Below are 131,274 nucleotides of genomic sequence, written 5' to 3' on the forward strand. Positions count from 1 at the left end.
AACATTGATGATAACATCAATAGGCCCCAAGATAGGATAAAATAGCTAGAGACTAGTGGAAATGCAACTGAGGGGCACTCAACAAGTGGTAAGGGCCCCATGCGATGCCCCAAGCTTTAACAAAAGCAAGCCAAACAACTTCCTCATTCTCCTCCAATACCCCTCCTTTCCACTCCAAAACCAACCCTTACCGAGCAACCCCCACATGAGCTCCAACCCCAAGCCTAATAAGCACAAGGACAACAACCACAATGAGACCCAATGAGACAAGACCCAAGGCAAAGGATAAAGCAAAGAAAGAACTATCACCTAGCAACTCTTAGGGATATCTACAAGTACTAGAAGAGCACAAATCTACTAATTAGGAAAGTGGCATTTGCACGCTTATTAGTGAAGAAAATCCTTCACTCTTATGTATATTAATTTCACATGCAAGGGATGTGATGGAGGCTATCCACGAAGTTGCAAAAGTGTACCTTGTTGCCCTTTTTGAAGACCCATATCTTTATGCAATTCATGTCAAGAAAGTGACCATCATGTAGAGAGACATGCAGTTAGCTAGACAGATAAGCAAGGAGAGAGATTAGAGCTACCAAGGGCCTACAATTTTTCTAACACATTGCAATGCAATGTACTTTGTGAACTTTGACATGTAATGAAAAACCTTTACTTTTTATTATGCCTCAAAAGGTCTCATATCATATTTGTGCATGACGGCATAATGATTAAATTTGCAACATGAATTGAAAACTCAAAAATTAAGTAGAACAAGAAATTAATTATTGAGCCAATGATCTAGTTAACATTTCTGCTTTGCTGAATGATAAGTTAGTATGTATCATATAAGCAACAAAGTACAATGAAATTTTTGAAAATTTTGTGGTTTGATAGGCCGATCAACTTAGTTTGGCCCAAAATGAACAAAAATGCCATCAGAAATTTGATTTGAGCTCTCCATGAAGCCTTAGATGCTAGGGCCTATGAATGGGCTACGATACATGAATGGGCACTACCCATTCAAAAATGCTAACAAAAATTTGATTTGAGCTATCCAGGAAGCCCTACACACTAGCATCGTAGCCCATTTACATGCTGTAGCATCCAGGAATGAATGGGCAATGCCCATTCATGTGTCAAAGCCCATTCATGCTCCGTAGTGTCCAAGGCTTCTTGGACATCTCAAATCAAAATTTTTATGGCATTTTTGTTCATTTTTTACCAAAACTAATCGATTGACCTATCGAATCACGAATTTTTATTGATAAATTTTTAATTGTATTTTTGTGCATCTGTCGTACTTTGAAAATATGCACACCTATATCATATAATATCGGTTTGTAAAATCCTTCAATCTTATCGCAATTGAATGCTAAAAAAATAGGCAATAATCTTGAGAGATAGATTTCAATAAAAATATATTTGTATTACAGTGCAAAGTACAAAGGGCTTTTCCTTTACATGACTATACTTAGAATCCTAGAGCTCAGTACAAGTTTCAAGCCATCTTCAAGTGCTTGATTTTCTCATGGGCATGCTTCCATCTCTTCTTAGCTTCTAGCAACAACCCTACATTGATGCTCTCCTACATGGTGGCCTAGCTAGCTCTTATGGCTTTGCCAATCCCCACAGCTTGTAGCATCCTTCCACACAAACATGTACCAAATACATGCTTCATTAACTCCTTCTTAACAAGAATGATCTTGTGTGCATTTGAGGTGATGGTGATTGCACATAGCACTTTTGATAGGGCCTTGAAGGTAGAGATATGTGAGCCCATCCGTCTAGGATAGAGGTGGCATGGACAATGGCTATGTCAGCAATGGGGATCTTGCAATTGTAGTGCCCTATGGAGGCATCCTTCCCGAATGCTCCCGACCCTACTCCCGACCCTTCTAGCGACTTGCAAAATCATTGATGTCAAGCACAGCCTACATTGACATGAAATTAGCTCAAAATAGTATATATAGTAAAATAAAGTCTCTAGACAAATTATTGATACACTTGCTTCTTTCTCAACATCGACAGAAACCTCTAAGGGTTTAGTCAAGTCCACACTTGACTTGGACTCGTCGATCGGGGGGACTTGCTCCTCTTCTAAGGGCACCTATCCTACAAGCAATCTAGCATGTACTACCTTAAACTCTTGGGTGCCAATCGTGGCATCTCCAAGAGCTATGTGTGTGTCATCTATGTCTTCTAACTTCAAGTTGTTGTACTCCACAAGTAGATTATCAAACATGAAGGGGAAGTCATTGGCAATTGTCAACATCAACAATGCCTCATCTTCCCTCACTCCAAAAAATTTCTCCACATCATAAAGAAACAAAAATTATTTGTCATCGATGAAGACTTTGCCCATGCTATCTATGCAACAGACTACATCGATGATAGAGGGCCAGCCTCCTCCTCACCTGACCCACCTCTTAAGGTGGTATCCATAGCAATTATAGCTCTATCAACCATAAGGTCTAGAGCTTTTGCCTCTTCTATAGATGTTACTTCCTCTCCAACATTTTCTATTGGTGAAGGCTTTGGATCTAAGACATGCTTTAGTAAGCCTTCCACATGCTCTTCAACATCCACTATGCAAGTGGGTCCTCGCCTTCATTGAGAAACAAAACGAAAGTGGAAATCCATGAGAGGTAGTCAATGCTATGCAGATCAAAGCCATATTCCCTAGCTTGCCGAGGAGTGAAGTGCTTGAAGTGGGCAAGGGTGAGATTTGCACAAAAATGACCTAGTTATTTTCAAAATGCCTTCGTGCTATTGATATACTTCAAGAGATTGCATAGCATCCATTCCTTGTCAAAATCCTAGAACCCATTCCTTGTCACAATCCTAGAACATGATGGTATATTCTTGAGAGTATGTATTCATGTACTCAATAGGGTATTGCAAGCTTAGACCATACCACAACACCGCATCATAGTACTTAATTTTGGGATAAAAGATCTTCCCCCCGCTAAATTCCATGCCTTGAAAGAATTGCATGAAGCTATTAAGAGTGTGATACATGGTAGAAGAAGGGGTGAAGAAGGTAAGTGCAAGGGTGCTTTTGGGAGAGAAGAAGTGGTTGGAGAGTTGGAAAATGAAAATGAGACAAGTGATTAGTTTTTATAGGCCATACACCTAGAGTTTTTTTTTTAATCCATTAAATTCTAGTAATACAATTTTGAAAATTTTAAAAATCATAAAATAATATAAAACATAAAATATTAGAGAATCTAAAATATTTATAAAGTATTAAAAAATAAAATCCCATGATCTATTAATCACTAATTTCTAATACATCATTTTGTACATAGATTTTGACTTGTTGCAAAGCATTCAATAGCATATATCTTCTCCATTCTTTTGTTCATCTAAAAGAAAAAAATAAAATAAAATTCAAACTACTATATTTCAACCAAAACAAAAAAATTCCAGTATTAAACAAACTCGCCTCTCTACAACCAATACAAAAGTTGAGACTCTCCATATGAATGCTTCCCCCCATCAAGACTAGATGCTCCTACATATTTAAAAGACTCTAATTATCACTCACTGTAATTCATTCGATCATTCCACCTAGGATATGAGTTTTAATATCAAATGCTTGTCCCATGTCTTCAGTGGACTCCAAGGGAATCCATTAGCTTGCTTTCTTCATCCAACGTCAATTGATAGAAACCCATGTACAAGGATGAACATGCAATCAAGTAATGAAATGTAACATTAGAGACCACCACTCTGCACAAAAAGATGTCACCTTTGTGCACCCCATCCACCTCATTTCATCCTTCTTCAAAATTGGAATTAAAAAAGTCCTCTATTATGTTTTTACAAATGAACATGGAGGGATATTGATGCGCATTAGTGCTTTTGAAGATATATGCAAAAATATGAATCGGTACCATGAAAGACCCATTGATCTTGAAGCTCTCCCAAATCTCAACAAGATCTGAATGTTATGTGTATGATCTTCATTTTTAATATCTAAAGCGTCCACTCATTCAAAATGGGCCATTCGAAGGAAAAACTTGTCAAGTAGTCCTAGGAGGTAGCCTCAAGTTCTGTCACACAACCATATACATGTTGAACTGATGCAACAAGACCACCACCTCAATCCTCCTGAACCCCAAGCACTATGTGCTTCCAATTATTTTGTAGTACACTATGCCGACGAACTTGATGATGTCATATTACTTAAGGTTGCAAGCCATGAATCCTTCTTGAACAATGCTCCTTCCCATTTGCTATGTTCATCCTTTGTATTGAGTATATAGATAGCAAAAAATATGGAATCTTGGAATCACCTTTGTTGAAATGTAGATGCCATTGGAACGATAATGAAGTAAGGAGGGTTATGTGGCTATAGCTGTGTGAGCATAGAGAGATGAGAAATTTTGTGAAATGAAATAAATAAAGTTACCATGGAAGAAAAAGAAGTTGGGTGTTGGGTGGCTATGATTGGGAGAATATGGGAGCTCTATGGCTATGGCTATACTCAAAAGAAATAGAGAGTCCAGGTGCTATGTGGCTATGGCTGGGAGAAGCTAGGGGCTCTTTGGCTATAGATGTGTGGATAGAAAGATGAGAAGTGGAGATAAGAGAATAACCATGGAAGAAGGACAGAAAAGTTGGGTATTGTGTAGCTATGGCTGAGAGAAGTTGGTGCTATTTAGCTATGGTTGAGAAAAGTTGGGAACAAAGAAAGCTAAGAAGATTTACGGAATGGAGGTAAGAGAATGACCAAACTAAAAGCATGTCTTGCAAAAAGATACCAAAAATTTGTTTTTTTTTTTACTATATATGTTATAAGAAGAGGTTTTGGGGGAGGGGATGCACTTTTTGAGGGGGAGAGGGAAACTTTTAAAATTTTGGATCACCTTTTTGGATACCCAATGGGACCCATCAGACATAGGGAATGCATTTCTAGAGTGGTGGAGGAAAATTTTAAGGGGAAAGAATGCATTTTTAAAGGGGGGAGGGAAAATTTTCAAATTTTGGATCACCTTTTTGGACACCCAATGGGACCCACTTGACATGGGGTGGTAAAAGGGGAGGGGGGGGGGGGGGGGGGGGCGAGGGAGGGAGGGAGGGAGGGAGGGAGGGAGGGAGGGAGGGAGGGAAGGAAGGAAGGGGGCATAGGGGGACAAGCCTATAAGTGGTAGGGACAAGGGAAATAAGGGAGTGGATAAAATGTGCACACCACCCCCTCTCCTATTGGTCCACCTCAAATCTATTATTATTAGGAGAGTCATTAACTCTTAAGCTAAAAGACCCTTTTTGAGTCCATATTCCCCCTAATATTTCATGCTAGTTAGCTGAAACCATTTTATGGTACTCAAGTGAAAATACTTGATGAGTTGCCTCCTATGAATGAAGAAGGTCTTATTTAATACATCCCCCAGGAGATCATAAGCCAACATGAGAAAAAGCTTCGCTCTCGTTCTATCACTTGAGTATTTGATCAATGGAGAGTTTTTCCACTTAAGAAAGCTCTATGGAGACTAGAATCTATATTAGATGAGTTTCTTTACTTACAAGATGCATTAATGAGATTGAGCTATACTCAACAATGAAGCCAGTTATGGTGCAAACATGGCATAGATAGCAGTCTATTTTAGAATTTTTTTATTCTTCCTAATTTTCAAAAAATATGCCACCTACATACATCGAAGCACTTTTCAATAGCTATGTTTTGACATGTGGCATGCTTCATTTGGATAATCTTATCAAAAGTTATGGTAGTTTTTGTTCAACAAGGCCTATTCTTATAGAAAACTCAAATTTCTTTTTGAAGACATCTGGATTATATATATGGCAAAGACTTTCCTTTATGTCTTTATTTTCATCAATAAACCTCAATTTTTTCATTCATTTCCCATCATTTATATAGTTGAAAACAAAGTAGGGAAGATATATATTTTAGTGAGAGAATATTGATGATACCTTGTTACATTGACGTAGGTATAAAAGGTGTGAGATATATAATTTTTAACAATTTTTTATAATACTGCAATTATTATCTCTCAATCTCACCTTCTTGTTCCCAACTTTCATGACTTGTGTCTCTTCTTTCCTATCTTTCTAGTATTTCTCTCTCCTCTTTTCTCTATCTTCTACTCTCCTTTCTCTCACTTCTTAGCCCCGACATAGGACCTAGTGCTAGAGAGGGGGAGTATATAAAGTTATGGGAGTTACATTGCCATTATCATTTTTGCCATTAATCAAAATGATCTTGTTGAGGATTCCTTCTCTTAGACCTCCCACCATCGTAAGGGGTAAGTACCTTGCACCATCATTACAAGGGGTGTGTGCCTTGCTACTTGTTACATTTTTACCTTCCATGAAATCAAAGATTACATCTATGGTTGCTTTGATCATGGCTTATTCATATTTCTTGTTTCTTTTATATGTTTTCTTAAGTTTGAGCAACTAGCTATTTTACATTGATATCAAAGTATGGATTTGGTCTTGTTAGATTGTCAATTTCATATCTACATCTATTCACAATCAATTGAGGGGATGGTATTGCAATTAGATTTTGGTTGCAAGGTGTGATCACATCATATATGTAGTTAGACAAGCTTTATTAGTTTTAGTCCATGCCATTTTGGTGACCATTGACATGGATATGGAAGAAATGGCGGTCAAGATGCTAATTTAGTAGGTCATGACCCCATTGGAGACCAATATTTGGAGCAAATTGGATGAAGTTCTACTCAAAGAGATTGTGAGAAGGATGTAACCAAGGTTACTTTTTAGGAAAACCCTTAGTTTCCTCTTCTTTCTCAAGTTTCTTAAAGCCTCTTTTACTCCTATGGATCTTTAGAGCTCATGCCTCCTTGCCATGACTTCTTCTTGAGCAAAAGCTCACATATCCTTCTTCCTTACCTTATTTCCAAGCTGATTGAGTAGTCATATGACTAGTTTTCACCAGACATGGCCTACTGTATACCCAAAAATTGCACCATCTTCCTATTCTAAAGCTTTAGATTACCACCACTATTGTTGATTACCAAGTGTTGATCATTGGTCATCAAAAGCTTCATCAAGGTTGTTACTAGTAAGGGGAATGCATTGTTGAAGGTACATACTTGAGCAAGGGAGATTTGTATTCAGTTCATGGTCATCATGACACTGGAAACAGACTATTACTTCATAAAGCTTGCATCAACCTTAGATAAGCTTCCTATTCTTGCTCTCAACCCTTTTCATTGAAACATTGGACAATATTTCAACCACTCCTTGTATATTTTTTATGCTCCAAAACCTTGCCATGGAGTATATGGACAACAAGTAATCTCTTGATTAAATCTTGGAAAATCTCAAGGGGCTTTTACTCAATCTTTTCCTAGACACTCTCTAATCATCAACATGCATCACTGATGCAAGATTGAAGTAAAATCATTCAACAATTGGAAGATTACTCCCATTTTCTTGATGACAAAACAAGGCAACATGAATCTCATTTTAAAAAAATTGTCCAATCTTGCTTAAAGTCCCAAGGGACTTTTGGTCTTAACTCATTCCAGGGATTGAATCCTTCATCATATCTCAAGGATCAACCAAGATTTCATAAATTTCTTCAAAATTTGAAGGGATTTTATCTCCCTTGACAACCATCATAGTAAGGAATCAAATCTTTGCAAAACCTTGAATCATTGTGCTCCTAATCATGGGACTTTTGTGTTAAGTCGCTTTAGGGCATAAAAGGAGGTTCATCCCATTAAATCTTGGTCAACATTGTTGATTTATGGAAGAATCTTATGTCATTTTATACTCTTGAACATGGATAGAAAGCATTCAACAAGAACTACTTCAAGCTTTCAATATGTCTTCAACAACAAAGCTTATATCAAAGGATCGGAGGTTACAACAACCCTTTTTGAAGGATCGTATCAAGGGATTCAACATTCTATCAATGGAATTGATTAGCATTGATCATTTACATCAAGAGGCATTTAATAACCAGTAATTGATCAAAAGGGATTTCTATGACCAAGGAGGGGATAAGTAATTTCAACCTTAGCAACTACCATCATCGAATATCAAGGTATCACTAAGTTATATGCTTTATTACACTGAGTCTTAAACTAGTCATCATATTCTTCACCTCCTTACTAGCTACCTATATCATGTGGCGGACCCACTTCTTGGTCAACGACCACATTATGTCATTGTCCATGCTATAAACATATTCCAAAATTGGACATTGAATTTTCATCTTCATCATATGCATTTTTAGAATGAGATACATCATCACTAGTTTATCCCATCTTGCTATAAGAAGACACTCTTGCTATAAATGTTTAGTTGAACACAATTTTAACATTAGAGAAAAGCTTTTATACTTTCAATCAAGTGCCTCAAGCCTACCATGTCAAGGAATTTGATGGTATCCCTTATATTATTCACCTCCTTGTTGCTTAGCCACATCATGTGGCTTAGAAGGTCCCGTTTCTTAGTCAATAACCACATTATCTTCTTAATGTCCAAGTTGTAAGCACATTCCAAGATTAGCCATTGTGGCTTTGTCAAGGAATTTGATGGTATCCCTTATATTCTTCACCTCCTTGTTGCTTAGCCACATCATGTGGCTTAGAAGGTCCCGTTTCTTAGTCAATAACCACATTATCTTCTTAATGTCCAAGTTGTAAGCACATTCCAAGATTAGGCATTGTGGCTTTCTCTTCATTATGTGCATTTTTAGAATGAGATACATCATCACTAGTTGATCTCGTCTCACTATAAGAAGACATTCTTATTGTAAATGCTCATTTAAACACACTTTCAGCAATAGAGTAAAGCTTATGACTTTCAATTAGGAGCCTCAAGCCCATCAAGTCAAGGGAATTGACCGTATCCCAATAATGGAACTATGATATGGCATTTCTCCTCGGAGAGGATGATAATAAGTTGATTAATCAATGACTACAATGAGTAATTAAAGCATATAAATTGAAATGCATACTTTAGCACTTAATCTTGGAAAAGAGACAACTTGTTGACTCCAAAAATTGGTGCCCCTCATGGTGTTTCTTTACCTGTTATTGCAAATGAATGGAGTACACTAAGATTCTTCAATCTCCTCTGCTAATGAAAGTGCCTCTTGTTGTCATAAATTACCAATAAACCTTCAAACAAATTTACCCCTTGGTTTGCTCAAGGATTGGCCTTCAATTCTGCTCCTTGGTGGGTGACAAATTCATCCTCAAATGTTTGTTAGCTAAATGGCTACTTAACTCTCTTGAAATTCAAGTCTCCGTCAATTTCTAAGCATACTTCCTAAGGTAGTCGTTAGATCCATCAAAACCTCCACATCCAATGGATGAATTTGGAAGAAATTGCTTAGGAAGTATGAAAATAGATTGGAGGATAATAGAGAATGATGAGGAAAGAGAAAATTTTAACTTTCAATGCAAGAAAATTAAAAAAAATCAATTGCTACCCTACATAGACAGCCATGAAAGCTGTCTCCACATATGAAATACACCAAATAAATTATTGCTTGGTTGTAATAACTCTCAAATTATTGTCCTCTCCTACTTTAGTCTCTTTTGGGCAAGCCACTAACTCCTCAAGGGTCTCTTGTTGGCTAGCTATGGCTTGTCTGTTGCAACAAGAAGTGTACCTCTGTGTATGTGTGTATGTATGTGTGTGTGTGTGGGTTAAAATGATCCTTCCACAATCTTCTTTCCACTTGCATTGGTAAGTTTTACCAAGTGGCAACCTTCCAAATCCAATTTCCAACATTCACCTTCTTTATTAAGTTAATTTTTAGAATGCATTTCGTGCTCAGAAAATTAATTTGTCTAGGCCAATTTAAGTAATCATAAGCATTCATTTAGCCTCACAGTTGACATTAATTAATTAATCAACAACAATTCCCTAGTACCACCTTCCACTATCTTCTTTTCACTTGCATTAGCAAGTTTTACCAAGTTGCAACCTTCCATATCTAATTTTCAACATTATCCTCCTTTATTAATTAATTTTTAAAATGCATTTCTTACTCAAAATTTTAGTTTCACTAACCAACAATCAAATTGACTATACCAATTTAAGTAAACTGGCATTAATTAATTAATCAACAGCAATTCCCTAGTGCCACCATTACCACTTATGACTAATTAAATGTTCTAGGCTAAATTCTAACACTAAGTACCACATAGCACCTATCATGTATAACTTGTAACAACTTTTCCCTTTGGCACCATTTGACATCTTGGGATCCTAGGTCCCATGTTGTGAAATAACTAACATGCACCTCATGTATTTGCAATTAGATTGACTCTTTAACCAAGTGCTAAGCAAAGCATCAAAATTTCACATCCTCATGTCAATATCCATAGAGGTTGCAAAAAGCATAGCCAAGTCTATGCACCATGACAAGCATTAGTGAGTCTTTCGATGAGTGTAAGGCCACCAATGTCAATACCTATATAGATGTCATGAAGCATAGCTAAGTCTATAAGGCCCTTCAAAAGACTCTTAAGTAAGAGGAGCATGTAAAGCCCTTGCAAAAGCTTTGTCAAGGAAGAGTATAAGGTTCCCGTCTTTAGCTGTAAATATGTATATATATACATTTGCTCATTAGGAAACAAAAAACTAGTCGAAGGGAGTCAAGAGGTGGTGGCGTGATCTTTGGAATCTAGTTGAAGTGGGCTTTCTCAATGATCATATGATGGAAGAGCTAAAACGATGATATGCTTCGACCAGCAAGGAAGAAGAATGGGTACTGAATGCGATGCAGAAGACGAAGGATCACGCAAGGAGACAGATATGTTGTACGTGTCTCCCCCTATGCCTCGGAAATCATCGAAGATACGAGTGCCAGAACATGAGAATGATTCCGAACGTTAGGATTATGATAATCATGTGATTCGATTCCAGGGGCAACAAGTCTATTACCGAGTAGTATTTCAGTGCTTGCCAAGCTGAGATATGAAATATCTTGTAGTGATGAGTGGAAGTCCATTCGGGTTGCTCATAATCCTACATGCAAGACTCTCTTCTCTGTTTAGTGGTGGTTCAAGATTTTTTGCTAGTCACGCTTCATGGTAGTGAATTATATTTCTGAGCATTTTGGTCAATTGAGGATAATGTAAAACGTCATACACGTACTGTTACGACGTCTCCCTCTCAAAGGTTTGGCCCTGCTCTTGCAACCCCTTGTTTTTTTTGCACATGCACCCTCACCCGTAATTCACCAGCATTATTATGATGACATTAGTGAAGTTGGCCATATACTCGTTCCTTCTGATCATTTGGTGCATTGCCCCCCGCTTCCAATTCCAGTTACACAATCATTTGATCACAAATTGTTTCAGTGCATCTTCACAACCATCTCGATCATTCATTGCACAATGATTATACCCTTTACATCCAACCAATGGTGTGTAAGCCAAGAGATTACAAAGTCATATTACCAGAACATCGCCCCAGCAGTAAGGCGATGTTAGAAGGAACCACTTCTTGTGCTGTTTATGTTTGGCACAAGGGAACACAGCTATTTACGTGAATAACAGCGAAATTCTAGGACACGTGTGAGGCATTCTTCCATTGAGTTCCAGGAGAGAGGGGCCAGGGCCATATTCATCTGAAACCAAGAACAAGCACATGCTCCGTCCAGAGGCAGGGATCCAGTTGCAAAAGCCAAAAGCCCAGTCCAGTCAGCTGACTTTATCAAATGGACATTTCTGCACTGCAAACATGGCTACCCCCTAGCATCATCCAACATATCTTCCTCAAACTGGCAGGACATGCTATTGCCAAGACTGCAGGAGCAGAATGACATACGCAATGAGTAATACGTGACTGCAAACATTTCTGCGGTGAGGAGCCTGGCCTGATTCACACAGGAAAACCAAAAACATCATTCCCTGTTAAATCTTACAGAAAATCTCAAGAAGTTTAAACCAAAAGAAATCCACACATTGTCAAGAAATTTGAGTCTCGTATAAACTGGCCAAATGGGAAGCCATGACAGGAAAGGCCTTCATAACCACTGTATATGGTCATGCACGGCTAATCACTAATTTATTGTATGTTGATCTAACCATGTACCAGCAATGTCCGAGGGGAGTTGCGTGCTGTCCCTTGATATGAAAAAGGGGATCAGGCGCATGAGATTGAGGCACAAATCAAGATCAGGTGACATGTGCAATATACACAGACAAGAAGATATCACCTACCTACTTTGGCTGTAGTATTCATCCCAAACCCATACGGAAAGAGAGGATCATAATGTCTGTCATCAACAGTCATCGGAAGTTGATCTGCAGTCTTGAACCATGTCCGGGATAATCTCCCTTGAAATGCATAGTCCCCAAACAGCACATCTGCAATACCCTGGCCCTCTGTGCCAGGCAGCCATGCTGCAACAAATGCATCCATCAGCGATAAATAGGGCTCAACTACCAGAGGCCGCCCTGAGATTAACACCACCACACATTTGACAGTGTTGCACACATTTTGAATAGTCTGTACACCTTCATCTGGTATAACGAGTTGCCTGTCATCACCCAGAAACTCTGCATATGGCATCTCTCCCACCACCACCACAGCGTAAGAGAAGTCCTGATCCTTGGCAAAATTTGCATCTGGACTTTGTTGATACACCACTTCTGTTGAAGTACTGACTATGCTTTTGATAGCTTCAAGAATAGTTATCCCTGCAATACAAGGGGCACTTGTTTGTAAAGACTCTCTATACCAAGTGCAAAGCTGCTGAAATGAACTGCTTCTGTTCAAGTGCAGCTTTCTCGTTGTCCAAGTCAGGCATCTTCAAATTTTACATATAAATCTCACACACCCTACAGGAATTTCTGTTTATCTATAAAGTGCTAACTAGTACCAATCACTTCACAACGTTGCTGAAGTGTCACCTTTTGTTATGTCTCCACTTTCACCCTGCCAAGTGATTGTCCAACCTCCACATTGATTTCCAATGTCATTAGCATGGCTTCCAGCAACCAAAATCTTTGAAATTTTTTTGTCTAATGGAAGAAGTGGGGCATGTCCAGGTTTCCCATTCTTCAAGAGTACAAGAGATTTTCGAACGGCTTCCCTGGCAAGATCCCTATGTTCCTGTTTTGATTGCAAGGACAATGTAAGGCTCTATGAGATGAATGAACACTCGTTTAAGGCAAACTGAGGATTAACCAAGATCCTTAGAAGCACCACCATCTCACCCCATTACCATCATCCGTTGCATTTAATATCATCACCTCAAGCAATCTTTCCCGGAAGCAGTAGTGTGAGTAAGATGCAAAATCTCAGTACTGCATTTAGGAACATCCTACCTTAGCACCAACCATGTTGGCCAAAGAGCGGTCTGCAAATGGTTTTTCAAACAAACCCATACTGAACTTCACTCGTAGAATTCGTCCAACTGCATCATCGATTCTCTTTATTGGGATGTGCTCTGAATGCACAAGGGCTACCATATCGTCATGGAGGGCTGTGTAATTGAATGGAACCATAATCTGCAGGCAATGCTCATCCTCAGTGTAAAAGTAATTCTGCTAAAATGCTGTACAACAGATACAAAGGCGAAGTTGGATACTAAGGTGAAATCAATACCAACCATGTCTATTCCTGCATTGACACCCATCATCACGGAAGACGTGTAATTAACACCCCAGGGGGTAGTTGTTCTATCAAGTCCCTGCCAGTCACTGATCACAAATCCCTGTGCACTCCATGGAGCAATTAGAATGAGTTTATCCAACAAAATGTTATGATTACTTTGAACAGTCGATGTCCATGGTAACTTAATGCTAATGAATATAGTGTCGCACGATCACCTTAAATCCCATCTGCTTTTTAAGGACATGCGTTATGAGGAAATGGTTGTCGTGCATCTTCTGCCCATTCCAGCTACTGTAAGACACCATAATACTGGAGACTCCTTTGGCAATCGCATCTCTGTATGCGACTATGTGAATATTGATCAAGCTTTTAAAGCTAGACACTGTATTGTTCTCGTCAATTCCATTGACAGTGCCACCATCCCCAACGAAATGTTTTGCAGTCGCTGCAACATTTTGCCTGCCATGACGAGGGCATAACAGGCAACTACAGGAAATCCTTCTCAGAATTTTCGAATTTTGTTTTCATAAAGTACTTACTGTCCAGCTACAAATGGAATGCCTGATTCAGGGGCTTTTCCTTGCAAACCCACAATGATTTCTGTCATTTTTCTGACCAGTTGAGGATCTTCACTGTAGCTCTCGTAGCAACGACCCCAGCTTGGGTCCCTACACACCTGGACTTCCAGACAGCAGGGATGATGCAACTGACACTACATTTACAGACTTGCTTTAAAGAGATTTTAGAACATAAATTTGCAAATACCGCAATGCAAGGCGCAAACACATAAGAGATGCCTGTTCCCCGAACTTCCAAAGCAGTTGCTGCTCCAATTCGCCTGACCAAATCCACATCTCTACAGCATGGAATGAAATTAAGGCTCCCATCTTCAGGTGTGAATACCCTATGATTAATTAATATTAAGCTGAATGAAGAAAAGGCTCCATAAATACTTGCCTTGTACACCCCAAACCCACATTGTGTGGAAAAATGGTGGCACCATAAACATTGTTATGGCCATGTACTGCATCTATGCCGTAGATTATTGGAATTCCCAAGCGGGTAGCTATGGCAGCCTTCTGAAAACCGTCTACCATATCCATCCAAGAAACTGGAGATGCCTGATCTGATGGAACACTGCCTCCACCACTTAGTATACTCCCTGCCGAAGGAAATGGTAGTAAGGAGTACCATACTATGTCCGGTATTCAAGGAACGCCATACGACTTTGAGGAACGTATCATTAATAAACATTACATGGTTTTCGAAGCCTTTTGTTTCACACTAATGCTCCAACCGATACGTGCAGTGGGAAGTAGGGATCAACCTTGTTTCACGCATTGCATGCTCATTTATAACCTACCTTAACGTATTCCATTTCCGTTCACTAAACAGAGAGGCCACAATCGTGCGCTCATTCCCATCTGCAAGTATGTTAATGATCTTTTGCGAGCCTTCAGGCTTTACAGTACTATGTGATGAAAGGAGAGTGATTCAATCTATCCAATCGCTGTTATTAGTAACGAACTTTCCATTTCACTTGACAAAACGCAGGGCACATTGTCAATGTGCTTTGCACAACCATCAAGCTCTTATACTTGTCATGCTTGTGGCTAGAAGTGCAGCATATACATGCATGATTTAATAATCTATAGCCTATAGGCCAATTGCTGTTATTAGTAAAGAATATTCCACGTGACAAAAATGTAACGTGTCCACTAGAATCCTCTAGGACACGTCTTAGCAGTCCATCGGAAAGGTTGTCTAGAAAACTCCACCCGGCACTCCCACGGAATGTTGCGGGTTTTGCAATCTAAGACTTTCCGCGTCTGCCACGTAACGGAAGCGTCCCGGCCGTTCCCACTAGGATCGACTGGAATTGTTTGGTCATTTTACTAACAGCGACTAGCGTCAGACCTGATCGAACTACTTTACGCAGAAACGCCAGGTCTGAAGCGGGTTCATGCTGCACTTGGTTCAAGGAGAATGGGAAACGAGAGGGATGCAAGGCTCGACCTCTCTGCCAAAAGGCATAGTCCCATTCCGTTCCCCTAAAACAGCTTGAATCGGGTAATCGATAATTCCGAGTCATCGTTCTCATTACTTGTTTCGGTGATGTCGATCGTCCTGTTCGTCGAATGATTTGAGAAAAGTTCCCGGCTAACCGGGACCACCCATCCGTAGGACGGACCCATGGTCCATCCTCCGCACTTTCCTCGGTTTGTTTTAGTTATGTAATTACCTACCACATTAGTTTGACATATAACAAACAGCTTCCTTAATTAACCCTGTTAAGCACTGGTTCCTTCACGTAATCTTATCACAGGACATAAAGAAAACAATGCCAAACAACTTCTTTATTATCATTTTATCCTTTTATCTTTGCAATACAAGGAGTTCCCGCCCGTAGGCGTATTCATAATCCGCCCGAAGGCTATCCAGTAATCCCCCAGGGATCACTAATCCAAGTTTCCGCCCGTAAACTAGTATGCGGGCCTCGAGATCCAATCCCGAGTCACGTTAGTCTCTTGTGCAGGGCCCGGAAGGCGAGGGATTTACAGCCAGAGCCCCCCCTGGCACCCAGGCGTCCTCCTGCTCCAAGCAGAACTCAACGGAGAGACCTCTCACGGCGGGTTCGGTCCACGTTCCCGGCGCGGCTAACAACCCCCTTGGTTAGGGTTAGGCAGGCAGTCGGGGATAACTGAAGCTGCCTCTCCCTTCAGGCCTTCAACCTGAAGTATTTAGATGTATTTTCATCCTTTAGTTCATTAAGCAAACATTGCAAACAGTGCTTTCTAAACTGTTACAAGCACAATCAATTTCCAGTGGTCGTTTAGCTGGCAAACTGTTAAGGAGTGACTCCTTTTCCCCGAATGCAACCCGCATTCGATCCGGAATCAATTGCAACTTGGCAAGATTCCTATCATTCTTGGGTTAGGGTCATACCCTACCAATACATTAGGTTTTGTTGTGGCAGGATCCAGCGACCATGTTGCTTTAGTTTATTGTCTGGTCCTTTGCAAATACCTAACTTTCCTTTCCCTTGGCAATTATTCCCCAAGGAAAGTGAGTAACAGGATGATTACTCATCCTCTTGTAAGTTAAATTCCTTCAATAACTTGCCAACCTCATTTCAAGAGATGACAAAACTCTCTTGTGGACAAATCTCAAGTCTATACAATGTTGCAGCTTTTTGCACATGTATTGCATCTAATTTCACGGGATCATTCCACCCATTGCTTAGCGTTTTCCGGTCACGGAATTTACCTCCAGCCGAGTAACAGGGTTTTAGGGTATCCTCCAAACCATTCCTAGTTATGTTGGCCCATGGTACTAAAGATAAGCAACTCCGTCGGAGTTTCATCACTTTGAACGAATGATCCTTAGGATAAAACCTTAGATCATTTTATGTATGAAAATCCAATTGATTCGATATTTCATGAACGTGGTTAAGATCTTTAGATTCGCGGGTTTTGTCTTGGCAACCAGTGTAATGCTAGGTCGAATTATTATTGCACTAACCCTAGTTAACACTTGGGATACTTATCATATCGACTCAATCATGCCCATATAAATCCTTGTGGTTTAGTCAATTCAATTATGCTTGTCTTGCGACAAGGATGATCCTTCTAACGGAGGACAATAGTTATAACTCCACCAATTCGCGTAAACATGCGGTTTATTGTTTTTACGCAACACATGGTCCATGATAGCTTTATCCTTCTCTGGTGCATGATAATCTGGGTACTAACTTTCCCTAGGACTACTAGGTCTTACATCAATAGTCATACCTACAACCTTGTTGTCTACACTTTGGCATCTTATGCTTTGACTCCTAAATGCGGCTCTTAATGAATGTCATTTTTTACATGACGATTACGCAATACACAACATTCTCCTAGCTACGAAGTAGTCAATGAAACTCATCCAAAGCTAGTGTTAACTTATTCCATCTTACATGCTATTTGCAATTTCATAAGATCATCTTCGTACTCTATTATTCCTTTTCGGATAATACCTTATGGGGTTAACCTTGCCTCATGAAATCATTACGAGAAGGATGTTGCCTAACATACGGCACACGCTTATTTCTACCATGTCTAGGACGAAAGATAATGCACTTATAAATCCCATTTCCTTGCCTAGGATTAGACTCGTTACTTTGATAATGTACCAAAACTACATGCAACTAGCATTCTACTCGTTCAAATTCATGACATAATTCAACCTTGCCTAATGTTTCAAGAGATGCTTTATCACATGTATTTCTTTCCAATTTTCGTATGCATTAAAATTAAGCGTAAAAATGCAATTCCTTTTATGAGCTAAGCGCGCCTAATCATGCGAGAATAACTCGAAGGAACCTGGACTTGAGGACTCGGGGAGATGTCCACTTGTATATTCGGAGATGAGCCTCCCGCGGTCGCTCCTTGTGATCTTTTTGGGGCCATTGTAGACGTGGATTCGACTTATGATTTGCCCTTGCGGTCTACGAAGTGACTGGCCTCGGAATGCGGCCTTCCGACCTTTGCCTTTATCCTTGTATGCGGAAGATTCCTTTTCGGGATGGTACTTGCGGGGTCTTTATGGCTTCACCGTCCCCTCTTCAAAGTTCCGGGGAGGGGTATGAAGAGGTCTTCTTGGAAATGTGGTGGGAAGGGGGCTTAAGGAGGCTTCCACAGAAACACGTGGGGGGGTGATCCAACGTGGCGGGGCAGCCTGAGATGGCCGGGGTCAGGGTGGCAGCGATGGCGGTTCGTGGCGGTGGCTGGCGGACCGGCAGCTAGCGGCGGACTGGGCGACCTCCTCCTGCTCGGCGACCAGCACGGCGACCTCCCCTTCAAGCTCTCTATCACAGCCGTCCTCTCCTTCAAGCTCTCTCCCACAGTTCCTCTCTCTACCACACCCCCTTGATGGGGGGGCGTTTATATAGGCATGGGGGTGGGGAAGAGGGCCTCCACACACGTGGAGGACTCCCCTCATGCAGTCCCCCACTTCACTCCTTCTTGGCCATTCCCCTCCCACTCCCTCTCCTCCAGCCATGCATCAACTGGGGGAAGGGATAATAGTAAAAAAGATTTGCCTTGTATTTATCCTATTGCCCTTCCCAAGCGGTTGTTCCCTTGCGGTTTTTCGGTCCTCAACCCCGGCCTTTAATTCTTGACGTGGGACCTCATTTTCGAGCGTGCAGGGTGTGGATTAGGTTACCAATAATCACGAAGTAGGGAAATACTCTTGCACAGGGTTTACACGGCGTGCGGGAAGTTAATATTTGCGGTACGGGTCCGCGGAAATATTACAAAAAAGCAGGGTGCATTGCCGACGTGCTTGGCACAGCCATCAAACCCTTATGATTTCCCAGCTTATAGCTGGTATTGCAGCATATGCATCCAGAAACGTACATCAGAAACTAAATTGACTAGGAACTTTCCGCTCATGTTTCATGGAGTGAATCATAGCCAGGTTTTTGCTTGAAATACTCAACCACAGTGTGCATGCCTCTGAGTGCAGACATCGATGCATAACATAATTTAGAAGGAAATATGGACAAAGAGAACGCCCGAACGTCCCAACTAAGGACAAGGATAACTCTGCCTTTTGGAATTGGGCATTCATGTGATGCAGCTAAACTCCAATGCATATGCTTCCAGTGTTTGCATGCGGATCTGTGAACAATGTGGGCGCCATCTGCTAGATATCATATGAGGACCTATTGATAGAAGAAATGCTCACCTATGAAGTGACTTTCAATAATAGATGAGTTTGCTATGGCACGCTCAATCTGAGTCATTTGTCCGATCTTCTCGTCCAGAGTCATGCGCCCAAGCAGGTCTCTGACCCTGTCTTCCACTTTGGCATGTGGGTTTTTGTACAAGGGCTGGTCCGAAGACACCAAGGCTGCTAACCAGACAAAATGGAGGACCAGGCAAATGACCCTTTGTGCAAAATGTGGGCGTAATGCGCGCTTCATCATACGCCACCTCGCAGTTTGGAAGAAGCCTGCTCTGGCTCAAAGATTTCTAGCAATAACGAAGTTGAAATAGGACAAGACGACAGAGGTTTTGGCTCAAAAAAGATGGGACAGAAGAGAAACGAGGGAGAGACTCAGAGACAGTTGAAGGCGGCCTGGACGAGGAAGAAAGGAGAGAGAGTGCTTAGGCTAGAGACAGCGGCAGCAGCAGACTTTGCAGTCGAGAGAGACCACAACGGGAAGCTTTTCCCTTCTCCTGCTTCGTCTTCTTCTTCCTACTGCTCCCTATCTGTCTCTCTGTATGCAATGTCCAATATGCAATATCAATTCAAGACAGGCATCGAAGACTGGAGTTTGCAGACAGACATCGACAGGACAGAAGTTCGCAGCTTTTCTGCCCTTTATCGCGTCTTTGAATTTTTAAATCCGTTGTACTGAGTGCTCTAGAGTCTAGCCTCTAGTGTGCAATGTGCATTTCTCTTTTTGTGTCATTATCAGCAAAAACTTTAAGGGTGGTGTTCACTCGAAACGTGTTTGTTAGTAACAAAGGTTGGGTTCACACATGGCTGTGGAAGCTAATATGAATGGGGATTCAGGGCTTGGGAGTGAATTTTCAAGTGGATGTGAGTGACACAAAAATCTTGTGCCTAAATAGCACACATTCCCCTATATATACATAATAATAAGACCACACATCTATAAAACACACACATACTTGAAAAGCACCACTTGCCTCTTTGTTTGCCAACTAGGAAGGTGTCTATTGTTGTCAAGAGAATGGAGGAGATGCTAGAAAGACTAGAAAGGGTAAGAGCTAGGTCACCACTAATGTTAGGTTGCACTCACAGTCTGTGGGGGCAATGGAGTTATGCAAACCCCATCCTAAAACTACAAAAACCTAGCAAAACGTGTAGTTCTAATGTACAACTAATAGAACTAACGAATAGAAAATGGCCATTTTCCTCATATGTATGGTTTGTCCAATCGCTTGCCTCCATGAGACATTAATGCCCAATTTTTTGTCATTAAGCTTCAACTCATCCATGCTACGATAGCAAGGAAATGAAGCATCCTGATATAGTTCTATTTGCGCTCTTAAAGTTGGTGCGACCAAACTCTAAGAACGAAAATCATGAAAATCAAAAACCATTTAGCAAAGGTGAACATTGCAAGGAATCATTCAAGACTGATTAAACTTAACTTTGTTAAATGTCTAGAACGTTGATTATCAATTGTTCTCCATATTATCAATTTGGTAAAATTTCTTTATATTGCACTCTCTTCTTGTGTGGGTAGATGGTAGAACAATCATCCAACCTTGGCAAATCCAAGGGCAAGAAAGGGTGGAGCAATCATCCGTAATTCCTAGAGGCTGTCCAAGAGACCAACATTTTTCATAAGATTGTCTTCACATCATAACAAAAATGAGCCTTCAATTTGTGGCCCTCATTTTATAGTGTGGGTGAGTTGAAGTACACTAGTAGCTCGTTTGGAAAAAGCCATCACCAATAGCCAAAGAGTCCATAATGGATTGCCAAGTGTGGGTAGAGCAATATGTTAAGGGAATGGCATCTAAGGCAATGTTGCAAGTTTATTTAGCCTTCATTTGAGAGTACCAATTGGATACTATGTCTCCCAATCAAGGACCACAATCATCCATCAAGATCAATCTTAGTTAAAGAAAGTTGCACTGGTGTGACCACTGCTTATTTGGGAGAAAGAAAATATATTAACAATGAGGGCTTCATATTCTCTACTATAACCAATCAAGATCTAAGAATCACCACGCATATCTTCCATACCATGTTCAACTATATTTCACATAAAATAGTCCCCCAAAACCATTGCATACAAATAGCCATTCATGTCTTCCCATACAATCAGTTTCTTGAAAGCAATGTGAACATGAAAGAGTTGAACCAATTCACTAAAAACAAATTCAAATGCATCCAATGTGAAAGTAGCTTCACAAATATCAAGTTTATAGGTTTGCAATGTGAATACAACTCCCTCCAAGTGGTTTAATCCAAACCAAGTCGCTATCTATAGTGTGAAAGCAAATCATGAAATATGCAATGTGAACACAGATCCAAAATATCCAACTCAATAATTACATTGTAAATAAAGATTTAGTGATACCAGTTTTGTCCTGAACTAGCCCACCAACATGATAATGTGATCTAAAGAAGCCTTAACCTATACAAATAAGGCTGCATCTTGTTCTTCATACCATTAGATCATACATTGAGAGAATCAAACTCTTATTGCATTTGAACATGAGAAGCACATACTTTAGTATTAGGGATTAGATTTTAGAGCCTCAAAATCTTATTAATAAGCTACCACCAAATTATATTCTTATTGCATTTGAACATGAGAAGTACATACTTCAATTTTAGGCATTAAGTTTTAGAGCCTCAAAATCTTATTAATAAGCTACCACACAAACAATATTCTCAATTCTTCTTTCTCTCTATGTGCCCTTGCTTGAAGTAAGCCCTATGCTTCTAAACACAAGTAGGGCCCCTACTTTTGACAAATAGTACCCCCTACTTGTAATGAAGATAAATTAAACAAGTAATTTCTGAGAATATTTCATAAATACTCGGTGCCACATTGGCCCACATATATAAAGTTGTAAGAGACTATTTTCATTTTAGCCACGACATACAACATTGTAAGTGGAGCAAATGTTTGGGATAAATCTTAATTTCAACCCATACATTACTACTAAAGTATTCAAGATTACTGAGGAGTATTCGGAGACCATTTTGGAGGTGTTCTTGATGTAATGGATAAATATATGCCAAGCATTGCATTTCAAGCTTCAATTGGCTTTAACAAATAAGTATATTTTATAAATTTCCCTTAATCTCTCTTTGAATGCTATTGTTGAGCCTAGATCCACTTGTTTAAGAGAGATTAGATCCATCTTTAAACCTCTTTCTTGAATATTTTCATCATAATAATCACTCCATTACTCAAAATTATTGAATCGTAGAGCCATTCATAGTAGCATTCTTCATTCATGTTGATAGATTCATCAAATTCATGCTTAATGATTTTCTTAATCTCTAATCATTGGTGTCACTTCTTGATTTATCAATTTGTCAAGAGAGGGTAAGTGAGTAAGGTAAGTCAATAAGTTTACTAACATCACTAGAGTACATTCTCTATCCATTCATTTCAAGTTTCAATTTCCATTTCCAATTCATTCAATTGAAAGTTTTGTTCCACTCAATCCATTTCAATCACTCTATTCTTGGAATGCTTGTAATTGCATCCATTAAGAAATGATATCGACTAAGAAAAAAGGTTAATGTTGGGGTAGAGACAAGGACAAAAGAGAGGTGACCCTCCTTCACTCTTAAAGATCTCGAAGGGGTGTGACAAATCGACATGGGGAAGAACTTTGTTTTCCCCCTGGTGATTCGAAGCCCATATGGGTATCCTTGAATGTTGTTTTATCTCTCACACAAGCACACATGAGTGGAGTCGTCATCTTGAAGTGATTCTTGAAGCAAAAGGGCCAAAACAGGATATTGAGAAGTAAAACAGAGTAGGGACAAACCATAATTAGTTTCAATCAACTTCAATTCATTGGTTATATCTCACTTTATATCGATCTGATTATCAATATTGAGCACTCTATTTTTGGAGGGATTCTAATTTCAAAAGTTGAATTAGATTATTTATCAAGCGTAGTTGCATAACTCTAGATATTTCGATTTTATTGATGGGGGTATCGTGGGACTATACTCTAATGGCAAGGGATAAAGACAAGAATAAGACACAAGAAAAGTTATCTTAGCAAATCAAAGACTTTTTAATGGAAACTAGTCCCCATGGACCTCAAAAAAATCCTTAAATCCAAGGGGAGATCAACACATTAATATTACCATGTGTGAGCATGTAGTGGTTATTATGAGTAGAAAAATATTGGGTAGCCAATCTTCAATGAAAGGGTATTCATGGACATTATTGTTTGGTCCAAATGTAACGGCCAATCCTCATCTCCTTCCAACTTAGAAGAGTGGACATCCAAGCTAGAGTTTTACTCTGATATCTTCCCTAGAAATAATGAGCAAAAGATGTACTTTGCAACTTTACATTTGGAGGGATTTGGGTATATACTTGGTGGTCATACATCAAGAGGGAAAATCAAGCAATTGAAAATAAAGAGGTTTTCAAAGGAACTTAAAGTGCAACTATTTGTATCCTTGGTTGTAAACAAGGAGCTCATGTGTAGTGGAAAATCTAAAAATTCTAAAGCAAATGACAAGGCCAAGGCCAAAGTGAAACAGAAGATGAAGGCGTGCTAAGAAAGATCTAGAAACACAAGTGCAAAAAAGTCCTGAATCAAGGAGAGAGGTGCACAAGAAAAAATGCAATTCAATACTTTTGTAAAAGAGCACAATGCGCACCATGATTTATTTTGTAAAAGAGCGATCATGCAAATTATAAATGGTTAGAGGCATGGGTTGAGGCCATGCCAATAGGGAAGAGGAGGAGAAGGGTTGGAGGAATGGGCCAGGACCAAAAAGGGGATGACCACCCAAATGAAATTAGGGTTAGGGTTTTGAATAAAAGGCAAAAACTGAATGAAAAAGCTCATTCTTGTGTGTGGCCACAAGTAGCTCTCTTCTTCTTCTTCTTCTTGCTTGCTTGCTTGAGCTTGTGCTTGAGAGAGGAAGTGTGAGAGTGTGAGGGAGTGAGTGTGTGAGGGTGAGGAACCGTGGTAGAGAAGCTCTCCATCTTCTTCTCTTCTCTTCTCTTCTCTTATCTTCTCTTCTCTTCTCTTGCTCGTGGCAATGGAGCTTGGAGCTTGGAGCTTGAAGATTGAGCTTGCTTGAAGCTTGCACTTGGATCATGGAGTTACCAGAGTGCTCGGGAGAGGAGGCAACTCGATCAAACATGGAGGTAAGCTCACTACATTTGTAGAGAGAGATAGCATGTCAGCTATGTGAGAGGTAGCCATTAGTGCTCGGTTTGAAATGCTTGAAAGAATAAGCAATCCTTGCGTCATGGCGCTTCGCCTCTACATTATGGTTCCATTTCCAGGACCAACGGATTCAAGTCTTGAGTGCTTGTGTGCTTCGAATCGAGTATTAAAGTAGGGTTTTCCCTAAAATGATGCTTGAGGTAGATAAATAGGAAGTGAGGGAGTTTGAAGAGGTATTCGATCTCCTTAGCAAGTAAGTTTTCAATTTTTTGGATTTGGAAAAGTAGGTTGGAGTAGTGTTGATGTTTGCTTTGTGATTTGGATGCATTAGGGTAGGAAAAAACAAAGAAAAAAAAGGAAAACAAACATTAGGATCTCTGCTGTCATAACAGGGCAAGAGGATTTGATTTATTGCCGATTTATATTTTGGAGTTTATTTGCTATTCCATGTATATACAATCCTTCATTAGGGTCTATTCTTACATTCATGAAGTTTATGTGACCCCCATAACCAAAATCATTAGAATCGAGTTGATTTTCGTCATCCTTGAAAACTTGTCCTCCACAGGAATCGTACATTGTTACCATAGTCCGGTTCTCAAAATCGGACTCAGACAGTTCAATTTGTAGAATCGGACTCCCAAAATCAAATTCCCTGAATCGAAATCGGACGATTCGATTCCCAAAATCAGATGATTAGATTTTCAAACTTGGACACCCTAAAAACCCATCCGATCAGATACATGGGACTCATCCGATTCAGACGCTTGCACGATCTAATGCTCAAAATCGAACTACTTGGGAATCGAATGCACGAAAATCGGACATACAAAAATTGAACCAACCCATAATCAGACCACCAAGATCGAACCAACCAAGCACTCCCGTTTGATTGGTCGATCAGACCAACCCAAAATTGGATGTCTGATTCTTATAATTGGACTCCTGAGAATTGTCCCTTTGAGAATCAGATAGAAAACTGTCAAAATTAGATAGGTGAATAGAATACAAATTTGACACATCTAACCCTTGAAACTAACTCAGAGACCACATAGAGCCAAAAGCACATCATGGATCTATCACTGGGCTAAAATCTAGAGCAAGTAGTTCAAAACTTGGCTACAAATGGTCCTTTAAATCGTGCATGGTATTTAGTACAACGGCCTTGTAGGCCAAGGGGGATTGCACCCCCCTCGGACCCCCACAGAGGGGGATTTTTCCCCTCCGCACCTCCCCCAAGTAGGCTGGAGAGAAAATGTGCACTGTGACAGGTCCTCCAAATTGGATCCTAGTGTAGTAATGGCTCTGCACAAGCATAAATTCTCACTTGCAAAACAACAACCAAAATCCCATACCCGAACAAAGACAAACAGAGACCCTAGAACCTCAATGGGACAATCTAGACAACAAGGGAAAAAAGTCCACATCACAAAAACATGTATATGCTATGTTTGGACTACATCTAGTCAAAGCGGAATGCAACAACATCAAGCTACAACTGCAAGGATGACTAGACATGACAATCCTGATGATAGATACACCTTGAATGGCACTACATAGACGACCCAAGACATTAGTAAAGAATCCACATCTAGTTGTGCAGTTGGGGACTCAAATACATGTATCAAAAGGCTTAAATGTATAAGCCAAGACCTGGAAGATGAAGATATGGTATCGCTTGCTTATGTTAGGGTCAAACTCACCACAAAAAGAGAGCACAATGTCAATGTCAATGCTCTCATCAATAAAGGAGCAGATTTTAATATCTTGACCTATGAAGCATGGACCCTACTAGGCCAACCAGAGCTCACACTGACTAATGCAACTCTTAATCCTAATGGGGGATACCCACAAGCACTTATAGGGAAGTGTGAAATCCTTGTAACTATTAAAACACAAAGCTTACCTATCCTATTCCATGTTCCTTTAAATAGTGCTAATTGTGGAAAGGAAACCCTCCTAGGAACACTTGACACTATCGGGTGTGAGGATAATCACAACCTTTAGCAAGGGTGACCTCATCAAACCTCGAGGGAAATACAAGGAATATTCTAACATACCACGTAAGCCCAGTAATGAGAGCAAGGACTTGTTGAAAGAGTTGATACAAGTGCATGTTGAATAAAGAGAACCAATGAGCGAGGCCATGCTTGAAACAAGAAGGTTAGGAGACAATTCCAAGGATAGAGGCTTTGGACTTACAAATATCGTAGAAGACCACAAAAGAAGCCCAAGCCTTATAGACGAAGGTATCCATGGAGAGCCAGCACAACGCCGCGATGGATATCCAAAAAGTGTTGCTATGTGCTTAAGGGTATTACACAAGTAGCAGATGGATTTGGGTACCAACCCCACCTACTAAACCACCACTGCTAGCTGAAGGCCAGATAATTTCAAAAGTGAAGAAGCACAGGAGGAAATCTAAATGAAAATCCAAGTCTCAAGTCAACAACATTGGAGTGACTGAGCCCCTCACGATTGAAATCAAGAAACCAAACATGACTATTTGAAAGGTAGATCCTCAGTCTAGCATGCTTAACAAGCAAATATCAGATGTAAGTGTCAAGTGTGCACAAAGACCACTAGTGCCCAAGGAACTAACTTTCCAAGAGGATAATGAGCACCATACGTGCAATGTTTCTCATGATAAGGCTAATTGCTCAATAAAGCAAATGGTAGAATCGTGTAACAGCCACGAGCAAATCTTCCATCTAGTGCCAAGTCCACTTATAGGAGTCCCAAATCTCCTACACCCTCTTTACATAGGAAGCACAATAGCAGTCGTCAAGTGTAGCTGCTCAATCCAAATCTCTATCTCCATTTGAGCTTCCAAATGATCAAGGTGCAGGGCGGCATGACACCACCCCTAATTCTCAGCCTAAGGATATGTCTGTGCAATCCACCATGGCTAGCTCAATTGATGCTCAATCTGCACAAGTGAATGCGCAAAAAAGGGCAACAAAAGACATGATCACTTTTGATATGCTTAAGGACTTTACAACATAGTCTACCAATAGTAGAGCCAGTCCACTGAACTAGTTGCTACTACTTTCAATCAAGAATCACAGCAGTCATAGCCTTTGGTCATGATGACGCCCCTCGTGGAATGTGTCCTTAGCAATTCACTTGCAAAAGAGATATCACAACCAACATCCTGGACACCTCCAACACTTCCAAAGCACTTGAAGCCTAGGCTTGAGGAGAAATCTCTCGAAGATTTGGCCAAAGAGATAGTGCATCTAACCAATGAACCAGAGATGAAGTGCATGATGAAGCTTGATCACAAGTTGACAGCCATCACACGTGCGTACATCCATGTGGACATTGGAAGGCCAACACTAGAGTACACAAAGCTCATAGTCGAACCCATGACTGCAACAACATGTTTGCTCTCACTATGTAGGTGTCTCGCTGAAAAAGTCATAAATGACATCCCAAAAGCCCCAGCTAGGGAATTGCACTTGATACCCTCACTCTATACTGCTCAATGTGAGACAAACAAGGAAAAGATTGAAGCAATCAAATGAAAAGGAAAAGGACAAGGTAACTTTGTGCAAAAATGGTATGCCAATAGGGAACAGGAGGAGAAGGGTTAGAGGAATGGGCCAAGCCCATACCAAAAAAGGGATGACTGCCCAAAGGGAATTAGGGTTAGGGTTTTGTATAAAAGGAAAAAAGTGAATGAAGAAGCTCTCATTCTTGTGTGTGGCCAAAATTAGCTCTCTTCTTCTTCTTCTTCTTCTATCTTGCTTGAGATTGTGCTTGAGAGAGGGATTGTGAGAGTGTGAGGTTGAGGAACCATGGTTGGAGAAGCTCTCCATCTTCTCCTCTCTTCTTTTCTTTTCTTTTCTTTTCTTTTCTTCTCTTCTCTTCTCTTCTCTTCTCGTGGCAATGGAGCTTGGAGCGTGGAGCTTGAGGATGGAGCTTGCTTGAAGCTTCTACTTGGATCATGGAGCTATTGGAGTGCTCCGAGAGAGGAGGCAACTCGATCAGGCATGGAGGTAAGCTCACTACACTCATAGAGAGAGATAGCGTGTCGACTATGTGAGAGGTAGCCATTAGTGCTCGGCTTGAAACACTTGAAAGAATAAGTGGTCTGTGGGTCTTGGCGATTGAGCTTGAACACCTCTATAGTGAGTAAACCAATCGATTTATTAATCTTACCATATACATTGAGAGTGTTAACACTAATACAAATCTTCATTAATATGTGTAGGTATTGGAGCCTATCCTATTAGTTGATGTTATGACTCAATATTTTCAAGACTATAGAGCTTGTAGAGCATTATGCATGGAAGTATTGAAGAGAACCTATGATTCCCAATAGTCATTTGGGCAACAAAAGTAACTGTAAAAAATGGTCAATTTTTGGGGATAATTAGGTGGATCCACATTACTAATAAGCAACCCAAGAGTCCCAACATACCCTTCTTTCCATGCCACAAAACAAGGAGGACAAAACAAGGAGGTAACTTTAGGCCTGCAAAATCAGCTTGAAAACAAAGAATAAACAAGTTGATTTTAAGTCAAGAACCTCTCAAAATCAATGCGACACAAAGTTCATTCCGATGGATATTTTCAAGGAGTAGAAGGAAAAATGCATCTGTTTCAAGTGTGGGCAGAAATATACGAGTATGTTTTCTTTGGTTAAATATCAAGAGTTAACCCCCCCTCCTATCTCCTTCCACTTGCCAATGTGTGGCATGGGTCGACCTCCACATGCCATCATTTTCTTCATTGCCACCTACCTATACATGCCATTTTTTGACATCACTATGTACCTATGAACATCGTATCCTCCATAATCATGATACCTTCAACCTTCTGAAGGTGGACCTAGAACAATCACCTACAAGAACTATCCTCAACCATTAGTAGCACTACTTGTTGTGAAACAAACTAGGATTTCTTTGTCAATGAATTTTTTTAGTGATGTTGAGAAGTGCAATAATGAGTATGTAATTGGTTATAGTAGTAGTGCTACTCCACTAATTTTCTATAGTAGTTATATAACTATCGGCCTGCACTATTTCTCTAGTTTTGTGCTTACCATGCAATGACTCCTTATCTCAGTGACTTGCTACTTTCAATTTCCTTGGCAATTATATTAGCATTGATAAAGGTGTATTTGGCACTTGATTTGTTGTCCATCAATATGCCCACCACAATCTCCCTATCTCCCCCATCCATATTCCCAATTCCCTCCATCCACCACATCCACCATCTCCATCTTCTTAGCGTTGCCTCCATGTCCTTATCATCTTCCCCTCTACCACTATTCATCTTCTAAGCCACCACAAGGAGAGAAAACTACCACAACCACCAACTAGTTTTTATATCAAGAGGAGGAAGCCACCATGAGAGAAAGAACCACCATCCATCAAGACAAACAAGGAAAGAAGAAAGAGTCGTAACAAGACCACCACTCAATCAAAGGTATCTTTGATGCTTATGAATGATTTGGGAGAGTGGACAAGATTTGTGTCAATGTCGATAAGAGTGGGAGAGTAGTGATGCATTCAAGGAGTCGATTGCAACAAGAATTGGTTGCCAGTTAGCCATCCTTTTTGGAATCATATTTTATCCATATTTAAAAATCATAAGGCTCTATAACTTTGAAATCCCACCACAACTCATCAACACTGAACTCGTCAAATCCCAATGTATCAAATCCCAACTTTCCACCAATACACAATTTGTGAACTCTCAACTCATCAATTGTCAATTTTCCAATTTGTTAACTCTCAACTTGCCAATTGTCAACTTGTCAACTTTTCAATTATAACCTATTAACTCGCTGCTCGAGACATAACTTATCTTGTCAATGTGTTGAGGGAACTTGTAAACTGATTGAGACAAAGCTTATCAACTTGTCAAGACAAGGGGAACTTGCCAATTTATCAATGCACCAACTTGTCAAAATGTCAACACAAGGAAACTTGTCAACAAACCTAGTAATAAAGAAACTTGTTAATTTAACAAGTCATCAACTTATCAATGTGTTGATACATAAAATATATCAATCTCTCAACACATAAACTCATCAATGGGCTAGCACGGACACAAACTTGTCAGTTAATGAACATGTCTATTCACCAATACAAGAATCATATCAGCCTAACTTGTCAACTTACCAACTTGCTAGCACATAAAATCTTGTCAACTGGAGAACTTGTTAATGGGTCAGTAAGAAAAGAAAACTCATCAAATTGTCAACTCATTGCATAGAACTTGTCAATGCTTAAACTTGTCAATCTAGAAATACAAAACTAATCAGCTCATCAACATGGAAACAAACTCATTGACTCATCAAAACATGAGGGCTTACCAACCTACCAACTTGACACAACTATCAACTTGTCACAACTATCAACTTGACACAACTATCAACTTGTCATTGTTCAAAATCATCAAAACATAACTTTTCAACTTGTCAACTATCGACCCATCAAATTCTCAACTCATCAACCTGTCAATGCTTAACTATTAACTTGTGAACTCATCAACCTATAAACTTTCCAATAAGCTTGTCAACAAGGAAACTCATCAATTGATCATGAGTGAGACACAAACTTGTTCAAAATCATCAAAACATAACTTTTCAACTTGTCAACTGTCGACTCATCAAATTCTCAACTCATCAACCTGTCAATGCTTAATTATTAACTTGTCAACTCATCAACCTATAAACTTGCCAATAAGCTTGTCAACAAGGAAACTCATCAATTGATCATGAGTGAGACACAAACTTGTCAAAATCTAAACTTGTCAACACAACTCACCAAACTTGTCAACTTGAAACTGATCAATTCATTAACACAAACTTGACAATCTAAAACTTGTCAATTCACCAATATAGGAATCTATCAACTTATCAACTCTCAAATGTGTCAACTTGTTGACGTATAAAACTTGTCAACTCATCGACACAATGAAACTTATTGACACAAAAACTTGTCAACCTATCAGCACAAATTGATCAACTCATCAAGATACAAAATTTTTAGCTTATTGAAACTTGTCAACCAATTGACATACCAATTGTCCCACTCGGCTACACATAAAATTTCTCAACTCTCTCATACACGATCTATGCTAACCATCATAAGGCCAACCCATTCTCACATGACTTAACCTCAATCCTTAGAGATTTTACTTGAATCAACCATTACAGGCACTCACTTTTTACCCACACACATAACAACCACTCGACACTATGCATGAATCGATTATTGAATTACTCAAGCTATCATCTCACAACCTTCATCTCATTGCCTTCACCTTCAGCGCAGAACTATTGCAACTTAAGGACTTATATGGGTTATTAGTGACTCCTTTGTTTTTTTGGGATTTGCATTGTAGATTTTGTTAATGCGGCATAATCATAAGAAGTTGCATGATGGGACAAACAAAGAGTCCTATGTGTAAACATTGCAAGTTGAAGTAAGGTGTAAAATTGATTGCTTGCTTGTCTTATCACAAATTGACTTTACAAGAAACAAAACGGCTTGATTGAACACAACTACATAGAAGAATGATGCAAATCACACCAACCATGTTGCTTGGAAAACTAAGGAAGCTTGTTTAAGCACAAGACACTGGTAAGGTTTAAATTGCTGATTGAAGTTGAATAGAACCCCTACAATCAAGGCAACAGATAAATTAGAAAACCCCATGCATTAAAAGGAATTCATTGAACAAAGGACAACAATAGAGAAAAACCTAAGAGTAGATTAAGAAACTACAAAGAACAAAAATTGGGTGACACACAAACAAATTTTAGGCTTGAGAAACACTAGTGAAGTGTGATCGAATAGCCTCACTATGAAACAACATAATGGATAAGAAGGCAATCTTGAGGGACATGCCTGAGGAGTTGAAAGAGACACTTAAAAGCTTTTGGGATACAACCAACAAGGACATTAGTGAGGAATCATCAATAGGGTTGGAAGACCATTATAGCACCTCGGTTAGGGATGGGAAATACACATTGGACAAGTTGTTGGGCTTGACCATAGCTACTCAATACAAGAAAGAAGTTGTGCAGCAAGGGATGGATAATATAAGAAGATTGTTGCAAAATGCAAACATTAGTGGAGATTTGAGGTCTCGAAAATGCCCTATAAGAGATCCTAGAGAGAGATAACATATTTTAAGAAATAAAAAATACTTTATATTATTTTAAAATTTTTATATTTTGATAAATAAACATATCTAAAATTATTAAAAGGTCATTATCATAATATTCTTATGGCTTGCATCAAACCTAGAAATGTGGGCCGCCGTGAAGATGATGATGACTATTTTGATAAGGATCTTACATTGTCTTGATTGAAGTGAAAGAAAATATACAATTTGAATTTTTTTGATATCTCATTATCTCCCTCCATTCCCATTCTCTCTTTTCCTTCTTCTTCCCCTTATTGGTTACTTACTCATTGTTCGACGTTTTTAAATTCACACAATATTCTTATTCAGAGTTGCAAATCACATCTTTAGCTACAGATCAATCATCCAATGATTCTTGTAACATTAGTAAAAGAGCTCTCTATCACCTTCATGCTAAGCTAGAACATGAGTATAAACCAATCAAAAAATGAATAAAACAAAACACTATTTCAGAGTAAAAAACACGTGTTTTGATTTAAAGGGAAAAAATAATCTTGATCTTTTGTTGGATGGAAGATTATACCCCAAAGGTCCTATAAAAAATAAAAAAATAGTACTCATTTTGTTTATAATAGCTCTTCAATAATGTGGTTTATTGGTAATGTTTATAATGGAGTTTTAGGCTATACATTTAGTCTTATTGTAGAGAAGGATGTTCTTAAATTGGAAAATCACTTGTTAACAAAACATGGAGATGAGTTGTTTCAAAAACTACAGGATTGTCAACAAAAGAATCATTCATTGGAGAAAATCATCAAAGCTTACCAAAGAAAACAAACTAGTTTAGTCCTTCGAAATTGACAAAGATCTCTCAAGAATCTAGAGCATCTCAAATGAGGAGCTGGTGGTTGTAGTAAAAGAATCCAAGTAGGAAGGTATATCTTTTTACTTAAGAAAGGTCGAATATAACTTTGCTTCAAATAGTATTTGAGTTATGATGTTGATCTTTTTTTTGTCTCTTCTTTAACCAAATTTAAGTGAGAGAGACGCTTCAAAAGCATCTGAGTTTTATTATCATATATTGCCCTCATTAATGCCAAAGGATATGCTTAAGAATAATAAATTAAAAGAAGTAAAGAGACAATGCTTGGATTCTTTTATTAGGCATCATTCTTTGGATTCTGAGCTGGTGCTAAAGACTTTGGATAGTATTGGTATTAGTTGGGATGAATATACACAAATTTTCTAGCTAATGCAATCAAATATGAAATAGGGTCAAATACAATTTTTTTTACTTCTAAGGCCATCTATGGTAAAGACTATTAGACAAAGAGCCAATGGCAAGGTGATGGAAGTTTTGGGTGAGTCTTTCCATATTAAGGTCAACTTCAAGAGCAAGAAAAAAGAGGTTGTTTATAATGATTTTAATAATATTTTCATTGATCTACCTGCCCTGCAATGTTTGATGATTAGATTCTATTATTTGTCTTTAGAAGAGGCACAAGGAGTAGCTAGGTTTGTGATTAAACTTGATGAAAGTGAATTTTAAAGTGTACAAAATTGGAGAGAGTCTCCATTAGAGTCAAAGCAAACAATTTATTAGAGGTCTTTCAATGGTTTTACAAACAAATTTGGCATACATTCAAGTTTAAAGATACCACATCATGCAATACATCATCTTTGGCAAAACCAATGACATGGTTACACATAAAAGAGAATAGGGATATCAAAACTCTTGTGCAAAGCAGACGTTTTTAGAATGATTACAAACTAAACAAAGAGAAGGCAAAAGATGGGTTTCAAGAAACCCTTGATTCTTTAGGATCTTTCAAACTATCTATGTTGCAAAGGAATCCTTGGATTCATCCCACAGTAAGAACTCTATATTTCAAAAACTCTAGCTTTCTATAGCTTGAGAGAGGCTTCAAATTTTTTGCATCCCCCACATGGGAGAGTAAATAGGGGCTAATTACTCCAAAGTGTTCACGTCTAGACCCACTATAACTAGGTATGTAGCCAAAAACCCTTAGGGCTTTTTCCTTCTCTACCAAAATTATATTCTCAACTCCTCTATTGAGAACTTTAGATCCAATGACTTTGCAGATAGCTTTTAAAGACATCATTGGCAAACTTGGAGAGCTTTAGAATCTTTTGTGATAAATTGCAATAGTTTGATTATAGTGGCTAAGTTCTTGACTTTTTCTAAGTTCAGTAGCCTAGAGCCCTTGTCTCTTTTAAGAAATCTATTAGGATCTTCAATTTCAATCTACATAAGAAAAATAATTTTCCTTGTTAGGTTTGATTATAGTGGCTAGGTTCTTGACTTTTTCTAAGTTTAGTAGCCTAGATCCCTTAGCTCTTCCAATAAATTTATTAGGATCTTCAATTTCAATGTACATAAGAAAATATAAATTTCCTTGTTAGTTGATGAAATTCTTAAATTCAATTATATTTAATACCTACTATTAAGCCTAGAAAGATCCTGGAAATATCTTTAATACCTTTGGGTTTTCATCATCTTCAAGAAGGTTCTCATCATAGAGATTTATGTCAAAGAGAAAACTTTCCCTTGGTGGAATGGAGCAAGAGGAGCTTGATGATAATTGTGATGATAGAATTTTTTATTTTCCTGTAGAAGACAAGAAACTCATCTAAATTTATGTACATTAGGGAGATGTTCAATGTCCCTTTTGATTTGCAAGAGCTGTTGAGTGATCTTGATGAGAAGCTCAAGGAGTATAGAGAGTTCTATTCTAGACATGCAGAGTCTTATTTGATAATTATGTCCATTTTAATGATGTGATCCAAGCAACCAATGCTCCCAAGTTAACTTTGATTACCATACATTATCTTATTGATAAAGAGTTTAAAATGTGAAAAATAAGATGTATTTTTTATAAGGATAAGCAACAATGCATTTTGATTCACAAAGAATAGGTTTTCTTATGTTTTTCCAATATATGAAGTATTCCCCTTCAGAGGAAGGGCAAGAGAGCAAGGGTGAAAATGTTGCATATATGGATATGGAGGTTGAAGAGAAGGCAAAGATGTTTCAAGAGGATGTTGAGAACTAGTTGGTATAAGGTTTTAATCCTATTGTGTTCAAGAGTTAGAACATTACAAAAATAGAAGAAGAGGAGATGGAATTGAGTATAGAGATTAAAGAAGGCCCCTTGGATTGTATCCCTACATTTCCTACCTATCTAATTAACAAAAAGAGATATGTATTGCTCAATAACATTCAATATCTTTTTTATCTCAAAGAATATTACTGCTTAGCCATCCTAGTAGCATGGGGCCAAACTGATAAGGATTTCAAAAGTTATGAACCATGCCCACTAGCAGCAGCTCTAGATGTTGAGGGGGAGGATTTTCAAGATAGCTCCATGGCCATGCACACATGTATCAATGAGATTGTGGAAACACTGCAAAAATAAAAAATTATGAAACCATACCCTTTACTAGTAAATTTTTTTGAATAACTAGATTGTATACCAAAAACCTAATCGCTGATGTGTGAGATATGAGTTTAGTAGAAGGCACTAGACACCAATGCAACTTAATTCGTGATTCATATGACAATAGCTTAGCAAATGAAAAGTCCCATGTTACACAATCACATGGACCGAAATCAAACTTTTTGTCACAATCTATTGGTCTGATGTAAGAAATGTGATTTTATAAGCTGCAGGAGTCAACAATGCTACTAAGTTTGTGTTTCATACGACATGCACAAGCACTTTGATAGACCTATTGATGGGATGAGACACAATAATAATTGAAGAAATGGCATGCAGAGGTTAAAAATTTCACTTTTTATTTGTTATGAGAGTAAAAACAAGTTGTTTTATCCACAATGCTTGATTTGGTTGTATATAGTAAGCTTTGCCTTGGATAGAGCACAGAAGAGCCTAGCTTCAATTTGATGGAGATAGAAAACATTACGAATGAAAATGGTTGATGATTGCAAGATGTTACTTTTAAAGGACTCCTAAATCTCAAGGGTGAGTCTTGTGTGTCTCCCAATGATGGTTCTAATATGACGATGGTATGGGCCACACAATCGTCGACCACGTGGTCAAGGTCATCATGCTTAGCAAAGTGCAATGGCCCTATCTAGTGTAGCTCCATGGCATAGGGTAGGTACAATCAGATGGGCTATTGAACCTATGTCTACTAAACTAGTAGGGCTTATGGGGTCCAGTCTATGGAAGAAATCTATCACATTGTTCTTTGCATGGGTCCCTTTGAGCAAGCTAGTCTCTTGTATTGTGGTAGTGTTGTGTAGTGCCTCTAAAGCCTAATAAAAAAATCCCTCCCTAGATATCTTCGATCCTCATACTCCATGACATGGCAAAGGGGTCCAAATCCCTCACAAAAGAGGTAGCGCTACCTTCCCATATGTCATAATACAATGTACATCTGGATATGTGGTGCTCCTCCATCTTGAGCTCTTTGTCATAGAGCTAGCACATCCTATTCTCTACTAGAATATCTATACATCTATCTATCGCTATCCTCAACTAACGGAAGGGTGCACGTATCTATCTATAGCTACCCACATACTATGGGAGAGGTGTGTCCATATACTGTGGTCAAATATTAAATCATCCTTAGAGGCATGTAGGAAGTGGCTCTGATAAAACTCCATCTTTGGTCCTAGAGGGAGAGGAGACCAGATCCAAGTCCCCAAATCTCAACTCTTAGGACATTGCTTGAATTTAGCTCAGATCACTTGAGGGGGAACTATGGGATAATCTCGGCTACAATCAAAGGGTGGGAGCCAAATGATGACCAACCCACATCAAAGGGAGAGACGGTTGGTTGGATTCAAGTCCCCCCTGTCTCAACTCTCAAGACATTGGCCATAACGACTCAAGATAGCTCAAATCAAGTGAGAGGGAATGTGGTATAATCAATGCTATAGTTAAAGGATAGCTTTGATTGAGTGAGGGGGGATGTTCTACAATCCAGGCCATAGTCAAAGGATAGGAGTCAATTGATGTCCAAGCCATGTAAGCTCATCCAAGTTGTCATCTGTCTATATACTAACATTCCCTCTCACTTGCCTCTACGAGTTGCCTAGAGGAAGTCAATTCCAATCGGAGATATCTATGGCATGGGAACTCCTAGATCCTCTGTTAGAAAGTCACTACTCTAAGGAGTGCCTCCACAACCATAGATGTTGCCCTTAACTCTGCTCTGATGGTAGGGATTGGGGTGGAGCGCTTACTTCTGATTGTGCATGATATCATCGTTGTCAATGGTCTCTCTATGTGGTCCCAACCATCATAATGGTTTCTCTCTTAGCGAGAGCATGCTTAATCATTTGTGGTACATGCTACAACCCCAAACCTCAACTCCATATAGAAGAGTAGATATGACTAGAGTGTTGAACAACCAAAGTGGTGCAAGGTTCTTGAAACTTTTTATGGGCACACTACCTCTCAAGGGCCAATAGGGTTACATAGCCTCGTTCTAGTCATGGGCCTTAGTTATCCCCCTCTAGTGAAAACCTCAGACTAGAGAAAGTGACTCCCAAGTATATGTATTCTCTCACATGCTTCACTACATCTCCCCCAAATGTGAATTGATACACAGATCAGTTCACCCATGTTATGGAAGTGTTGAATTCCAAAACTTTGGCTTTCCCAAGATTCATTATGAGATCTCTATGTCTACATGCACATTGTGCATCCAAGTGATGTTGCAATCCCTCCAATGAGTTTGAAAGGAGTATAATATCATCAGCATATAATAGTTTGGGTATTAACATTCTACCCATGGCTAGCTCCAACTCCACTTCCCCTATCAATGTAGTTACACACCTCCTCTATGTATAGTCCAAATAGTCTGCCGGGTGAAAGCAATCATCCTTGTTTTACTCTTGTGGTGTTATCAATCCTCCAAACATCCCTCTAGGTGTGCACATATGGCACGGTACTCTCTAGTACAATGCATAAATACTCCATTTCATACCCTTTGGCACTCAAATCTCCTCATCAGAGGCATGAAACATGAGGATATGGCCAATGTGGTGTATCCACATCTAAAATTAGCCTACCCATGTGCTCTCTTGTCCTACATCTTAACCAATGCACTAAGCTCATGCTCCAATATCGATCGATATATCTTAGCCAAAGAGAGAGGGGGAGGGAGGCATGGATATATACACACAACACACATATATTTTTACAATGAGTGCCTAATAGAAGTAAAAGAATGTGTGCAAGGGAGAAAAATCTTGTGGAATCACCATAATCATTGATGGATTACATAATATTTAGAGAATAGAAGAAACTAATTAGAAATAACTATGATGAGACTTAAATATGAGAACTCTTGCATCCTCTTGAATTCAATAATTCCTGCCCTCCTCTTGCCTTTAATAACTCCCTTTCACAAACGTGGTCAACCTTGATACAAATATTTTTCTTAGACTATCAACTACATCAACATTTCCCCCTCAAGCTAATCAATAAATGCAACCATGTATGGGAATCCAAGTTCTTGTTTAGTAATACACTCTTATGCAATCCTACCAATTCTTGTGAAATTTAAATTTTATATGCTCTAACTACATGCTAGCCTGGGTATGCAATTAATTTGAAATAACTTTCTTCTCCTTCACACTTATTCTTGCATTATCAACCTCTTAATAATTTAAGTATTTTCTTTTAATATTTTTGGTGTAAGATTGTTAAGAAGACAAGCATGACATATCCCATTTTAGATCTTTATATTCAATTCAAAAGAGTGTCTTTACAACACACAATGATAATTGCACCCATACTAAGGTGAATGTTGTTTTCTCCAAAAAAACATCTTTTTGCATATTAAATGTACCTACTTGGTTAAATTTTTATTGGTGTGCATTTACACTTGCGTTATTTATCATATTCTATGTGCTTCAAACTCATTTTGCCTTAACATGAGGAGGACTAGGCAAAGAGAGCTACTTTGTTTGGTATTAAAAGGGCATAAGCATTACAAAAGCAATGAGGTTTCAATTTAAGAGGCCAACCTACCATCCCACCCCAAATTAAAATATATATCATCCTTTAGTTTTTTAACATTGCACCAATATTCAATACTTGATTACCATCAACACTTTCAAATCGTCAAGCTAAAAAATTGTATGTGTTAAACATGGACATTAGTTAGTATAGGTGATGATATCTCCACAAGTGCAACTTTGCAATCTATGGATAATGAGCAACATGTGCAAATGTTATTTGGTGATCACATTTGTTTCTGTGGTTATCACATACTATTTCTTTGCATTGTTCTCCTAGTGATTTATTTAACAAAGAATTTGTTTTCTTAGTTTCTTAATACATGTAGATGTAAGCAAAGAAAGGAAACCTCGTTGCATATTTGGTGAAGATATTCTATTGTTATGTGTGAGTTTATCAGAATTGGCAATGTCACTAATAGGATTCATATCCATGTGTAAAATCTGTTAAGAACCTCAAAAGTTGCATCACAACTCTAATATGCATAATATTGGGAGTCCCTTTACATGATCAAAGGCTTTGATAATAGCACATGGATTTTGTGACTTGAAGTTCTAAGAAATGCTTTATATGGAAGATAATATATCATTGAAGTCACATATAAAGGTGAGATTATATGACTAGTTGGGTTATATGTGCCACATCTTGGACATACACATTGTGCAAGACTCAACTGATTCATTGTACTTGGGTTGTGCGAGTTTTATCATGTGTGATTTTAACATATATTGTAAACAATACTACTAATGTTGTAATACACTTAGGATAATTAAGACACCTTTTTCCCTCCCTAGGAGGTTTTTCTACCCCAACCTTTTGTGTGTGTGTGTGTGTGTGCATGCGTGCGTGCGTGCGTGCGTGTGTGTGTGCTCTAGGGATACTTAGTCTTGTAAATCTTCTACTTTGAAACCTCTCAATACATTCTATATTCCATGCTCTTAAACTTCTTCTCCAAGCTTTGTGTGTAGATTCTTGCAACCCTAAATCCAATATAAAGGAAGGCTTTAACCTCTTGGGTAGAGTTTTCAACACCCTCTACTTCATTTCCTCTAATTGGGACAAGATTTGATAACCACTCATAGGTTGATGAATACTACAGGGGTACTCCTAGGGCTTAACATTATCAAATTTTTATTTGGGTTCTTTTAACCTACACTATGTAGGCTACTTTGTCCTTTTGTGTAGAATTCTCGACAATAGTTCATTTTGCAATTAAGAACCTTTATAGTCTACTTTGTGCTATGCTACATACCATATGACAGTACTGTATGTCTAACTAGGTCAAAGAAACATCATTGAGGTTGACATAAATTAGTATCAATTTTCTTTAGTAGCCCACGAAGATATAGATAAAATGAATGGCACATACTGACAATTGCATGAGGTCTGGTAATTAGATCCCCTAACTTGCTTTAGAGCCTCGCAAATTTTTCCTTGGCATGCAAAGCAATTGAATTACAAAAGGATTCATGATCTTGAGAGTTGTAATCTAATAGATTTTCTATAATAGTTGCTAGCCTAGTTGTTTGGTAGCTATGAAGGTGAAGCTCCTTAGCCTTCTATGTAAAGGACACAATAATAATAATAGCATTGTTATTCTTCAATGTGACTATTAAAGCTAGGGTATTGTATTGGAACTAGCTCCTAACATTTCCTAAGTGCATTAAGAATGCTATATTGGCAAGTCATTCTCTACAAATTTGGTAAAATAATTTTCCATGCATTCATCCCATGAACAACCACCACGATGGAAGAAAGGTGTGAAGAAGTTGATTTGTGTATTTCTTGATAGATTGTGTTTCATCATTGAAGTATCAAACTTCTTTGGCACTTTTCCAAAATTTTGACATTATATCTTATCATCACTTGCTTTAGTAATTCAAGCACAATTAGAACTTGATTAGGGAAAAAATGTGTCTCTTTAATACCATAGGCAAGACCTCATATCATCATACATAACATACATCCAATCCAATCTCCTCTAGGTTGCTACATGTCAAGGTGGAAGGAAAAGTGAAAATGAGGTGTTGTGGATTTAATCGAGTCCACACATAATTTGTTTAAATGCTATTAAGGCAAGTGCCATCCATTATTGTCTTTCCAATCCATCCAAGACAAAATGAGGTGATGTGATATTTTATTGTTCACAACACATTAAAATAAACTATACGAATAGGGTTAGTGTTTTCCAAGGTTGTCTCTCTAACAAGATACAATGATATGGTATGGTATCATGTTCATTGGATTTAGGGTTCCAAGATGTGTATACAAAGCTTTAACTAGAATAAGCTTGAGAGCACACAAGATAATGTGTAGTGAGATTTCAAATACTAAGTATGCCCTAGAGTGAATAGGCATATATACAAGGCCAATGGAAAAAATCCTCCTAGAGAAGGAAAAAAGTGCCTCAATCAAAAGAGGTAGCAAAGTATCGTACATACCTTATGGGGATATAATTATCTCCTTGGTGTTAAAGTAAAGGCTGCACAATATCTTCCACAAATATAACATCATAATTGGCCAAAATTGATGCCAGGAGGCATATTTCACGGTGGATTCCGTGCCATGGTGGATTCTGTGAGGTTTTACGGTGGATTCCGTAAACTTTGTTGACCGAGGCTCATATACAAAGTGGATTCTTTATGCGAGAAGTTGATGGGGACGCCTATCCTTTTCGGGCGTTTCATTAATTTAGTGTGTACATGGGTGATTCCATAGCGAGTGATTCCGCAAAATACATATTAAATTAATAAACGTTTATGAGTTTAGAGTACGCACTCGTGATAAATTAAGGTTAATATTGATTTCTAACCAGTTGATTTATTTATGTAGTTGAAGACTGCTAGGTATTCACTTTTGTCAGTTTAATTGTATTATTTTACTAACGATTGTGAATGCTTCAGTTTATGTGTAGAGATAGTAGCAGTGGCGGAGGAAACCATTGGAGGATACCATGTATTCGAGTTATCACTTATATTTTGATGGGCGCATACCTTAGGCATGGCGCCTATATTTTGTCGCGCCTATTTATTAAGGCGTTGGATATTTATTTATTATTTTGTATGTGCATGGGCACACAATTATGATATTTGTATTTGGACATTATATTGGATATGCTTGACTCTTTGGGCATCTGCCCATTAGCTTTATTTCTACTTTGTGCTAAAGCAAACTCAAAAGCCAAAAGCGTGCTATTTTGTAATTTGGGCTATTATTTGAGCTTGAAGATGATTAATACAAAAAAAATACATGCTTTGTGGAGCGCTCACACAAGGCATGGAGGGAGATTGCACCCAATTGGTCTCTTGTTCATGTCGTGCATGCTTTCTACCTTGAGTTTTGTGCAAAAAGTAGAGTTCTTTTATTTGTTCCAGCGCTCACTACGCGAGCATACAACATCCGATCTGTGCACCAGTGGTATCAGAGCCAGGTTGAGATCGAGAGCTTCCTATCGCTACCCATCTTGCACGAAGGCGGAGCTCCTGGAACGATCAAGCTCTTCAGTCAGTTTCATCGCGAACGGTCGATACGGGTGGATTCCTTGCGGTCAAGAACCTCTACATATAGCCTCTGATCGCGAAGGATCGGCCTGGGGAAGCGGAGGACCACGTCAATATCTCCCTACTCAAGTCGTTTTTCTCAGAGACAACATATAAGTTTCATCTTCTTCACAAAGCTTAAAAGCTTCAAAACTAAGCTTTTAAAAAGCTTAGCCAGCCAAATTTCAAAATCAACTGCATCAGTATCTTCACACCGTGATTTTCGGCGCTGGAAAAAAGGAACCCCCCCTAAAAATTCATCGTGGTCAGAAGATTAAGCTTCAAGCTTAATCAATCAAGTCTCAAGTCACAAAAATCTTTCAAGTTGGACAAGTTCAATAAGTTCTGCAACTCTGCAAGTTCTGCAAGTCAGCAGAGGTCAAAACTGACTTATGCCAAAAACTCCCATAAGGACTGTTCCTACGCAAAAGCACTGAACTGCAAAGTTGTTCCCTGGAAGACTCTGTTCGCATACGCAGACTTACTGAACCAGTTTTAGCACACGCAAAAGGTCATACCCAGATTTTACGAAGATTTCAAATCCCGCAATCGCAAAAGTCGAAGATCGTGAAAGCCAAACAAAAATCTATAAGCCTTGTACACCCGGCTTTGAGCTACGCTCATCTCGCTAATTGGATTTTGAGAGTATGAGGTCTTTTGAATTTTTACAGGATGACGGAACAAAATATGGATGATTTAATGGCTGAAGGCAATCTTCCTGAACCTACGATGGAACAAAAATTGGATTTAATTATGATGCAGTTGGATGAAGAACGAAGAGCCTGGCAAGCCTTGCAAGTTCAATTGGCCAATTTACAATGATCGACTACCGACAAAGATGGACCACAACCCGAAGATCTTATTCGAAGAACCATCGATGCGACTCTCAAAGCTCAATCCATCCGCAAAGACACAAAGATAAGTAAATGAAATTTCAAATTCCGTACTTTCAATGGAACTCGAGATGGAAAGACTATTCTTGCATTCATCAGTCAGTTTGATGATTACTTTCATGAAGAGACATACGCTGAAAAAGATAAAATCAAGTGTGTCACTAATCATTTAGTGGATAGAGCATCTCTTTGGTGGACCGTGGTTCGTAAGAGCATAGATTGTCCCACTACCTGGGAGAGTTTCAAAAAGAAGTTTATGCAGAATTTCCCTCCTCCACAATTTCATGAAAAAGCCATAAAGCAATGGGACCTTCTTCAGCAAAGAGATCGTGAGCTTATTTCCCAGTACACCGAATGCTTTTGGAATGCCTTACTGCAACTATGCATACTTGAAGACGTACCTGAAGCGACTCATAAGCGCAAGTTTATGTATGGATTACTTGGGCATTACTACGCTGAAGTCAATATGTTCAAGCTTGCAACTCTTGAAGATGCAATTTCTTTAGCTCATGACACTGAAGACAAGCTTCGAGGAAGAGACAAGCGTCCACAACAATTTCAAGCAAATGGTAACTATGGTTCAAAGCAATTCAATTCAAATTTTAGAAGATTCAATCAAAGTCGATTTCCTTCATCATCTTTCCGTAAGTCTTGGACAAAACCACTTACTTTGCCATCAAATACCAATCAAAACCCTAAGCCATCCTCACAGCCAAATCCTAATACTCCTAGACTTCCTACCATTACAAACAATGTATCTAAAGCCAAACCTATAGTGTGCTACAAATGCCATCAACCTGGACATTTAGCAGCCAATTGCCAATCAAAGAAGCCACCTGTCCATATCAACTATCTTGGAGCAATGGAATATGAAGAACATGAGGAAATGCATGACTTTACGGAAGATGAGGACGACATTGCTAACCCTTCAGATACTTTACCAGGTATGCCAACTCCACATTCTTTGTTGACAATGAAATGTTTAGTGCATAGAAAAGAAAAGATTATTTTGCATGATGATGGTAGTACACATGATTTTATTTCTGCAAAGTTAGTGAAAGAATTGAAATTACAAACTATTCCTATGCATTATCGCATTAAAGCAGCATTCTTAGGCACAAGGTATAATGGAACACAAGAGGTGCATGATTTAGAAATTCAAATTGGTGAATACACTGAAAGAAGGAATTTTCTAGTTGTACCATTACAGTCCAATGATATTATCCTAGGTATGCCTTGGCGTCATCAGCATAATCCTCGTATAGATTATTCCACGCATTCAATTAAAATTCATTTTCAAGGAAAACACATTACATTGTATGATATGCACGCATCTAATAATTTTTCACTGCTTACTCATACTCAAGCTAAACGTGCATTACGCAAAAGTAGTAAATCTTATCTAATTTGGATGAATGAACTTCAAGCTAAAGAAAAACATATGCACCCTAGGTATAAAGAATTCCTTGCACAATTTAAACATTATTTTGCTGAAGATCTACCACCTAGACTACCTCCTTCACGTCCTGAAGACCACAAAATAGATTTAATTCCTGGTACACAACCACCCTGTAAAGCACCATATAGGCATAACCAAATCGAACAGAAAGAAATTCAAAATCAAGTTGAGGAATTTTTAATACAAAGGATTAATTAGACCTAGTAGTTCTCCATTTAGCGCACCTGTTTTGTTGGTAAAGAAGAATAATAATACTTATCACATGTGCATTGATTATCGTGCCCTAAATAAGATTATTGTAAAGAATAGATATCCAATTCCTAGGGTCGATGATCTTATGGATAAACTACAAGGTTCTGCTATATTTAGTAAAATAGATATTAAATCTAGTTATCATCAGGTGAGATTAGATAAATCTGATATATTTAAGACTGCATTTAGAACACAATTTGGTCATTATGAATTTTTAGTGATGCCTTTTGGATTGACTAATGCACCTGCTACATTCAGTAGAATGATGAATTGCATATTTTTGAAATATCAGCATTGTGTTATAGTATTCTTTGATGATATCTTAGTATTCAGTAAAAATAAGAAAGAACATTATGAACATCTGTCTTTGGTTTTCAAGTTGTTAAAAGATAATCAATTGTATGCTAATCCAGAAAAGAGTGAGTTCTTTCAAACAGAAATTGAATATTTAGGTCATATTGTGTCATCAGAAGGTATTAAGGTTGACCCTAAGAAGATAGAAGCAATATTGAACTGGCCTATACCTAAAAATGTGCATGAGTTACGTTCTTTTCTAGGTCTTGCTAGTTTTCACAGGAAGTTTGTGCGAAATTTTTCATTACTTGCTTTGCCTTTGACTAAACTTTTAAAGAAAGGTATTCTTTATCATTGGTCTGATAATCAACAAAAATCTTTTGATTTATTGAAACGTGCATTAACCCATGCTCCTATATTACAACTACCTGATTTTAATAGACCATTCTTTTTAGTAGTTACTGATGTTAGCGGATCTGGAATAGGAGCCGTACTTATGCAAGATAATCATCCCATAGCCTATTCTAGTTGTAAACTGAAACCATCCAAACTTAAATATTCCACATATGATAAAGAATTGTTAGCTGTTGTACAAGCTTTAAGACAATGGAAACATTACTTAATGGGTTCTGAGTTTATGATTAAGACTGACCAACAAAGTATTAGACATCTCCTTAGTCAACCCCAAATATCTGATCGACATATCAAATGGGCAGCTTTTATTCAGAGCTTTCATCCCCTTATCCAATATCAACCAGGTAAAGAAAATGTAGTAGCTGATGCTTTAAGTAGAAGACCCACCATTCATAATATTTCTGGCATATCATTTGATTCTCTAACTTCTATTAAAGATACTTATCATCAGGACATTACTTTTCATGCTGATTGGAATAAATTAGTTGGAAATAACTGGATTCCTATTGATTCACTGTCTTATAATGATGGATTCATGTTTTATGAAAAGAGATTATATGTTACAGTCCCATTTAGATCTTTTGTTTTGAATGAGATTCATTGTCCTCCATATCAAGGTCATAGAGGTATCATATCTACTTTGCGTACATTGACTGAAGATTTTTATTGGCCACATATGGACACTGATGTATCTAACTTTGTTTCTGAATGTTTGGTTTATCAAAGAGTTAAGAGACATCATGGTAAACAGTATGGTTTACTAATGCCTTTATCTATTCCATCAAGACCATGGGAACTGATTTCTATGGATTTTATTACTGGTTTACCTAACACTAAAGCTAACCATGATATGATTTGGACTGTTGTAGACAGGTTTAATAAACAAGCATATTTCATTCCATGCAAGAAAACTTTAACAGCATCTCAGGCAGCACAATTGTTTTTGAAAACTGTTTTCACTAATCATGGATTACCAAAAGTTATTATTTCTGACCGTGATTCTAGATTTTGTAATAACTTTTGGATTACTTTGTTTGCTAACCTAGGAACAAAGATTGATTTCTCATTTGCATTTCATCCTAAAACTAATGGTCAAAGAGAAGCCACTAACAGTACTATTTTAGATCTTTTATGTGCTTACACTATTTCTAAACCACAGACATGGGACACACATTTGCATTTACTGCAATTTGCATATAACAATACACCACACACAGCTACAAAGAAAGCACAGTTTGAAGTGATTTATGGTTATAGATTGTCTACACCTGTTGCATCTTTATCAAATAGAATTCAGAGTGCTGATAATATTGCTAACATGCACGCTACTATTTTTGATGAGGTTATTAAAGACATGATTGCCAAAGCCCAGCAATCATATACAAAACAAGCCAATAAGAAAAGACAGGCCATGAATTTCAAAGTTGATGACTACGTTTGGTTAAGAATAGAAAAACGTAGATTACAAAGTGTAGATAAACACCTAGTTGTGAAATTAGCACCTAGATTCTATGGACCATTTAAGATCATTCACAAAATCAATGACAATGCATTCAAGTTAGAACTACCACCACACTGGAAAATTCACAACACCTTTCACATTAGTTTATTATGATCCTTTAGATGCCAATTACCTGTACACCCTGTTTATGAAAACCCACCTTTGTTAGATGAAGAGACTGAAATCCTTGAGCCTGAAGCTATCATAGATACTGACTTTATGACCACTAGAATTGGCCGTAGATATTCTAGATATTTGGTCAAATTTAAAAACCATCCTGTTGAAGAGGCCCAATGGATGCACGCTATAGACTTAAATGCTTTCCCCACTCTGTTAGCTCCACGTTGAGCTAATAGCAATCGAGGACAATTGCTATCCCACCCCGGGGGTATGATGCCAGGAGGTATATTTCACAATGGATTCCGTGCCATGATGGATTCCGTAAACTTTGTTGACCGGGACTCATACACAAAGTGGATTCTTTGTGCGAGAAGTTGATGGGGGCGCCTATCCTTTTCGAGTGTTTCATTAATTTAGTGTGTACATGGGTGATTCCATAGCGGGTGATTTCACAAAATACATACTAAATTAATAAACGTTTATGAGTTTAGAGTGCGCACTTGTGATAAATTAAGGTTAGGATTGATTTCTAACCAGTTGATTTATTTATGTAGCTGAAGACTGCTAGGTATTCACTTTTTTCGGTTTAATTGTATTATTTTACTAACGATTGTGAATGCTTTAGTTGATGTGTAGAGATAGTAGTAGTGGCGGAGGAAAGCATTGGAGGATACCATGTATTCGAGTTATCACTTATATTTTGATGGGCGCATACCTTAGGCATGGCGCCTATATTTTGTCACGCCTATTTATTAAGGCATTGGATATTTATTTATTATTTTGTATGCGCATGGGTGCATGATTATGATATTTGTATTTGGACATTGTATTGGGTATGCCTGACTCTTTGGGCGTCCGCCCATTAGCTTTATTTCTATTTTGTGCTAAAGCAAACTCAAAAGCCAAAAGCATGCTATTTTGTAATTTGGACTATTATTTGAGCTTGAAGATGATTAATACAAAAAAAATACATGCTTTGTGGAGCGCTCACACAAGGCATGGGGGGAGATTGCACCCAATTGGTCTCTTGTTCATGTCGTGCATGCTTTCTACCTTGAGTTTTGTGCAAAAAGTAGAGTTCTTTTGTTCTTGGGGACCTTTCGGCGCTCACTACACGAGCATACAACATCCGATCTGTGCACCAAAAATATACTTAGTATGTGGATGATATAGCATGTAACATTTGTTTTTTCTATTGTAACTAGTAAATATATGCCATCCAATTTTTTGCATCGTGGCTTTGGTACTAATGTATAAACAAGAGAAACAAAAGCACATAAGTGAACAATAGATATTTACTTGTCATGTCAAGCCTTGTATGGATTGATAGACTATAATACTTTGATGGGACACTTGTTTAGTACATAAGTTGCACATAAAACGATCTCAAGCCAGAAGCTGAGTCAAAGCTTGTCATACATTGTGCCATCCCATGATATTTTGATTCTTTCTCTCAGCAGCTATACCATTTTGTCATGGTATGTGTGACACTATATATTTTATCCCATCTTCAACCAAGCATACCCTTTTAGACATATCCCCCCTTGATTACAATAGAGAGTGTTCACTCTAGATCTTAACAAGTGTTCAGTCATACATACAAACTCTTTGAAGCATAAAAAGCTTTGATCTTAGCTTTTAAAGGATATGTGTATTCATGCTTGGAGTAATCATTGATAAAAGTTACAAAGGATAAGTGATTGCCGCAAAAGACATTGTTTGCATGAGACCATAAACATCATTGTGTACAAGTTGCAGTTTGCGAACAATTGTCAATGAACCATCTTTTAGAATGGAAGCAGGTTGCATTTGCCCCAATATGTAACCCTTACGAATGTGTTTTGCATGAGTCTCAAGAGTAGGTAATGAAGATTCCATATCCTATTTTTGCAGGTGTATTGAATGCAATAAAGTAGAAAATATCAAATGACCAAAAGATGTATACCAAAGTTTTACTATAGATACCTTTTCTTTCACACATTTACCATAATTATTGAACTTATGCCATCCGCAAGATAGTGAACTAGTTGTCATAATTGTATCACCACATGAGAGATCATTAAGTGTACATATATCATCCACAAACCAACAACAATTTCTTTTTTTTCTGTGGCATATGAGAAGTGATATGCTTAGTGGCACCACTACCAAAGTACCACACATTTAAATCCACAATAAACATGCAATAACCATGTAAATAAGGGTCATATTGAATTGCACACTAAATTCCCACTCTATGTCTTGCACAACCTTTGCAAATTATGAATCAGAAGAAGAGGTATCTACAATAGCCATACTAGTCTCTTTCTTCTTAGCCTCTCTCGTAGAGCTAGTTGATGCCAGGAGGCATATTCCACGGTGGATTCCGTGCCACGGTGGATTCCGTGCCACGGTGGATTCCGTGCCACGGTGGATTCCGTGAGGTTTTACGGTGGATTCCGTAAACTTAGATGACCGGGGCTCATACACAAAGAGGATTCTTTGTGCGAGAAGTTGATGGGGACGCCTGTCCTTTTCGGGCGTTTCATTAATTTAGTGTGTACATGGGTGATTCCATAGCGGGTGATTCCGCAAAATGCATATTAAATTAAACGTTTATGAGTTTAGAGTGCGCACTCGTAATAAATTAAGGTTAGGATTTATTTCTAACCAGTTGATTTATTTATGTAGCTGAAGACTGCTAGGTATTCACTTTTGTCGGTTTAATTGTTTTATTTTACTAACGATTGTGAATGCTTCAGTTGATGTGTAGAGATAGCAGCAGTGGCGGAGGAAAGCATTGGAGTCTAGCGAGTATTCGACATTTGGATTATATTTTGATAGGCGCCATGCCTATATTTTGGTTATGTCTATTGAGACATCGATTATTTATTATTATTTTGTATGCGCCTATGCGCACGGATATGTTATTTCTATTTGGACATTGAGATTGGGCGTGCCAGACTCTATGGGCACCGTCCATTAGCTTTATTTCCCTATTTTTGTAGAAAGCAAACTCAAAAGCTAAAAGCTTGTCATATTTTTGTAAATTGGGCTATTATTGAGCATGAAGATTGAAATATACATAAAATACATGCTTTGTGAAGCGCTCACACAAGGCATGGGGGAGATTGAACCCAATTTGTCTCTTGCCTCTTGTTGTGCATGCTTTTACATTGTTTTTTTGTGCAAAAAGGTAGAGTTCATTGTTCTTGGGGACCTTCCGGGATTCACCACGTGAGCATTCTGCGATCGATCTGCGCACCACTAGTTTAGGATAGTCCTTAATGCTTGTTCAATTGATAGAATATGGCTTTATTGAGGGCTAGAATATTTGGCATTATACTCTTGATGTTTACCTCAATATTGGGTAATCTGTGTCTAGAGAAGAAGTGGGCCCTGACTTTGACTGACGTTGAACTTGCAAAAGTGTTTGAAAGACTTAGCTTGATGCTCTTAGTTGGTTGCACCCATCAAAACTCCTCAAAAGGCATTATTAATGTATGCTCTTATGTGTAGTGCATTGTAAGAAAAGGGGTTAACTAAGTTGCTCATGCTTACTTATCTTATTAGATATTGTTGCCCCTTAAGTTTGTTAGTCTTTGATCTTGCCAAGCATCCAGTGTTGCCCAAGCTATCATGCTTGGCTATAAATGGAGAAATGATTGGTGTCACATTTCCATTGAGAGAAAAACACATTGGCCAAGCATTGTTTATGATTCTCATATGCTATTGAGAGGATTAACCAAAAATTGATTGCAAAGGAAAATAGACACAATTTTATTTTGCTATTGCATCAAGATTTCATTAACATACAAATATTGACATTTGCTAGTTGCATTGAGCAAAATGTGTATGCTTTGGGCTGCATTATAGTCACATCTTTTGTCATTTGGGATAGCAACTCAAGATTGAATGCCAATTTGCAACTTTGAGGATTTAGAATGTATAAACCCTTACTATCAAGTGCATTTAAAGCATCATAAAAAACCCCTTATCTATATAATTTCATGAATTAAACACATAGTTTTCTACTCAACTTATGAATACCCCTATTAAATTATGCCCGTCTATGTGTAAAAATAATGTAAATTCGTTAACCATGTGATACACTTACATACTTGTGAGTGGAGCCTCCAAGACTTACGACAAATGATCAAGTAAATGTAAGTCCAATTGTGAACAAACTTGCATCTTGGAAATCCAAGTATGGCCTTTTACATTTCTCTTAAGCTTGTTCAATTTATTACTTTGTGTCCTTGATTCCATGGACATGGAAAGCAATATTAAAGGTCAATTAGCCCATTCTCTTCATGCTTTGGAAAAATAGTTAAAGAAAAAAATTGACTTGGATGGTTTGGAATCATGTGCACACTCCAAATATAATGGTAGGCTACAATTCTTATGATATACATTCATATGGTAAGTCTTGCTTCAAGACATATATATGAGTGGGGAATAGTGGGTGGATATCATTATTCATTTCATGGAATTTCATTTGATCTAGCACATTTTGTGCATTACATGGATATAGACGTATTTGGAAGCAACTCTTAAGGGTACACATCATCCTTGTAGGCCAACTTGCACTTAGATTCGACAAAATTATGTATGGATTTGGATGCTTAAGGTACCTTGACATTGGCACAACTTTGGCTCATTGAGTAAATTAAACATTGATTCAATGAGTAACTAGGTGGAGAAAAAGGACTATAAGTCAAGATTCTTACATAAGTTAGCCTCTTAGTGGAAGACAACAATCTTTTGAGCTAGTATTCTATACTACCATTTTCATATGGAGAACTATGTTGGGAGTTTGCTAATTCTAGGCACACTTAATCATGAAAGAATATCAAATGGGACATTGTCCTTTCCTACTACACAACGAGAGTTTCCTTTGACTTATTAGATGCCTAGTTGTGCATCATGTTTGAACCTCTATTTCCTGCATTTGGCAAGGGTGGTTGTAAGGCCATTACTCCATAAAGAAGGGTCTTTAGAAGCCCTCTCTTGCTCAACTCTAGCAAACTTTAGGATCCTCCAATACTAGGCATTGTGGCATATTGGTCTATCTAGAATGCCTCATACCAATAGTGGAGATAAAGAAGACATTCTCCCTTGTGAGTCATGCTACCTTGGCAAGTATCACCATGTCTCAATATTGGTGTTTTAACTAGGAAGCATGCTGATCCACCTCTTTCTCAAATTCAATTTTCAATTCCAAGTCATTGGGTTTGCAATGGCAGACACCCATCTTTCAACTTAACATATTCATCTAAAAGATTCTTATGGGTTCAAGTAATCTCGATCCATCCTTCTTGAAATTAGGAAAGTACCACGTATGTGTGTGTGTGTGTGTAGAGAGAGAGAGAGAGAGAGAGAGAGAGAGAGAGAGAGAGAGAGAGAGAGAGAGAGAGAGAGAGAGAGAGAGAGAGAGAGAGAGAGAGAGAGAGAGAGAGAGAGAGAGAGAGAGAGAGAGAGAGAGAGAGAGAGAGAGAGAGAGAGAGAGAGAGATCCAAGAGATGTCTTTTGAATTAGAGTGCTTTCCTTTTCCTAATGGTTTGCATGTAATCTCGATATTCAGAAACTTATGTTCAGAACCTTTACAATTATGAAGCTATGTAGCCACATCAAGTGTTGTAAACATACTTCAGTGTTATAGTTGTTAAATTGTGCATACATTGTTAAAAGATTTTGCTCCACATGAATGCTTTGATATGTGTTAGTTTAGTACAAACATGTGAAATTCCCTTACATGCTTTGCACACTAGTAAAAGGATAATGTAGAAAGATATGAAGTTTATAAACGTCTTTAAGTATATTCCAAGGTTTACCACAAAATGTGCTCATTTGTGAGCACAAAGAACAAAAGAGCATTCACATAGGGTTTTAAGCACATGGTCTAAAAGTATTCAAGTCTCTTAGACCATAGAGCATTTTGGTGCCACCCTCATGGTGGTTTATGTGAGATTTGGAGAAACTTTTCTACATTTATTGTAGCAAAATTCAAGTTGTTAACTTAATATCTTGTCACAAGGATAATAGCTCCAATTGTCAATTGTCATAGATGGACCAAACATAGACTTTTCTTCATGATATCATGTTTTCTTGAGTCCTATGTCGCAATACCTACCTCAAAAAGAAAGAAGGAAATTTGAAAGGCATTTTATAACCACATCATTTAGAAATTGAATACATATTGTAAATATGCACTTCTAAGCACATTTTTTCTTTTGGAATAATTCATATACATTGACATGTATGAAGGAATCAATCTCTTAACCATGTTGCCAATAGTGAGAGAAGAAATTTACCACAACAAACTTGCAATTTTGATATCTTATGAAAGCAAAATTTAGAAAATACTTTGAGAAATCAACTAGTTATAATAATTAGCCACTAGAGTGAAAGCATACATGAAAGAAAAATCCTACTCTATGAATGGAGAAATACTAGAAAAGTAGGATCCTCACAGAGGTAGACAAAATACAAAATAAAGAAGAAAGGCATTGTATTGTAGTTATAAAATCTTGTTAAGTGCATTATAAATTATTTTTAAAGGGTCTTGATAGGGATGGTAAATATGTAAAGTATCAGATAAACCTTTTGGAAAGTGGGCTTTGCAATGTTAAGGAAATGTACATCTCCACACTAAACAAAAAGGGGTAGAAAGATGGTTGAAGGCTGAAGTTGGTTGAGGTGGGCACCACTCCCATGGGGAGAGAGAGAGAGAGAGAGAGAGAGAGAGAGAGAGAGAGAGAGAGAGAGAGAGAGAGAGAGAGAGAGAGAGAGAGAGAGAGAGAGAGAGAGAGAGAGAGAGAGAGAGAGAGAGAGAGAGAGAGAGAGAGAGAGAGAGAGAGAGAGAGAGAGAGAGAGCTTCCAAATTGCTTAAAAATCAAGCACACAATCCATATGGAAGTAGCATGTCGCATAAGTTTTGGGCCTAGAATGACATTTCAAAAGTTAATGTGATAGTATGTCAATTCTAGTAAAGGCCAAAAAGCAACTTTCAATGTTGAATGGGAGGTGGTTTGAAGTGGTGGGACTCTTGATGGTAGTTCCATGTTTAACTTAAACAACAAGATGAAGGACATTCCCAAAGTGTAGGGTCATCCCAACAAATATGTAATGGACATGACATGGTTAATATGGGGTAAAATTCATGCTTTTCTACAACAAGTGTGCGTTAAAAGCAAAGAACCATTACAATTATAATAAGCATGGTAATATTACCTTGGGTGTTGAAGTGGTTCTTACCCTCCTCCATCTCATGCTATGAAGAGATACTAGATGAATCTAATTGATCATGTTTCAAAAGTTTGTGAATATGTTCCTCATTTTATGGTATCACATAGGTCTTCATTAGTATGCTATACCATGGTATCGTATGTGTTTTCAATAGTACGCTATACCATGAGACATATGCGAGATGTCTCCATTTTATATCATCACATTTCTTCATGAGTAAGTTACACCATACAACATATGTGAGATATATTCATTTTATGGTATTGCATTGGTCTTCATTAGTATGCTATATCAATAGAAGTGCAAAAAGTTAGCAAACAATTTTGAGCTTAAAATAGCAAGCACATCTACATCTTCTCGAACAAGCTTGCACCCAACCATTGTTGTCCGTGGCTCATATCCTGTTTCTCCAACTTCATCTAGCACAATTAGGATTCCACTCACTTTATCATGTTGCAACATTAATAGCTAGGTTTTGTAGGGGTCATCATTCCCCACCGTGAACCACCCCCCCACCCCAATGCATGCCTTTTCGACATATTGATTATAAATTTGGTACATTGCCCAAACCTTGATAGTGGCCATCATTCCAAAGAATAGGGGTAGGTGTGTGGGTTACAAAGGCCTCTAAATCAAATCCCCTCAACTGAGCAACTACGAGAGGCACTATCATTGTTTTTTTGATGATAGGTAACTCTAGATTAATTTCCCTCAACTATGCAACTTTGCAATGTACTATTATATCATTGTTCTTTTGATGATAGGTAACTTAAACCAATGCTTCACCTCATAGTAATTTGGGCAGGGTGTTGGGTTTGCAAGGTAGGCGAGTGGACTAGATTGGACTAGATTGTGGCTACATGAGTGAGTTGGGGGGGGGGGGGGGGGGGTTGTGTATGTGACACATGCCTCCCCCTCCGCACCCTACTTTAAAAAAAACTTTCAATAATAATATCGAAAGACAAGAGATGCAAAGAAATATGCTCTATCTCATTGATTTGACAATAGTAATGTAAGTGCTCAATGCCTAAGATGGAGAATAAGGCACAAGGTATGTGTGTTACTATTGCTCGCACATGTTAATATGATCGGTTTCCTATACACAAACAATAAAAGTAGGCAATCGTAAAATGGAACACACAAGAGAGGAGAGAAAGATGGAATTGTTGCATGTGTTAGTGGACTTTGGTTAAGTTAATGTATCTCATTTTGCTCCATGAAGAGTTCACATTAACCATTATAATAGCATGCCCCCCATGGAAAATGCTAAAATATGAGCTAAGCATGGATTACCTAACTCCCTATAGGATGCTTTGTCGATTTGTCAATATAATAAGACAATGAGCTCCAAGACTTATGTGAGCTAGCATGAGGATGGTTCGGTTTTCATTAGAAGTGGTGTTAACCTTTACTTATTTGGTTTGAGAACATCAAAAGAGAATGATGAGAAAATGTGGAGGGGGGACTTCTTTGAATTGGCATTAAGGGATGGAACTCTTTTTTTTTTTCATACTTCCAAGAGGTGTTTTATTAGGTCAAGATGTACCTACATTTAGTTTCAGTATATTCCCATTTGCCCTTTTCCAACTGTAGGAAACGGTTGGGCCCTTGTCCCTTGACACCTCATTTTCATCCTCCCTCCTTAACCTTTGGCTTTCGTACCCTTAAAAACTTAAAATACAAAACAAAAAAAGGAAAAGAAAAGAATTTCTGCAAACTAAAACATAAAAGAAACGAGAGACACGAGTGGTTTTCTTTTTTCCCTTCCTTCTGTATTTAACCCCCGAAAGAGAAACGATCTGAGAGGTAATAATCAAAGGGTGTTGCTTTTCCCAAGGACCCATCTTGTGATTTTCTCCGGTAGTTGAGCTTGTGCCCTTTCTTAATTTGAGAGCAGTGCCTCTGTTAAGAAGAAGAGCCTTGGTAATAAGCTGCTGCCAGCTTCTACCAGAAACAGAGCACCCAGGAACGGGGCACCAGGAACAGGGGAGCTTCCTCTCCTTCTTCTTGCTCTCTTTGTTAGCGACTTCAGACGAGGAGTGCCTTCTATTGCCCCACCTTTTTATTTATTTTTTTGGGTTCTCCCTTTTGCTCCACGTCCATGAGTACCCCTCCCCTGGAAGATGCCCCTGACCAGGACCCCTCAGTGGAGGTCACCAAGGACAACAATGGCCTGGACGTTGTGATCCTGAAATACCCACGTGGGTTTTCTGCCCAGGTTGCTTCATGGCTCCATTTCTTTCTGTATTTATTTGAAAAGAAACAAATATGAATGGTTTCAGCATGAAGCCAAATTTTTCCTGCTTAATGGCTCATTTTTTTCTGTATTTGTTTGGAAAAACCAAATACAAAATATTTTCAGCATGAAGCCTGTTTTCTTTGCTTCTTTGGGAAACTTATGTTTTTAACAGTGGTCCTGTCTGTCAGCTGCATGATGCTGAGAGATGACTTTGATTACGTGAAAACAGAAAAGAAAACAATGCAATTTTCGGAAATTTGAACTTTTGTCTAACTAGGAGGGCTTCCTTTGGAAGAGATCTTGTGTTCAAAATTTGGCTTAACACATTCACCAAAGGTTTACGCAATGATTGAGGATTCCTTGGTTGGCAGCAGTGCAATACCCAAAGCTTTCGGTTTTATGTATGTTCGTTCTTCATATAATCAAGTCTACATATCCTCCTCATAGTACTTTTCTTTCTTAAGGAATTTCTTGAAAAGAATAGCAAGAGTCATTCTTACCAGATTTAGTTGAGCTTTTTAGGGATTAGTAACTTAGAACAGCTATTATTTCTAATTCATCCACCGAGCAATGAAGCAAAGAGCTGAAGATTGAGAGGCACAGGTGAAGTTTGTATTACAAAAACTATATTCTGTATAAGAGCCCACATATTACGACCAACAGTTGCACCTATTACCCATATCGCAATACCGACCCTACTTAATTGCACATTGCTCTCATCTTAAATCCCCACTTGTATGGCAATAGTAAAGTTTTTTGAGAAGTAAGAATTTGGAGGATTGTGAAATTATTTTGTTTTTCTTCGTAGTAGTGGTATAAAATTTCTTCTTCACCATGGTGGCCTTATATCAAGAGTTCTTGTTGCAAGTAGAGGGTACACACATGGAGGCTGCATCCATTTATCAAGAGTTCACTTTTCCACAAAGTTAGATCATGTCTTCATCCTTGACGGTCTTAACTTCGAGGGGAGTTTGCTAAAATTAGGAGACATGTGGAGTGAAGGTTGGATTGCCTGGAGCACTGGGCAGTCCTAGATTTAGTGGATGAAGTTCTTGGTACCTTGGGCACTTGGTAGTGAGAGGGGGATTGACATGGTTTGATAGGATTTTTCCCCTAGTGTGGAGGAGGAAGAACATTCCACGATGAATGAGTATGTTCACTTACTATTTTTCCCTATCTCTATCTCTATCTGTTCCTTGGTATAGGTGCCTTGACAATATCTAGCGAGCCATAAATTTCCAACCTAAAGTCACCTTGAGTATTCAAAGGGGGCTAGCATCTCTCACTAAGTGTGAGTAGTGGGTGGCCACCCTATAATTTTAGTAGGTTTTGAAATCTTCCCTATCAAGAACAAACAAATGGCGTGGGAAAGTAAGTTCAACAAAAAGTAGGATAAGAAGCTCATCTAGTCTTGGGTCAAGTAGGGATAGTGCCCTTGCCTTTGTATGGCAAAATGAGCGATTTATACTTCTTTAGGCTATAAACCACATAGCCAATAATTTGAGGTTAGTAAATAGATATTTGTATTCAAAAGTGCCTTATGGTTGTTCTAGCCTTGTGGTGGAGTTGTATCTAAAGATACATGGTGTGAGCTCTTCATTTGAGATGCTTTCAACCATTCTCCAACACTTTTACTCAAATGGATTACAAGTTGCAAGAAAGTAAATGGTGGAAATTCTTCAAGTAGAAGCGAGAAGAGCACTTGAATTGATTCTTCACTTACATAATCAAATTTCTACTTGTGTATCCCTTCTTCTTTGGTGACAATGCTATTTCTAAGTGTATAATGCCATTTTAATATATGTAGATTTTTGGCTTCCTTGGAATGGGCCATGGAGTTGGCCACCATGTATGAGAAGTGGGAGAGGTGGAGGCTAATCAGCATTGCCAATCTATCCTTGCAAAGCTCAAGGACTATATAAGGACAAAGAGAAGGGCAAGTTTGCAAGGAGTGAGGGTCTTGTATAAGAAGGACATGGAGTTGACTTCTAGTTAGGAGCCAAGCATCAAGATGGTGGAGGGAGTCTTATCATCTTTGGCCATGATTTCCACTCTTTTGTTTTCACTCAAAGGATATTAGGCTCTTCTTCTTGAGTCAACATGATCTTGTGCTCGTGTAAGTAGTGGCGGCAAATCATCTTGCACTTTGCATGGTGGATGCTAGGTCATCCCAAAATTTGATCCAAGTCTTGTTTGTCTAGTACCATATTCAAACTATATTGGCTAATGTAGTAGGGTTGATTGAGTAGGCATTGGTCTAAGGATCATCTTGCTAGGGTGGTTATTTTCAAATCATGAAGTCTTCAAAGGACATTTGCAAGGTAATGTTGAGGACATCCTAGGGAAGAGCGTTGTCTTGATGATATCTTGGTTAACAAGAAGTGACACATCTCAAGAGGACTGACCTGATTAAAACCAGCTAACTACTACACGAGGGAATAAAATAATTAGCAATTAGTCCTCCAATTGCCACATGGCATCATCGCCTACCTGACAAATTGCTTGTACATCGTGTCTGTTGCAAATGCCCGCTAATTGATAGGAATAATAAAATAATGCCCTCCAAGAGTACCTCTGAGAGAACTGATTGCACCCAATGGTGACTTGAGAAATGCTAGTTCAAGGAATGAATAATCTCTAACATCCCCTCTCAAATCTTGGACACGACATAAGGCTTAGGGATCTAGAGTGTTGTCCTAGAAGAAGTTGAGGAAGCGCCTTCATTAACAAATTTGCAAGATAATCCTCCATCTTGCAGTAAACCACATCAATGGTCTCATCCAAGATCTTCTCCTGAATGAAACGGTATCGAATCTCAATGTGCTTTGACCTAGCATGAAACACTGGTTCCGTGCTGAAGCAATGCAACTCTCATTGTCGCAATGAAGTATTGTAGGACCTGGCTGATGACAGTCAAGCTCTCGGAGTAACCTCCGAAGCTATATTGTCTCACATGTGGTAGAAGATGCCGCTCTATACTCTCTCTCTATGGAAGAAAGGGCAATAGTAGACGGTTGCTTGCTACTCCATGAGATAACACCTATACCCAAAGTAAAACAATATCCTGTTGTTCGCGTCCGGTGGTCAACATCTTCGGTCCAATCTAAATCCGTCTAGCTTGTAAAAACCAAGGGGAATATCGAGTACCTATTGAATAATGACCCCCAAGATCGGGGGTCCCCCTTGAGAACTGCAAAATCCTCATAGCAACTTGCCAATGTACCAGCTTGGCTTCACTCATGAACTCGGCCAACAGACCTACATGAAAGCACAAATCAACTCGAGTGTTAAAAAGCCAAATCATAGACCCAATCAAATGTTTGCAGCGGCTAGCATCCATTGTCAGAGAATCTGCATGGGTTGTAGCCTTCTAGTTTGGATTCCTAGGAGTAGAAATGGCCTTATATCCCTCCATCTCAAACGTGGCCAAAAGCTCTTGCACATACTCTTGCTCGGAGATGAAAATCCCCCCTAGAGTCTGGTAAATCTCATGGCCTAAAAAGAAATGAAGGTCCATATTTGTCATCTCGAACAGCTGGTGTAGTGTCACCTTAGTCTACTTGACCTTTTGGGCATGGTTACTTGTCAAAATAAGGATGATCCACATAAAGCACGAACAACGCATGCCCTCTAGCTGAGGTGTGGACATATAACCGGGGATCGGAAAGGGAACATTGATATCTTTACTTTCCTTGGAGGAATGAGTCTATCTTCTCATTCCAAGCATGTGGAGCGTGTTTGAGGCTATAAAGGGCCTTCTTCAACCTGTACACTTGTCCATTTGATGAGGAAAAGCTAGGAGCTGCTCAACATAGATCTCTTTCTTCAAATCACCATTTAGAAAGGTAGACTTCACATCAAGTTGATAAATAAGCTATCTCCTATGGCTAGCGAAGGCAACAACGGCCCTAATGGTAGCCATTTAAGCTGTAGGTGCAAAGGTGTCATGGAAATCCAACCATGGCTGCTGTGTGAAGCCCTTTGTAACAAGCTGTGCCTTATGCTTATCCAAAGTACCATCACTATGATATTTGGTCTTGAAGACCCATTTTACACCAATCACCTTCCTGTGAACAGGCTGAGGCACAATATCCCAAGTGACATTCCGCTCAATAGCATCCAACTCTTGCCCCATAGCCTTCTTCCAATGCTGGGATTGCAAAGCCTCCTTCACGGAGGTGGGCTCCCTATCCTATATGGCATGGGTCATCAAACAATAGTTAGTACAAACAAGCTTGGTAGCATGGGCTTGATTCCTCCAAGATCGTTGTGGACCATCTTGTAACTGCCACTCCTCATGGACTCCCTCAATCCATGAATCATGGAGTGTGTCTCGGGTCCAATGAGGAGATTGGATCTCTCCTTGGCACACACTATTTGTTGAAGTCTTTGGAACATCCACTAGCAGTGGCTTAGTCGGTGGGGAAGTAATATCCTCATTTGAAGATGAAGCATCTCCATGAGGTGCGGGCTCCAAAGGTATTGTTGCTGGTGCCCAACTGTCTCCTAGATCTGCAAGCAGGGGGTGCTGCTCACATCCCTTTGAGGTTGGAACTTCCACGAACCGAACATCTCAACTCGTGTAGATATCCTGCTTAACATGGTGATCGATCATACAAATGGTAACCTTGGGAGTGCGAGTCGTAGCCTGCAAACACGCGTCTTCGGGAAGTTGCTTCAAATTTATCATGTTGTGTCTTTGGAATGTGGACATAGTAATGGAACTTGACGGATCTAGACTGAGTAAGCTGAGAGTGAACGTGTCGGATAACACACGCATAGAGTAGAGAGCAGTAGAGAGGAGAGTGAGCATGACACACTTGATGTTTGGTACAAAGACGAGTGTACCACTTTTTAGGTTTTGATAATATATATAAAGTACAAGAGTGTAAGGGTGCGTTCACACCCGAACATTGTAGAAGGCACAGTGAGCCTTTATTCCCAACAACATTCCACCTAAAGGCAATGTGCCTGAAGGTAGAGGAAATAATAAACTAAGTCTATGTATGTACAAAGCTGAAAGACACACATACTATCCAACCCCCATCATCTGGTGGCAATGAGCAAACCGCTTGGCTAGAAGGCCCTTTGTGAGAAGGTCTATAGGGTTATCATCTATATGCACCTTGACAAGCTCAATGCCTTTGCTGTCAAGTACATCCCTGATTAAGTGATACTTCACTATGTACTTTGTCTTTGCATAAAAGACAGGATTCCGTGCTAGTATGATAGCACTCCGACTGTCACAGTGGAGGATAGAAACCTTTGTAATACCAAGCTCTCTCACCAGATGTAAAAGCCATAAAGCCTCTTTTTGCATGCCTCTTTGGCTGCCACATATTTTGCCTCTGTAGTAGACAATGCGACACACTTTTGCAGCCTAGATATCCAAGAGACTGCTCCTCCTGTGAACATGAACACATATTTTAAAGTAGACTTCCTGCAGTCAGGATGGGCAGTATAGTCTGCATCTGTGAACCCAACAATAGATGACTTATGCTTACCAAAACAAATACACAAATCCTTTGTGCCCTCAAGGTATCTCATGATACCCTTCATTGCTTCCCAATGCTTTTTGCCAAGATATGCCATGTATCTGCTAACCACTCCCATCGCAAATGCAATGTCAGGACGTGTAGCAACCATAGCATACATCAAGCTACCAACAGCTAAAGCATAGGGTATCTTGGCCATTTTAGCCTTTCCATCATATGATGTAGGGTCGTCATCTGCACTAAGTTTCACATATGGAGGCAATGGTACATTAATGGCTTCCCCCCCCTCCATATTGAAACGTTGCAAAACTTTCGTGACATACTCCTGTTATGACAGATAAAGAAGACCCTTTGATGTCTTCGAGTATATGCATGCTAAGAATGTGATTGGCCTCACCAAGATCTTTCATATCAAAGCTATTGTGTAAACTTTGTTTCAAGGAGTCTAAGGCATGAACATCCTTGTATGCAATCAACATATCATCCACATACAAAACCAAGAGAATAAGGCTACCATGTGCTGCCTTCTTGGTGTATAAGCAGTGATCAACTTGAGAACGATGAAATCCCTAAGATTGCATGAATGTATCAAATTTGTGATACCATTCTGGTAGTGCTTGCTTCAGCCCATACAAACTCTTGTTGACTTTACATACCATGTGCTCTTTTTCCTTTGCAGCGAAACCTTCAGGCTGTTGCATATAAATCTCCTCATGCAAATCACCACGTAAGAATGCAGTTTTTACATCCATTTGTATGAGTTCAATGTCTTCAGATGCAACCAAGCCCAAGATGGTTCGCAAAGTAGTCATTTTGACTATAGGAGAAAAGATTTCATCAAAATCAATTCCATGTTCTTGCTTGTACCCTTTAGCAACCAAGCATGCCTTATACTTTGGCAAAGAACCAGAAGTGACTTTCATTTTGCAAACCCATTTGTAGGGTAGCACTTTTTGTCATTTTGGCAAATGTACCAAATCCCAAGTGCCATTCTTCATGAGGGATTTCATCTTTGATAGCATTGCTTTGTGCCATTTCTTACTATCTTGTATGTCCATTGCTTCTTGGAAGCGTGACGGTTCACCACAATCTGTTAACACGACATAACCATCCACATAGTTTACATTAGGAACGAATCTATTTGACTGTTTTGGCACTCTGGTCGACTTACGGACCCAATGGTCAAGATTTGCTGGCTGTTCAACCTGCAAATCTGCATGTTCTGCAGGTTTAGCATGTTGTACAGCTGGTTCAGGTTGTTCCAAAAGCACATGTTCTTGTCGAATTTGTGGAAAATCATGGGCAAGATCTTGTTGATCATTTTCGGCATCATTCCTTGCATTTTCAAGGACATTTACAGTAGGTATTTGCTACTGTCTAACGGGTACTTGTAAACGCCCCGAACAACGTAGTATGCTTAACAATTATGATATTCGCTTGTTTTCGAGATTTAATATAAAAGAGAATGAACACTTAAAGCTGAAAATGAAAATTACTCACAAAATTACAGCCATGAAAATGTAAAAGTAATGGAGACAAGATTGAGGGTTGAAGATGGGCAACCCCCCCCGAAGGAATGTATTTCTGCTCAATCCAAGTCCCTTAGGGAAGAGCTCAGTTACAATCAACCTGAGAGTGAGAAGAAGTAATTCTCACTCTCACAAGATCATGCAAAGATGTACAAACACACATGCATTATCTATTATGCAATGATAAGAACTGATTTCTTTGCAGTATGAGAGAATAAAAAGGGGAAATCAGCCTTCTCCATCGTTGAACAGTAGTACATGGATAGGGCTTGCTTCTTGTTGCTAAAATGGAAGAAAGAGCTTGAAAAAGAGGTGCTGTAATGAATTTACAGGCTTGCTGTCCTGTAAAACAGCAGTGATAGAAGAGGGAATATGGAGGAATTTGATAATGGAGAAGTGGGGGATGATGATGGGGATGGATGGGGCCAGTTTCTGGCTATCTGTGGGTGCTGTACATGAGTTTACAGCAAAGAAAAATGATTCTCAATGAAGAAAAACAAGCTCTTATTTATAGGAGAGGGAAGAGCTAGTACAAAAGGGGAAAGTGGAGTAGCACAAGACAAGTGTCCAGCCACATGTCATGAGATGTGACAAGTGGTGGGACACTTGGAAACTTGTGTGACAAGTGTCTTGACACTTGTCTCTTCTCTATGGCCTTCCTTTTTGGGTTGAATACTGTCAAGAATAGAAACAACCAAATTTAGTAAGCACAGTCAGAGTACAGAACTTACTATTTTTAGAATGACATCCCTATTTTTTAGGACTAGCATTTTTAGGCTAATTCGAGACTCCTAAAATTTAGGGATCTCTTAAAATTTAGGGACCCCCCCAATATGGGTGTCATATGAAAGCTTTTTCCGTGTACATCGCAAAAATGGTATCCGAATCTTCATATGACTTTCCTATGCAAAGAAATGTGTATTTCAAGCTTTCAGCCCACACATGCACATTATACAAGCATTTCATGATTATGCCATCTTGTTGATTGTAACTGTCTGTTCTGGTGGATCTAGCCCACACTTCAAGGCATCAATCCTTTCTGTGTGCGAGTCTAACCCTGATATGGGTGAGTTCTAGTCATAGGTGCTCAATCGGGCCATATAGGTGGAAGTGTGAACTATCTTTTCTCTAACCCACTGCGTGGGTCCACCATAACCTGTGACCACTCATCAGTGGCCAGCTCCAATGCACTTTTCTTTATATCTAATTAGTGCAAAGGAAATAAATTTAATAAATCATTATATAGACAAATTAATGAAAAAGGATACAAATTCTGTTTCTATAGAGTTGTGACAGTACTCTTTGTTATCCTATTGGTATATCCTCCCGGAGTACAACCTTTTTGACCTCCTCTCTTCTTTCGGGCTGTTTGTGCATGCGATCTTCCTAGAAGATAACATAATTGCTGCATACTACTTTTCTTTTCTCGGGATTCCATAATCGATACCCCATCGCATCTTCATCACCATATCCTAGGAAAATACATTTAAAGGACTTTGGCTTAAGTTTGTTGCATTCTTCCTTGCGAATGTGCACAAATGCCTCGTAGCCAAACCTTCTCAAGTGAGCATGCGAAGGTGGCTTGCTTGACCACTCTTCTTAAGGGGACTTCCCTCCCCCCCCCCCCTCCCCCCCCAAAAAAAGAAGACCTGTTTGATGATGATCGATTAATTAAGTGTATGGCTATTATAATAACCTCAGCTCAAAATCCATGGGTAAAGTAGCATGTGACAATATTTTACGGACCTTGTCTTGAATGGTCCTATTCATATGCTCTACAACACCATTTTGGGGCGGATTATGAGGGCGAGTAAGCTTCCTTTTAATCCCTTTGCTGTCATAAAAGTCTTAAAAGGCTTTGGATACATATTTCCCACCATTGTCAGAGAACACTTGGTTGCTTAGTTATGGCGACTACATGGTCACACACACTAGATACATGCAATGGATACAAGGTATCACTTTTGGACCCCTCCGCAACAATGCGAGAACCCTTATAGATTTTCCATTTGCTATCCCCAAAGGTGGTGTGATAGCCTTCATCATCTAGTTGCCCTGTGCTTGCTCTTCTTGAGCTGAGGTACATGTCTCACATTATGCAAAACAAACAAGGAGCCATGTTGAAATTCTAGTTTCACATTGCCAATGCCTCCAATTTTACATGCATAGTTATCCCCCAAGTGGACAACAACACGTACACTACCATTGTAGTCAGAGAACCACTCATGATGTGGTGTGACGTGAAAGGACGCACTTGAATCAAGTATCCAAGTGTGCATATTATCCTCAAAATCTGGAATCATGTGCACTCAAAGAAGAAGCAAGAAGTACATCACCATCACTATCAGTATCATGAGTGACTACATTAATCTCTTCTATTTTCACATTGCAGGCTGACTGTCCTTGTTTTCAGCCTTGTTGGCTTCAATGTTTTTGTTTTTGCCATTCTCTTTTTTCAATTGAAAAAAATCCCGTTTGTAGTGCTCTTTTTTGCCACAATGATGGAACTCCACATTTTTTCCATGAGATTTGCTGCATGCTCTATTTTCAGAACTGCCCTTGTGCTGAAATCTGCCTCTAGTGTGTAATGCACTTAGAAGACTTGTTTGCTGAGTTATTCTGCCTATTGAGTTCTTCCATCAGCAAAGAACTCTCCACATTAGAGTATAACAACTGAGCATTTGAATTACTCAAAGCTGTCCTAAAAGTATCCCAACTTTTAGGCAAAGCACATAGCAAGAAAGTAGCCTTGAACTCTTCATCAATAGGGAAATCCAAACCAATCAGTTGACTGAAAATTGAGTTAAACTCATTCAAATGTACAGACATGGCTGTACCTTCTTTCATGCGAAAGTCCATCAGTTTTTTTAGCCAATAAACCTTGCTGGCTGTACTTTTCTGAGCATACAATTCTTCAAGCCTTTGCCACATTGCATATGCTGAATTCAGCATCTCAATGTTAAAGAGCAAGTTGTTTGACACTGAGAGCTCAATGGTAGAGCGAGCAAGCTCGTCAAAGTCATCCCACTCGTCTTGTTCCATGTCTGTCGGTTTGATTTCCTTTGTTTCGATGGGCTTACATGTTTCTTCTGCACCAAGACACTGTAGCATTGTTTTTGCCAAATTGCAAAATTATGTGCACCCTCAAGCTTCTTAATGTGCAAAAGATTACTGCTGTCACTGTTTCCAGCCATAATTTGCATTTCCAAATTGACTAGCCAGTCACCTAACTAGTCACCAAAGATAAGCCCAAATGTGACACAAGTAACCACGGTACATAAAGGTACCAACGAGCAGTGAGAAAATCCCAAGATTGCAGAAATTTCAGATCTGCAAATAGATTTTCAGAGTTTAAAGGATGTCTTTTCTTGCACTCCTCAAGCAATTATTGATATATTTAGAGACCAAGTCACCAGTTATATGTGAAATCCCCAAAATTTCACAGCAATTTCTGCTCTGAAGACATTCTCGTGCACAAATTTGACAATTTTGATCAAAAGCCCCAAATTTTTAGAGGGTAATCCGTCTAGATTGCATCAATACATGTACCCAAGTGCATGTACCGTACATTTGTTGCACAGATTGAAGGGATTTTGCAAAAGCCTCAAATTTTTGGATTCAAAGTGTACACATTTTAGTAAAATTGAAGAAATTTCACTAAAATGTGAGAATCCCCAAAATTTCTCGGGCAGGATGTGCACCAAATGTGCAATTTTTGAGTTGGATTGTCTTGTCCCGTGCTGAGATTCCAAAATCAGAGAAAAGCCCAATTTTCGTGGTCAAAAATTCACTTTGTGCCTTTGCGTGTGAACGCTCGATGGAGAAGAAAAAATGAAAAAGGATATTTCCAATTTAAAAAAAATGTTGACTTCTACTTGTCATCACTTAGCGCAGCGTGCCAGTCTCGTGGCATCCCGTCGACACCTGGCCACCGCAGACTGGTAGGTGCATACCTGGTTTGTGGTGATTGGTCTTGGTCGCTGTCTTGTCCGCCTTTACGTCGTTAGCTCCTCAACCCCCTTGTTGCATGTTGTTGGCTGTTGCTGCTCGACCCCTTGTCGACCTGTCGCACCCCACAACCTGCAACTCCTGCGATAGAACTGACACGCACTTCGACACCTGCAAGTCCTGCTCGCCTATCCCATGGATTGAGGCCTGTCATTGGCTCTGATACCAATTTGATAGAACTTGATGGATCTGGACTGAGTGAGTTGAGAGCGAACGCGTCGGATAACACACACAGAGAGTAGAGAGCAATAAAGAGGAGAGTGAGCATGATGCACTTAATGTTCGGTACAAAGATGAGTGTACCACTTTTTAGGTTTTGATAATATATATAAAGTACAAGAGTGTAAGGGCGCGTTCACACCCGAACGCTGTAAAAGGCACAGTGAGCCTTTATTCCCGACACATAGGCGCCACACCCAAAAACCTTGAAATAAGAAAAATTAAACTTAAGATCCAAAATACACCTCATAGGGTGTCATACCAACAATGGTCGAAGTGGGGGATTGATCAAGGATGTGGATTGCAGTAACCATAGCCTTGGTTCAAAGGCACTGAGGTGTCTATCTATGCTCCATCATAATGCAAGCCATCTCAATCACACTTCGGTTCTTTTGCTCCAATATGCCGTTCGCTTCAAGCGTGTTTGTGTTTGCAAACTCCTCGTGGATACCATGATCTACAAAAAGCCTAGCAAGCTCATTAGAAACAAATTCTCCACTCTTATTCGATTGTAATGTCTTTAGTTTTTGGCCTGATTAGTTCTTCTCAAAGAGTAACCAGTCCTTGAAGTGGGACGCCTCCGACTTCAATTGCAAAAAATAAGCCCATGCCATCTTGCTGAAATCGTCCACAATTAGCATGAAAGACAAGCTCCCCTTAAGGGACTCTGTCCTCACAGGTCCATACCATGGTAACCGTGAAACACGTTTTGTTGGCACTGAAGTGTAAAAGGCTTGAAACGTTTCAGTGAAACGCAAAATGGCTTGAGTGAAATGAATGATTGAAACCACATTTTTTCTTGCTCTTTTGAGAGTTTTTAGACATTCTGCATATAGGATAGACATCATTTGTTGACATGAAAGTATTCACCTTGTATAAATATGTAAGTTGCAATTGATTGTTTATAAAGTAAACTATCTCATATGTATTATTTAACCGTTTTACTTGGGACTTGCTCAAAGGTGAAATGTTTTAGAGTGAAACACAACGTTTCAAAGGTGAAATGTTTCAGGGGTGAACACATAGATCTGTAGATTCAAGCTCCAAGACTGCTGAAGACCGCCTCAAAGCCTTGTTGGGAATGGCATCATGATGCTATTTTCCACGAATGCAAGATACATGATTGTTGGCTCACCACAATGTCCGACATACCTTGAACAAGCTGTCCCCTAGAAGCCTTCCGAAGGTAATCATAATTTAGATGGCCAAACCGAGCATGCCAAAGCTTAGACAATGTTTGAGAGGGAAGAAGAAGTGAGGTCAAGGTAGAAGGAGACCTTAGCTTGTAGACTCCATTTGTCTCATAACAGGAAGTAAGCGCTTGTCTCGATCCATGATCAAGAATCTGAAAGGAATCTTTGTCAAACTGAAATTAGAGTTTAGAAGCAGCCTTGGGAAGCGTGCCAAAAATTGGAAGCTCCAAACTTGGATTCAACAGGACTGAAACTGTTTTTAGCCTATTCAAGTGGAGGAACCAGCAAATAATTGAATTTGGGGCATTTTCCATCTCCATCAAAGCGGGTGAAGGCCAATTGATTACCCGAATCAAGGGCAAATCGGATTAAAGACTTGCTGGTGATTTATCACAGCAAGTGGAGTTGGAATACCGAAAGGGATTGGGAGAATCCCATTGTTAATCAACTTCTTCTTCAATAAAGCTAAAGAAATACTGAAAGGGGCGCCAAATTTGGTGCCAATTGGGTGTGCATCGTCCAAGATCAATAGGTAATTTGTATTTTCAGATTTGCATTAGCTGTTTTCTGCTGTTGTAATTAGGGATTTACTACCCATCCACGAAAGGAATGTTGGTTACAATTTGCCTAACTAATCTTCACATGAGAAAGTAAAGGACAACCAATAGGCCATATTGCATATGAAACTGCTTAAGAATCTTTTGGATGCACTCCTTCTATGACAAGCAAAGGAATCCCTTAGAATGATTGTGTGTAATGTGCATCCCAAGAATATGTGAGGCTTGTCCCATGTCCTTCATCTCAAAGCTCTTCTTGAACTGACCTTTTAGGGCATCCAACTCATCATGAGTACTTTCAATCAACATATCATTCACATAGAGTACCAAAATCATAAGGCTGCCATCTTTGGCCTTTTTCATGTATAAATATGGATTTATATTATTGCAGGTATATCCTTGTGAGTGCATAAAGACATTGAACTTCTAGTACCATTCCCTTGTTACTTGCTTAAGGCCATAAAGGCTTTTTCTCAACTTGTACACTAGGTGTTTCTTGCAATTTTTCTCAAAGTCCTTAGGTTGCTATATATAAATCTCATCATGTAAGTTCCATGTAAGAACGCCATCTTGACATCCATTTGGTAGAGGTCTAGATCGAGTTGTGTAACCAAAGCCAAAACCAAGCGTAGGATAGTCATCTTGACAACAAGAGAGAAGATTTCATCGAAGTCAATACCATGCTCTTGTTTAAAACCCTTAGCAACTAATCTGGCCTTATAGGCTAGCTTGGGACATCCAGGGATACTCTTAAACTTATATACCCACTTGCATGGCAAAGTACGTTTTTAACTAGGCAGTCATACTTCGACTACATGGCCCTCTTTCAAGAGTGACTATCACCTCTACGCATGGCATCATCATAGATAAGCGGCTCACTAACATTTGTTAACATGACATAATCTATGGAGGGTACAAACTAATCAACTTGACATCTATCTCTTGTAGACCGCCGCAAAATAGGTTGTGCGGCTTGTACCTCGTCTATCATCATGGTCCATGGCCTTTGGAGAATTTGTTGTTGTAGGTTGTCTTGTTGGCTACACAGTAACAAGAGGCTCCTCTTGAAATATCACCTTGCACATACCTCAACGACTTGGTCAAGTTGCTTATGCATTTTCTCCTCATGGAAAATAACATCATGGTTGCAGATAACCTTTCAAGCTTGCGGATCCCAAAGGTAATAGCACATCTCGCGCGCATCTCCAAAAACAAGAAAGATGCATTATACAGATTTAGGATCAACTTATTGCGCTTGTCCTTGGTAACATGGTAGAAAGCCTCATAACCAAAGATACGTAAATGAGCATATAATGGAGGCTTTCTAGACCATATTCCTTGTGCAACTTGATAGCCAAGAGCAATGCATGGGGATTGATTAATCAAATGTATGGTAGTAGTAACTGCCTTAGCTCAAAAGTGTTGTGGTAAGCCTATCCGGCTAAGTATAATGTAAACTTACTCCTTGTGCGAGGATAAGATTCCCATGGTTAAGCTTCCATGAGGAATCACAAAAAGATACAACATAACCTATATCATCAAATTGTCCAATCGAAAGCAGGCTTTTGGTCAAAGTCGAAACATGGCTGAAGGAAATTGTAGTTGGACATCTCCAATACCAACAATATCCAATGCTAGGTTATTACCCAATTTGACAGAGCTCATCATGCTACGATAAGAGTGGAATCACTCTCGATGAGGGGTGACATGAAATGGAGCCCTTGAATCAAGCAACTGATACTGAGCATAGGTAGATGTGGCATTAGTCAACTATGAAGCATCAAGAGAAGAAGGTGCAACTATGTAGTCATCATCAGAATTGGTTTGCATGCCATTAATCTCTTCAATCTTGACACTGGGCTTGCTAAGGACAATGCTGCGATCAATATTCTTTTCCTGCACTTTATCCTTTTACTTTTCTCTGCGCTTGTCATCACACATTTTATGGGACTGTGGCCGAATATGACCTTGCTTCCCACAATAGTGACAAGTCAATGTGGACTTACGACCATGGGACTTACTACGAGATTGTCCATGTGATCGAGAATGAGACTTCTAAGAGTTTCTTCCAGGGCGGTCATTATCGCTTCTACTATTATTATCTCTAATTGTCAAAGCATGAGAGGTGCGGGAAGCATCGGCATTCTTTCTATTAACCTCTTTATTCAAGAGCACATCCTCTACATCTTGCAATTTCAGCCCATCAGTAGGCATATTTGCATACATAGTAGTACGGAATGTGTCCCATGACTCAGGTGATGTAACCAACAAGAACAAGGGAGAAAGATTATTCTTAAATTAAATTCCCTATGAAGACAAGTGGCTGAAAATAGAATGAAACTTATTCAACTGGGCAAACATGGAAGTTTCCTCCATAAGAAGCTCCATGAGTTGCTTCAGCTAATACATCTGAGAGGCACGGCTTTGCTTCATTAGAGACAATATTATAGTAGACCTTCTTAGAGAGTGATAAAATGATTGTAGATTTACATAACGCATCCAGTTCACCCCAATCCTTTGTATCAATGTGTTTATGCTTGATACCCTTATGATGGCTTAATCTGCAATTTCTGCACAAGAACTTGCCAAATTTGTGCCTTCCAATAGTTGTAGTTGCTGCCATCCAACTTGTCAATGTTGAAGATAGCATTGTTTTTTGATCCACCAGCCATAATGCAAGAGATGAAAACATAATCCAAGACAAATAGGCTGCTGTAAATGACAGCAAAACTGTCCCAAAATCACAGCCAAATCAAGGGCTAAGCAAGAGAAATTGCCAAAATAGTGAGCTGTCCACAACCTGCAATCAAGTAATTGTCGAATCCAAGTGACTGCTCTCAGATAGAATGCATTAAATTGAAATTATAGGCAGCTGTTATAAACTGCAGCAATATGCCAACAACCAGGTATGAGCAATTGATAAAGAAAGACCAAGAACAATCGGCATTGAAAGCTATCACAACTGCTGTGTGTCAGTAACCAGATAGGCATAGACATTATGCACATAGGAGATCTTAGGGTAAAGAGAAGAGAACTGCCAAATGCATAACCCAGTGAACAAAGCTCAATACATAAGCCAAAAACATATAAATATCACTGACAATACATTGATAGACATAAGTGCTAGGTCTAAAGTAAGTGATTAAATCATTCCACTATAGGGTAATTGCATCCAATGCATATCAAGAGAGTATGTACATGAAGTAAGTGTCCCACGGTCTCGGTGAAAGTAAGCTCAAGCTCAATTGCATAAATCCAAACCTCTATGTAACATCCAAAGTAGTGCAGGTAACTCCCACTAAACAAAATTGAATGCCAAATGAGCAGTGCAAGCTCAAAACATCAAGTATATGACACGTGAGTATCTAAGATACATGAAGCATAAGCTGAGAGCCTAAAATCCAATAGATTCTTCAAGCCTATAAGTGCGTAAGCCATTGAAGTAACCAAGGTATGTAATCACAGCCAAGATTAATGTAATAAAGCCCAAATCTCAGCTCAAAAGCATGCTATAGCATATCGAGAAGTATATAGAACAATCAAAGTAGTAGTATATCCATTGAGTATCCCGTAAATCATCAATGAGTCTACTTTGTTATTACAGTACTGAAATAACAATGAAATTTGAGCTATTTCAAGCTCAAATTAATCCAAAAATATAACCATACTATCTAACACCAAAACAACATCTACGAAGCATTAAACATGCATTATGGAATTTGTTGTTTGCTATCTAAACCAAAATTGTTTTGTTTACTGTGAATGAAACAGAGAATACTCTGTGAGTGCCTAGATTTGTACCTATCGTCATGCTCTTCGTTTCTAGCTATAGAACACTTAAATCTGATACTGTATGCAAAAGTTACAGCCATAATACGACCGTGTTGCCAAGATGCCATTGCTGTCCACGACTTCTATAGCATGCTCTTATCCACTCAAAATGGATAAAATGGTCGCTTCTTAGCTCGATAAGCACTCAACAAGGCTTAGCTAAGCCTGGGGAAGCTCCTTAATAAGCGTGGAGTAAGTTGGAACAAGTCGGAAGAAACAATGATTGCTATGAAACCTTGAGTTGAATCTTTGAATTCGGGCTGAAGCAAAGGATGAAGAAGCTCCTCGAATGGTTGGCTTTGATATCAGTTGAAAGGTAGAGCCTGAGTGGAAGCACACAAGCGGAAGCAAGAGCAAAGCAAGAGCTATGGCGGATGGAGCAAGAGAGCAAGAGAGAGAAACATCGTATATGGGAACTCCAACAATCACAATGTGTGATTGGCCTTCCCTTATTCAAATGTCACTAAAAGAATAAAGAATGAAGTGACGTGTGTGTGGGTATTGTCAGTGTAATGAATATATGGGTGGTAAGGCACAGGTGTCTTTACCCTTGCAGTATATAGGTGTGCAAGTATTGTCAGTTTAATGAATACACGAGCAATCTTGACAAGCAACAATTATCATGGGAATGTGTATCTCTTGATACGTGGGAATGTGTATCTCTTGATACTTAGCTTTGGCATTATTAAGTTGTGCACATTTGAGGTGCACATGTGAAATGCAAGTTAGTCGAGGCACGGTGATAGTCTAAAACCCTAAGCATGGGTGGTAATGGAAAAAGCTATTATAAGTTATGTAGGACACACACTTGTGGGCGTCTAGTGTCAGTTTGGGCCTAGCACATTAAATGGATCTTTAAAATGTCTTGTGGTGACATTAGGACTAGGCATTAATTAATTAATTAATTAATGCTAGCTTAAGGCAATGCATTTAATGTTGGAAACAACTTAAGATAAGAAAGGGGTTAGTACATTAAATATGGATGTGCACCAGCCAATTATCAAGCAAGGTCAAATGGATAATTAATTGCTTTTTAGAAATTAATTAATTAATGCTGGAAATTACTTTTAGAAGGTTGCCACTTGGCAAACTCGCCCATACGAGTTGAGAGAAGGTCATTTTGGGCTTGCTTGAGGACGGTGACAGCCATTGAAGTGGTAGAGGCAAGTTGCGAGGTATTGTGAGAGAGGATTCCAACGAGGTCGGCTATTGTTGGTGTGTTCTGCGGCTACTATATTAGCTTTGAAACAAGCAATAATTGATCACAGTGTGATAGGACAGGGGCAACAGGTTTGTCTTCTATGCCTTAGTGAGAGGTGGCTATAGAAGAGGAGGGCTTGTTAGTTGCATTGGGGTTATACCCTCTTTTGAATTTGTTGGTGCCATCAGAATTGGCATTAGAGCTATTATTCCATAGATTCTCTCTGAGCTGATTCTCTTTCTTATTTGCTGACAATCTCTTAGCAATTCTCAACGGGCTTAGCCATTGGTGAAGAGCAGTAGTAATCTTTGCTGTTGAAACACTAATTTATAGTAGCAAATAGAGTTTCTGAGCTATCTCGAGATTTGTGTCCAATAATTGAAGATCTTGTACTCAAAGTAGCAATTGTGCATTGAGAATTTATAGCTGATTTGAGAGGGAGTCCATTCCCAGTTGATTTGGTTTGCATGCCAGAGTTCAAGGATCAATTTGTGCCTAATCTCTAACCAAATCAAGGGGCAAATTGATTATTGTTATTGATAATCTATGACAGGCATTTGTATTGAAGATTGAAGGAGATTAGTCCATATTTTAGTGTACGTCAAGTTATAGCAATATAAGATAAAGAAATATTGCAAGGGGTGCTAGTTGTTGGGGCCAATTGAATGTCGATTGTTCAAGACCGATAGAGTGGCTATTGAACAGCCCTTCGTTCCACATACTTAGTGTGTTCATTGAGTTTTCAGCATTGAGTCATGTTAGAAGACAGGCATAGGAACCCACTATAAGCAAGGGAGTATAAGGGCAGATGAGTGTGAATAGCCTTAGGGGCAGGGGAAACCCTAACCCTAGCTTGGCAAAGGCTATATAAACAGCCTATGGGTCACTATCATGTGTGGGAGAGTATACCCAAGTTGTACTCTAAGCAACTTAGTAAGCAAGATTTTGTTCTTGTACTTTGAGCTCTCTTCTCCCTCTTGTAAGTGCACATTAGCCTTTACCTCCTTCATCTTATCCTTCTTTCTTCCATAGCTTCCTACAACCTACCTCCATTGGAGGACTTGGGGAGAACAAAGGAGGCCATATCAGTCTGTGCTTTCTTTTGGAGATCTCTTCCCCACATCAGGGCGCAGCTCCTCGTCAGGTCTATCCACGACATTGTCCACGTCTGAGCCCAGCATTGCGTGATTCCCAGAAACGGCGCAGTTTCTGACAGCGTGGCATCTTCAGGCATGGCGTGGGCAACAGGCGGCGCAATCTCAGCCACCTCCATAGGGCTTCTATAGCCCCCCTAGTGGGCCATCCTCCCACAAGAGGGCTTTTGGAAATTCCTCTCACAGAGAGAGATCTCTGCTAAACCCTAACTGTGTATTTTGTGGTAGCCATAGCCAACAAGCTCTAAGCTTGACATTTTGTCATTTTTTCACTCTGAGCTTCATTAACAGTGATTCTAATCACTGAAGCATAGTCTCTGAAGCCTATTTTAGATTCAAAAGCTCTTGGGCATGCTCAATGGACATCACTAAGTGCATTGGGAAGCCGACTTCCAACCGGGTTCCATTCAAGCACTTCACTAAGCTTGACAATAGTGTTTCTAAACACTAATCATGAATCATCTAATCATTTGCTTGCTGGGCATTCAGTAAAATCTAGTGAGTTTTTTTATTCCTCTTCGTATATTGTTGTAAGGTTATGTGTACAATTAACACATAAACCATCATACACTAGAAGTGTATTGCATACCGTGAGTGACTTTGTTTCAAGTACATTGGTCAATGAAATCAAAAGCATGAGTGTCATTGTACTCTCCTCGGAATCATCAGCAAACAAGCATTGAGATCATAGACCAACCTTGTCCAACACAAGCTTCATCCACTAAGCCATACCACAAGGAGGAGCCTGAAGTCTAGTCTAGGTTTACTTCATTAAAACCTAAAAAGACTATTAAACCTCGGAAGAAGTTTGCACATAAGAAAGGACCACCACAGTCATACTTTGAGATATTACATTTATATGATTTTCAGCCTTTCTCTTCATTGCAACTTTGATTTCAAATTGTCTGATTTGCTTCCGCATTCAGTGGAAAGTTTGTAAGGGACTAGACACTTCCCTTGTCCTAACAAGTGGTAAGACCTTCCCAATGACCACAACATATGCTGATGTCCGTCCTCAAATTCGAAAGTTTGATGGCAAAGATTTCCACCCATGGCAGGTACTTATAAAATACAAAATGATGGAGAGAGGGTATTGGCCTCTCACTCAAGGCAGTAGAGCTGTAAACTCTGCAAATCTAGTTGATATAGAGGATGACCAACGTGCTCAAGCAATCATAATGTTACACTTAGATGAATCCCTGATTCATCATGTTGATAAACTAAACATTGCTAAAGAAAAATGGGATGAGCTTGAAAAGCTCTATGGAGCCACTGGCAAAAATACTAAAATCTTCCTTAAAATTAAATTCTTTAGCTTGGAATATCGATCAGGAGAAGATTTGGGAAAATTCATCTCTCATATGAAGGGACTTATGGCAGAGCTTGCCTCTGTACAAGCTCCAATACATGAAGAAGATGCTATTGCTATTCTCCTAAAAGCTGTAAAACAGGTGTTTCCTACTCTTGTAACCACTCTCACCAACATTCCAGATCCTACATTGGCAAGTACCATTCAATCCTGTTTGGATGAAGAAAAGAGGAACCACAAAGAAAGCGGCAATAGTCAGGCAACTTCAAATTCCCGTTATCAAGTATTGGTTTATACAGCTCTCACTAGATGTTCTTTCTGTAAGAAAAAATGACATCTTGTGTAACAAGTGCAAAAAGATAGGGCATATCACTAGTAAATGTCCCAACACACCTGATATACCCAAAGAATTGGTGGCCAACTATGCCTCCAATCGATCTTCAGATCGATTGTTTTGACTCTTTAAATCATCTACCTAAAACAACCTTGTAAGCCTGATTTATAAAGGCATCCCAAGAAGGGGGGGAACCTTTTACATGCTTTGTAATCCAATGCTAACCTGGCATTGAGGGGGGGTGTTAGAAGACAGGCATAGGAACCCACTATAAGCAAGGGAGTATAAAGGCAGATGAGTGTGAATAGCCTTAGGGGCAGGGGAAACCCTAACCCTAGCTTGGCAAAGGCAATATAAATAGCCTATGGGTCACTATCATGTGTGGGAGAGTGTACCCAAGTTGTACTCTAAGCAACTTAGTAAGCAAGATTTTGTTCTTGTACTTTGAGCTCTCTTCTCCCTCTTGTGCACACATTCCAATGCTGCAACTTTGGTTTTCAACAAGCCATTTCTTTCTTCCATTTGCGTTTTGTCTATCATGTTCATACACTTTGTGTTTTCTTTGAAAACCTTGGTGTATCCTCACATGCCATTCTTAAATACTTTACTTAGAAAGGGACTATGAGTTGCAACAAAAATAGTGGAAATCTTTTAGGTAGAAGCAAGAGAAGGATGTGGAGGTTTACTTCACTCTCTTCACCAAATTCTTACTCATGTATTCCTTTTCTCTCTTTGATGACATCTTTGTGGACATCTTGCTTAGATACCAAGCACATTTCTGATCTCTAACTGGCTTTGCAAACACTACTATACTGGTGTCATGAGGACATGCATTTTTGAAACCTCACTTAACATGTGGATTAATTTTTAATCACATGGTTAAGTAAATGTTGCACATATGAGGTGTAATTGGGGTTAGAGTAAATTTATGAGCTCGGGATCCAAGGAAATCATTGGATGTCGAAGGCAAAAGTTGTTATAAGTTATGTGCACAGGTACTTGGTGGTTGTTAGCCTAGGTCATTTATTTCGCCATAAGTGTTAGTTGGTGACACTAGAGAAGCGATGTTTAATGGTACCTAATGCCAAATCTGATGGTTAAAGATGACGCAGAGACACTCAACAATGGAAGTTGCGAGCCAGTTTAATTATTGGCCAGTCAGATTATTTTTTTGGACATCGAAATAATTATTGGATTGATTTTCAGTATTTAAAGACTGAAAATTAATATTTAATTATGGATAATGTCGGACAAAACCATTTGGGAAGGCTGCTTGCCACTTGTCAAAAATGCCCATGCAAGATTGAAAAACATCTTCAGAGGTTGGAGAGTCATTTTAGTGCATTTAGCTTGCAAGAGAGAGGGAGAAGATGTTGCTAGTTTGGTTTGCAGCCATTGGATCTTTTGAGGCAGCCAGGGGTAGAAGAAGACCAATCAACAGTTGTTGAGACAGAGTAGGAGCAGTCAATGACTGATTTTCTTTAGCTCTTTGCGAAGAAAGTCTGAATTTTGTCTCTCCTTAGCATTCTCTCTCATCTCCTAGCCTTTCTATAGCCTTGCTTTGAAGATTATAGCATTGAGATCACCAGAGATTGAGAAATTTCAGATTTCTCTATTGTAAACCCTAACTTGCAGCAAATATTAAGGTTTAGCAGCAGGCTCAGGAAGCATGCCAAAAATTGGAAGCTCCAAGACTTGGATTCGACAGGAATGAAGCTGTTTTCAGTCAAATTTAAGTGGAGGGACCAGCAAATCAATGAATTTGGGGCATTTTCCATCTCCATCTAAGTGGGTGAAGGCCAATTGACTACCTGAATTAAGAGGCAAATTAGATATAAGACTCGCTGCAAGGGGAGTTGGAATACCAAAAAGGAGGGGGGAAATCCCATTGTACATCAACTTCTTCTTCAATTAAGTTAAAGAAATACTGAAAGGGGCTATAGTTTTGGGGCCAATAGGGTGTCTATTGTCTAAGATTGTAAGTTAATTTCTCAGTTTTGTAATAAATGTTGTTGCTGTAACTAAGTTGTAATTAGGGAATTACCACCCATCCATAGAAGGAAGGCTGGTTTCAACTGGTGAGACTTACAACAATGTCTAGTATGCCTGTGATTAATATGTTTTTCATTTATATACTTAGTTTGTGTTTTGTTTGTCATGTTCATACACTCTGTGTTTTCTTTGCAAACCCTAGTGTATCCTCACATGCCATTCTCAAATGCTTTGCTCCCAATGGACTACAAATTACAGCAAAGGAAAGAGTGGGAATCCTTTAGGGAGAACCAAGAGGAGGATGTGGAGGTTTACTTCACTTCCCTTACCGAATTCCTACTTATGCATCCCAATCCCCTCTTTGATGATGAGATTGTTTCTAAGTTTTTGGACAGTCTGCTAGACCAAGCACATTTTTAACCACTGACTGGCTTTGCAAATGCTACTGTACTGTTGAGACTTATGGCAGTGTACAGTATGCCTGTGATTAATACATTTTTTGTTTATATACTTTTCTGCTGTATGGATGGCTGCCTGAAAATCCACTAGACATGGGATGGGGATGGGTTGCTTGGGACACTGTTCCAGGCACAAAAGGTCATGATAATTGCTTGACACCTTTTGTTGCCGTGGAAGGCAGAATTATTGATAGAGAGATATGGTGGAGGCTGTGCCACTTCTTTTCTTGCTTTTGTTACTGTTTATTGTCTGTGCTTTTATTATGGATTTACAGCCGATAGAGTTAATCCTTGAGAAAGTGATTGATGCTGATCTTGACATGTTGCACCACCTTTTACTGTATGATCACATCTGGTGTGTTTACTGTACAGGTACATCTATTTGGAGGTCAGGTTACATCATGGAAAAATGACCGTGGAGAGGAATTGCTGTTTGTTAGCAGCAAGGTTGTCATCTTCTCCTTATTTAACTGTTTTATTGTTTCAGTTTATATTATTTGAGAAGCATGTTCCTTTGTTTTCAGAAGTGCACCATTATAAGTCGTGGTATATCTCAACTCAAGCTTTGATTGGTTTTTAACACTAGCAACATTCCCTTGCAGGCAATCTTCAAGCCTCCAAAGGCTATCCGAGGTGGAATTCCCATCTGTTTTCCTCAGGTTCTTACCATTGCTTTTTATTTTCCGAAAATTTTTCTGGATACTGTCCAGCTAGTTTCTCTGATTGCATTCTTTGCTTTTGCAGTTCAGCAATCTAGGTCAAACCGAACAGCATGGTTTTGCTCGGAACAGGTTCTGGAGTATAGATCCAAATCCCTTGCCCTTGTCAACAAGCAGCAACAAAGCGGTCATTGACCTTATTCTCCGACCTAGTGAGGAAGATTTTAAACTCTGGAATCATAGGTATACAGTTGAGGCCACTATCTTTATGTGCAAGGCTTAAGTTTCAAAAATGAGCAAGGAGGTGAATGCATTATGGATTATCTATTACTTGACCTTTTTTGTACATTAGAACTTGTTAATTGAATGTCCGGTTTCTTCCTGTAATTACCAAATGCTGGTGATGTCCTTAACCTGAAAATGCGGATGGTAAACATCAACTGATTGAAACACACCTTTTACCACAGAAGAATGCACCATGAAATTGACAGGGTTGCTATTAGAAGCTGTTTTGATAAGTGTCTTCTAGATGTGTTATAGATGCATTGTTTTAAAGATGTAGACATTAGCTAAACCTTTTCCAACTTTGCATCAACAGAAATCAGGTGTGCTACATTCCCATCTTTGACATTTTCAGACTTGCAGATCTTAAAATAAATTTGAGAACAATTAGGGTTTGGGCTGCTAACCTGGATTCCAGCATCCTTGCAGTCAATTTTGCAATGGAGGAGATCATAGAAACAAATGAACTAGATTTTGACATGATAAATCTGCAGAACATTTTCCGAACATTATTGATAGTTGTATTGATCTAGGCAAGGGGAAGATAAAGGGTTGGAAGTGAAACAATATGATCAGTGTGTGTACAGACACTTTATGAATAGACCAGTGTGGTGTAGCTCGGTCTAGTTTGACTTGGAATGTAGCAATGCTGCCCATGATGTAAGCTAGTTTGGCTGTTCAGCATGCTGCTCACCTGTTCAGCTGGTCCTTGCAGCTCCTATCAGAGCTGCTAAGTGCCATCAGGTCGTTTGCATCGTTCTATGTCCGTGCATAAATGGTTGAGAGATTTTGTCCAGCTCCATATTTAAGCATTTTGCTTTATATTTTTGGCCTCTTTATGAGCTCTTATTCGGTCTAGACCTACATTTTTGTCCAACCAGTATTCACCTTTCCAGGTTGGCCAGTCTATAGGTCAGCCTCTTTTCTTGTTCTGTACAACATACAATTCCATGTTCCTTCCTCTGCCTTGACACTGGCCGTGTTCGTTTCTTTTGCTGTCCACTCCTTTGTGTATCTTTTTCCATCATGGTATTATAGCAAAAACCCTATCCTCAAGGTGGAGGATCGTTGCGTGTGCGAGTATTGCAGTCTGAACCTATGTTTATGGCTAGTAGTCTTCCCAGTTATTTGTATGAGCCTTTCAGGGGCGACAACCAACTGCTGTGCTTCTGCAATCTACAGCCTGCCCCAGTACCTGGCAGCCTTTTGTTTGTTGATCGAGTTGTCTGAACACCACTCCAGCCTGTTTGAGGTCAACTACGTGCAGTCCAAGGCAGCTGCTGTGTTTTTTGTAGCAGCCGGTAGATGATGCCTTTTCAGCGGGCATCTTTCAGCAGACCTCTATCCATTGCATCTTTTGACTCTTTGCTATATCCTTCTCTATGCCAATCTCTATTACCATGAGAACTCTCCTCATTCTTGAGGGTCCTACAGCTGCTGTGGTTCTGTGTTTTGCAGAGAATTTATGATAGTTTACTGCTCTTTTAGTGTCCACTTGGGACAAATGGCTTCCTCTTTCGTTCTCAAGTTGGCCAACTACAACTACTTGATTTGGAATAGATTTGTCAAGCCTCACTGTTACGAGGATGTGAAATTTTGAGATGCTTTAATCTTGCTGATAACATTGGATTAAGTTATTAATCAAATGCGCAAGGTTGTTTAGCATGTGTTGCACATGGTAGTTATTTCATGGTAACAGGCTAAGGACCCCGAGGATGTAGTGGATGTTAAAGGCAAAAGTTGTAAAAATTTATACTTGACAGGTACTAGGTGGTACTTGGTGTCAGATTTTGGCCTAGACCAATTTATTGGCCACTAATGTTAGTGGTGGTGACATTAGAGACTAGGCATTAATTAAGCAATTAATGACAGTCTAAGGGTCAATAATTGGTCAAGGATACTTGAAAGACAAATTGGCCTAGCCAATTTAATTACTGGTTGGTGGGATTAATTTTCTGAACACTTTAATAAGCTGGATAATGTTGGAAAATAGGATTAGAAGGCTGCCAGTTGGAAAAACTTGCCCATGCAAGTGGGAAAAACGTTTTTAGGGGTTGGTGGAGTCTATTCTAACCATTTTGAGAGAGGAGAAGGCTGTTAGAGAGGAAGGAAAGACTGCTAATGTGATTTTTAGCTACCAGAGATTAGTCCTATAGTATGTGACAGGAGTTTGGAGCCCTCCAAGTGTAGGTGACAGTATCCCAAGGTCCTTTTGGTGCAGATGATAACATATAGGATGGGGCAGTAGTCTTTTTGGTGGTCCTAAGTTGTAGCTGATAGCTTTCATGGCTATTTGAGCAGGGCAACAATATTTTTTTAGCATTTCTCGCGATGAAACTCTGAAATTTTTCTCTATAGCATTCTCTCTCATCCCCTACCCTTCTCTCAAGTTATCTTAGCATTTTTCAACAGTTTGAGCCAATCAGAGTTATAGATTTTAGTCAATCTCTGTTGTAAATCCTAGTTTACAACAGAAATTAGGATTTTGACAGCTGTCTCGGGACGCATGCTCAGAATTGAGAGCCTAGGACTTGAATTTCAGCAGCTGAAATTGAGGAATTTCAGGGAGATTCAAGAGGCTAGCCGACCAATATCAGATTTGGGGTTGAATTTGTCTTTCAAAGAGCAAGATGAATGGCAATCTCCCAAACAAACCAAGGGGCAAATTGGTTTGGAGGCTTGGTGGTCAGTTTTGATAGCAAGAGGCACTTAGATTAGGGGAGGAGATTAGAGGGTCTTAGTTATACTACTTCCATGTGTAATATAAGATAAATAAATATTGCAAGAGGTGCCAGTTTTAGGGCCAATAGGATGTGCAATGTCCAAGATTATTAAGGTAATTTGTGCATTTCAAGGTATATTCATATGTTGATTGCTGTAGTTAGGTGCTTAGTCAAGGAATTGATGCCCTTTCCAAGAAGGAAGGTTGGTTTCACTCACTTTAAGATACACCAATATGAGGACACAACTAAAGTTTTAAGCCTCACTTAAAGATGCATCAACATGAGGATATGACTAAGGTTAAGCATTGATTCCTTAGATTGACGTAGTAGCCCTCCAAAAGTGGATGATTGTAGATAAAGTAGCTTGAATTGCCTCTTTACTATCATTATGGAGCAACTTTTTGCTTTAACTTATAAATACAAAATTATGATGATTTTAAGGACAAGCATGATGAGACATGCAATCTTTATTATTACTCGTTAGAGGAGCAACTTGTGCTATTGTAGGGCTGAACTTGATTAATCAAATGCAAGGACTAATTGATTTGTTGGATCAGCTCTCAAGGAGGTCAGTAAGACCTTCATGGATGATGTTTATGCCATGTAAATAATTTGAAAACTTCTAGATTATTTCAATGCATTCAAGAATTCCATGAATGTCAAAGACAAGTTGTCTACTTGTGTTAAGTTTTCCAGTATGCTACAGTAGGAGATTGTTGCTCATACCCTTTCAAGGAATGAAGGGGCCCTTGTGTTGAGACATTGTAGTTGGGGATGTGGCCAAAGGTAGCAATGCAAAAGCGACAAAGAGGATGGTTGCAACGACGGCGACGACAACATTAATCCTCTAGAGGGGGACTCTCCACATATGGCTATTATGGTCTAAGAGGCCACATCTATCTTGATTATTAGTAACACATGGATGATGAGGCTGCTAATCCCTAAGAGGGTATTGTGGACATGGAGCTTGTGATGGACGAGCTTGTTTGGTAAAAATATTATATTAGACCAAGGCAAATCCTCCTTTGAAATATGGTTTTCTTAGCACTATTGAGAACAATTCAGCGATATATTTCTAGCACTTGTCCTTGTAGAAAACTTATGAAATCAAGCCTATTTGGGCATTTTCCCATGTTAGATGATGATTATGAGGTTGCTAGTGGTGGCACTTGCCATATTTGCAAGGCATCACCATTGATTTGAAAGCATGATACATGGCAATATCATGATTGATGGAAACAAACACATTGATCTATTGTATAAATGTAGCATTATAGTGGATGTGCATCATAGATACCTTGTTTTATAGGTGACATTATTGCTAGAGGGGTTTAAGAAGGGGATCTTTGTTGACTCACCTCTTACATCTCTAGACAAGGAGGATTCGACTTTTTGGTGATTGTCAAATCTGATGGTCATATGATTTATGATTTCCATGTGTTCACATCATAGGTATGACCAACCTTTTTTTCCACGATCGAGTCTCCTTTGTTGTCTCTAAATCGTTATAGGTCAATCCCTACAATAGAATTGCAAGGACATCTACAAGGCTTGCTCAAAGCGTAGACAACATCGACAAGCATTTCCTAGAGAGGCTATCTTCCATGACTCAAACATTGTAGGGTTTTCATTAACTAGGCATTTTTGGGTTGTTCAAGAGGCTTATTCGGCATGTAATGCTTATTTTAGCTCAATACCCCCTCTCAGGTCCAAAAACTGAGCCAAAAAGAAAGGCTAACCCCAAGTTTTGTGTGTTTTTGTGTTTGTTTGTGGTTTTACTCCAAGGCATCCCACACCAAAGTTGCCAAGGCATTGGACTAAGGATGCTCAGTGGTTGCCTAGTGGCTTACTAAGACTACAGAGGTGACGGTTATCTTACCAAAGGAGTCCAAGCAAAGGTTGCACATTAGCTACCCAGTAGCCTACCAAGCCTTGCAAAGATGGATGGAATCATAGGGACCCTTTTTTTTGGATAGTGTTGGTTTCAAAAAGTGCGGGTGGCGATTAATTAAGCAACAGATGGAAGACTAGTGTTTGAATCAAAGGCTTTCACAAAATAAGCAAGCTATCCCTAGCACTATTGGGTGGCGATGATGAAGGAATAGACTAAGGGTGTGCAAAGCAAATATGGTGAGTATGTGGAGAGGTAAAAAAGTGGGCGGAAAGCAAGTAATGGAGAATGCCTTGGGGATTGCTATGTGCAATGCCACAAATATGGTGGATCCAAAGTCGACCACTTCAAAAGACCAAAAAGGAATAAATGCGTATAGATGCATGTTTACATGAATAGAATATGAATGTATTGGAGTTATGCAAAAGGCAATGCAGATGCAATCATGCTCATGCAAAATGCTATGCAATGGTGTCACTTGGATAGTGTCCTTGTTTGCAAGGGAATTGTTCACTTGCCAAAGCATCCTTTTAGAATCATGTTATCTTGATGATGTGGATGAAGATACAAAGTGCAATATATATAATGTTTGTGAGAAAGTGTAAACAATATCTTGTCACTACCAAGAGAAGAAAGTCATCCCCTCTCAAACTGGAAGAGAAAGCTGGAGGGAATCACCCTCTCCTTGTTAAGTTAAAGAAATAGGGGAGGGTATATCTAAGCTGATCTTGGGTAATAAATATTGAAATTCCAGTCGATCGATTGCCTTGGCCAATAATTTTGCAAAATTATCTGATGAAGGCATAAAATCTAGGAGAATGGTGCCTAGCTCACCTTGCTCTCTAGTGAAGTGGAAGTGGACTCTCACATGTTGCGTTAGATCCGATTGTCCGCAAGGGCAATGGCACTTTGGTTGTTGTAGTAGACAACGATGAGAGAGTTGCATAGAAACTAAAGTGTTGCTGTAAGCTCCTTAAGTAGATGGCCTCCATGATACTATAATTCCGCTTGGTTTGTTGGTGCCAGTGAGGTAACGGGTGCCACAGAGGGGATCTCAAAGCTGAATAATTTGTGGGTGGGTCAGAAGCGGAAAGTAGATCTAGCTCAAAAGGTCCTATCTCTGAGGGAATAATGTGAAGAAAGTGCTTGGAGTCTGGTGTAGAAAATTGCCCAATGTCCATCTTATCAAACACCACATCTCTATTAACAATCACCTTGTTTGTTCGAGGATTGAATAGATGATAGCCTTTAGCTTTTGAGGGATACCGTACAAAAATCAGGAGATCAACTTAGGGAGTGAGTTTACATATCTTATCCTTAGGGATGTGCATGCAGATACGACTCTTTAAGACTCTGAAGTGGGAAACTACTGGCCCGGAGCCAAAAAATGCCTTATATAGAGTTCTCTTAGGGACCATCGCAGATGGGTATTGGTTGAAGGTGTACATTGAAGTGTTAATAGCCTTGACCTAAAGGCGCTCAAGGAGTTGTACTACGAATAGCATAGAGCATGCCATGTTCATGATGGTCTAGTTTCTATACTCTATGACTTCGTTCTAGGAAGGGGAGTTGGTAGAGGTAAGCTGGTGTGAAATGCCATGCTTTTGTAGAAACTTGGAATACTCATGGAAGGTGAAATCACTCCCATTATCACTCCTCATGCATCCTATACGATGATTAGTTTGGTTATGTACCAAGAATACCCAAGCATAATAATATGTAAAGGTATTGGGCTTATGCTTGAGAAAGTACACCCACATGTATCTAGAATGATCATCCACAATAAAAAGGAAATACAGTGCGACGTTCAAGGTCGCGGTGCCACAAAGATTAACATGAATCAGTCTAAGAGGGTCCTCAACTCTATGTGTAGACTTTTAAGGAAATAGGGTATGATACCATTTCTCAAGTTGATAAGCTTTAGAGATATCCCATGATAGCTTTAGGCGTGGAAGGCCATCAACCATCTGTATATGCAATAACTCCTAAAGAGAGTTGTATCGGAGAGGTCCTAAGTGAAAATGCCAAAGATGATCAATGCTCATAGGCTCGTGTGTAGTGGCTAGAGCTTGGAAGTAGTGGAACTTAGAGCCCTTGATTGTTGGCTTTGAAAGAAACTCTGTCATGTGGTATAGGCCACTAGTCTAAGTCTCACTGCGAGCAATCACTAAACTAGTCTGAGAGTTAAGAAGCTCGATTGTGGTTGTTGTAAAGAATTCGGCTCGATCCAACTAGCAAAGCTGTTGAACTAATAACAAGTTCACCCCAAGTTGGGGATATAGTATAGATCATCCAACGTAGTGTGATCTTGGCCGTGGTTAGTGGTACGATTGATGTGACTATGAGCTTGAATCTTGACGAGGAGTTGTTCCCAAATCGGACTCCCTCAGTTGCAAGGAGCTCAGGAAATGAAAATGTCCTCGATGGGGGTCATATGATGGGTAGCTCCATTGTCCACAATCCAAGTAGTAGTTGCAGTACTCGATTGTTAAAAGTGGACATTTGTAGTCACCTTGTTAGGAGGCAATTTGTAGACTTAGACAAGACTCATATCCTCAAATGTCTCTATGGAGATGATGTGGGTCTCGACGGACTTGTAGACAAGCCCTTTGACACATTGAGTGTTGTCGACTGTGATGATTGACTGGTGGCGGTGTAGGTTTGGCCTTGCCATTGCTCCCGTTGAGGGTTACTACCACTCTGCCTCCCTTGTTGGGGGTTGTTCGATGGAGGGGCAGGGGTTTGATTCTTAGCTTTTGGTGTTGTCTCACTTGCCTTTGTGGCACTTGAGTTTGAGAGACGACTGGGAGTTTCTTGGGGTTTGACTAGATTGATTTTGATTTTGATTTTGAGTGGAATTTTGAGTTTGTTTACCTTTCCTTGTTGCCCCTTTTTTAGAAGAATCAACAAGGGCCTCCCCTTTGTAGAGGTTAAACTATGAAACTGGTCAGATAGCTGAGCATAATGTGGTAGCTGAAACTCAAATTCATAGAATGTGGGCATAGTGGGCTGTGAGATCACTTGCTACATAAAATGGAAGTATTTTCGCGATAACTTATTTAGAAACAATGTGACCTAATGGTCCAAGGACTTATAAGCCCTTGTGGGAGAGAAATCGGCCAAAGGTGCTAATACTTATCCAAATTGACTTTCAAGTCATCTTGGTTAGTGATTTTAAAGTTTCGGAGCTCGTGATCCGAATTGATATGACAGGTCCTATCTCGAGCCGTATAGTGATCGATCAAGTGTGCCCAACGCTTGGATGCTAAGTCAAAATAATAAAGTTGTGAATGAAATTTAGTTAATAGACCTTGCATCAACTCAACAATAGTGGAGACATTTTTGGTCTTCCATGAGTGGACAATCTCGTATGGAACAAGTGCGGGATTAGGTTGGGGTTTCAACTCCTGCACAAGATTCCATAGGTTTTGTGAGTCAAGGACATGCCTCATCAAGTTTGACCAAGTAGTGAAGTTTGACCTGTTAAAATGAGTCTTGTCATTAAAGACATGCTTGGTTGATGAGGAGGAAGAACCATGAGGTATCGAATGAGTGGAATATGATGGATAAGAAGGATGTGGTGGAGGGGGATAGGTAGGAGGGGGAGGTGGGTAGGCCAAAATAGGCTGACAATATCAAATGGGTGCCAATTGATGTAGAGGCACTGGAACATGAATGTTTCCATATAGTGCCAATGGAGGTGGAGGCATCGGGATACGTTAGCCTCGTCTAATAGTTAGCTGGGGCACAACAAAATGACTAGAAGGCCCACTAGGTAATGCCATAGAAGCAAACTATGGTACCAATTGATCCATGCTTAGTGATGGTTGGGTGGCATTTCCAAGCCATGAAAAACTCGAAAGTGTGGGGATGGGAGGATGAACCTCCATCATGAAGACGCCATCCAATTGAGGAAAAATGAGGCTATAAAGGGTGTGCTTGAGGGTGAAGGACTCCTCGATGTGATGCGTGAAGTCATGAAGGTGCACTTAATGGAGATTGAAAGGAAGGTGCAACGGAACTAGTGGGTGGGATGGGTGGGAGATTGAATGGATTTCTCATTTGTGTAGTTGTGGGAAACGTGTTAGGTTTCTTTTGTTCGTTAAATGTAAATAATGAAAAAGATGATTCACCAAAATTAAATTGACCATGAGATGTAAAAGTTGAAGGAAAAGATGGAGCACTCACCAAACATTTTTTACAACTTTTGCTTACCTTTTCTAGAGTGCTACTGAAAAAATCTATTCTCGTTGGGGCTTATGAACCAATTCTTGGTATGAAGAGTTTCTTCATCATGAACATCACTAATATCTTGTAGAAAAGAGAAAGTAAACTCAAAAGATTAAGAACTAGTAATATGCGTATTTGACATAAGAGTGAATGAAGGTGGAGAAGTATATGGAAAATATAAAGGAGGTAAAGATGGAGATGATGGTGGTAGAGAGAAAAATGGTTTGTATACCATGCTAGTTTTCATGTCAGAATGGGTAGTCCGTTGTGGAGCTTTTGTTCTTCTTGCAAACCATTAGACCGGTGCATCGAATCTAAAGGGAAAAACTCAAATTTACCTTCAATCTGTTGTTGAGCTTGATACATGAGGATGAGATTATATTGGGCTCGTGAGATCTCGTATGGCGTGTGGACTCCATGGTAGTCTGAAGACTCTCTAGCCATGATGGAAGGAGGAGCAAGCTATGAAGCCCACTCCGTCTTGGGTCTCGATATGCTAGGCTTGGGAGCATCATGATGATGTGCTGAAGATGTGTTTAAAGTTATCTTACCCTCCTCTTTTTACTTTTTGTGAGGGGGTTTCAAATCAATGACCGAGGTTTTGCGGAAGAGAACCTTGCTTTGATACCATGTGAAGAAATACCCTAATGCAGAAACATAAATGAAAGCGTACGAGAAAGCATAAACTTAATAGAACACATTTAGGGTTAGGGTAACTCAAAGACAATGAATACAGTGGAAATATGAATGAATGACTAAATAGTGAATATTGAATATACATGCTCATGCAATAAACAAATTATGTAGGGAATGAAAATTGTATCCCAAACTCTTGTGTCTTGAGGAACGAGATAGAGGTGACGAGCGACAGAGTGTATTGTACTCTTGACAGATTCTAAAATGCAGTAAGACAGCCTCCGAGTGTTTGACAGCAGCAAACGTAGCAAATAGTGATGCTGTGGGATTAGTGTCTGGTGTCGGAGGGGTTTTTGTTGAAAGGTCGTATTCACCGGGGATCGGAGATAGAAGAAAGTAGAGATAGAAAATGGAAGAGAAGAAAAAGATAAGAGGTAAACACGACAAAGACAAAGTACAATGAATCAAATCAATATGTATTGATAGAACCTGGAATTCCTTGTCTGGCACTACTCAGAAGCAATCTCCAAGCATTAGATCTCCAAAAGTCCCTTGTAGACAAAAAACGTGTATCAAAACAACAACTTCCTCTCTGTTGCCTGAAACCCAAATCTGATGGCTCCGTTGGCTCCGAAAGGGAGGTAAAACCCCAACACATCGGACATGTGCTCAAGAATCTCCCCAGGACACCTGGTCAAGAATTTGCTAGATCACTCATTCTTTTTCCAGTTTAAAGTGCTGTTTTCAGACTGTCAACTGCGATCGTGATGCGTGCAATTTCGCCTACTTTTCTATGAAAAATCCAAAACTGGCTGAGAAAGCAACTTGTTTTTTGCATGCCATCCTAATCTAGAATCTTTTCTAACTTTTTAGGATTTTTACAATAAATAATATAAAAAAAGGCTAAAATTGTGAAAAAATCTAGTATTTTTAGACTATCCATGCCACGAACACTAGCACTAATGACTCAGATCACATTGACTCTCTACATCAATAAGAAAGACGGATGATGATGCACTCCAGAGTTTTTCACACTGTGTCCGTGTAGTGGCACGATATCCACCTCTCCCTTTGAACCTGCACATCCTTTAGTATGTGCAAAAATCCTAGTTGTCACTAGATTTTGAGTCCTCCTCATCCTCTACAACCATATCCTTTGCTTTTTCATCTTCCATATCTTCCTAGCTAGCCCTTGTATCATGGTCACTATTTTCTTTCAATTATGGCAACTCATAGGTAGTAGATTCCCATCTCTTGAATAATTTGATTCTTTTCCTTGCTACCGGAAGTTTTATGGCTGTCCCATCAAGCTCATTTAATGCATAAGTATCATTATCAAACACGTGTCTTACCACGTAAAGTCCAAACCATCTTTTGGAAACTTTACGTATGGCACTATGCTGGTTGTCTAAACTGCTATCATAAACCAATACCCAATTCCCATCTTGTATGGTTCTTGGTCGTCTCAATCTATGTCTTTTTCAAACCGTTTCTTGTTCTGTATCCTTGCCGCCCTTAAATTTGCAACTGTTGCCTCTATGTCTTCTGACTTTCTTTCCAACTGTCTAATGCGCAAGGCCAACAACTCTTGATTCAACTTCTCTTCCCAAGGTAGCACACTCCATGTGAGTATCATCTCTTCTATCGGCTTGATAGGTTTTTGACCATACATCAATTCAACAGGCATATATCCTGTAATGGCACTATGAGTTGTTCTGTCAGCCCACAAAGCATAAGGGAGCAATTGTGGCCATTCTTTTACTTTCTCTCCACATGCTTTTGTCAATGCCTTTATAATAGGTGGATGACCTCTTTCACTTTTTCCATTTCCTTCAAGGTTGTGCAAAGAAATCATGAGCTTCATTTGCATCTAGCTCACCCCTATCTGCTGTAATTTTTCCCACAACAGCCATATTGACAAAAGATCTCTTCTAAGAGAAAAGTACATACTATATTTGTTGTCTTAGTACGTAGAGCTCTTCCTTCTACTTGATTAGTCAAGTCTTCATTTGCCAAAGACCTATAGGCACCGTGACTAAATCCACTACCAACTTAAAATGAAGAGACAATGGATATGTGGTTTGCAATCCATCCCGATGTCTCACAGACGAATACATTTGACATGTTGTACATGTTTCCACAAAGTGAGCAACATCCTTATACATACCTTGGCACCAATACCTTTCTTTGATCTTTGTAAAAGTACCCGAAACACCTCTATGGCCATCCCATAAGCTTTCATGAAATTCTTGCATAACATTTACTTGTGAAGCTTTGTCACCCAAAACTTGCAATGACATACCTTGTTTCTTTTTAGCATGTTTCCATAAGTATCAATCTTTTAAGAAAAACCCATAGGCTTTCCTCTTGATCTTCTTAAACTCCTCATTTGACCATTCATCTCTCTTTGTTAATGTACTGAGGTATTGACCAATTCTCAGCCACTCTCCTGTATATTTGTCTTTCAGAAGTATTTCTACACAAGATACAAAACATATAAAATGTCTTCTCTTTGTTGTCCAAGCTTTTGTTAATGCTGTAGCAACTCCTTGCATTGCTAAATTCACTCTCACAACATCATTTTCAGCCGCAAGACAGTCATCTTCTTTCTCCTCATCCATCATCCCATCTTCATTCTCATAGCGTGCCCGAGATAACACGTCTGCCATTGGGTTATCTCTTCCTGTAATATGCTGAAATTTAGGGTTCAAAGATTTGATGTATGCAATCCATCGGAGCATAGCAATGTCCGGGGTAACACAACTAGAAATCATACCCAATATCAGCAAACAATCGGTCTCAATGCCTACACGAGTACCTATAAAATACTCCTTATCACATTTAAGTGCTGTCACAATTCCCTATAATTCTCTTTTTACTTGTGGATACCTTCTTTGTTGTTCAGTCAATACTTTAGCACCAAAGCGAATTGTATATCTTTGCCCTTCCTCATCATCTTTCCCAATTGTCCATCCAATCCCGAATGGGCTTGTATTAACAGTAATAATGATAGGCTTTTCATGTGCATAATCAGCCTTTCTCAATGTAGGAGCAGATTTCGAGAGCTGCTTTAATTTCTTCATTGCTTTTTGATGCTTCCTTTGCCAATGACCCCTTTGACCTTTTCTCAAGAGCTGATATAGAGCATTAGCTACATGTGCAAAGTGAGGGATCCAAATCAAATAGAACACACATGCTTCTAAGAATCTACGCACCTCTGATACATTCATGCATACATCTTGCATTCTATCAATCCCATCTATTTTTGCTGGTGAAGGTCTTCACCCATAGGGCCTATACATATGCCGAACAATCAAAACCTCTTCAACTCCAAAGATAGACTTTTGTCCAGAAAGAGTTAAATGCATCTCTTCTAGACGCGTCAAAATCCTCTCACAATCCATAATATGGTCTGCAATAAATTGTTTGCATCCATGAGCATCTATCTCTTCATTCTTTTCATATACTGCATACCCTTTGATTGGAACATCATCTAAGAAGGGCATTGTCAATTGTGGTATAAAATCCGAGAGTACTCTATTTATAGCATTTATCATGTGTGCCACCGAGTTTGTGCACCTTGTGGGAGAGTACACATCCGTACTAATCCCAAGGGAGTCTTCATGGTTGTGATATTCCTACTTTTAACTGCTAAAACTGATCATACCCCGAGTAAAGATCACCCAAAGAATAGATCGCTCTGCTTGCAAAAGCCTCTGCAAATTCATCAACCACAGGACCTGCACCCACATTTCTTATGGTCACTTTATTGACCGGTCTCATGTCTTCAATAAATCTCAAAGCCCCATTTTTTTTGGGCACAGTAAACCAACGATTTGAGCACAAGGCAGAAGAGGGCCCCAAGATCTTCATGCGAATCTTTTCATTTAGCAAATCCATTAGCTTTGGCAAGTAAGCTCTTTTTGATACTTCCTTTCCCAATGACCCCTTTGACCTTTTCTCAAGAGCTGATATAGAGCATTAGCTACATGTATAAAGTGAGGGATCCAAATCAAATAGAACACACATGCTTCCAAGAATCTACGCACCTTTGATACATTCGTGCATACATCTTGCATTCTATCCATCCCATCTATTTTTGCTGGTGATGGTCTTCGCCCATAGGGCCTATACATATGCTGAACAATCAAAACCTCTTCAACTCCAAAGACAAACTTTTGTCCAAAAAGAGTTAAATGCATCTCTTCTAGATGCATCAAAATCCTCTCACAATCCACAATATGGTTTGCAATAAATTGTTTGCATCCATGAGCATCTATCTCTTCATTCTTTTTATCCACTGCATACCCCTTGATTGAAACATCATCCAAGAAGGGCATTGTCAATTGTGGTATAAAATCCTTGAGTATTCTATTCATAGCATTTGTCATGTGTGCCATTGAGTTTGTTGCACCTTGCGGGAGAGTACACATCCGTACTAACCCCAAGGGAGTCTTCATGGTTGTGATATCCCTGCTTTCAACTGCTTTCAACTGATCATATTCCGGGTAAAGATCACCCAAAGAATAGATCGCTCTGCTTGCAAAAGCCTCTGCAAATTCATCAACCACAAGACTTGCACCCATATTTCTTATGGTCACTTTATTGACCGGTCGCATGTCTTGAATAAATCTCAAAGCCTCATTTTTTTTGGGCACAGTAAACCAACGATTTGAGTACGAGGTAGAAGAGGGCTCCAAGATCTTCATGCGAATCTTTTCTTTTAGCAAATCCATTAGCTTTGGCAAGTAAGCTTTAGGCACTGGAATAGGCCTCAAGTTCCATGGTACATGTTGCACAGTAAATATTACCATAGGAGAGACAACATTTGGATCCACACAACCTATTTCAGCTGGCTGAAATACAAATGCCTTTCCATGCCTAGCCAACATCTGCATAAAATAGTCTCTTTTAGCAGGCAAAAGAAACCCTTTTGTACCAACTTTCAATTCTTGTAATGTTTCAAATGTAAACTGATGACCTATATCTTTAGGATCCCGTAAGCCTGGCTACCTTGATACTTTTTCATATAGACACTCACTTTTTGGTGGAAGCGGCAAAGCAATTGGTTTTACCTTTTTGTCAGCTGTCTTATACTTTGTCTCCACAAGTACTTTGGCCCATTGTAATCCTTTCTGCTGAGTAAACAATGCTATAACATCATACATGTCCAAAGAACATACTGACAACACTTTGTTTTCAGCCTCATTTCCTGCATGTATAGTTACTGAAATTTCAGCCATAGTGTCATTAATATTTAGCCCATAAAAGATGCCAGAAATGCCTTCATTTTCAGCTAATAGTCCCAATGCTCTCAATTCCTTAGTAGCGTGTTTCATAGATATGTGTTCATTCTTGTACATAGCTTCCATAGGCTTAAACCAACATGAACTGTTTACTATAAACTGAGAATAACCAATAGTAAATATATGCCTCATTCCATCAAGAGGCGAGTACATCCTTTGAGCAGTACTACTGTAGCCCCGCATTACAGTAGTGCTTAATGAAAATCCAGGTCTTTGAATTCCCTTGCATTTGGAGGCAAAGGAGACTCTCGAAGCGTATCCCAATTTCTAGGATGATTAACACAAACAATAAGAAATTGGACTGCTTTCTTCCCATCCTTGCTTCTGACTCTTGCATAAGTAGAATCATCATCAAGCACCTTTGTTTCCATACATACTCTTGTAATATAGGGTTGTCTCAAAATCATTGCAAATGAGGAATTATCTTGCACAAAGAAGTATTGGTCTTCTTGTACATCACCAATCATCACTTTTACATTCGGAGCCCTTATACGTCAACCATGATCAGTGTCTATAGGCCATGCACCATTCCTGTACAATCCACGCTCAATGATATTAATCTCAAACCCATGGTCAAGCAAAGCAACACAAGGAGTTTCACGTTTCCCTATTTTTGCTACCATTTCAGTGGTAGCCTTGGCCCAATGATTTCTTGTGTAATGACTTGGATGAATAAATCCTAGAGTCTTCTTTCTATATTGTTGCATTTGCCTTACTCCACCATGCATATTGCTACAAGACAATGCATTTTCAGCCACTTTCTTCTCTTTTTCACATGCTGTCCATTGATTAGTAGCATCTTGCATAGATAATCTAGTACTCACTTCATGCTCATATTCAGTCCGAATACCCAACAAACGAGTTTTCTCTTCAAATTGTAGTAATGCACTAGTGGTATCACCAAGAAACTGACACTTCCTCTTAATTATGTCAATGATCTCATCATGAAATTCTCGCTTGGCGACCCCAAGCACCTCTCCCAAGGTGAATTCCACCTGACTGTTTAGGATCTGTTATTCAAGAACCTTCTTAAGATCTGTGGCTGTCTCAATGTCAGACTGCAACTTATATCATGGTTGCTTGCCCTTCTTTTTGTCCTCTAGTTTGCTATCTTGTTTTTGCTCCTGATTGACTTCTTTCATAACATGCTCGGGAGGTGGTTGATTTGTAGCTTTAGGCTGATCCGCACTTCTTCTTGTCACTCTTTTAGATATTCCTACATTATTTTCATCTCTCTTTCGTTTCTCTTCCACAAGTACATCCGTGTTTTGTGCCTTTGCTAAATATGCATACACTAAATATGCATCTACTGGTGATTCCTAACCAGTTATGTTATGAATATCTTGCCTTGCATGAGACATTTCACTGTCAGTAACTTTTCTCTTTTCAGGTGCATATAAAGCATGTGTCCATATTTTAGCCTTTGGACCAACCATCACTTGGCCATGTATTCTATCCAAATGTAGACCAAAAGTAGAAGCTGTACAGCCGCATAAGCATTTTTAACAGCCAAGTCTTCCAACAACTTTTACATACCTCCCTTTCCAAAATTTAAAGTAAAAGGCAATCCCGTTTCTTATGCATGGATCTTGCTATCTTTCCAAAAGATGAGCTGTCGTGTCAAGTCTCCTTGATAGGCAGCACAATTTTTTCTCTTATACTGTAAACTATCATACCACATATATATATTTTTTGGCTTAGGGGTTGCTGCCCGTCTCCTTTTCTCTTATCATTTTTCATCCAATTTTGCAACCCTCAATTGAAGATCTCGTATACCTTTGACCAATTCATCTAATACATCTTTCCTAACAATGGAAACAATAACAAGTACAACCATAGGTTTAGCCATAGAAGTGGATGGCTTATTAGATATATCAACTGTTTTACTCGTAACAGTGGACAAGCTAGAGATATGCAATCTTTCTCTTCTTCTATGCTTTCTCACAAGTGCAATAACAGCTTTCTTGATATGTCTGCAATTTGTTTTAAGACTTGTCTCTGTAGTCTGATCCTCTAGCAAATCTTGAAGTTTATCTTGAAGCTCAGGATTTGTTGCTTGTGGAAATAATTCAATTTTGTAACTTGCAAGAGCTTGCTGTTTTGCAAGATCTAATTGCTCAAATCGACTTTCAAATTCTTTTAACAAATTTGTAGCCACAAGATTCTTATTGGGTTGTAAAATCCACTCATGAAAAGTCTTGCGCGTAATCAAATTGGTATCTTCAATGTAAAATTCTTCCTTGACTGTCTTCTTGAAAGCTACCCAATTAACATCCTACATGTATAATTCAATAATTCGCGCTTTCAGTTCATGTACAGTGATCCGAACAAAATATTGACTCCATGCAAGTTGAGCCACTCCAAAGAATTCCATATTTTGAGCATAGGTATGTATATATACAGATACATTCTTGCTATTGAACAACTTCATCTCACGCTCAATTGCTTGCAAAGCATTTATCACAACAGTTTTTGTTTGAGCAGAAGCCTGCATCACCTGTTGTTGTTGTTGTACTTGCATAAGCATATTCATATTGTGCATTAATTGCTGCAAAACATAACTGGAAATTATGCTCGAAGGTCCTTCTATCTTGTCTTTCCTTCTGACGATCTTTCACGTTTGGTTCACCAATGTCGGAGGGGTTTTTGTCGAAAGGTCGTATCCACTAGGGATCAGAGATAGAAGGAAGTAGAGATAGGAGATGGAAGAGAATAAAAAGAATAGATAAGAGGTAAACACGATAAAGATAAAGCACAATGAATCAAATCAATATGTATTGATGGAACTTGGAATCCCTTGTCGAGCACTACTCAGAAGCAATCTGCAAGCGTTAGATCTCCTAAAGCTTCCTCGTAGACAAAAAACGTGTATCAAAACAACAGCTTCCTCTCTGCTGTCTAGAATCCAAATCTGATGGCTCCGTTGGCTCCGAAAGGGGGGTCAAACTTTAGGACACTTGGTCAAGAATTTTCCAAATCACTTCTTCTAGTTCTAAGTGTTGTTTTCAGATTGTCAACTACGATTGCGATGCACACGATTTCGCCCATCTTTCTTTTTTATAAAAAATCCAAAACTAACTGAAAAAGTAACTTGATTTTTGCATGCCATCCTAATCTAGAAGCTTTATTAACTTTTTAGGATTTTTATAATAAATAATATAAAAAATAGGCTAAAATTGTGAAAAAATCTAGTATTTTTGGACCATCCATGCGATAGATACTAGTACTAATGACTCAGACCACATTGACTCTCGACCACATTGACTCTCTACATCAATAAAAAGGTCGGATGATGATGTACTCCAGAGTCTTTCACATTGTGTCCGCATAGTGGCATGATATTCGGATCAATGTCTTATAGTTAGAAGAGATAAAAAATTGCAAACATAGATTCAACTGATGACATTGCAACAGTCTGCGCAGTATACATAGGCAACAGATGATGTGGCAACATGCTGCATAGTGAATGCATGTAGTAGACTTATGATTAAAGCTGGGATGAGGTCGCTGATAGTTGGGCAATAGTTGGGGTATGCAAACACAATAGTTTGTTGACGTGGACGAATCGTACGACAATAGTGTAGCAATTAGTAGCACTTACTTGGTAGGAAATAGTGTGAATCAGCAAGGAGGTTGGAAATAGGCACCAGACTAATGTAGACAACAATGCATAGCTTCGATTGAGATGTTGAAACTAGCCTTTCTTCCATAGATGGGTGGTAACATTTATTGCAAAACCGAGAAATGAAAATTAACTTATAATCTTGGACAATGGACATCTTGTTGGCCCCAAAACTGGCGCCCCTTTTGGTATTTCTTTAACTTGAAGAAAAAGTTGATGTACAATGAGATTCTCCCAATCCCTTTCAGTATTCCAACTCCCCTTGTTGTCCAAAATGACCAACAAGTCTTCAATTTGATTTGCCCCTTGATTTGGGCAGTAAATTGGTCTTTATCCACTTTGATAGAGATGGAAAATACCCCAAATTCATTGATTTGCTGGTCCCTCCACTTGAATTTCATTGAAAATAGCTTTAAACCTGTTGAATGCTAGACTTGGAGCTTCCAATTTTTGTCATGCTTCTCGAGGCTGTTGCTAAACCCTAATTTCTGCTGTTGCAGATAAGGGTTAACGATAGAGGAATCTAAAATTTCTCAGCCTTTGGTGATCTCAATGCTATAATCTTCGAAGCAAGGCTGTAGAAAGGTTGGGAGATGCGAGAGAATGCTGAGGAGAGAGCAAATTTAGAGTTTTTTCGCGAAGGACTGAAGAAAATCAGTCATTTACTGTTGTTGCCTTGTCTCAACAGCTTGTAGATGCAAAGAATTGAAGAAAATCAATCATTTACTACTGCTGCCTTGTCTTAACATCCTATAGATGCTGTCACTTGTTGTTGATTGATCTTCTCTTGTCCCTATTTGCCTCAGAAGGTCCTCTAATGACTGTAAATCAGACCAACATTTCCTCTCTCTCTCTCTCTCTCTCTCAGGTTGAATACTTTAAAAATGCATCTCTTCCAGTCTCTAAAGACGATTTTCAGTCTTGCATGGCCATTTTTGACAAGTGGTAGCCTTTCCAAATGGTTTTTCTAGCATTATCTATAATTGAATATTAATTTTCAGTCTTTAAATATAAAAAATTAATCTAATAATTATTTCGGTGTCCAAAAAAATAATGACTGGCCAACAATTAAATTGGCTAGGTAGCTTCCATTCATGAGTGTCTTTGCGCTATCTTTAACGATGAGATTGGCGTTGTGTACCATTAAATGTCACTTCTCTACTGTTACCAATTGATACTTATCGCCAAATGAATGACCTAGGCCAACAACTGGCACCAAATACCACCAAGTACATGTGCGGCATAACTTATAGCAACTTTTGCCTTTGACATCCTGTGCTTTTCTCGGATCTCGGGCTTGTAAATTTTCTCTAATCCTAGTTACACCTCACATGTATAACGTTTACTTAACCATGCAATTAAAAATTAATCCACATGTTAAGTGAGGTTTCAAAAATACATGTCCTCATGACATATGTTCTCTGTGAATGGAGTGTGGGTAACAAAGTTGAGGTTCCAAAACCTGCAAAAAAGGGTATTGGATTGAATGGAGGACAACCTACCTATTTTTATAGAGTTTTGAAACCTTGTACCGCGTATTGTTTTAAACTCTCTTGAACCACACCATTTTAGGGTTTTCATTAATTAAGCATTTTTGGGGCTATTCAAGAGGCTAATTCAACATGTAATGCTTATTTAAGCTTAACATAATGGTTATTCTCACGAGAGATTTTAGCTTGAAAGTTTGAAATCTACAAAAAATTGACGTAATGGTTGTCCTTAGTTGAGATTCAGATTGTGTGATAGATTAGGAGGAGTTGTGATGATAAAGGGAGAGGCTTGTTGCTTTACATTGTGCATTATTAACAAAGGAATCAAATACTTGTTCCCCATGCTTTGCACCCCTTGAATAGGTGGGGTGGTTAGCCACCACTTCCAACGATTTAATGTGTGTAAGTACGAATGTGTAAAGAACGGATGTATGGCTTGACAATGCTTAGAGGTTCAGTAGTAGTAATTGATTCAGCCCAATTATAATGAGGTAAGTTTCTTTAAGACATCAATGCATGAGTTGTCTTTGCAATATGTGTCACGGGAATGTGAAATTTTGAGATGCTTTAGTCTTGTTGATAACATTTAATCAAGTTATTAATCAAATGTGCAAGGTTGTTTAAGCACATATGATGCATATGGCAAGTATTCCATAGTAATAGGCCAAGGATTTCGAGGATGCAGTGTGTGTCAGAGGCAAACGTTGTGATAAGTTATATCAATTGGGTTATGTTGGTCAGTTGGTATTAAATTGGACCCTAGGACAGCGGTTTGGCTAGTAAGTGTCAGTGGTAACACTAGGGACTAGCATTAAAAATTAATTTTAAAAATTAATTAATTAATGCTAGTCTAAGGGTCGACAAAGCTTGGGGACCACTCCAGGTTGCGAATGGCCTAGCCAATTCAATCATGGATGGGCACATTGAATTTTGGGCAAGGTCAGAAGGACTGAAATTAAATTTCAAGATTATTCAATTTTGAAAATTAATTAAATGGTTGGATAATGTTGAAAAATGGGTTTAGAAGGCTGCCACTTGGCAAAAATGCCCATGCAAATTGAGAAAGCGTTTTTGGGGGACTCGGTCTCAGCCATTCAACAAGTTCATAGCTTGGGAGAGGGAGAGAGAGAGAGAGAGAGTTGTTGGTCCATTTTTTGATCAAAGAACAACAATTTGTTGTAGAAGACAGCTATCTAGGGGCCTCAGCAGCTAGGGGACAACAAGAAGTCACCTTCTAGGAGCTAGCAATAGCATTGCTGATTAGGTGACAACATTTTGGAGGTACTTGGCAATAGATGATTGCATTAAATGCAAGCTGGAGCAAGTAACATGCAGAATTTAGGGTTTTCCATAAAGAAAATCAGATTTCTCTGATCTTGGCTCTCTCTCATCTTCTCAAACTCATTCTTAGGAGATCTTAGCATTTCTTAACCATTTTGAGTAGATCTCAGTCAAATTTGGTGGACAACAAAGAGATCTCTGTTGTAAACCCTAAATTTCTACAGAAATTAGGGTTTGATAGCCATCTCAGGACGTGTGCCAATTGGTGAAGGCATTGCACATTGAAATCAGCACTTGAAATTTGTATAATTGTCTAAGGAATTCAGATGCTAGCCCATTCATTGTAATTTGGGGTCGCATTTGTCCAGTTGGTGGTACCGTTTGTGTAAGTCTTGGGTGAAAAATCAAGTGGCAATTGACCCAAATTGATTGTTGATTGTTGCTATAGCAAAGAGGCTTTTTGGAACAACAAAGGAGATTGTGAATCTCAGCTTGTACTCATTCCATTAGCAATCAAGTTGAAGAAATATCGAAAGGGGTGCTAGTTTTGGGGCCAACAGGGTGTCCAATGTTTGATATTATTAATTTAATTTGTGCATTTTAAGTTATATTCATTTGTTGATTGTTGTAGTTTAGTGCTTAATCAAGAAATTATCGCCCTTCCCAAGAAGAAAGATTGGTTTCAATATGCCTATTTTTTTGTTCAGCAACTCCACTTTGTAGCGGAGTACCTCTATATAGCATTGTACTACAAAAAGTTAGAAAACTCATTGGAGAAGTATTCTCCCCCTCCAATTGACCTTGATCATTCATTTGCAACCTTATCTCCTTCTCAATCAAAGCTTTAAAGCTCTTAAAATGAGTGAATACCTCACTTTTTGATGCACGAATTAAACACATGCTTTTTGAGTATGATAATAAAAGAGAGATGATATTTGCATCCCTTGTAGATTTACATCTTTGTAAGATCCCACACATAAGAATGTATTAACTCAAGGGGCTTGTGCCATACATTCTTTTCATGTAGAAATGCATGCCTTGCTTACTTTCCAAATTGACATGTTGTACGTACTTTATGCATCCAAGTAGCTCTAAACTTTGGCAATACATCCACATGTGTTTTTTGCATATTTTTCAGATGCTACACATTTATATGACCAATTGCTGATGCCAAATTTCAATGTGAGTGGTCGTGCAATAGCAGCATAGTTTAGCATGAGTGCAATTATTTAGTGAGCCTTTCATTTGGAGTTTTTGAAGCTGTCCTTGGAGGACAAAGTCAATCGCTTCTATATTACTCTATCAAAATTGTGCAAATGAATGGATTATGTGAACTTTGCTTATAGGCATTTCTTTAGAGGTGGAGTATAATCATGGTAGCCAAGAGTTTTGCAAAGTTTGATACAAAGTGAGTTTCTTGCAACGTTAAATTTAAAAAAATGTTTCACTAATTTCCTTTGTATAAGGTGTTGCATGGTACCTTTAATCATGTGAAAACGTGTTACCCAAAAAGAAAAAAATTCATTTTCATTAGGCTTTAGACATATCAAATTCTAAAAAGTTCAAACTTGAAACAAAATCTTAAAGTTGCTACTTGAAAGAAGTTTTGGCTTGCCTAGGGGTGCTGCCCTTTGGTGGATAAGAAGCATGTTTCTAATGCAAGTAATGTTTTGGAAACTTTTAGTAGGTTTCTATTTCTACGAAACAAGTTCCCATGCAATTATTGTATGATAGGGCCTAGGGGGGAAGCCGACCTTGGTACTCTTTGAGTTGGGATTCTGTATGTACCTCACTTAGGATGAGTTGGCTATGTTGTTGGTTTCGAGGATGATAGGGGCCAGCCAACCTCCAAGCGCAGCGATTCGCGAACCTCCAATGCTCAATGCTGGAGGAATCATGAAGAAGAAAAATGCAGAGGCATCAAACATAACTGCAGAGGCTCTCAGGCCTGGAATGCAGCTCTTGGTGATGATCTCTGGCAACTGAGTGATGGCTTAGTCTGAAATCCAGGTGGCATGAGACTAAATGACAGCATTGGCTCAAAATGCAGCTGCGTAAGGGGCTGGTGATGGAGATGATGATCCAATGCAGCTGGGTGAGGGCTGAGTCTGAAATCCAGGTGGCAGGAGACTAAATGGCAGCATTGGCTCAAAATGCAGCTGTGCGAGGGGCTGGTGATGGAGATGATGATCCAATGCAGCTGGGCAGCAGCACCTGGATCCAAACACAGATCTGGAGAGGCAGGGTGCCAGCAATCTGGTGAAAATGCAACTGTTGAGCAGGGCAGCAAACTGTATGGCAGCCTAGTCAGCAATAAGAGTTGTCATTTAAGCAAGGATGAGACGTTAGAATCACCAACAGATGGCGAGGACAGCAGGAATGATTGCCAAGAGGACAAAGCTGGAGGAAATGCTGATGATGGCGATGGCAAGAATTGATAGAGAGCTTGTGTGGAATGTGAAGAGTACAAGGGATCATTGTGGCAATGGCCACAATTCCCTTCAATACTTTCTGAGCCAGCTGTCCTACCAAAATTTGAATGAAGGTCATGCTTTCCTCTCTAAAGATGAGGTGTATAGCTCCGTACCCTTCTTCGTGAGCACTCTTCTCTTCCTAAGAGTCATGTTGGGGTAGAATTGCACCTCATATCTATCAATGTGCAAGAAGTGAGCACAAACTTTGCTGTTTCCACTTATGTGACGTATGGGCATAATGTGCATCTCCATGCATGAGATCCTTTACCACTCTTTAGATCACTTGTGACTATGACCAATGTATGGTTATGAGCTAGATCACCAATTGCACGAGGACCCAAAAGAAGCAAGAATGTAGTCGGTATTTGACTTTCTACACAATATATTGGAAATGTTGCTGATTGCTAGTCTTCAACGTAATCTTTGCTTTCAAGAGTGGTGATCACACAATGATGTGTACAATATGGCCTTGAGCCCTGCAAATAGAACTCAACTGCCCTAACCCTAAAGTGCCCATAGTCCATCCGCTCTAGGTCACTTTAATAACCACAGTGACCATTGCTACTAGCGTCCATCCAGATGCATGAGGATACAACATGTAGCATTTGGAGTGCTGGTGCTAAATAGTGAGTGAGGAGGTTAGGGCGGGGGATTGGAGTACACTTGTAGGTTTTCCCCAATGTGCCTACCATACATTGGTGATATATGCACAGTGGATCCAAAGGTGTTAGTGGGCTAACTAGGCATAGTGCTGAATGGTCAGTTGGGTTGATAGGGTGGGGGATTGAAGTACACTTTGTTGAGCTAAAAATGCACTACAAATTGATTAGCCCTCTTTCACTAGATATTTTACTTCCAACGACTGTTGTTACGTGGTCTACAGCTGTCGCCCAACCTCTCACTGTTGCAGTGATTAGTTGCCATCACCTTCAAGGAGTTACATTGCGTTTACTAGTTCCGGCCCCAAAAACTGCTACGTTTTGGTTTGGAGGCTGCTGCCCTTCTAGTTCTAGCATTGGCCTAATTTGTATTTGTATCTACAGCAGGTCATCTTTGTGTTTTCAGCACTTCACTATCCTTTTCTACGAGTAGTGGTTATTGCACTCGGGATCTGTTTCTAGTGGACGACACATATCAACACCTTCCTTAGCTTGCTCTCATGAGAGCCATTGGTTGTTGAGCTCCGCCCTTAAGCATTTTGTACATCGTCTCATTCATTTACAACATCGATTCATTCACTTCAAGGTTCTCTTTCTTCTTAGCTTGTGTTTGTGTTCGTGTTTTTGCGCTCCATGTTTTGTGTTTTTGCATTTTGTGTCAAGGGTTTGCGTTTATTGCGTTATTGTGTTTGAGTCATGTTCGTACATTTTGTGTTTTCTTTGTGCAAACCCTAGCATATCTTCACACACTCGGGGGTGTGCATCAAAGTGCCCACCATGCATTGGTGATGCATGCACAATGGATCCAAATGTGTTAGTGGCCTAACTAGACATAGTGCCAAGCGGTGAGTAGGGGTGTGGGGTGGGGGATCAAAGTACACTTGGGGGTGTGCCCCAAAGTGCCCACCATGCATTGGTGATGCATGGAATGAGTGAAATGGCACTATAAGTAGAGGATGGATATTCTTGTGTCTAAGTGGTGGCTGTGGGTGATATCCAAGTGGTGTGCGAGGGATATCCAACATGTTCCATAGCCATCCCAGGAGAGGTAAGTGTGTGCACTGGTGAGTAGGTGTGAGGTGCGATGTACAAGGGTGGTATTTTTGGCAATGGAGTACTAGGGTGCAAAGTGGCAATGCACCTATGGGTAAGTAACATGTGAAACTGAACATGAAATGGACTTTGAGACGAAACACAAGCTCCAAAGCCTAGTGTACTTTACTTCGAACAGAATGGAACCTAATGTAGATGATGCAAATGTGGAATCGATTCCCTAGGTTACTGAAAGTGTAAGAAAGAGATCCTAAATGATCATATGAAGAGGGATGGATAGGAGAGAATTGAGAATGATTAGCACATCAATAACATGCTCGAATGAAGCAGTAGGTAACGTAGCAGGAATACTTGAAGTTGTACGTCTGCCTCTACAGCCTCCTCTATGGACATTGCCATACTGATGCTGATTATGGTCTCCATGGTGATTTACATTTGAATCTTGTGCAACAGAAAATTATGTTGGAAAAGGATCCCATAAAAACGTTTTTTGTGAAATGGGTTCAACTGGGGCATCCCTCAAAACTTTAGCTTGGAGAAATAGAGAGGGTTTCCAGCTCATATGAATCATAAGGACTATGCAAACTTGACATCAGCCCTGGCTGTGTTGAAGATGAGAGTTCGTGAGTTGTCTTGAATGTGGTATGTCCTCCCTGAGTGGAGAGGTGGCCAGCCTCACTAGTTGACTGACTGATGTGCAGTTCCTGTCGGAGTGTAGAGTGAAGACAGGAGTGTGGTCGTGCCATCTTGGCGAGTGTAAAAGCGGAAGTAATAGTGCCATTGAGAGAAAAAGAGAACATAATACTGAATGAAACAGGACTGCATACAAGACTGACAACAAGGGATGGAGGCCCCTGCAGGAGTGTTGTAAGGCAAGGCCGGTGAGGGGTCAGGTGCTGGACAGAGCAGCACGATATGATGAGGAAGGGATACAGAATATGCTGGCTCGATTAACTACAGACAGCAGAAAAAAGATGATCTCGATGAGATGGATGAAGGCATGCTGGTGATGATGTAAAAGGCAGGCAGCAAAAATAGCCCAATGTGAGCAAACTGGCCGACCTGTTTTAAAACAGTTTGGACCATAAGAAACTTCCGGCTAGCTATGAATGAACGCAAAAAGCTGACAACCTGAAATCTGAGTGAAAGCCTGAAAAGTGACAACCTGAAAAGTGATATCATGACTACAAAGTCTGTACGTGTGGACATGCTTGAACAGATCAGAACAGAGAGATTCCTCTTGTATCATACCGAGGATGAAGAAACTGATGGACATGACTGGTGCCAGAGCTTCAAATGTCCTTGTCTGACTCAAACTGAGGCTTACAACTGGGAGATGGACATGGAAAGAGACAGGAGATGTTATGACTTCTCAGGTACTAAACTTTTTTTGTCATGTGGCAGGTTGTAGATCTGGGGGGCTTTTCCATCCCCCTTAAAACTTGAACCTAGTGCACACATTGAACAGTTCCAATGGGACTTTATTGCTTAATCAACTTCAAGTGTTCATTGTCCTTGCGTGACTAGCACACTACAACAAGAATATGCTGGCAAGGGGAGATGCAAGTAACTAAGGAAAGTCCCAAGATTTGTGGTGATCTCGCAGTTCTGTAAACACACTTTCTGTCTCAAAAGATCTCAAAGTTGTCCTGTCTTTGAAACTAGTATTTCATCCCAAGTTTATGGTAAGGCTCAGGCTCAGATATTCCATTTTTGAAACAAAAGCAGGTGCTTTTTTCTCTGGAGTTTGGGTATTTACCATGTTTGGATGAAGATCTGAGAGGCTAAGAATGAAATATCGAAATTCATTGAGATTTTAGTGAATGCATTGCATTGCCTTGCATCACAATAATTGTGTAGGTTTAGACGATCATTTCATAATGTATCAATCTAGATTTCCTTTTGAAATTAAAGACATGCATGTTCAAATCTGCAAATTGCGTCTCTCTAACCTCCCTTGACTAGTACACAAAAAATGATTTTTTAATGCTTGCAGCTTTGAATTTCGCCTTCGAGTTGCTTTAAGCCCTGAAGGAGAGCTGACACTTACTGCACGTGTTCGCAACACTGATGCTAAGCCTTTCTCTTTTACTGTGGCTATGCACACTTACTTCTCAGTTTCAGATATCAGGTGAGCTGACCAGTGACATAATGCAAGCTAGCTTAAATTCATAAGGAGGGCTAGCTATATATATTTGTGCTTTGAAGCTTTAATGTTAAAATTCGTCACATTATACATCTGCTTGTAGTTTAATCTGAATCATATTGGTACTGGCTGCTGGCTCTGAGTGGTCTGGGCTAACAACCATTGGTTCACCCCATAGCTGTTTAATACTTTGTACATGCAGTGAAGTGCGAATTGAAGGACTGGAAACTCTGGATTATCTTGATAACCTTCAAAACCGAGAGCGCTTCACAGAGCAAGGAGATGCTCTGACTTTTGAGGGTGAGGTAAGTTCTTGTCATTGTGATAATTAATGGGCTTATGGTTAAAAATGGCATTCAAGAATTTAGACAACATATGGCTGGCTTCCATGTTATAGGTCGATAGAATCTATTTGAACACTCCAACGAAGATTGCAATCATTGATCATGAAAAGAAACGAACATTTGTACTAAAAAAGGATGGGCTACCAGATGCAGGTATTCTGACTAGCTAGCTTCTAATTGATGCTTCTCTGACCAGCACATGACTTTTGACCGCATGCAAAACATTGTGCTTCTCTGACCAGTGCATGGCTTTCAACCACATGTTAAAATTATGCTTTACAATAACTCTTACAAAACAGGCTGTGAATTGTGGTATACTGAAGTAATGGTGTGCAGACACAATCTAAGCAGTCTGCTGAAACTTTATAGCCACATTTTTTGGCTTTCTGATATTTTTAGAGCTCTAACAACTCTGAAAATCTGCACTTGTATCTTTGGGACATTTTAAAGTTATGAGAATTGGCCCTTACCACTACTAGAGGCCTGCAATTTTGTGAACCTTGCTTACAATACTGAAGGCATGTTGAGTGCTAGATCCTGTTTGCTTGGGAATGGGAGGTTGGACTTGAGTATTTGTGAACTTTGCTGTTGTCTCCCTTTTTATGGAAAAATTTCTTGGCTCAATTTTTGACTGTGCAGTTGTTTGGAACCCATGGGAAAGGAAAGCGAAAGCTATGGTTGATTATGGAGATGATGAATATAAGCATATGATTTGTGTTGAGCCAGCAGCAGTTGAAAAGCCAATTACTCTTAAACCAGGTGAAGAATGGAAGGGACGGCAAAAAATATCAACTGTTTATTCAAGCTATCACAGTGGCCAATTGGATCCTGTACAAATTCTTGAGAGCTTGGGTAGTCTTTGATGACAGCTTCTGGATTGGTTTGTTTAGATGGAAACTACTTACCTACTCGAAAGTTTTTGAAAGAGTGGTGAGCATCCATGATAAATTCAATGATATCTTCTTGTCATAGCAGTCATTGTATGACAATACTTTAGCTTGTAATTTTCTGTGATAGACACACAGCAACTGCTTTAATTTTGAAGTACTAAAACCTCACACAAGGAGGCCACATCCTTTGAGTTCTCTTTGTAATCAAAAGATTATACTGCAAGCATTGCCTCATCAATATCTACACGTATGAGTTTTGACACCTCAAAGATTTCTTTCCATGGAAAAGTTGAGTTGAAACCTCTAGCTATTTGACTAAGCACTCACTCGGTGTGAACTTGTGTCGCAAGGAGTGTAATAATGATTAACCGTAAGTTGAGACAAATCTTGCTCGTATTATGCTTGGGAATCTGTCAAAACTAAGGTACATGTACATACATCTATACTCCACAAAATCACACAGAATTTCTGCCTAATATTTCTCAGTCACGCTGCACTTTGCATTGTTTGAGTACAAATTGAGACCTCATCCTGTTTCTTTAGCTTCTAACATTAGGTTCCTGTGCAGGGTTGTGGCTTAAATGTAAAATCTGGCTCTATGTGGTTAGCTGCATGAAGTTAATGCCCTAGTGGCATTTCCAGTTACTCATGTTTTAATGGGGTGGAAACTGCGCGTGCGAAGGGAGAAATCTTAAGAACTCCTTAATTAGTTCGACAGTTTTAAGAACGGTTGAACTCTGCCACTGGCAGATGACACCACCATTGCCCGTCTTGAGCCCTTTCATTGGATTTTGGGGAGGTTAAGGAGACCTGATGGGCTTGTTTCCTTTCTATACAAACGTCCTAGCAACAAAGGTTACCCTCTATTTGGATGGCCATCTTGTGGTGGGGTTTCCATCAGAGATCATTTTACTGGCTATTAAAATTGGTTATTTTTTTCAAAAGAATCAAGAATCGGGTTTGAAACCTTAGCAAGTTGAAATATTAACTTTGGGAAAGAAGATCTTGTCACACCTTGGAATTTTCAAACGGGAACTAATTGGGATTTATTGCGTCTTCGTAGGATATTTTGCATCTATAGTAGATGTGCCTGACCACATGTCTTCACAGACAGATGAGATATATTCTATACATTTGTTGTAAGAGTTGGCCAAGATTTGCCACTTAATTTGTAAGTTTAAAAAAAGTGATTAAACTCATCTCGAGTTTCCATAAGCTAATTCTCATCTCTTCACCCAAAGAATATTTTGGCCTGAAGGTCAAATCCAATCATTTATCATGAAGGCTAGTGTGTTTGTGGAATATACCAGTTGAAGGATTTGAACACAAGACCTCATCCAACAACTCGCCCACATGCCTTACCATTCGAGCCAGCTCTCATTGGCATGAAGTTTCAATCTCGGGAGGATAGTGCGAAGTGTCCCTTGGTGCACTCTTTAGGCAGAAGATTCCTATTTTTGAAGTCTTTGAAAAATTTTCCACATATTGATGCTTTCTTCTGGTTAAAATGTTTGTCCATCAATGGTGGGAAGTAGAACCTCAAACTTATTGCACACATACAATTCTTTTGCGATAGCTTTGTGTGTGAAAGAACTCCATTGTTAGTGAAAGGACAATAGCTATTGGACCAAAGTTTATATGAGCCGAAGCCAATGTGAACTTACAAGGTTAGGGGATGCATATATGGAGGCTTTGAACTTTTCCAAGAACCATACATTACATGCCTAAGTATATGTCATAGACGTGAAATGAGCAATAGCAAATGCAAAGACATTACATGGCTAGAAAGTTTGATGTAAAGGCTATGTGTGTATTGTCTTATTGACTACCATGTGTGTATTTTTGTTGCTCTCATATCTAGTAAAACTTGGTAGGGGTTGCATGAATAGTTTTATTCATGTAGGAATATATTGAGATGTACTTATAAATCTCCCTTGATAAATAGAAAACTATATGAAAACCATGGATTCCTTCTTCTACTTCAAAAAAGCCCTTGAGCCTACAACAATTCTCTCTTAAATTTCTCAAGGATGCAAACAAGAGATAGAGAATCTATGAAAGTTTGATGCAAATACTTATGATAAGCTTCACCTCACCTTAGAACCAAGTCCTAGTTATATGTTCAAATTGTGCTTCCAAAATAGTAGAAAACATGTTGATTAGCTTTTAGACAACTAATGGAAGAAAACTATAGTGAATAGTGTTTTAAATGGTAAATCTAGCCTAAAACTATTTTATTTAACAAAAACAAAGGCTAAAATAACATCGATCGATGAGAAAGATTCAATTAAAAAAAGGTTGCAAATTAGCTTTGCTTAATGAAGAAGGCATTGTGAAACTTGCTTGATCCCTCATCGGTTAGAGAATCGTCAGATAACTTGGCTTGAAGAGTGCTCATTTCTAGTTAGGTTGAGAAGACGTGCTTCACCATCCTCATACTTTTGAGACCTTGTGTTTTGGTTTTCTAGACTTTGAGTTTGGCTTTTCAACTTTGTAAGAGTTTTAAGTTTTCACATTAGTCTTTGAATTAAAGAGTATGATTCAAGTAATCCTCAATCAGATATTGATGGTATATATGGGTATTTTAGACTAAAGCACTTCTTAACCAAGATCTTCGAAGACGTCAAAAACTTAGCTTCTCAGGTTGCTCAAACTTTTATGTCACAAAAGTAATATGCTAATTAAAGCTCAATGTTTGTTTGATATTCACAAGTTGAAAGGCCTAGAAAGGGATGTAGCCCAAATTAAATACATTATCATCTCTCACTTTTGCATGATATCCACCAAATAGCATTTTTAGAGACTACAAATAACAATATGCTTTATTGCTCAAGTGCCATTGACTTAAGTACCATAAGAAAGAAGAAGATTGTACATTTGGAACCATGCACATTTGCAAATACTCCCACGAATTTGGAACCATGCACCACAAACCATATAATGAATTGTGTTTAAAGCATAATCTCCTTTGCTTACTCGACAACTCTTTGTTGGAGAAGCTTCTAGTCAAATTCTTTTGGGTAGGAAGACATCTTCACTAGTGATCTATCAAATGAACAAATCTACACCCAAATATCGTTTCCAAATATTTAGAGACATGGATGATAAGGATTTGATGTTGCCAAAAGATCTTATTCACAATTGTTGAAAGTAGGTAAAGTGTTAGTTTGTAAGGCATTACCAAATACTTGCATCCCAACCTTAATTTCCATCAATACCCTAACTTAACTCTTAATATTCACTAGTTATTATTTTTGCATGAACTCCCATTTAACAAACCACCCTCGAATAAGCTCGAAATCCTATGAAATTTAATCAGTACATTCTACTAGAAAATAAAACATAGTCTCTTTTCAAAACTTCTAGTAATTCCATCTATATTTGCATCTATTAAGTTTGTTTATTTTTTGGAAGGAAATTCAAAATATTCATAATAACCACTCATTAACATATAAATTCAAATCCTTTTAAGCCAATACTATCATGATGGTGTGACAACATCAAGGTGGACGGCCTCTCACTGATAGTCTCTAGTGCATTGTTGAGAAGAGCATCATGTAGCTCTCATTGTGCCAATTTAGAAAATATCACACAAAAAAATTGTAATCAATTGATCAATATGACAAGAATGTCTTTATATAGTGAGATCATTAGCCTATTTTGTGAATTGGATCTCACCAACTCTTTTCTCTACCACTAATACTAGTGAATAGAAAGCTATATAGATGGATCTCTTTAATCTTCATTCAAGTATTCCATTAATTCCTAGTTGCTTTCAAAAGAGGTGGAGGACCTAGGTAGTTTCAAACTACTTACACTCACTTTCTCCTTTGAGAAAGTTAAACTATCATAATACTCTTCAAGTGTATGGAATTGTTTCCTTTTTTTTAAATACACTAAACTACTTTATAAATTAAATAGTGCCTAGCCCTTGCCTTTGTAATTTTGCCATCATACTTTTCAAAGATTCAATCCATTGTCTCCTTTAGATCTTTTAAAATCCTTATCCATCCACCTCATGTTGCACTTTAAAAAATTGGTGCTCATCCAAAAATTTTAAATGTAAATAGTGATGAGATTTCGTGGTAGGATTTCACAATATTATGTAAATCATTTTAGGATTTCACACGTAGAAATGATATTAGAACCAAGGCCTAAATTATATACTTTGCTTCTTTAATGACTTCTTAAAGTCTTCTCACATCTCTAAATTCCCAATTTTCAATGACGATTCAAGCACTAGTTGGATGCTCTTTCTTGTAAGCGATTGATGTTGTCTTGAAGCTTTACATCTTTTTGTAAACCATCTTGCACACTTCAAGCTCAATTTGTCTAATGAAAGTGAAGCTTTAGTGACTAATGCCTTAAGATGCTCAACTTCTCTTTGAAGGAGATTGATGTTTCCTATTCCTTTCTCCCCCTCTTGAAATCTTTGGGACAAGTAAGGGATCTCTCTCTACCAAAACTTTATGTTTTATCAGGCCATAGTTGCCAAGAGTATATGTAGTTCTCAAGTATCTTGAATTGCTCTATAATGGGTAGGTTTAATTAGATGTCTAACTATAGTGAAGCCAAATGTGCCTTTACTCTTTAATATTTGAATTTGAGACCAATTGTTCCTTGTTGTTGAAGCTAATGATGTAAACTTATTTTTGTAGAGCCAAAATTTACATTTATTCTATAATATTTGACCAACTGAATCCTAGTTCTAAAGTTAATGATATTGAAGATGATTAGTGATATTATTTTGATTTGCTAGTTCCCAATGATTTCCAAACATGTTATCCTAAAACATGTGGAGCACTTGGGTAAGTTTCATGTTTTCCAAGGAGATTCCTCAAGACCTTAGTAAAAAGAATTTTAAAATTAATCATTTTAAAAATTGGGCAAAAATCAATATGTGTTTTCTCAAAAGCTATCAAATATAAGGTGCTCTTACATGTTCTTCTATTACACTAATAAAGATAGAGAAACTACAAATTTTGTAATACTTTTTTGTCTACTCAAGACATTAATAGAGATTAGAAGTTTATGGATTACAAAATCTATGTTTCTTTGTAAATGGAAGTAATCAAATACCGAGGTCAATGTGACATTAGAGTGTGTGTGCACATGTGACCATGCATGCGCACTTGTACATGTGCACATGGAAATATGACGTGTGTGTGTGGTCTATGCTCTTCTAGCAAACATGATCTAGCACATGTATGTACTTTAGCTTGAGGTCATACACATACAATCCATTTGACGAACCTAATGTCATGCATTAAGACTAATTTTCATGGTTCACATATGGAGAATGATACCCATTATGGATGATCAATGTCAAAACCTATTGAAATGAATATATTTGTATGAATGTCAAAGTAAACTTCATAACAACAAAAAATGAATGTACATATTGCATATATGTAAATTTGTTTAAACTCTATGACCATCTCCAACCTACTGCCTTGATCACCTCATTGTGGACCACTTTGCCCTTGAGAAAGCTATCAAGCCACTTATACAAAATCCTCCTTGCTAAGTAGCTCCTATAGTTTGAGTGGTTCAAGTCTGTTATTCCATGTTGTACTAACTAAACTTGTGACAAGCTGAAATTTTTCTATGATAAGAAAATTCACTTAGATCTAGTTGTGCATGAGGAAGCTAGGGCTTTTAATGTGTACTCATCTAGTAGTCCTAGGGAGTGGGTGGGTGACTGTAGTCTCTCATCTCTTCAAATATACTAGTGTTTGTTGCACATTTCACATGCAAGGAGCACTAGGCCACTTCATAGACACTTAATGTGACACTTCATATATATATCCTTTCTTTAACTTCCCTCCCCCATGTCTCTCTAATTTCTCATTGTTTTCTCTCTTCTCCCTCTCTTACTTCAACCTTTTTAATCTTCTCTCTCTCTCTCTCTCTCTCTCTCTCTCTCTCTCTCTCTCTCTCTCTCTCTCTCTCTCTCTCTCTCTCTCTCTCTCTCTCTCTCTCTCTCTCTCTCTCTCTCTCTCTCCCCTTTGTTGAATCTTTCTCTGTCTCTCTTGATGACAAACTACATGGATTTAGAAATGAGCCTATTCACGGGCATGTACTTGAGGACAGTGATGTGGCAAACAAAGCCACAAGTGGGGAGCTCTGAGTGGCGCCAGTGAGGCCATGCTAATTCGAGGAGCCATCATCGGGGCATGAGGTAGGAGGTTTGGAATGATAGTGTAGCTTCAAGAGACTTTCTCAATGCTATCGACCTCTCTTAGCCATAGCCAAAATAATACATTGTGTATGTTCCAAGAGACTTTCTTGATACTATTGACCTCTGTTAGCCATCGCCAAAATAATACATAGTGTAGGTTTGGAATAATAGTGAAGGTTCAAGAGACTTTCTCGATGCTATTGACCTCTCTTAGCTATAGCCAAAATAATTCATAATGTAGATGATTCACTAATAATGAAGGTCTTATGAAAATGGGTAGTAATACTCACATTATATGCACACACATCCTGATAGAAACAACAATCAACTCCTTCCTTCCCATGTACTCTGAACATAATGAATGGTGACCTCTCAACCTTATCCTCAACAACTCTCAAAATTTTCATTGAAGCAAGTACACATGAATAAAGATTTAGGGTGATGATAAGTTGTGTAATACTGAGAGAGTATTCAATATATAATCTTTTGCGCCAAGGAAAGAAAACATTGATTCACATCTCACAGTAGGAAAATGTGCACGATTTTTTATGAAAGATTGTAGATATCTAATTTGTAAGTTTCTACTTCAAAATTGTCAAGGGACTCCCATGGGTCTAGAGGAACTTCATGTATGAATCTGTCCCCTTCCATTCTATTGCTTTGTCTTCAATTGGTCACTTAAGTTCAGGAGTCAAGCAAGTATGCAACCAATTTGTGGGACAAGTAAGCAAGTAGTCTAGCATATACATCCTTGGTCTTAAGTTTGCACACCAAGTCTTAGTCTTAATCTTACACGATCATTGCCTTTAGCTAGCATAGTCTCAATCTTAAGCTTGAGCTCAACATCTTCATCTTAATCTTACATAGCCATGCTTTGAAGCTTTCCAATTCTTGGTCTTAATCTTGTGAGTACATGATTTTAGTCTCCAATAGATAAAAAAGCAGGTAAACTAGCACTCAAGCAAGCTTGTGATGATGTGGGAGTGGTAGGCTAGCACTTTAGACAAGCATTAACATCAATCATGGTCTTAGATAGGTGTGGAGGTAGACTAGCACCCCAGAAAAGAAACCAATAGGCAAGTATATAGTCAAGTGGGTAAAGATTAAGTAGGCAAGCAAGTAGGTACACAATAACTAACTACTAAGTGGGTAGATTGAAAAATGGGTAGATAGGCAAAATAAGTAAGCAAGTAGATTGCATAATTGTGTTCTTATGCAAGCAAACAAGCTAGTCATAGTCTTATGCAAGTAGAATATAGATGATGTGGTATAGGCATATTAGGACTCAAGCAAACAAGTAGACGAGTATGTAGGTAGACTAGAACTCGGGTAGACTAAGTCTCATGTAGACTAGTACTCAAGTAGGCCAGTGATGACGTGGCACAAGTGGACTAGCATTCAAGTAAGTAGGTAGACTAGCAAGTCATGTTCTTGGTCAAGCATTAATGCATTCATGTGTAGGGCTAGGGTTTTGCATGGATGAAAAGTAAGACCCTCTTACTTCTCTCTTTTATGTCTGGTTGACATAAGAAAACTCTTCTTCTCACTTTGACAGGTATGGCGATTTCTCTTCTCTCCTTTCTCGAAGCAATGATGTAAGACTTGTGAGGGTAGTCCAAGAGTGTCATTTTCTAGCTTCGGAGAGAGAACACATTAAGCAAGAGATGGAGAGAAGATGAAGAGAAGACCAACATTGAAGCTTCCATGGTTAGAGGAAGTTCTTGGGGCATACCTTGTTTGGTATTCTTTCTCTATGCCAAACATTGCTCTTTTTATCTTCTCCTCCTTTTGATGAAGATCTCTCCAATCCTAAGCTTCAACTTGCTTTCTCATAATCCTTCTCTCTTATCACACACACACACACACACACACACACACACACACATGCAAGAGGTCTCTCCTTTTTACTTCTCCTATTCATGGTCTTGAGCTTAGGGAGGTTGGCTATCTCTATTCCTACTAGTCATGGGGTATATTGTCTCCCTTTGTGGTCGTGGCCTACTAATTAGGTATTATTCTTCTCAAATAAGAGTTTGTGGATTAGAAACATGTTAGCATAGTCACACAAATAGTCATGACTACCTTGTTGAGATGGTAAGCTCAACACGTGCGGAAATTGATGATGGACCTCTTGGCTAGATGGGTCTACATGTCTACACTTAGTACATTCGTGGTCATCATGACACTCACATGGCCACTAACTTATCACTTATTATATTTTGGTTGTTACACCTACCTGTAGAGCTGGCAAAGATATAGCGCTAGTCAATTATGCACTGTTTGACGTAGAAGGCCACTTTCCTTTATGTTGTATCTTATCTATACTTTGTGTACATTGTATTGTGTGTGGAAGAAGAAGAAAAAATTAGCAAGAAAACATTTTGGCATCCATCTCTCTTCTTATGTTCTTGAGTGAGCTTCCTCTTGTGTATACAATGTGTGTTTGGCACAGCAGCTCAAGCAAAGTCTCCCACCACGCGATTCTTGACATGGTATCAAAGCCACACCAATGAGAGAGGCTGATTTTGAAGGCTAAAGTGAAGGAGAAGAAGCAAGGTTCGAGCAAGCAAGCAATGGGTAAGAAGCTCTCCCATTCTTCCACTCTCTCTCTTGGATAGTGTTTGTGGAGGCACCAAAAGCAGGGTAGAGTGAAAATCTCAAATTGTTGTGAGATTTGGTGTGCGAGCAGAGCACTGCATATTCTACAGATAAGCCCTTAAGGGCTTGCCCACAGTTATTTTGGGCATCTGAGGCTGTTTCAAGCCCTATTTTAGAGCCTCAAGGTTGCGGACATCAGTTTCAGGGTACACTGTGATTTCGGCTATATTGATCGAAAGTGGGTACACAGGTTACAGATTTCAAATTTGTAAATTTTGAGGTGTTTGCAAGAAGAAAACATAAGGTTTATATGCAAATAGGTTGCAGATTACATGTACTATTGAGCAATCAATGAAAAAGGTTGCTTGGTGTATTGATGTGCACGTGTTGTGAAAGATTGCAAAAGACTAGCTTGCTGTGTTGTATCCTTGTTTGTGATAATGGCAGAGAACAGTGGAAATCCCATTATTGAGAAGCTCGACAAAAACAACTACCCTTTATGGAAGTTCCGTGTGACGAACTTTCTCATTGGAAAGGACATTTATGAGTTTGTTTCAGGTGAAGAAAAGGAGCCAGAGCTTGGTATCCCTCCGCCGACTGCAGATGAATTAAAAGCATGGAAAGAATGGAATGCGAAAGACAAAAAGGTGATGTACTGGTTATCTGCAGTCATTGATAATACGATGTTGGGACATATGAGGAATGTAGAAACTTCACATGCAGCTTGAGAACATGTTTTCAGTAAATACAAAGGCACGAAAGATTCAACTCAAGCAAGAGTTGAATGCCTTGAAGAAAGGGAAAATTTATGTCAATGAGTATGTGTTGAAGGTGAGGAGCATTGCAGATGCTTTAGCACAACGATTGATGCAATGCCTGATGATGATGATTTGGTTTTATCCACTTTGATTGGTCTTAATAATGAGAAGGTATGGAAATCATTTATTACTTCAGTATACGTACGGAAGCCATTTCTAGATTTTGATGAGTTGATCTCTCTCATGATTACCGAAGAGATCAATATGCAGGGTGACTCATCTAAAAAAAATGGTGAACATATTCAAAATTGCAATCAGCATTGCAAGAATACTCCTTCATTCAAAAGAATAAGAAAATTAAATTAGGGAATCTCGGACGATAATGGGGATAAATTCGAGACTAGATGCTATTGCATTAAATCGAAATTTCCTTTGGCAGAGAGGACAAATAATTGTCTAGTACATTTTGTGCACTTCTGCTTGTGTTTGTACTTAGGAACACATGTTTGAAAAATGAGTCATCTAACAAAGGAATTGATAAGAAGAGAATCTTTCAAATTGGATTCAAGTTGAAACACTTGGGAAAGGCATGTTGAGCACCCCCAGCTAGTCACCAACCCTATGCAAGGGGGTTTTTGATAGCCATGTCAGGAATGTGGACCGAACCCGTCGTGAGAGGTCTCTCTATAGAAACGTCTATTCATAGGAGGATGCTTGAGTGCCAGGGGGCGCTCTAGCTATAAATCCCCTGCCTTCGGGTCCTACTCAGATGGTCTATGTGACTCGAGAAGGAATCTCAAGTCCCTGTTACTAGTGCAAGGGTGAAAACTTGGAGGAAAACAAGGCACATCCTTACAGATTGTGGGAATCATCCCATGGACAAGATTTGTATCTCAATTGAAAATTTAATATAAAGTTTACTTTCAAGGAATTTGTTTGATTTGTTTTTGTGTCGATGCATAAAATTGCGTAAAGGAACATGTGTGACTAACGGGTTAATTAAGGAAGCTGCTTGTATGTGTTACCACTAATGTTCCCTTAGGTAAGTAGGAAACTAAAGCTATCAAGGGAAGTGGGTGGGTGGAACCCCCAACGAGTCCGTCCTACGGCACGGTGGTCCTTGAGAACTGGGAGGCTTCTCAACATTCAAATCGCCATGACGTATTATTGACCTTAGATAATGTAGGGTAGAACCCTGGCTCATTTCATTTGAGGGGACCGGAATGGGACTTTACCTTATGGGTAGAGAGATCAAGCGATGCATCCCTCTCGTTTTTCATTCTCTTTAAATCAAGTGCGATATGAGTCTGCCTCGGTTTAGATGCTCTACGCAAAGTAGATTCGTCTGAAGATCGATGCTAGAAGGCTATAGAATGACTTGACTATTAGAAACCTAGGAAGATTTAGGATGATATGAACATGGTTGGCTGATACATTTTGTTGCGGAGTAGACTCGGGATTCACTAATTGACAAATCCTATGACATTCCGTGGGAGTGCAAGGCAGTGCCTTTTAGATCACACTCTAAAATGTGTCGCGACCTAGGCACATTACAACACACTCATCCATATGAGCAAAAGGTGAACACAAATTAGGAGTCAATTGATCAAACGTGTAAGGAGAGAGGAAACATCAAAGTGGTAGCAAGGGAGTGAGTTATGTTGTAACCCTCCACGTGTTGCCATAAAAGGCCTCCATCGCACATGCTTGAGGCCAACTATCATAAGAGTTGGTCACACCAATCGGTGTGCCCTTTGCTGCGTAGCCTAGTCTCCTATTTCTCCCTTAAGGATATCACACACCTAGATTCAATAGCACCACTATACTTTGTAATTGCCATTGTTTAGGAATCTTTTTATTTCACTAGATTTTGGCATGTTAACACCACTAATGTTCACATTATTGTTGATAATCAAGTGCTTGCACTCAGCAAAAAGGGACTTGATCATGTTGCTTCTAGAGTATATGATGTAAAGTGCCATGATGGATGGATTCAATTCTTTTTTCGAAATCCTTGGTCTTGACAAGAAACTCCATATTGGTAAGTTCGAGTCATCTATATTGAATAAATTTTAGAACATTATGGACATGCATAATTTCCTTGAAATATATGATCCTAATTGCAAGAACTTGCACAACTATTTGATGACGACTTCATATCATGGGTTGACAAATCCCTTAATAACCCTTCCTTGTTTTGCAAGAAGCTTATTGGTTCACTTGCAAAGGAAATGCTTAATGGGGATAATTTTGAGGACTTCCACGTAGCTTCCTCAACCATAATACCATTAATACATGACAAGCTCAATTCATTTACTAGCCCTCCTACATTAAACCATGTGAAATTACCCTTTCTCATGGGGATATTTAGAGAACATAAAATGAATTTAGGTGGTCCATGAATGCTTGCTCCTGCATTTATTCCTAGTGTACTAACCTTCTCATCAACATCCTTAACTGATGTAAGGAAACTTTCAAGAAAATTTGTGCAACTCGCATCCAAAAAATTACTCTCATTTTTTGTTACATGATTTAGTCCTTTTTGGATAATGAGTTCTTTTACTTTGATCTAGGGCACTTTATCTCTTTTGCCATACATGTCCTCAACATGGAAATATCATGTTTTGATGGATATAGTGTCATCAAGTCTTATGATGATGTGACATCACTTCCAAACATATCCTTTTGTCTTAATTCCTTTCTCTGTGCAAGTCATCGATATGCATGGCCTCGTCCAAGACTACATTCAGGTGAGGCCTATCTAAAGTTGAATTATTAGCCATGGCTTCATAGATGCACTTGTCTCTAATTTCCTTAACAAATGTCTTTGTGTGACATCCTTGACATTTGGCCTTTCACTTGGAGGAATTTGCTTTATAGACTCCATATTTTGGAGATGTATTTATGCATACTTTCTTCCTCTCGTTTTGCAAGTTCATGTATCGTACAATGAGGTTGTCCCATACCCAGCTTATGGAAACCGCATGATAAACAAGTCCTTAAGATTGGAAAAGCACACCTTTTGATTTGCATCTAGCCCTAAAAATCGTGTTTTGCCTTTGTCACTCAATCAAAGTTTGAATGCCTAAGCTTTCTTATCATTGGTGGTGAGGTTGTGTGTCTCACACACATACTCAAATTGATCTATAAAGCTATGAGGGCCATCCCTTGCTTTCTACTTTTGTATTTAACTGACTACCAAGGGAATTTTTTCTTGGCCCCTTAAACACAATATGATGCCAAGTCCTACCAAACAATGGGCTGGCCATGTGTGTCCCAATGTGGAGGGCATATGAGCTACCTAATAGCCTCCACCATACTACTGAGTCACTAGATGATCAAGCAACACATTAGGGGAGTTTTGTTGTCTTGAAAATGAATTTTAGGATGTAAAGAGAGTGTGTTGTAGACCAATGACAGCAAAGCCTTCGTATTGGAAGTTCCATTTTTGAAAATGCAAAAGTTGATTTTATAAATAGACACGAATATAATATTACTATGAATTTTTATTATGAAGATCTATTTTTATCATCTCATAATTGTGATTATGACATATTTTATATTAATAACATAGGGTCTCATCCACTTTGCATAAGTGACATATTTGGGATTGTTTGATAATGACAATTGAAACTAAATTCATATGACCAAAAAGCTTAGTATTCATCTTTTTTCCCTCCCTTGTTTTGTTGTTTTCGTCTCTTTCCTTCCTTGGTGATTGCTTGTTTCTCTCTCTCCCCTCTCTTTGCTATGGATATAAAAATTTGACCTTCAAGAAGGCACCCTAGCTCTCAAATCACATCCATATATGTGTTTAATTCATTCCAAATAGATGGAAGGTGAATTCTTACCATTATTAGCAAAGGTAGTTGGATTACCATGCAACAAGCAAAATGAAGGAAAAGATAGAGATGTGAGAGCTCCTTCATCTCTACTTAGAGGCTTAAAGATTTTAGGCTTGAAGCAAACAAGAAAAGCATAAAAGAGGTTTTAGTACAACATGTATTTATGCATAGAGAGTTGCATTTGGAACTTGGAGCTTCAAGTCTTCCATTACATAGACTGAATTATAAGTATTTTATTCTCAATGCTTTTCTTTTATTAAACTTGGTATTAGGTTTAATTGTGATAAGTTTTATTTTTATTTGTGATATCTATTCTTCTAATATTAAGGAATGGCAACCCATAAAGTTTATTATTCATATCCTTAATGTTACTGACAACACTTAGAAACAATACCAAACATTGCAAAATTTTTTAATAAATTGTACACAATTGGCACCTTGTTACCAAATTTTTATATTAATTTAATGTAGATGTGGTGCTCGTCGTTGTTGTTTTTGGAGGACGTGTCTCAGTAGTCTGTTGGCCAGGAGATGTCGGCACAAGGAAGTTCCTATAGGAGAGGAAGATGGAGTGTAGTGTTTTGGCCCTTTTGAGCATAAAACAATTACTAAAATACATTCGCAAGAACAAAGTCTAGAACCTTCAATATTTGATTGTTTAGAGGCATGCTTACATAGGGAAGCCTATAGATCTGATAACAAAGATAGCTATATTCACTGTCTAACTGAGCAAATGGTAAAAGAAGAAGGCTTACATCATTTCCAGAAATATTGGCTTCGAGGTGAGGTAGTTATTGTTAGAAATGTTCTTGTTGGAACTAAGGCCCTAAGTTGGGAACCCATGGTTACGTGGTGTGATGACCAAGTGTGAAGGCTTTGGACTATTTTGAGTGGTGTCAAGTAGAAATTAATATCCATAAAATTTTCAAAGAGTAATCAAGAGGGGCGAATGTATAAAAAAAAAAGGTTGGCTTCAAATGTTGAAATTGAAAGACTAGCCACCCTGCAAACTTCTTTGAGGAAAGACTTCCATGGCATGGAGCTGAGTTCATTAGTGCGTTTCCTTTTCATGTATACGTGCACACAAGCATGGGATTATGAATTTGGCATCTAAGCTTCTAGAGTATGTTATGCGACCGGATCTTGGCCATAAAACATACATTGTGTATGGTATGGAACTACTCCAGGAAATAGCTTAGCAATTACGAGAGATTAAAGGGGGAAAGGCATATATCCAATGTAAGTGTTTTCATAGGGGTGATTACTCTGCAAAATCTACTCAAAGTCAATGCACACAATGTAAAGAACATTAAGCAAAACACTTTTACATTTGGTGAATAAATTGAAAGGGGGTGTCGGTTACAATGGGAAGGCAGTGTGAAGGAAGAAGGAGGGGGTGTGATCAAGTAAGAGCACCTTTTGGTTGCACGAGGAGAGAGAGAGTAGGTGGCCATGACCACAATGCACATAATACTCTCAATGATTGTCTTCTCGTCCTTGTTTTTTTGCCATCAAAGTGATAATTTAAAAGCATCGCCTCCTTAAAGAGTAATCAAGGAGAGATAATTGTAATTAACAAATGCATGAGAGAGATAGAGAGGAAGAAGGCTCCATTGTCGAAGGAGAATGGAGGGGTGGCAAAATTCGTCAAGAGAGAGAGAGTAGTGATTTACAGGATCAGCAATCCATCAATCAAGATCAATTGATGACGATAATGAAGAAGGAAGGGGGGGGGGGGGGGGGGCGGGGGGCACTTTGAAGAGATGTTGGCAGAGCGTGGAGATCATCAAGAATAAAGAGCGCCTTCAGAAAACTCACGCTTTGATCAAGAGACTGTAAGACAAAGCTTTTTGAAGCTTAGACAGACCTTTAGACCTTCCCTAACATAGATTTGATTCCAATTTCTCTTCCGCTCCTCGATCACTCTCCCTTCCCCATAATAGCCAATTCAGAGCTTCAATGTATCCACCCAAACTGAGATTACAGGCTTGGAGAAGAATTTTCTATCTTCAAATCTCCCTACTTCGCACGTAGTTTGGTGAAGAGATGGGCTAGATATCCAATTAGTTCTCTACTCCTCTATAAGTCATCAACTGTGAAGAAGCCATAGCCATGGATTTAAAGCTTTTAATTAATGCTTGATAGCTTTAAACTCTTAAAGGCCATTCATATTGTGATAAGTCAATCAATAATTAAGGAGTGGCGATGAAGTAAAGGAATGATGAGCTCATGTGCGAGACGATTGGGTGGAAGGTAGTTGGTGGATTTCATAGGACATGACTTCCAAAGACACAAACTCGACCCTTGTTTTATCAAGTGAGCGTCTTATCTTATTTAACAAAAATAAATGGTGTAACATGAATTATTTCTCAGTTTAGAATTTTTATTAAATGTCTTAAGACTTGATTCTCTATTGTGAATGGTTTTTTGCATTTATGAAGGTGTGATTCTATTTTTAAAAAATAAAAATAGCTAAAATGCTTTAAAATGACTTTAAAATGGTATATATGAATTTTTATAAAACCTTTGGTTGAATAATTATGAAATATAATATTTTTATTATGAATTTTATAATGTTGAAAGCTTAGTGATTTTTTTTCATAATATTTGGATAATATTTTACATGTTGAAAAATTCAAAAATAGTTATTTTTGAGTAAAAATTATAGTTTTTATTTAAAAAATTATGTTTTTTCATGGAAAATTTGAAAAGATAAAGATGTGTTAATGAATTTTTTGTAAATTTTAAAGAAAAAGACCAATTTAATGTTATTTTTGTTGAGGAAATATTTATATAAACATGGTGTCTTTGATTTGACACAATTAAGAATTTATACGGTGTGTTGATCTATGACATATGGGGAGCAAAAAGAGAAGTGAAAGGGTATTATATGATAGTTTCTAAGTTAGAAAATAAATACACTCATTAAAAAAATTATAAACAACATAAAATTAACAATTTAATTATATGATGGCATGAGGGCAAGTCTCAGCATCCATATTAAATTTTTCATGTTATTTATATTTAAAAAAATGCTTAGATGATTGTTAGGATAAGGAGTGGAGGGCCACTAGGATAATTGATAATTAAGGGGAGATATGGGGTTTAAAATGAACTATGTATGTGTACATGTAAAAGTGCAAAGAGAACTTGTTTTAAACATGATTGATGTTTAGTAAAGAAGAGGAAAGAAAGGATGATACCCTTGAAAAATAAAAACAAGTAATTATCCAAACATTTTAAAAAACGACGAATTGCAATACGAAGAGGGGAGATGTAAAAAGGGGAATTAAAGTTTATGGGTTTATGGCATGTTAGATGATTTGTTTTGAATGTTAGCTGATTAGTAAGTAAATAAAAGGAAATAATTACATAAAGATGAAGAAGAAACAACCTAAAAGGAACCTAAATGGAGATGTATAGATAGATCTATTAGATCTATACCTTGAAACCAATCTTTTTAAACTAGTATAGCATGAGTAATTTATGAGGAGCTGCCCCTGAAAGATGGGGAGAAACCATAGTTTTCCTAGGCATAGTATCCTAATGCCCAGAATAGAGACCTAGCCGTGAAGATTTAAGAGATAAATAGATAGATCTGTACCTTGAAACCAATCTTTTTAAAGTCAAACTATTATGGCATGAATAATTTATGAGGAGCTGCCCCTGAAAGATGGGGAGAAACCATAGTTTTCCTAGGCTTGGCATCCTAATGCCCAGAATAGAGACCTAGACGTGAAGATTTAAGAGATGAAGTGCAAGACTAAGCAAGCTTACTGAGTTCTAGACATTAGATTAGTTGGACTCCTACAAATGAGTGTCGTAAATATGAAGGAAGGCTAGATAAATCATAGGAATCAGTTACTAATATCACCTATCTAGTGCAACAACTCTTAGGAGTTGGCTTGGTAACCCGGTTAAAAGTGACTTGGTCTTTGGCCAATCATTTTTTTGTGCATTTTCCGGGAGCCAAGTGCACTCGAACGGGTGATCAATCTCCCTAGGATATTTAAATCCAATGTATTTATGAGTGAATAGGAGGTCTCTTTTCCTAAGGGACTATTTTTCAAATTTACCCCAAGGTTGCCAAAGGAGAGTATTGGATTGGGCAAGAGACATAGAATTAGTAGAGGGAGGTAAATATTTTGGCCTGCAATTAATTATGAACGTAGAGCAGGTATCTTCTTGGAGTTGGGGCTATAACGATTGCGTGCAAACCATAGTTTTATTAGCAATGCACTTTGGGCTAATAGATATAGTTGAAATAAATACAATCAGTGTATCGTACCACTTTGATTGGTATTATCGCAACGCTTATCGAACATTTAGAAGAGTGGTATGGGATGATGTGTTACCTTGGATATGTGTATCCAGAGGTTTAAAAGTTGCATTCGATACAAAACATGTTAGAGAGGTCGCTGAAATTTTAGGCCTAATTCTTGAGCAAGAAGAAAAGTTGCCTTATGAAGAAATAGACCCAAAGTTACCAACCATTCTTAATCTTCTAAGTGCGCATGCAATCAATAACCTAACTTTATAGCTTCAAACAAAATGTGCAAAATTTTAGGGTATGATTGTAATAGCTATTTCATTAATTGGGAGGAGAGGCAAAGACAGCAAAATGAAGCTCAAGATCAACAAGCTAGAGAATGAGTGGCACGACAGGAGGCTTGGGCTACTAGAAAGGCTTGAAAGGGTCAAGGCATTACTGAACCTGGGAATAGACATTGTGTTTAACTCAAACATAGAACCTTTTAGGCCTAGAATATAATTTCATAGAACACCATCAAAGAAAAGTTAAGAAGCCTCATATCAATGGGATCGAGTGGCCTCACGCACTAGTAGTGTCACGGGGAAAGAAGTAGACAAAGCAACGAGAGTAGAGAGAGTGAAGCTAATGCTACAATAGGGAGTACCAAACTGCCCTTTGATTGGGATTTAGAGTCGAATTTTGGATTGCACCAATTATTTAAGGAGCCAAAGGGAGTACCGAACTGCCCTTTGATTGGGATTTAGAGTCGAATTTTGGATTGTGCCAATTATTTAAGGAGCCAAAGGAACCTGCATGGTTTGATATTACCAAAGATTTAGAGCTAAAGATATTATTTAGAGAAACAATGACTCATAATCTGGTTAGATTAGCTAACTTCACCCAAAATGGATGGTTGTGGGATGAAGATTGTGATGCACATATGCAAAGGTTCGATGTGACTTGTGTTGCAAATGAAATAGTGGATGATGATAAAAAACTCCATATTTTTCTAGCAACATTTAAAGATGAAGCAGCAAGATGGTACGGCAACTTAGCCGCACAAAATAAAGGGACCTATGCTGCCTTATCAAGAGATTTTCTAGAAAATTTAAGACGACAAGGTTTTCAAGATAGATTAGCTCTTAAATTGGATTATTTGTCCCAAGGAGCAACCGAAAGTGTTGAACATTACATTGAGCATATGGAGACAATTATTTGAAAGATGAATCCAGCTCTTGACCCACCCAAAAGTGTAAATTTATTGATGGGCTTAATCTTGAAGCTCATCAACATGTTAGTTTACAACGGCCAGCTACACTTGCAGATGCTAAAACACATGCTAGATGGTGGGAAGAAGTGCAACTTAGTCAACAATGACAAAGGGATTTATTCAAAGAACCTTGGATGGAATATCCAAGCACTTCATGTGGATTACCTGAGAACGTGTCTTATGTGACCGTTCCCTTAAATCCATCGGTAACTGCAAGTTCCAATGTATCAAGTATACGTTTAAATCCTTACACTTCAATTCCAGCCTATATGATGTAAACATGAGTGCCCTCTATGCCTCAACCTCAATCCCTTCTTGATGAAGCAAAATCCTTAGGAAAGTTGAAGGAGGAAATCATGGGTGCAGTACAAGCACCTTGAAAGAAATTTATTCAATAACAACACAAGGTTCTAATGTGCAACAACCTTCGAGCAGCTCGACCTCAAACCCACGTAGATCAAATATCTGATGTGGCAAGGGCTACTAAATGCCCGACGCCTTCACGATTAATGCCCGATCATCCTACATTTTGTACTTTTTATCTAAAAACAGGGCATTTAGAAACAAATTGTTGGCACAAGTCGGTCAACAGCAATAAGATCATACAATGCAAATAAATTACAATTACATGGATCACAATAATACTACTTACGAGATTGGACCACCCAATCAACCTTTTAGGCCCCGTGGATTGCCTACCCAAGGTAGACCTCAAGTGCCACGAAACAATTACAATAGTGATGGAAACCGAGAAAGAAATTCTCCTTTCAGGAGAAACAATGGTAAGTTTCATAATCCAATGGGACAAGGTGGGCAACAGAGGCCTAGGGGACCAATAATTTGTTATTGATGCCAACACGAAGGTCATATAGCTACATATTGCCCGAATGTGTGTAAAAATCAAGACTATACTCCTCTTTGTAGGAGGTGTAGCAGCGAAGAGCATCATGAAGAGAATTACCCTAAGCGAGAGGATAACAAAACTAATGACAAGGGTAAACAAGTTTCTAATGAACCCTCAACCTCATTCGCAAATTTAGTCGAATTAGAAATGAAAGAACAAGAGGTTGGAGCTAACTCTAAATTCATACCTCGCAGGGTGACATTTAATGCAGACCCCATGATTGGTGTCATTACTAGGGTGCAAAAGCAGTAACAAAAGGAGTATGGTCTAAAGGAAGAAAGTCCCCAATCAAAAGAAGCCGTAAAGGATAAATCTAAGGACGTAGATCCTAACATAGAGCTACCTAAATTAGATTCTCCTCAGCAATCTTCCAACCATCCATTATTGCTCGTGCCCCTAGCGAATCCTAAGATTTAGTTGGGGGTAGCTCCTTTTCTTGAAAGACTCGTACCTCCAAAAGAAGGGAGTAAAGAGCAAGTGGAAATAGTGAATAAGACCTATGATCTTTGGGCATCATTGGAGGAAATAAACTTAACAATCAATCTAAGGCAGCTGCTTGAAATAGCCCCTATATGTCGAAGGTATCTTTATCATAAGCTAGTTCGTCGTAGGAGGAAAATGATAAAGACTAGTTAGCTTCTAAAGTATTTGTAAATGCATCCAAAAGGAGAACAACTAAGGAAGTAAAAATTGTAGATTTATTTGTGGATCCTAGACCACCAATTATAGACACTACCATCAATGGACATTTGCTAAGTGAAGTACAATTGGATGGTGGTTCAACAATCAATTTAATGACAGACCAAACAATGCAAGAATTAGGGTTGAAGAATCTAGAATCTACTCATATAGTTTTATGTGTAGTTTATCAAAGGAAAGTGACTCCCTTGGGGTTACTTCGCAATGTGAAATCTATAATTGCTAGACTAGAATTTCATGTGAA

The 131,274-nt window shown here is 38.9% G+C and overlaps 2 protein-coding genes across 5 annotated transcripts; one reads left to right on the forward strand and one right to left on the reverse strand.

Annotated features, from left to right (window-relative positions):
* Nucleotides 1-10,334: 10,334 nt before the first annotated feature.
* LOC148029455 (uncharacterized) lies at nt 10,335-19,911 on the reverse strand. Of its 3 annotated transcripts, none has more exons than XR_015692429.1 (11): nt 19,315-19,911; nt 14,539-14,743; nt 14,347-14,437; nt 14,121-14,257; nt 13,797-14,040; nt 13,577-13,681; nt 13,293-13,475; nt 12,876-13,077; nt 12,183-12,662; nt 11,924-12,086; nt 10,335-11,836 (listed from the first exon to the last, which is right to left on the reverse strand). XR_015692429.1 is itself a non-coding variant. In XM_087688275.1 (11 exons), exons 1-11 carry the CDS (start codon nt 19,553-19,555, stop codon nt 11,754-11,756), a joined length of 1,857 nt encoding a protein of 618 aa, XP_087544401.1. In that variant the 5' UTR covers nt 19,556-19,911; the 3' UTR covers nt 10,345-11,753. The 3 variants fall into 3 exon arrangements, 2 of the variants coding, with proteins under 2 accessions (XP_087544401.1, XP_087544400.1); XM_087688275.1 differs by lacking the exon at nt 11,924-12,086 and having other exon boundaries at nt 10,345-11,836; nt 12,183-12,365; nt 12,480-12,662; XM_087688274.1 differs by lacking the exon at nt 11,924-12,086 and having other exon boundaries at nt 10,364-11,836; nt 19,315-19,909.
* A 37,187-nt stretch (nt 19,912-57,098) lies between these two features.
* On the forward strand, nt 57,099-111,683 carry LOC148029456 (putative glucose-6-phosphate 1-epimerase). 2 transcript variants are annotated; one of them, XR_015692430.1, is made up of 9 exons: nt 57,099-57,536; nt 81,210-81,284; nt 81,440-81,496; nt 81,582-81,739; nt 109,140-109,274; nt 109,492-109,594; nt 109,687-109,786; nt 110,273-110,563; nt 111,092-111,683. XR_015692430.1 is itself a non-coding variant. In XM_087688276.1 (8 exons), exons 1-8 carry the CDS (start codon nt 57,420-57,422, stop codon nt 110,494-110,496), a joined length of 969 nt encoding a protein of 322 aa, XP_087544402.1. In that variant the 5' UTR covers nt 57,099-57,419; the 3' UTR covers nt 110,497-110,785. The 2 variants fall into 2 exon arrangements, 1 of the variants encoding a protein (XP_087544402.1); XM_087688276.1 differs by lacking the exon at nt 111,092-111,683 and having other exon boundaries at nt 110,273-110,785.
* Nucleotides 111,684-131,274: the final 19,591 nt, after the last annotated feature.

This window comes from Lygodium microphyllum, chromosome 11, assembly GCF_053477565.2.
Source record: "Lygodium microphyllum isolate KBCC chromosome 11, Lygodium_microphyllum_v1.1.10, whole genome shotgun sequence".
Lineage (NCBI taxonomy): Eukaryota > Viridiplantae > Streptophyta > Polypodiopsida > Schizaeales > Lygodiaceae > Lygodium > Lygodium microphyllum.

Coding starts and splice junctions, on each gene's coding strand:
- LOC148029455 (XM_087688274.1), bottom strand. CDS start 19,555: ATGATGAAGCGCGCATTACGCCCACATTTTGCACAAAGGGTCATTTGC. Junction 14,438..14,538: donor GTGGGTTTGGGGTGTACAAG/GCAAGTATTTAT, acceptor TCCATGCTGTAG/AGATGTGGATTTGGTCAGGC. Junction 13,078..13,292: donor CCAACATGGTTGGTGCTAAG/GTAGGATGTTCC, acceptor CAATCAAAACAG/GAACATAGGGATCTTGCCAG.
- LOC148029456 (XM_087688276.1), top strand. CDS start 57,420: ATGAGTACCCCTCCCCTGGAAGATGCCCCTGACCAGGACCCCTCAGTG. Junction 57,537..81,209: donor CACGTGGGTTTTCTGCCCAG/GTTGCTTCATGG, acceptor TTTACTGTACAG/GTACATCTATTTGGAGGTCA. Junction 109,787..110,272: donor GGATGGGCTACCAGATGCAG/GTATTCTGACTA, acceptor TTGACTGTGCAG/TTGTTTGGAACCCATGGGAA.